Genomic DNA, 130,059 nt, shown 5'->3' on the forward strand with positions numbered 1-130,059 from the left:
GCAATTTTCTAATAATTGTGTTGCAGTCAAATGCAATGGGAATGACCACTAAGATCTTAAAAATCTCCCTTAATTGCAGATAATTGTACACTCTGTGTAAGAGCCATTGATTGTCTCACAGCCTGAGGCATATTTGAGAGGCATATTGGCCTGAGACCCAAGGGTGCACTATGGGCAGTTCCAATACAACTGTTTAAGAGAGGATCACCACCTGAGTGACAACAACTGGTAGAGCAGTAGGCACAGGGAAAATTAAGTGTCAGCAAGAGATGATGGGAGTCATGTTTATTTTTTTCCTATTTGTTGTTATTCTTAGGTGATACATCATGCTGCAGGTTTTTATTCCCTCTTAATTAGTCTTTAGCATAGACTTTAGCATGGAAATTAAAACTAGTAGTAATACTGGAAGACATTAAATAGCTAAAAATAGGAAGATGAGATGCCAGCCAAACTAACCAGACTGTGCCAAGTGCTAAAGGTAACCAGACGCTTCCATAAAAAATTGCTGGTGTATCTTTAAAATTATTGGCAGTTCCTATTAGAAGAAAAAAACCAACAAATCCCAACCTCTACTTCCCTGCTTTGACAGTCTTTGCCAGTCAGAAGGAAGACAGAACTCAATCAGTGCACTCTAAACCAGCAAAGGCACCCTCTGTCCACAACAATGGCTCCATCCATCAAGAATGGCTTGGAATAGCACAGTTGTGAAAAGAGCCTTTAGGTCTTTTTTTTTTTTTTTTCCTGGTGTCATGACTTAGTTGAGGTGTTGAGGCATGGGTTGGACTCAATGATCTTGAAGGTCTCTTCCAGGCTAGCGATTCTGTGATTTAAGATCATTTAGTCCACACATTAACAAAATACTACCGAGTCTACCACTAACCGTATCACTAAGTGTTAACATCCACACACCTTTTAATACCTCCAGGTGACTCCATCACTGCCCTGGGCAATCTGTTCCAATGCCTGACAACCCTCAGTGAAGAATTTTTCCCTAATATCCAATCTAAACCTTCTCTGGTGAAACTTAAGGCTCCTCTTGTCCCCTCGCTTGTTATCCGGGAGAAGAGGCTGATTCCCACCTGGCTACAATCTCCTTGCAGGTAATTGCAGAGAGCAGTAAGATCTCCACTGAGACTCCTTTTCTCCATGCTAAACATTCTTAGCTCCTCCAGTTAACTCCTCAGAAGACTTGTGCTCCAGACCCTCCACCAACTCCACTGCCCTTCTCTGGACATGTTGCAGCCCCTCAACGTCTTTCTTGTCATGAGGGGCCCAGAAGTGGATACAGCACTCAAGGTGTGGCTGCACAAGTGCTGAGTATGGGGGGGACAATCACTGCCCCAGTCCTGCTGGCCACACTATTTTTGATACAAGCAATGTGTTCCATTAATGGGATGGTGTTGATTTTTTAAAACACCTGGTAGTACATTTGCAAGATACAAGTTCCAAATCAATCTTGAAATGTACACATTTAGAAGACAGAACAAAGGATATACGAACAAGATTGACTTTATTTTAATTTGAATTTTACACATAATAACTTTTATTCCAGCTACTGGGGTCAACCAACAGTCTCACAGAACAATAACTTTTAAATTAATTACAGCCAAAAAAAATTCAGAGAGTCTCTGAGAATAGTTCTCATCTTGAAAACCATATTGGGAACCACAGTAAAGAAAAACCATACAAAAAGGTATTCAAAAAACCAGATTCACTTGTAATAGTATGGTTATAGTTTCTCCAAGAGTCTCTCCCTTATTAACATTTTAATGTTTCAACTACAAATTAGTCATTATAGCAGACATTATAGCTTACAGAACAGAAACAAGCAGTTTTTGCAAATAGCATGGCAGGCTCAGTGTCAGCAAGAGAACATCACAGAGTACTGCAAACATTTATGATGGAACCCACATATTCCCATGTGTATCAGGGGCATCAGTGTAAGGAATATTCCAAATCCATGGTTGATCTGTAAACCAAAACAAAGACATACTCATGACAAATTAATTTATCAAATGCAAAATTTGGTTCTCTTCCTCTTTTCCCTTTGGAGAAAGAGAAAGGTCAAAATTCCCACTGATTTTCAGATAATATGATGTGCAATTTCAGTTTAGTGGAAATATTTTTTTAAACTGTAAGATACAGAGTTTTCAAAAGGCTTTCAAAAGGCTCCCATATATTATTTTAAATATAGTTATAACCCAACATACTCACCAGCTGTATAAGAATTGTATTTAACACAACATACAAGTACAGTAATACAGCCAAATTTGGCTTGGCTTAGTGCCAGCAAGTCTTGTGCAGCATCTCTCTTAACCCAATGGAATTATAAATTTGCAGTGTAACATATTACTATTTTTCACAGGGACAGTAAGAATTCAGTACCTAAGAATGACACTGCCTGACCTCTGAAAAGTTCACATTTACCTCTCCCTTCTTCAAACATTACACCTTCAGATGAGCAACAGGTTTGCACCACACAGTTCCCTCCCTCCCATTTCTCAGAATACAGCAGCTCTTTCCACTCTTGGGAAAGAGAAAAGGCAACACACCAGGAGTTAACTGCTAGTTCTGCAACCAGCTCTGTGCTCTCCCTCCTACCATACATGTGGCAGAAATGCAGCTGTTCTATGAATCCAAAGTATTATTCTACTTCTTGCAGGCTACTCCTGCTGAAATAGAGAAAAATCCTTTAACCCTTTTTTTCTGTTGAGTTTTCTCAATTACGAAATTTATATAAATCTAGCCTGCTGCTTCTCTCCATGTACAAAATGAGCCCTGAAGGAATACAATGACATTAAACTGTAATATGCATGGATTAAACTTAATTGTACCAAGGATGACAGGAATAGCTACGGATGGAGATTACTTTTATCCAATTTTAAATTTACAGGATCCAATGACAACTCTGACAATATAGGAAGTGACAATTACTGTAGCAAGGAAAAAAAGAGAAAGTTACAAAAACTGTAATGAAAGGTTATATAAATTACAAAACAGCACACTGTGACAAGTACCACAGCAATTAAACATGGAGGAGAGGGACCATTGCTACTAAGCACTCATTATTATTACTCAATACTTAGTGTGTCCTTATTTCTCATACTGTAGTTCCATATGTTGCAGGAAAACATATCCCAGCTGTGTAAACGTTTTAAAACATGTCTGTTTACAGAAGGAAAAGAGCAGTAAGGTAGTTGGTTGGTATTTTGTTACAGTAGACAGGTGATTTCAAAGCATATAAAAAATAAAAGGCATCAAAAACTGGAAGAAACTATAGTACCTAACTCACAGTGCCTGGCCAAGAAAGCTCTCTAGGTTTCTGGCACAGGATATCTAGTCTTTGAGTCATCTCTTAAAAAGAAAATAAAAAGTAGAACCAATATTTCCCCAAGCTTGTTTTATCAGTCTCCTGCTGGAGAGCCATGTGTACTTTTTGGATTTTAGGTGAATACCTTACCAGGTTAGTAAACATTAACAGTTTAAAAAATGGGTACAGAATAAAGCAAATGTTGGGAAAAGCATTGAGGATTTCAAGCACACATTTGGATTTGAACACCGACCTCTAAGTCATCAGAATAAATCCAATCCCACTCAAGCACTGGAATCTGTCACTGAAGAGTACATTATGCAGCTTAGACCTATCCCTCTTCCCTACTTCCCTACCATCTGGCAGTGACTCTGCTTAATTCAGCAAAACATGCAGGCAGAGGAAAACTTAAGATGTACAGAAATAACTTCAGTCACCCCCTTAAAGCATGCTGAGAGGCCTCAATACCTAATTTAGTTCTTTCTAATTGTAACTATCTAAATAAAATTTGCTCAAGGTAGCTATTATTGTACTTGGAACTTTGTTCCATTAATAGGATGCTGTTGATTTTATAAAACAACTGACAGTATTTTAATAAGTCATGTGCAGAACTATTGCTGATACAAATTATAATTCAGTTATTTATAAAATGTCAGGTTCTATTTAAAATTATTCATCACTTTAAATAGGATCTATACCAGCAAGAAAAAGACAATGACTGTGTGCAAATACCATATGATGGTAGCTGCTTACTGTCTGTTGCACATGAAAATGACTGCCAAGCTTCTCAAAATTAATTCCTTTGATCTTCTTGGGGGGAGGAAACAAAAGCGCAATTAAATAATTTTGAAGTGTCCTTAACATGCCTACTTTCTACACATTTCAAGATCAGTGCTTCATTTCTGATACCTTAACTCTGTCTCAACTGCACCTCAGTGGAGTTTGTGTTATCTACTAGGCCAGTACCACAGCTTCACTCTTGCCTCATTTACAAGCAGCAGAACTCCAGCAGTAGACTCAGCACTCAGTAAAATAAATGGGGCCATTCAAGTGCCACTGCTACTTAAACATTATCTGAAAGCTCAGGTGGAGCACTATTTCAGTTATACTCTGATTTTTGAATAGTCTCTCACAACTGAATAGACTACCACTTTTTACTTAAAGGTAGAGAGGCTCTGGAGAACGAGACAAGTTCTTTTTGAGTAACACCTGAGTATCGCTCAAAGAATCCATGCTGGCAGGCCACCTCAAGCCTTCATGTTCTCCGAAATATGACAGATGGCAGTACAGTCAAAACCAGGAACATGCAATTGAATACTAAAGTATAAAACACAATGAAAGCACCTTTGTGATCCTTTTCCTATGAGTGCCTTTTACACTGTGAGTGGAGATCTGGATGAGAGAATTCCTGGCTGATTTCTAAACCCAGAGACTGGATTCTTACCTCTACCTAATTGAAAAAGGTAGCTTCAAAGCAACAAGTATTCACATATATAGAAAGGTTACAAATAACCAGACTTCTTCAAGTCATTCTACATATACATGGCAAAGACTCCCTGCTGCATGAATCTGGAAAGTTAAGCACTTGCAAAAGGTGCATACTACACTTCAAACTCTCTTGTCCCCTCCCTCTGGATGAGCATGGCATTTGAAAAGGAACCAATCTTGTTCTTCTCAGTGCAAAAATTATACTTAGAGATCTCAAGAAGGAGGAAAGGCAGATGGGGAATAGATGTAGGATCTGTATGAATATTCACAAACACAGTGATGATTTCTGAAAGCCAGGACAATGACCACTTGTTTGGGGAAAAAAAAAAAAAGAGGAAAAAAGCACAACCCAGTACTGCAGTTTTAAATACAAGATTTGCTTATGATGAGGAAAAAAAAAAGTATTTTGTACTTTTCTGAGACCTCCCCCAAACTGTTACTAAAAAACCTTGATATACTTATGAATTAGAAGTTTCAAGTTCCCTCCACGAAACAGATGATTTCCTCAGTCAGTAAACTGTAATATCTAAATCACAAATGAAGTGAAATTCTCCGACTACAGCAAGCAACTTGTAATGGTAAGAGAGATAATAGCAATATTGTAACTGAGATGAAATGAGATTATGGCAGCTCATTGAGAAGATAATGGTAAACAACAAAAAATATTATACAACAAAATCACAGTACTCATTTAAAAGATTCTACAAGAAAACAAAAATCTGAGTATTATTAAATATATAAATTTTATTTATAATTATATCTTGCTAAGTAAGATAGGCTATGGTGTGCATGATTACCAAATACCAGACTGGATAATTTTCAGCTTCCCTTCCAAAGAACTCTCAAATCATACTGCTGGTCTACAGGTTTCATTTATCTTAGTGTCATTGATACATTGAGCTTTGCATTAGTCTTTTTTATCATGACAGCCTGAATCTTAACTGCAGAGGCCTTTAGGAGACTGATGTATCTATATGATTTTATTTATCTAGATATTGAGTAGTACTGTCAGCTACCAGAATTCCTTTTTTTAATTCTTTAAATGTTTTGCCCTAAGATACATCTGCTGCCCACAAATGGCCTTCTGCTGTTCAGCTGACTGTTGGGAGGTGATCAACTGCAATTGCTCAAAACAGCAATGTGAAAAGAGTTAATAATGTACATGTTGCACACAGCAAATGTTATCTGCTAAAAATTAATGAGGTCCCTTGTCACATCAGAACAGGAATGATCTTACTCTTTGTTTTAAAACTGCCAGATGTAAAACATGCATGTTATTCCCTGCAGCAAGGAAACAGGCAAGCCAGGTATATCATGCATAATATAACTCTTTTGTGCTGGCAATTTAAAGCATTTGTGAAGAAACAGTCTAAATGCCCAGGTAAAAGTCTTCTGTGCAACCTTAACTCTAAACTGTCAGGATGTCATACTGTTAATTTCCTTAGACTTCAACTACAAATCTTGCACTCTGCACAAGATGGCTCAAATCACATATAAATTCCAAAACTAGACTGGGAATCATACATCTACCCTGAAAAAGAGTACCCAAACCAAACTGCATTTTAAAAATCTTGAATTGACCAACTATTGAAGCAAAATACAGACCATATGGTGAATTTCCCTCTCATGGGAGTGCTCTCACCTAATAATCTAAAGCACATCTCCCTTAGCCAAGCATAAGCTTTGAGCTCAAAGAAGTTGGCTAGTAATGTGGCAAATCAGATAGTCAAGTGGCTCCTTGTGGTCTTCAAGTCTGCAATCTGATCATAACATTACACAGAAGTGGCCAAACTATATAGTGACTCTGTAACTCCAGTTTCTTCTCATGCAAAGTGTTAATTTTTTCACAATCATTATAAATAGCTGGGAGAACAAGTGTACTCAAATGTTACACTTGGACTCTGGGAGGTCCTCTGAGGCAGTGTCTAATGTCAAGCTGCATTGTGAGAGCTTCAATCTCAAACTGCAGGTTTACCAGTCAATAGTAATGCTTTTGGTTCTGCTGAGGAAGGTAACTGAGGCCAACACAAATGAGATTGGTTCCAACCCTGGCTTCCTCAACCTGGGCTATGATTTACAATAACAATATACACTTGTTGCTTGAAAAATTAAAAACTAAACTTCTAAACATACTCTGATTTATATTTACCATTGCTCTGAATGTTAAATACGTGAAATGTTTTCTGTTCAATGTATTAGAATCACTAGAAACTGGACTAGCTTCTAGTTGTCATCTGCTAAGAAGAAAGGATATTCTCTTAGACTTTGTACCATACTAGGCATATTGAAAGTACTTGAAGTTCTCTAAAAATTCACACAGGATGTTGCTAGCCTAGTTCTTTCAAACCCTAGAAAGTACACAGGTTTCAAACAGCTATGCAACATTAATTAGAAAAAAAAGGTGGTTATTGAAAAATATTAGTTACTTTCCTAGAAGTCTTCTATCTTTATTTTTCAAAAATATTTTAACTACTTGACAGAGAAAGTAGTGACAGAGCATTCTAGGACGTAGAACAAGAAAGGAAGGTAAGAGAAAGGTAGAGACCACATACAGTGACATTTTCCCTGAACTTATACGACCTTCTGAAGATACTCTGAGTTCCCTCACAGGGATCTGCTGTAACAAAGAACTCCTATAGCTTTGCTGGACAAAACACCAATCTCTTCCTTTAAACACTGTGCCATAGCACAAAGCAAGATAAATGAAAATTCTTTCAACTCTTTAGGTAACATGTTAAACACAAATATCTAAGCCTATCAGAGCTGGAGACAAATATGCCACAAAGTCTTTCTTCCTTTTATCCAGCACAACACATTATATATAACAAATGAGATGCAGTGTTACTATAGTTTCCTGAAATCAGTATAAATATTTATCAAATGTAATTTCGCCATACTCCCTATTCCCACTCATCAGACAAAATATCAAGCACTGAGTATCTGAAGTTACAAGAAAAAGATCAATTTACTTTTCCATGTAAGTGTGGCAATGGAACATTGAACAGTGAGCAGGGCCCTTCACAAGGGAAACAACTGTTCTTATAAGGTATGTTAAAGATCCTTTTGTGCATCCTTAACAAAATCACAGCTGTCAGAGCTTGAAAACTTCAGCTAGAGGACTAATGAATTAAGTGGACTGTCAATTTCTGCACAGTGCCTGAACTTGTATTAAAGCTAATTTTCATCTCATTTCCACACTATTTTCCCAGCCTCCTCACCATTTTTCCAGCATGAGATTTGACAGCTTTTAGCCCCCAGTTACCAAGGGTAAAATACATTTTCCCACTGGAACATAATGAAATATGTCTTAATGCATTTTTACAAGATGTGAGAATTGTTCAGGAAATAAATCTTCAACAAAGGGCAAAACAACTAAGGTAATTAATGTAATTGGCATGTATAGAGAGTAATGTGTAGCTTCACTCTAGATTAATCTCAACTGAGTTGGAACCTGTCTTATTTTCTTGCATATGCATTTATCTTCTGTATACTGTTAATCAACTAATAGTTTCTTTCTTTGATCTCTATATACACACTTAAGAGAAAATTAAATGAGAAACAACTTGTTTATTAGAATGCATTTACCCCCCTATTTTATAGGGTTCTCTTCCAGAGGGTTTAAGAAGTTTCAGAGGATTTTGAACTAAGAGTTCAGAAAAAGCTTCTATAAATGCCTGCTTGTTACCTGGTCGTAACTCAAAGAATGGCTGATAGATCTAATTTTAGTTCATTCCCTTTTCAATAGTGCTTAAAAGTTCTGCAACAAATACTCATGATTAATAAATCTAAAATCTGTCAGAATAATAGCGCAGAGAAATGTTTAATCTGCTGAGGTCCTCCTAAAAAAACCCCAAAAAACAGAGGCAATTAAACAGAAATCTCATCCCACTTACCCAGAGCTAGAAAGTTAAGTGCAACTCACTAAGAAAAACACCAAATGAAGTAGCCCAAAATAGTGTAACAACAACATATTTTACAATACATATAAAGCACAGATTCACTATTCATTTAGCTAATTGATTATATAATAATTTTCTAGCTTTTTTATGTCCAAACATATTTTCCCTATCATTATAGTGCTTGCTGGTAGCTTAGACTGGGTGGTTGGGTTGTTCTTTGGGTTGTTGTTTTTAATCATTCTGTGTAGTCAAAATAAGCTACTTAAAATACTTCTGATTTCTCTCACAGATACCTTATAAACTCCCCATCACAACTTGGAGTGCCTATGCTGCTTTCAGCTATGGTTTGAGACTCAGGTAAATTTTATTCTTTGTTCACTTCAGGGAGATCAAATGACTCTGGCTGGCAGAAGCAGGTAGAGTTGACCTGTTCATGTATTGTAAAACATGTCTCTGTGCAAGTCTGAAACACAGCTGGAAACTAAATGAAAGCAATGGCAAGATTTTAAATATGTGTCATATTGTAATTTTAAATATTTTTATTTCCCTACAGGTGACATCCTAACACACATCAATGAACCCTTCAATGAGTACAGCTTAGCCTATGACTATGTTTCAGTGAGGGACAATCCATCTCTCTAGAAGAGAAAACAGTACAAATCCAAGAGGTTACCTGTCTCACAATGACCTCAACTTACAGTGCTTAGATATCTTGGGAAGAAAAACAGGAAGAAATCTTCATGACTCTTTCTCCAAGTCATTCTATTATTCTGTTTTGCCTAAAACTTGAGTTTTAGAATGAAACCCACTGACTAACAAGGCAAACCAGGCAAAGTAGGATGAGACTTCTTTATCTTTTGCCTCTCTGTTATATTGGTGCAAGACAAGAAGGACAGAGGCCAAATTATTTCAATACTATAGAACTTAATGGACTTTAAAAGGTTTTGGATCAACCTCATGAATTATTATGGCTGAGACAAATTATTTACATCATTTGCTGATAAGTTTATAATTGTATGTCCTGAGATATATTTTATTACTTTTCAAGATGCATTTATTTCACTGTAATTGTTCTCATGTTGAAGTCCTGTCCAATAGGATAAACACCAATTAGTATGACAGAAAGCCTTTGTGACAGAATGACAAAGAACTTCTGCAATTAAATTATTTCCACAAACTAGAAAACCACTTTTCTTTCATTTTGTTACATTATATAATAATAGACTCCTCTAAGTATATCTGATCCATTATTAGAATTTGTTTAAGTAAAGGAAAAAACAACATATTTTTAAAAATTCTGGAATCTTCTAAGTACAACTTTATGGCAAATGCATGGCTCTGCTTCTGCCCATCTCTTTGCTGTTCTGCCCACTTCTCCTTCCTTCTGCCCCTAATAGGATTTTTCTGATTATATGAAAGTGACATACACTTTGTTTTCCCATAGTTAGAGAATCTGAGTTCATGGAAAATCCCCCAGAGCCTTTTCTCCTTCAATTATAAGGATCAGTCACTATGGTTTCTTTGGGGAAAGGATAATTACTTGCATTTTTGCTTCTCAAGACTTTATTAAAATAAATCTATTTATATCACACTCCAGAGAGTTTGGGAGTTGACAACTGTATTGTTAAGGACAGATTATTTTATGAGTCCATCCCTCAACATGGGAATTTTTTCAACATCTTTTCCACCAGGAGGCTGACAAACTGAAACAGAATATTCAGGAAAGAGATATGAAACAGCATAGGCAGCTGACTTCATTTCCACTGCCAAAGCCTAAACAACCTCAGTTCTGACATCTGTGCATAGCACCAGAGGAAGCTAAGACCCAAAACCAGAACTACAGTCAAACCAGTTCTCCTGAGAAGTACGTTTTCCATGCAGGAAATGAAAAAAGTTATTTGGAAAAAAAATCTTTACGTTTAGTTGAAATATGTGTAAAATTCACTGACACAGTAAGTTAAATGTTGGAATTAAACCAAGGACAATATCAATTATACAAGTACGTTTATGCACAAGGAAGACAGTATATGAAATATTTGAGAATACCCATGGATTCTCCAAAAATTTAAGTATGACCTCTTGGAGAAATCTTCCTAAACCCATCAGTTTAAGTACTAGCTAACAAGCAGACAGTGCACACATATCCCAGAGCACAACAGCCAGTTGATGTAGTTGTAGTACATTCTTAACCTGTCATTAGCTGACAAGCCCAGCACAATCCCTGCCTCGACAGTAACAGTACTCAGTGTGTTTTATACTGAATCAAACAGCATAACAGTTTGGGTTATCATTTCTACGCTGGACCAGTATTTTTTTCTCTGGGAAAACTAAAACCACCTAAGAGGTCTTTTAGGTAAGTAGTAAGCTCTTTGAGCAGAACAATCCATCTTTCCAGAGGATACAGAACATGCATCATACTGAGGAGGTGAATGCCTGGCTGTGTAGCTGTATTTAAGGTTTGGACTTGTATGACCATGAGTCTATAATGGTTGGAAGCCGAAGGGATTCACCTGCCTAAGTGGGGCATGTGCCTCTTTGCCTGGCCAGAACTTCAGGCAAGGGCTTTAGACTAGATGTAGTAGTGGAAAAGGACGGAGTTTTGAGCAACACGTAAGAAACCAAGGGCTGCTGCCGCATTAGGAACCCACAGGAAAATACCTGTGAAATACCTTAGGGCTTGTTCCTCTAAAAAAGTGACATGGTCAACAGCCCAGCTAACATGGCTCTACACTAGTGAACACAGATGGATAGCAAACAGGAGACAGGACCCACTGTACAGCTAGAAAGAGCAGTATCACTGAGACTGAGTGGGCTGAATCACATGACACTTCAATCAATGGCTACAAACTGTCCAGAAGGAAGGAAACCAGGGGCTTTCCACTGTCTAGAAAAAACTGGATCAACTGCACAGAGCAGTGTCTGAAAAGCAGCGATGAGTGAAAAGTGTACAGGTAAAAAAACAGAGGTCAAGCCAACAGAGTAAGCCTCATGGTTAGTGTTTACCACAGGTCACCTAATGTAGAATATGCTGGTGAAGCCATCTTACTTCAGCTACAGGAAGAAGCATCAAGCTCACAGTCTCATCCTGCAGTAGAGCTTCAATCACCCTGTGCCTTCACTTTTCTTTACTATGTACGACATGATTATAAAGTCTGTTGACTTCTTAGCTTTTAAATGTTCTTTCTCTCCACACCACTCATTAGTTCAAAGATTTACAGAAACATTTGAGTCTCTATAAACTGTGTTGCTCCTACTTCAAGCTCTGTTCTAGATCCTGTCTTTCTTAGATCATGGCTTCTCAAAAAGGAAGTCAGTTACAGTCTTTTGACATTTGTTTCAAGGACAAAAATATAAAAATGTACTGTTCCCAAATATTGCAGGTTGCACATCAACATTATCCTTAATACACTTTTATATTTTTCAGTCATCACCACACACTTATCACGTTCCTGATTTGCATGTTCTAGAGATGAGCTCAGAAACTGAGACAGTTGAGATTTTGTACACCTCTTCAACTGTGATGAAATATAACCTATGAAATATAGAATGGAGCAAAAGCAACTCTTCTTTCTTCTGATTTACAGCAATTCTTTCACATTTACACTACAGTATTTCTTTCACATTCCACTTGCAGAGGATGGTTTTTATCTCATGCCTCCTCTCTTCCAAACATTCCCATTTCAATGCTCCTTCCCCTACTAGTTCTGCAAAAAATCATTTTGATTCCATAAAGAATATCTATTTTCTTAATGCATGTAAGAATCACAAAAGAGGAATAAAAACTAGCATTGAAGTTATTAATACAAAACTTAAACAGAGGAAAATATCAGAATGAAGGACCTTACAGTTGCTTTCTTTGAAGTCACAAGCAGAACATGGAACTGTCATCAAATCACAATCACACCACAAAAATGTTAAAATAAATCTTTGGAACACAGCAGTATTCAACTGACTCAGAGTTACTCAATTGGCTTGCTTCATGTACAATACAAGTCTATTTTACTTCTGAAGTCACACCTTACCTTTGCTTCCATATTGTTCTGGTGGCAGGTCATAAGGTACAGGAAAATATGTTGCTGACTCTTTCTTTTCTGGAAGCTTTTTCTGTCCTACATGAAAGTAACCTTTGTCCAATCCCTATGAAAGAAAGGAAACATACAGAAGAAAAGATTTATTAGTTTCTGAGGAAAAATACAAACTTAATCTACAATAGATTAAGTTTCTCAGCAAGCTATTTTAATGAACAAAACCTTTTGCCTCCTTTACTGAGATTAGATACTTCATGAAGTACTTAGATATCTTAAAAACTTAGCTTCTCTTACTTCTACTATTTCAGTTCTTCTCTTTTTATTACATCCATTGGCTTGGCCCCACATGTGGGTCCATATTTGACATATTCTGCTTTCTCAGGCACTTACACATATACCAACTTATTTCCATGTTTGCTAGGTGAACTCCTTCAGTGTTTAATATTTAACTAAAGTAAAAAGCTCCAAAAATTTCTCTTTGCTGCTTAGTTTCATTTCTGACCACATTAATTGGATGTTCACTATGTTTCATGGACTAAACTAAAAATCACTTTTGGTTATAGAAGCATGTCTTCAAATCTCTCCTTTTCAGACATCTTGGGTAACATCATCCACGGACACAAAAAATTCAATGAAGATTTGAAACTGCTTGCACAAAAGCTTCAAAGACTACACTTATATTAGAATGACATCATTACTGTCAAACAAGGTTAAGGACTATGAAAAGAAAAAATGCAATACAGTACAAAGGCAGAGATTAAAGTGATTCAAGTAACTCGGGCAGACAGTATTGCTTGGCTACTTCTCCAGGGAAATTGAATTCCAACTGTAGTGAGTTACACACAAGCAGAATCTCTGAGTTCTGAGCTTTCAAATAGCTTACTGTCAATCAAGTACAGTTTGACTAGAACAGACTAGAAATCTAAAGGCTATCAAGTTTTTAAAATTTATTTATAAAGTATTACTGACAATTATTTTTCTTTCTAAAATGATAGAAAAGTTTGGGTTGGAAAGGATTTTCAAAGGTCATTTAGTTCAATCCCTGTATACTGGACAGGGACATCTCCCACTAGAAGCTGGTTGCTCAGAGCCTCATCCAACCTGATCCTGAATGTTCCCAGGGATGGGGTATCTATCACCCCTCACGGCAACCTGTGCCAATGTTTCACTATCCTCACAGTAAAGAATTTCTTTCTTGGATCTAGCCTAAACACACCATCTTCTAGTTTAGAACCCTTGTCCTGTCCCTACAGCTCCTATTAAAAGTTTGTCCCCATCTTTCTTATAAGCCCCCTTTAGGTACTAAAAGGCTGCAATAAAGTTTTCTTGGAGCATTCTCTTCTCCAGACTGAACAACCCCAAGATCATTCTGTCTTTCCTCATAGAAGTAGTGCTCCAGCTCCGACCTTTTCTGTGTCTCTTCTCTGGTCTCACTCCAACAGGTCCTTCCTGTGCTGGGACTCCAGAGCTGGATGCAGCTCTGCAGATGGGGTCCCAGCAGAGCAGAGGAGTAGAATCCCTTCCCTTGCCCTGCTGCCCACACTGCTTTGGATGCAGCCCAGAACACAATTGGCTTTCTGGGATGCGAGTGCACGTTGCCAGCTTGTGTCCAAATATTAACTTATACTTTATTCATGCTCTGTGGTCCACCAGTATGAGTTTTACAACATTACTGTTTTATGATAGCACAAGTAAACATGCTAATTACTTCTAAAAAATCCCATGGTATTCAAACACACACACTGTCTGAATGGAGAGTCTCATCTATATACAATACTGCAAGTCTTTTTTCAGTGAAGTTTTACACCATCAAATGTTATCATTTTAAGCTGGAGACAGCAACATCCACATGACCACACAAAGCATGGGAATCAATGAAGCCTTGTGCCTTTTTCTTTAATATTCCAGAAGAACAGTAACCTAGTAAAAGGAGAGCTGCCAAAGACAATGTCAGACAGCAGTTCCAACAAGTCAGTTCAAGAATCTCCTTTAGAATATAGATGCATCTTTTGTCTCATGATCCAAAGTAAGAGCAAACTATAGGTTATGATGTAGGAAACACTACATATTATTTCAAGGACTGGGCAAAAGCCACTGCCTTTTAAATGAAAGAACAGAGGAAACAAACAAAGTCTGCGCTAAAGGACTGCATGAAAGAAAATCCAGTTTGAATTTCCCTTTCTTATACCATTTAAGTCAGATATTTTGATAAGTCTTCATTAAAAACCAGGCTACAGCATTTTGTGGAGCGTAGCCTTGAGGTAAAAACAAACCAATGTAAATATGCAAGATTATTTTTTAAAGCTCATAAACATCTAAGGGTTTGAAAATTACTGGGGAAAAAATCATAATTACTTAAACAAAATGCAACAATCAAGTTGTATAGCCTTACTTCCAATGAATTTGAATCACTCAAGGATTAGTAGAAATTTCATGTAAAAATGCAAATAACCATAGTTCTGCTTGTAGTGGAAAGAACATGAAATATGCCAGGGGTTCTATAGCTCACCAAGAACAGGAACTGTGTAAGTGGTGGTGGAGCCAAGAGATTTTTTTTCATAACTCACAGGAGTCAGGCTGCAGTTGGTGGGAGGGTCTGGGTGGTGTGTATTCCTAGATACTACTCACAAGATGACATTTATATTGTCATACATTTAAATGTATGTGACATGTCTGAGGGTTGATTGCCCATACATCCTGTGAGCTTCTCTTCTACATCATCTACGGAAGAAATGCAGAGCAGCAGAGAAGGCTTCTCTGCTGTACTGTGAGATGGTTCTTATGCTACAACAAACTTCATTTTCCTGATCAACAGCACCAAAATAACAAAGTTGCTGCTTGGCACCACCTGAGCTGGACATTTGTGAAACCCTTGCCATGACAAAGCACAGTTCAAAACACAACCTACTTCAGCCTTTACCTACAAAGCAAGGACATTTTTCATCCGTTTTTTTTCCCCCTCATTATCCATTGTTTTCCTCAATCTAGCAATATTTTTGTTTCTGTTAAATTTCTTCTACACTCCATGCCCTGTTATTTCTTCAGCATCCTTCTTTTCAGGCATTTTGCTTCCTTATCTTTGTCTACAGCTTTGTTTTTCTCTGTCTTCTTCCTCAGTGCTCAGCAATTTTATTTTCATCTCCTCTGAAAGACTCTGATGCTGTCCTTCAGTGCTGTTTGACTGCACCAGTTCATCCCAAAATTGTTTTATTTGTCCGTTAGAATTTAACCTATAGAGATCTTCCACTCAGGAAATATGCATCTAAGAAAAGACATTTAGTTTTCCTCAAAACACCCTGGAGTAAGTGTCTAGTTTGTGGAATACATTCTTTAACAAGGCTCTCTGAGGAGATTCACATGCTTTTAAAAATAACTCATGTGTCTATCTTCACACAGAAAATGAAGTCACACACACACTTTGTCTGTTTTGAGCATTTCCTGAATGTTGACAGCTCTCATTTCTGTTTCCAAAAAACAAACCAGCAGGATCTTGCCTAAAATAATTTTGTCTGACTTGTAAATTTTCCTCAGCCATATTCTATTCTTTCAGAGTATTTCTCTCTACAGCTTTATTTTGCTCTTTGACTGCTGCTTACAGCAATACATTTTGAAATGTTGGTAAATACCTATATCAATTGGGAAAGATTTTTTTTTGTACTTATAAACATCAGGAGCTGATATGGCCTCTATTAGTGCCTTAGCATCTCACATTGAAAAAGCAGTCATTAGGAAGAATGGGGAAAAAGTTTAACAGCTTTTAAAATACTACTTTCAGTTTTGAGGGTTTTTTCCCCCCAAACACAAAGCAGTTTGCAGGCTAAAAGAAAAGATCACATAAGATAAAGGTAAGAATTGGTAGCCCTATTGAAGTGGGAATTAAGACTGATACTATCACAGCATTTTGATCTTACTGAAGTAACTTTTAACAGGAGACAATTGATTATCCCACAGGATGATTACAGGACTATTGTTTCCAATGCCAGTAAACAGAAGAATAGTCTTACTTGGCTAAACTACTTAAAAACTTGGTAGTTTGGGCAGCAAAGAATTAAGGATGCACACAAACTTTACAGTGGCCAGCAGAATACACAGCAAAATCCTTCATCAACGCTGGGCATAATTATTCAAGAGAGCTTTATTACAGTATACCAGAAGATTTTATTTTTTTTTAACAAGCCCACACTGACAAACTCAGGTATCTAAACCCAAAGCTTCTTGTTTTGGGAAATATGTGTTTGGGTCCCTCTAACACTGGAATCTGCAAACCTTGTGGCAGTTCTGTGAATGCTTAAAGCAAGGCTTAACATGCTGAAGTCTACATATCAAATCTTGGTTTACTTACGTTGTATTAGCTTTCCCACTCCCACTCTACATTACATGGGATGAAAGACTTCACCTAAAACTAGAAGAAACCAGAGAAGAAAGCGGTACTACATTGCCTTGGAACTTAATGTTACAGTCAAAGAGCTTAACTGACTTGATTTTGGTTCTGCTCTAAGTGGAGCTATGACTGAAGGTGCCTGGCTCAGTTATTTGATCCCAGCAAAAATTTAAGCAGTTCAGTTCTGAAAATCACATGCACAATGCCTGGCTGCTCTCTAATCCAGATTCAGTTCATACATGCAGCCCCAGAGTCAACTACAAAGCAGTACTTCACCAGTGAGTATTCACCATCAAGTCCAGTACTTCAGAATTTGAAATACTGTTGTTAGTTGTCTGAGTTTGATTATCTAGATACAGTTGTAGTATTTGATAGCACTAGGTAAGAAATTATGGGTAAGTTTTCAGTTTAATAGCATCTGTTATATTTCTCTGAGCTTGTACTTCTAAAAGCTGACTGAGTCAGCAACACATTCAACAAACCTCTAAAAAGATTTAAGTATTTCACAAATTTGTATACTATTTTACAGGTCAAGCTCAATTTATCTTAGCATCTTACCAGACACAAAAGATGTGAGGAAGAGCCATTTATTTAAAAAGCTTTCCATTAATAACTTCCAAGACTTTTCAAACAAACTAATTACTGGCACATGCCACCCAGAACTCCATGCTTTTAGGCCACTGTGCTCTCACTACATGTTTTACCTGTTAAAGATGTACTTTATCTCAGCCTCTGGAAAGGAATCCCCAGCAGCTGAAAGAGCAAGTTGAAAAAGAGACTGTAGATGTAGGAGGTGAGAAATACAGATGGAGATGGAAAGGGAAATGTAGTTCAAACACAGGACAATCTTTCTTATAAACATTATTTTTTACTCAATAGAAGCTTGTGATCTAATGCCAGCATCAGCTGATTCTTCCTTAAACACTAAAACTGTAAATGATAACAGCTGCTGCTATATTGAGAACAACCATTCAGCATAATTCTGAGAGTCTGTATTAGCACACCAAGCCAAGGCCCAACCTCAAAGCATAATTCTGGAAGCATTTTTTAAAAAAAGACAAAAACTGGCAAGCAGCTGATAGCAAGTGAGGAACGATCCACTTCCAAATTTGTATTCAGCAGAAAATAGAAGGCACAAACTGCAGAGCTAGAGGAGCTCTTAAGATAAGTGACATTAAGTGTGTGCTATGCAAATACACCACGGTAGTGTGGCCCAGTAGTCTCAGGTGCTGGATTAAGGCTCCAATCTTTTCTGGGACATGGGTTCAACTTCCATCACTGCCAGGCATATTTTAATGGTTGGATTATATGATCTTAAAGATCTTTTTCCAGCCTAAATGATTCTGTGATTCCATGATGCTAAGTCATAGAATCAGTCTAAGACACCAGAATATGTGTCATGAACTTCATGATAAAACTGCATGAAATAACCTAAAGAAACAGAACTAGCAGAAACTGGCAGTATTAAATCAGCATTCTAATAGCTAGAGCATGGTAAGTCCCTTGAGGCCTAGGAAAGCTCAGTTATGTTTCAAAGGACTTCATGTAGTTTATACTTTGCTTTGATATATAGTTTATACTACACTTTTATAACTTCAGTTGTAAACAAACTTTTCAGTTTCTAAAAATTTTAGTCTATTCCCACTTCTCTTGTTATCTTCACTCAAAACTACTCTCCCACATAGCATTCTAAAACCACAGTGAACCAGTGTGACAAGCAGACTAAGTTATCAAAGCAGCACTTTTTATGCAGAGTTAACTGCTGGGCATATGCATAAAAAATTTATCAACAAAGCAGTGCAATTTGAGTATCAGATACTGCATGTACGTAAGCCCAGTATCAGTATTTGTCTGACTACCCCCTTGTTACCAAGAGTCTCTGCAGGCACTTCTCAGAGAAGAAAGCAAGCAGCTGCAGTCTCTCTCCCTGCTTTGCTCCCACATACACCATATCATGTGACTAATCAGGTGACTGGTTCTCTTCTAGTTGCCGGTCTTTACAATTAATTATCCATTTGTAGGAAACTGGGAGAAAACAAACTAAGTATTCTCTTCCAAAATACATACTGTTACATTTTCTTGCAAGTTTTAGCGGAGTTTCAATTAAAGTGTGCTCCAAGAGGTCTGAAACTCAAACATAAGACTATCTTGTGCAAGCTGACAGGTTTGAGTACAGCCATCTAAAAGCTGTAGAAATTATAGAAATCATAGGAGCTTTCTGTAATTCACAAAGACAAGAGAGGTGAGTGCTGTAGAGACAAAGCATTATATTAACTAACCATGGTTAGTTAACCTGTTACACACCACTTTGTAAAAATAGAGCAGGCCAAATAGACTCAGTGAGGAGAACCTTGAGAACATCATTGTGTAATAGTCTTATATCTGCATTTGTTTCTCTAGAATCATATTTTCATTTTTAAGTAAAACCTTTGTCACTCTACTTACCACCTTCCAACCCAAATGATAACAGAGGTAAAAAAAAAAAAATTGAGAAAAGAGGAAAAGTGATAAAAAAATCTCCCCCCTAGGAATAACTGAGCATGGTAAGAACTCTTCAGTCTAGACAAAGATAAAGGTATCTGCAAAGAAAGGTATGGAAAGGACGACTAGGGATCACATGGTTCTTGCATCTTTCAATGCAAGAAGAAAAAACCCTCAAATGGGTAACTTTCAGAACACTGCTTCATGTGACATAACTACACTGTGGAACTCAGCCAGAGCAGATTGTGACTGCCAAAAGCCTGCAGACATTTAAGAGAAGACAAGAAATGATCACAGAATAGGCCTCTGAGTCATGAAATATGGAGGGACAAACTACTACATAAATGCCTGGCCATTATACTTTTCCACAAGCATCTGCTTTTGACCACTGAGTTTTGAGATGTTCCTTGGATATGATAAAGCCTTCTACTAACCCAACAATGGCTATTTTAAAGTAACCAGAGTGACAAAAAGGGAAAGATCTGGAAGCTTGGCTCTACTTCATACTGCATATCATGTTTTTCTTACCCAGATCCATTTATTCCTGTTTTCTATGCAAAACGTCATGGACCATCATTCTCCATAAGCTCTGGTTCCAAAACCAGGCCAAAAGAAGGTTACCTCAGTATGATTTCCCCACTCACCTTTCTGCCCCTTGAGTTTGTCCTTCCTACTTCTTCCTTGCCATTAGCCCTCACCTGATCATGTTGAGCTGGTTCATGGAATGACTTTGGAAACCTGTCCTGTTTTGGCCAGTCTGAGCTGGTTTAAGGGATAAAGAATCCACTGAGCACTCATGCCAGTATAACTAAAGGAGTGAAGACAGCCAGGAAGTGGTGGTCAGTGGTTCTATAACCAGGTGGAGGCTGGTGACAAGCAATGTCCCCCAGTGCTGCCTTGGGACTGCTGCTCTTCAGCACCTTCACCAGTAACACAGACAGCAGGACTGAGTGCTCCCTCAGCAAGCCTGTCTGTGACATCAAGCTGAGTGATGCAGTTGACACACCTGAAGCATGGGATGCCATCCACAGGAAGCTAGACCAGCTTAAGGAATGGGCCCACAAGAACCCCCTTAGCTTCAACATCAAGAGCAAGGTGCTATACCTCACTCAGGGTAATCCCAGACAAGAGCATAGACTGAGAGAAGTCACTGAGAGCAGCCCTGTGGAGGAGGACTTGGGGAACAGGCCAGACAGGACGTAGCAATGTGCACTGGCAGCCCAGAAAGGCAGCTGTGTCCTGGGCTGCATCCAAAGCAGTGTGGGCAGCGGGCCAAGGGAGGGGATTCTGAGCCTCTGCTCTGATGAGACCCCACCTGCAGAGCTGGGATCCCAGCAGGGACATGTTAGAGCAAGCCCACAGAAGGGCCACAAAGATCATCAGAGGGCTGGAACACCTCTCTTACAAAGACATGCTGAGAAAGTTGGGGCTGTTCAGCCTAGAAAATAGACAGCTTCTCATTTCAGCCTTCCAGTACTTAAAAGGAGTTTATAAAAAAGCAGATAGAGCGAATCCTGTGTAGAATGGAAGATTCAGAAGAGAGTGCAAACCAAACGTTTCTCACAGGGGTTTGGAAGAGGGGGTAGTAGTGGGAAGTGGGAGAGGTTTTTGTTATTTCAATGGGGTTTTTTAAGTGAAAAGTTTGCAGACTGGCAATATCTAAAACAGGCATGGTCATTCTTGGCAAAAAGACTAACTCAGATATTCCTGATTTTCTACCCATTTGAAGTAGCACAGAAAAGCCAGTTAGAACAAGAATACTCAAATTATGTTACATGACTGTGTCATCTGGTAATCAGTTATGTTTATACAAAACCCATCTTTTACTAGGTACAAATATACCAGTACCATAAATTCTTTCCTTGGCAACACCTGGAGACAGCCAACTGAAGCAGGAATAGCCAACTTCCAAGCACATTAATTTATCCATTTCAGTTGTTGTTGAAAGTCAAATTTCTGCACAACTTTGTTTGCCCAATGCTTCATCATTCTGTTATTAACAGTTGTTTACACAAATTGTGTTTCCTTTTTTTTAGAGCTCATCAATATAAAAAACAATGCTTCCTACTATAAGAAGCTGTAGGAATTTTCTTGTTTCACTCTCTGATAAATACATTTTCTTCCACATAAACCATACTGGAGAAAAACATCTTGAGGGTTTATGATATCAGAGACCTCACTACTATACAAACTCATAAATGTCAAGAGTGAGATACAGGAGTTCTTTAGCTGCAGTCAGATACCATCCATTTTAATATGCAATTTCAGGAGACTACAATTATCCAGTTATGGTAGGCAAACGTTTTTACAATGTCATAATATTAGTAAATATTCATTTGAGACTACATTATTAATCAGCAGAAATAACAGAACATTATGTGATCATCTGTGAATGTTATCTTGGAAATAAATACTCTTCATCAGCAAAATATTTCTAAGGACTTTTAGCATACAAATACTTTTTCAGAGAAACTTGTAGTTTCTTGTCTGGAAAGAACAAATTTCACACAGGAGGAAGTTTGAATGGTTTGTGATCACAGACTAACTGCTGTTGAGAACATTTTGGTACTATCAGCTGCCCAGAGAGAAGGAGAAATCAGCCATGTAACAAAAAACTTGCATCTCCCTCAATCAGGTAATAGACAAAATCCAACCTACACAAAGAAGAGAAGCTTTTTTTCTTAAATACAATGTACAGTTAAGGACTTTCTACCCCAGGATTTTGTAGAGGGCTAAATGCCAGCAAGTATAGTTCAATAAGGAACTTGATATTAAGAGACAGTCACATGCCTGCAAATGCATTTCAGAGAATGAGCAAGAACAGCAACTGGTGCAACATTTGGAATAGTTTCTCACATTACAACGCACACACCTTACTTCAATGTGAATATGCACTCACAGTCTAGTTTTAAAAAGCACGAAAGAAGAGATTTGATCATCCTTTCTAGTAACATTTAGAATATATGTTACAATTTTAAAAAATTATTGCCTGTCAGGTAAGATGAAAAAAGTCACAGCAATACCAAATCCATACCTGCTGTGTAGGAAAACAAGACTCTGAGTACCTCACAAATTCCATTTCCTATTAACTTTCTAATCTGGAAATACAGAACCTATTGATCAGATTATTCAGTTATGCTTGTATTCATAAATATTTTCAAATTTTGGTCATATCCCAGGATTTGTGCTTGAACCGTGAACTTACAAATGCTGAAGGCAAGAAAAGAACTCCAAGTTCATAAGAACGGATCATCAGTTGGCTGCCATTTTTCTCCAGAGCTCCCCAAGCTGCTTTAGATAGATTGGCACTGTGAAGAGAAACAAAGCATGTTAGTGAGGCACAATCTTCAGGGCAGAAAACATTTGTTTAAATAACAGTGTAGCAACGTCCTTCTAGCAGGAGAACTTAAATTCAATCAGAATAGTCCTCTCACAAGAAGTGACTTGGTTGTTATTCCTTACTGCTATTTTTACAGCACAGTGGGAGCAACAGAGACAGTATGTAGAAAGGCATTCATACAACACATGTGGATAATTATACAAGCCTATTTCTGTCATACAGATCTACAAAACAAATTCAGCCTTTTGAATCTTCTCTGCACATTTCAGAAAAGAATTTGGTACTGGTAAATAGCTTCAATTTGATGACTTAAAGAGATTAAAGGCTATGACTAGTTACAACACATTTAGTACAGAGTGGGTTTGCATTTTGCATTTTAGTACAGTGTTAAACAGAATCTTTTGCTCTTGGCATTCTTTTCTTTGATCTATTTATGAAAACAAATACTTATCAAAGAGGTTTTGATACAATTTGCTATTCAGCACCATGCTGTACTTAATCTTTCATCACTATCTAGTACAAAACAGATCAATTTGGGAATCAAAAAAAAATATGCAATTTTGTTGTCAAAACTTAATTCTACAACACAATACAAAATTTATGCGTTTCAACTGATGGACATACTGGATGCTGTTTGGTAACAGCAAACAGTGGAACAGAAGAAATATGAGAGAACAATAAAGCAACCATGAATTTCTGTATTAGGTGGAGTGAACACATTTAAATGACTTAAAACCTTTTAAAAAGCACATTAATCACTACTACTACTGCAGGCAACAGTATCAATGAGTGATGAAATTTGAAGACACCAAATATAAAGATAAAAAAAATTAACTGAGCATTTGAGAGTAAGGACAGATGATAATCCATACAATATAGGGTTACATAAAATCAGTTTTGGCAAAACTGAAATACATCTGTATTTTTTGCTCACAAGACATCTTCCCTTTAAGCTGAGGAGTTTCTCACTTTCTCTTTTCACTTCTTTAACAACTAAACAACAGAAATATAAAGCTTATGCTTCAAGGCAGACTGCTAAACAACTCAATCTGACAAAAGATCAGATTACAAAATCTAGGTATCTGTATGTTTTATAACAGTAGGGCAGCTCAATGATAATTTCAGCCAACTCAAACTCTACCTATTTTGTAGAGACCAGCACATTCCTACCATGCCACAGCATACCTTAAAGAAAATTAACCCAAGATTTAAAAATATTTATCACTTTAGTTGGTATTGAAGCCTGAAACTGGCAGTCACAACTCAGGCAATTTTAGTGTGATTATCAACAGTTTCTGACATATCATTTCAATCTGCAGCCTCAGATGGGGCAATGTAACGGAGAAACATTAAATATGGACAAAAATTCATATCACTAATTGAAATATTATGAGGGCTATGGAAGTAACTCACCTGGGCCTGCAGCTGACAAAACCCCCCTATATATAAGTTTTTTCAGGGAGAGCTGTACTGATTAGATGTTTACCTTGTTACCAAGAACCACGCAATCTTCTGGAAGTCAGGAGAGAGTCTCATGTATGTCTTAATGTGAGGTATAGCATGAGTTCGACCTGTGACTTCTGCTGACCATTTGCTAGAAAACCAAAAAGAATTCTTTTCATACAGAGTTTATTCTGAGGTCTAAAAAATACTCACCATACTACAGCACCATGATTTCAGTAACACTACTTTAACTTGTCGCACTCAATGCTTACTTCTCCTAGAGAAAATCTTAAAATACTACATTTAACTGAACTGTTAACAATTCTACTAGTAGCAAAAAGGGCAGGTTTTTTTTCCTTACAATCAACCCGGAGAGGTATTCTCCTCAGTATGTCAGGTTCTCCTGACAAGTTTTTTCCAATTTCCTCCATTCCAAACAGCACTCAAGGAACTAAGTCTAAACTTCTGGCCAACACATCACCTTTGAAGACTATCAACGGTTTTGACTTCAAGCAACTGAGTTTGGCACCAAACCAAACCTCACAGAATTCCCCAAGTTTATTACAATTTATTGTCCATGACATAAAGGCAGGGAGCAACTGGTAGATTGTTACTGCTACTCTTCCTCTTCCCCTTTCTGTGCCTCTAATCCACTGAGAAATTTGAGGGTTTAAGAGAATAGAGGTCATATCTGTGTGTATATAAAAAAAACTACTTTAAAATAACAAGCCATTGCTGGATTAATTCAGCATCAATGTTACAGAACTAAACTGTAAGTAAGCAGTAAATACATGTACATAACTGAAGGTATGTAGTCATGGCATTAACCACTTTGTGTTTAGTCAGCTGTTAGTCCTCACCCAAATTCAGGAGGAAAACTTAACACACCCTCCTTCACCCAGAGACACTTCTTTCCCCAGATTTGAAGGAAGTCTTTGGTTTCAGTTGTCACAATCTTGTTTCCCTAACTCAGCACTCTCTTCTAAGAGCAAATCAAAAAGAATCAATTAACTCTGAAAAACTTAAGTGCAATGTGTTTCTCTAAAAGCCTGAGAAGACTGACTCAGAAGGGCTGGAATTATTCACCTATGCTGACTTTCAAGACTAACAGGAACACACAGTGCACTTAATTTTAAGAGGCTTTGTATTTCATGGGTGAGAACCCAGTTACTTTAACAACCCTATCTTCCTCCATGATGGAAAAAAACCTTTTGAGAGTTGGTCCTGTATTCTTAAAGGGCAAGAGCTGAAACACTCAACACGTTTGTGCAAACTAGACTTCTTTAGATTTTGATGCAAGCCACATTAAAGCTTGTTTCTGTAGGACAGATTAAGATATATATGATACAGAATTAGCTGACTAAACTTGTCTTCCCCTAAAAACTCCACACTTTCCATACATACAGACTGTAAGGCTGAATCATGACTCAACAACCCTGGTTAGTAGCTTTTTGCTCACAACTGACAGTTTAGGCAAGCATCTTTAAGTTTATGGGACAAAAGTAATTAGGTAACTTCAATAAAATTGTAAAAATGAAAAACAGGAAAAATAGTAGAACCGGGAATTTAAAATTTATTTTTTTTAGATTTACCTCACTGCTTTACTCCAGGACAAACTTTTCCCCTCACTGCTAACTGCACTTATTCTGAGATACTATCTCAGTCTACTGCCTTTTTGCCTCCTTATGTTAGACAGAAACGAGTAGTGTGCCTTAGCAAGAGTAATACCATTTCTCTTCTATCTATTACCTACAGTACTCTAACTGCAGTTTGATTTCATCAAAAGTGATTGAAACTCCTACTTCAGAAAGTTAAAATCAGAAAGGGGAACACATATTTTGGCCATGTTTTCCCTAGTACGGCAGCACAAACATCTAAAGATTAAAAGGGGACAATGCATGCTAGTTTCGGCTGGGATAGAGTTAATTTTCTTCATACTGGCTGGTATAAAGACTGTGTTTGGATTTGTGCTGGAAACAGCACAAATACACAGATATTTCAGCTGTCACTTACACACAGCCATTTCTGCCCCTCACATCACCTCACCTGCAAACAGGCTGGCAGGGGACACAGGCAGGACAGCTGACTCCAGCTGACCAAAGGGATATCCCAGACCATACACCATTATGCCCAGCACATGAAGCTGAGGGAAGAATGGGGTGATGTGGGAGTCATTCAGAGTGACCATCTGTATCTTCCCAAGTAACCATTAGACACCACAGAGCACTACTTTTCTGGGCATGACTGGACACCTGCCTGCCCATGGGGTGTGGTGAATGAACGAATCTTGCTTTGCTCACATGAGCAGCTTTTGCTTAATTAATAAACTGTCTTTATTACAACCCCCAAGTTTTCCCATTTGACTCTTAGGATTCTCTCCCCTATCCCACTACAAGGGTGGAAAGGACAGTGGGAGAGCTCAAGTAAGGGCCTATGTGATGCTGAGCCAGAACTAAACCACCACAAAGCCCTGGAAATTTAACTGTACAGACATACTCAATCCATAAACAGAGACAGGAACAACTTATTTTCTACAATACCACCTCTTTCAATATTTACTTCTCTTGCTCCAAATATTTACTTCAAATCTATCCTAAGATACTGGCAACAAAGGCTGAGCAGAATTAAAACAACTAATACCATTAGTTTCAATCTAAGATAACACTATGTTCTTTGTATAGATGCTCTGTCTCTCATATTTTATAATTTTAGGGGAATGACACTGTACTTCTGCAAACTTCTGCAAAACTTATTCAAAACTTTATAAATCTAATGAACACGCAAAGCTCTAATGCAACAATCATTATGGACTTGTCAGGCATATGTCAAACCAATTTCTTCCACGCTTTGAAAATAAAAATTTGACAAAGTAACTGCACAAACATAAGGCATACTGTATTAAAAGCAAATCAATAAACAGAAACATTAAAATACAATACTTTATCTACTATTTAAGCTGACAATGTTTTGAAAGCAGCAATTAACAAAAATTATTAATCATTGCAAATCTGTCCTCATAAATTAGTAATACTGGAAGGAAAACAAGTAATAACAACAGAGAGAAAACTCTGCAAATTACTCTGTTTACAAAATATCTAATCCAACAAAGCAGTCTAGTAATCATTTGCCACAATCAGAGAAGTAAAAAAAAAATTAGTTTAGTCACACCCTTTTTTTTTAAAAAAAATAGAGTTCAGAGCTGCATTATAGCTTAAACACACTCACTTGGCAGAAGAGAGAAAAAAGGCCCAGAGACATTATAGAAGTTACATGCCAGGAGCAGACATCCTGCCTCTTCAGTTAAGAGCCTACAGGACAACATTTTGCAATTCCATTAATCTCTCCCTACTTGCAAAAAGGAGTTACTTATTCTCCTTTACTGTAAGCATAAAAGATTTGGGTTTTTTTTCCTTGCAGCTCTGGTAGAATCCCTAGTTTCCTGTTAGTTTCATACTATTTTCCAGTATGAAGAAGAATTTTCTAAATTCCTCTAACTCCTTCACTGCCCAAAGATTTGTATTACAGCAAATCTTTCAAACAGCTCATCTTGTATTTACATCTATTGAAACCTGCTGTTTTCTGTGTGTCCCAGGTTCCACAGATAAAAGCTGCTGTCTCCTGCCCTATGATAAGAGCTTACATGCAGGCTCTCCTCAAGGGCTACTGTCCTGCACTACTGCAGGGTAAGGGCCTGCATCTGGGTAGTTACTACAGAGCATTTATGCAGGGCCACTGCTATCTGCAGCCAATTTGACAGATTAACTTGAAACAGCCCTTTTGCTACCAGAGCACGTCCCTGTATGGCCAAGGAGACAGGTATGTAGGCATTTTCTCATTGAAAAGGAATAAATCAGTAAATTATATCATTATTAAGTAACATTCTGTGTACTAAATAAGAGACTAACTGAAAAAAGTTTACATCTTTTTTCTAGTAAGATTCTCATGAGGTATGACTACAGAAACTGAATTAAGACTTCACAAACACCCCCAGATTTATGATCTTTTTACTTTTTGAATCACGACTGAACAATTTTGAAAGCCTCAAGCTGACTGTAGTTTTCTTTGATTACTTCAAGCTGACTGCACCTTTGCTGCGTGTGTTCAGAGGACACAGTTTAAAGGCAGGACACAAAGCCTCACATGCTTTCTGCCTGAGCTCCATTCCTTAGATATTGACCAGCAAGGTTCACAACAGCCATCACCTTCACTCTAGAATGGAGGATGCTTTCTGCCACTGGCGATTCTATTTCAGTCCCCCGAACATAGACCCAGCTGAACACAATCTTACTTGGTAAACTTTCTTACCAAAGCAACTTTCACCCAGAAGAGTTAAAAGTTTCTGATGAAAGGAATGGGAAGTTGTGGTCTTGTAAGAGGTTACAAGTTCTAATAATTTTTTTTTATCTTCACAAAACAACTTTTCCCATTGTTCTCTAAACATGCGTAAGTTTTTAACGATTCAGCCTGAGGGAGACATCTGGCAAGGAATATGCCAGACTATTAGAATTCAGCACAACTAGTAGCACATGGAAATAGACATTCTCAACAGAAAATGTCAGACATTTTTAACAAAAGATATTGCCAGAAGGGACTGAGAATTTTTAAAGCAGGACTGCTGCACTTAGAAGAAAAAAATACAGCAACCACCAAAAAAAATCCTTCCTAGTCCTGTTGTGGCTCAGTTGAAATCCCATTAACACAGAGGCACAAGTGGGGAAAGTGAAATACAACTGGAAGTTAAAAAAAAAAATAAAAAATAAGAGTAACATTATTCCTGTTCAGAGAAGGAAACATTATATAAAAGTTTACAGAAATCTAAATCCAGTAGCAACATTATCCCATATAATCTTTATATGTAAACAGCATGTTTTCCAATAACTGTTGGAGATAAAACCCAGCAGATAAGGAACTAAAGGCATTTATTTTAAGGAATTTAAGAATATGATACATGTAACTACTTCCATTTATTTGCTTTTAACACTCAAACATTACTGCACTCACTTTAAACATACAGTTTGGGAAAAAAAAACAACCCCACCCAAAAACAAAGAATTGAGTTCTACTTACTGAAAATAGGAATGCAACCACAGCTGTTTCTGTGCTGTCTGTATACTGTATGGAAGTGAGCCACCAGCTTAAGGAAAAAAAATAGAACATGTACATTTATTTTTGAAAGACATTCTGAAAGTAACCAGCATCTTTGGGAATAAGCTATCTGTCCCACCTTCATGAGTTACTTTCAAGAAATTGTTAAATGCTTCAGTAGTATAAAATGGTATACACTTGCTGGGGTTTTTTCCATTCTTACAACTCATTACGTTCCTAAACACTACACAGCACATTTACACTAGGAAAAACAGAAACTATATATAGGGAGAACTATGGGTAGTTTTTCTATATAATACTACTTGATATCAACAGATTGGAATCACTACCCATACAAACTAGAAGAAATAAACCAAGCCACTTTCAGAAGAAAGAATAAACCCTCCAAATCCCAAACAATGTTATTTTTAAAAGCAAAAACTTCTATGATGAAATTATATTTGCATTGATTTTGCCTTTGGCTAATGCACATTTTGGTTTCTGGAAATGGATTTAAGAAGAATCAGCCAGGCACACTGAATTACATTCGTGATGTGTAGTAAAAGCTGGATATAAAGCCTACTGTATTCAACATGTCCTAGAAGACACCATAAGAACCCATTACAAAAGCTTTACTACTCTCAGGAATGCACTAACTGCAGGAGTCCACAGAACTGTTCATTTGCACAAACACAGAGCCGTGTAATTCACCAAGTGATTTCACAACAGGAAAGAAATTACAGTAAGAAGTCACTGGGCTGTAGATAACCAGATGCATTTAAAGACATCGTAATTCAATTCTGGGAACAACAGATACCTATAAATTCTCTGGCTGCAATCTCTATGTATGTCCAAACACTAACCAGAGGAAAGACAAACTTCTGAAAACATCCATGCTTAGCTCCATGTTCAAAATCCACCAGCTGCTGAATTCAAAAGCTACTCTTATGTCTAGGAGCATAGGTATCCAGCTTGGAAAAGGAATACTTTTAACAACTCAGCAAAGCCAAAGAATAACTGAACCATTGAAGCTGAAGTTGAAAGCAGCCTCTGAAGATCATCTAGAAAACTCCATGCTCAAAGCAGGGTAGAGCATTTTCAGTACAGTATCCTGTCAGCTTTTGAGTATGTTCAAAAACAGAGACCCTACAGCCTCTATGAGCAACCTATTCCATTTAAATATCAGAAAACAATTTTGCTGTAAGGATAAATTGAGATACAGAAGATTCCCATGTACATACATTGCCTTTTGTTCTTTCCCTGGTCACCATGCAAAGCATCTGCCTCTACATTGCATCTTCCACAATTTATATTTATATATACTGATAAGATTTCCCAGGAAAGCATTCTTCTCCAAGTTCCAAGATTTATCCAGCTCTCTCAGCTTCTCCTTCTATCAGATGCTTCAATCCCTTATTCGTCTTTGTAGCTTTCTGCAGTACTTTGGTTCAGCAGGTCCATATCTGTATTGTACTGCAAAGTCAACGACTTGGATACTGCACACCAGAAGTGGTCTTAACCAGTGCCAAATAGAGAGGAGAGATCACTTCCTGCCAATGTACTTCCTAACACAGCCCAGAATTCTGCTGGCCTTCTTGCTACAAGGGTTACTTGCTGGTTCATCTTCATCTTAGTGACCAGCAGAACTCCCTGGTCGTCTTTTGCAAAGCTGCTCACCTCTGGTTAACCCCCAGCTTTCCCCCGTGCCTGGGGTTACTCCTGCCCCAGCTCAGTACCTTGCACTGCCTGAGGTTGCAGTGCAAGAGGCTGCTGTCTGCCCATTTCTGCAGCCTGCACAGTTGCTCTGATTGACTGCATGATCATCCAATACATCAGCCACTCCTCTCCAGCCGGCATTATTTGGGAACTCCCTACAGGTGTACTCTGCCCCACCATCCAGGTCACTGATGAAGACCTTAATGCATCACCCCAGTACCAGTGCTTGGCACATGCCACCACTGGTGGCTGACCTCCTGCTGGCCTTTGTGCCAACACCCACAGCCTCTGAGGCCTGGCAGCTCAGCCAGTTTCCAGTCTGCCCCACTTTCCACTCATCAGCCTGTACTTAATCACATTGTCATAATGATGTTAGACAAGACAATGTTTAAAGACAAAGGTAAGCCGAACAACATCTAGGGGCACTCCTCATTCATCAAGACACTTATTATAGGAGGACATCAGGTTAATAAGGCATAATTTCTCCTTTAAAAATCTATGCTGACTATGCCAAAGTCACCTTATTTTTTCCATAATATATTTGGAAATATTTCCAGGATTCCTTGTTCCATCACCTTCCTAGGGATTGAGGTGAGGCTGGGCAGGCCTATGGGTCCCCAGATCCTGCCTCTTACCCTTCTTACAGAGAGCAAAGAATTTTTTTCTTTCAGCCTTCATGAACCTTTTCCAACTGCCTTGACCTTTTGAAGACTTGTTTTGGAGTAACAGAAGCTTTCCTGTATCAGAATATTAAAGTACCCACTCCTGTTTCAGGTTGGCTGGGGCTGTGCTTTTACAAACACGACTTAATGAAAACAAACACGAGAATAATGAACAGAACAGCTGTATATTACAATATTAAACAAGAAAGACCAATAATGCCTTAGCCTCCACTGTATCTGATGTGCAGAATGACACTTCAATCAAAACAGGAGAACTTGACACATCCAAACCTGAATTTTCTGCCAAAATGAAATTATGACTGGAGTAGGAGCAGTAGGCAAGAGCTGCTGTTTTCCTATACAGTGTCATATGAACATGGCTAGGCCCACAAAACCTTTTCTATTCAATTGCAACAGGAGAGCTAGAGTCAGAGCTCCAGCAAAAGTAGTAAGATTCTATTGCCACTTATTCTCTGACATTAACAAGGTGAGAATTTCATGTTCATTTAACATCAACCACTAAAGTGATTTTGCATTTTGATTATGACCACAAAAAGCAAATAAATGGGGATTCATCTGCTTACCAGGATAGCCTTCTAGACTTTGCCTCACATTGTTCACAGTGGGATAAACCTCCATGGAGGAAGAACAAAAAGTAAAATTAATAACACAGCTTTAAATAGACAAGCTGTCAATTTTCAAACACCTTCAAGAAAACCTGAGAAAAAATATTAAAAGCTTCACTTTTCAGAATTAATAAATTTACACTGCAGCTTACAACTACAATTGTGCCAATAACACAGAAAGTCTAATATTTTTACCACTCTTACAGAGCTAACCAAAATTAGCTAGCAAGTCTCAAGTAAAACTGCTTCAGCTACTTCCACAGTAGCCAAAGCTAGTTTTTAACATTATTTTACATGATTTTAGTCTCATACCTCAAATAAGAGATGTGAGTAGGCAGGAGCAATTAGCACATGGTAAAGGCATCGTTTGACCATCATTTTTCCTTAATTTAACAAGTCCCTGCCACAAACTTTTCTGCTCCTTCCTGTAATTGTGCTAATAACCAAAGGTATTAATGATTAAGGATTCAGTTACATCTCAGTAGGAAAAACAGCTGCATCTACAAAACCCAATGGAAGAAAAGCTATATAATGAGAAGATAATTTTGATGGGACGATATATAATCTAGTGTCATGCAGATGGAAATTACGGTACATCTTTATAGCAAACCATACACAACTGAACAGCATTAAGTGGCATATATATAATTTCACAATGAAAACTCTATTACTGTCATCCAAAAGTTAAAAGCAAACCAATGACTAAGATTTCCAAAACAAATGAGTAAGTGTTAAATAAAGGTCACCAGCATCTGAATGACATACCAAATGAATTGGGACATCACATTTACGGAAAGTTGTCACAGTGCTGCCTGCAGCCACCAGGCTCTCCTGGAACTCTGAGCACAGCCATTTGGACCCATCAGCTCCCATTGAACCGATGCTTGAGAACTGTCCAATGAGAGGCCAGGACTCCTGGGCTGGTATTGACAAAGCATGCTCCTTCAAAAGCTGATGAGGGGAATTACAACACCATTAGACTTCAAAACACGAAGAATACCTTGATCAGTTTGTTATCATTTTTGATAAAATAAATCCTCTGCAATTCATTCCTGATAATCAAAGGAGATTAACATTTGTAATACATACTTAACTTTGCTGTTAAAAAAAAAATAATCAGGCTTTCCAAATAAATTCACTTTAAGAGAAGATTAAACATCACAAATTTTATCTAAAAGCACCAAAGCCAACCATTAAATAATGAATTCAAAGAATGTTAGCAGCTCTTTCTAAAAACATGAGACATGAGTTTCAGAAGCCACAATAAATAAAACAACTAAATATTTTTTATATTTGATGGTTGTTGGCCATGAAATTTCTCTTGTATCCTAAAGTCATGACACCCAGTTACAATTGAAGCCTACAATAAGAGGGGAAAAAAGAACAATTGAAGAGAAAACTGAAATGATGCTTTTAGAGGAGTTCTTCAGCTGTGAATGGAATCTAAAGCCACATTAAAAACAGATGGATATAGACAGATATTAAATTGTATGTAGTTGCCACCTTTACCCCACTCTAGAGCAAACAAACAATCTAATAGCTTCAGTCATCAATGTAGTATCATCAGGTCTATCTGCATTGTCACTAAAAACCCTTTAAGATCACAAACATTTGCCACAAGATCATTTTTCTCCCTTACAAGCTTTTTCTATTTTACTTTTTCTTCATTCTACATCTAACTAGGCAAAAACCATGAGACAAATGTGAACCAGAAAGGAGAAGCTCTTAATGAGCAAAGAGATAAGGGTAACTTCATGTTGAAAAGCAGTATGATACATAAATATTCTGTATGTCACAGAAGTTTGCCACAGACAGCATTATAATTTTATATAAAGTTCATGACAGTATGTGAAATAATGCTACTTCAGTAGGAGGTACAGGTTTAAAAGTCTGCAATGATGAGAAGCATTTAACAGATGACATGAAACACCTCATCAAATTCTTAAAAAAAAAAAAAAAAAAAAAAAAAAAGGTCCCTATAAACTTGATATATACAATCTTGAAGATTTACTATTATGGCTTACCTAAATAAACGTAAGACCTCAAAAGGCAAGAGAGTTCAACTATTAACATAAACATAATACTGTCATATTCACACCAAATCATATCCTTAAGTTCCAGATCTACACATCTATTAAATATCTTCAAGGATGGTGACTCCACCACTTCCTGGGCAGCCTGTTCCAATACCTGACTGACTTGGAAGGAATTTTTCTTAATATCTAAATTATACTTGCACTGGCACAACTTGAGGCAATTTCCTCTTGTCCTATCATTTGTTACTGGGGAGAAGAAACCAATGCCCACTCAGCTACAACCTCCTTTCAAATACCTGTACAGAGCAATAAAGTCTTCCTGAGCCCTTTTTTCTCCTGGCTGAACACCTCCAATTCCCTGAGATGCTCCTCATCAGGACCATGCTCCAGACCCTTCACCAGCTCTGCTGCCCTTCTCTGGACACACTCTAGAACCTCAAAGTCTTTCTTGTCATAAGGGGCCCAAAACTGGACACAACACTCAGAGTGTGGCTTCACCAATGCGGCGCACAGGAGGAAAATCACTGCCCTGGTCCTGCTGGCCACACTATTGCTGACACTGGCCAGGATGCCATTGGCCACCTTAGCCACACACTGGCTCATATCCAGCTGTTGTCAAGCAGCATCCCCAGGTCCTTTTTCACTAGGCAGCTTTTCAGCCACTCTGCCCCCAGCCTGTAGTGCTGCATGGGGTTGCTGTGACTCAAATGCAGCACCCAGGAAATGGTCTTATTGAGCCTCACACAGCTGGTCTCCACCCATTGATCCAGTCTGTCCAGATCCCTTCGTAGAACCTTCCTACCCTCCAGCAGATCAACCTTCCCCTCCAACTTAGGGGGCTCAATAAGGAGCCCTAGGGAACCCCACTGTGACTGTCTGCCAGCTGGATGTAACCCCATTCAGCACTCTCCAAAACCAGCCATCCAGCCAATCTTCCACCCAGCAATGAGTGCACCCATCCAGACCAGGAAGAGAGTTTCTCCAGGAGAATTCTGCATGAAGCAGTGTCCAAGGTTTTACTGGTAGACAGCATGCACAGCCTTTCCCTCACCCACGAGGGTGTCACAGAAGGAGATCAGGTTAGCCAAGCAGGACCTGCCTTTCATACTCATGCTGACTGGGCCTAATGACCTGGGTATCCAGTCCACTGAGACCTCCCCAGTTCGCCACAAGAGCCGATAAATGATTCAAAGTGGCTCAATGAGCACTTCTGCCAGCTCCCTCAGTGGATCCCATTTGGTCCCATGGACTTGTGTACATTTCAGTGCTGCAGCAGATCCTTGACCAGTTCCCCTTGGGTTATGGGGCTCTCTGGCCCTGTCTTCCAGCTTGGGGAGATGGATACATAGAGAACAAGTCCTGCTGTTAAAGACAGAGGCAAAGAAGGCATCAAGCACTTCAGCCTTTACCTCATCCTTTGCCACTGTGTCTCCCTCTGCATCCAATAAATGATGAAGATTCTTGTTAGTCTCCTTTTGTTGCTAATGTAGTTATAAAAACATTTTTATTGTCTTTATCAGCATACAGATTAAGTTAAATTTTAAGTTGCAAGCTTATACATGTTATTAGTAACTTTAACTGTAACCATGTATTAAAAGACTGACGATGACAGATGGAAAAATTGGAAGGAATTGAAGAATTCTCTCCAAAATTCTATTTATATTTTAAAGGATGTTAACAAAAAAGATTACACTTTCGATACCTTTCTGAGCCTAAGATGGCCCCACTTCTCTTTATCACTGCCTTGATATCGTCCAGGAGTCGAACCAAGCAGATACACTCTAAAAAAAGAAAAAAACCAACAGATTTTTGTAGATCTTGAATGCTTTGGTTTGTAAAGTAGCAAGATATTAAAGGAAAACTTAACAGCAAGATTGAATGCTCAAGTGCAACCAGAAATATTAATTGTCTCTCATGGGATTTATAATACAAAGAAAAGTGGATTTTCAGCTGTATAATTTATTATCAGCATCCTATATGGCTATCATGCCTCATTAGGCCATTTTATAGCAGAGAGAAGAACTATGTCTTTTCCAGTGTACAAAAATGCAGATGATAAAATCAGCAATACACACAAAGAGCTCGTTGGGCACATAACTGGGCATATAATTTTGAGTAAAGCCCATCTACTGCTACATCCAAATCAGCAGATTCAGGTATGAATTTTCATTTGGGCCCCTAATAGTTCAGATACAAAGTACAGCTTTTTCAACACTTCCTAATAATGGGGTTAGTAACCTATTTGACTTTGCCCTGAAAACAGGGAAGAGACCTGCCTAAAGTCACAACAACAAACAGATGCTTTAAGAGGCTGCTCTCTACTGCATACATCTCATGTCTAAATTAATCCATAACTTAATGCCCCCTACAGCACATCAAATGGCAATCCTTATCCTAACAAGGGACTTCCTAGTCCATACATAAACTACTATCAGATAGGGCTCAGCTCATCTGTTCAAACTCATGCTGATAATCAAAACAATCATAGCAGCTGTGAGCTTACTTGATTATAAAATACACACCTTTTTTTTACCCTCTCCAATCTTTTAAGACTCCATGTAAAGACAAAAGCACTTTTTTATGTATAAACTAGACAAGGTTTTATTCTCTATTTCCACCACAGTCTATGACCATTTTTGGCTTATATCACTTCAGCAATCTTTGTTCAGATTACAAAACAGCAATTAAGTTGCCAGGGAGATTTACACTTCCTGAAGTAAATGCTCATATATAAGTGGAACTACTTATTAGAAGTAAATTAAGCATCCTGAATTTATTTAAAATAATATTAGCAATGTGATATTGGAGAAGACTATTCCAAGACCATTAGACACAACATTGCCAACCAAAACAAATCCATGCCTGTTACAGGCAAAATTCTATAGATATGTATGCAGATTAAACTCTGCCTTACAAACAGAAGCCTATTCTGAATAAAAATACCATTCCAGTAACCTTTTCTTTTATGATCACTCTTACATGACAAACCCTATACAACACAGTTTTTTTTTTTTTCCACAGGTAATATTACTGGAGTAATAATTGAGGCAGACTGGCTCAAAAGAAACCAAGTCCTTATTACTTTATAACTACCTTCTGTAAAGTTGCTGCTGGTGCACCTCTTTTTCTTCTTTTAAAATGCATGCTTGTAAAACTAGAAATTGGTCAAGTTGACATAATCTATGTAAGAGAATTTTAAAAAACTGCACAGGGTCATGTTTGAAAACTCAAGCCTGAAACAAGATTACATTACAAAACAAGCACAAGGTCTAACAGATTCTAACACAGATATTTAGATTTTAGGAAAAAGAAAAAATTAATTCCACATGTGCAAGCTACAAAAAACTTAAGATTATACATACCTTGTTTCTGATAAATCATGTTCTTGAATCAGATCTATCCATTCCTTGAGTGCAGGAGAATTGTAAGCTGCCAAGTAACTTATTAGGTCAGACTTAAAATTAGTTGCAGATTCACCAGCAGAACCAGATCCTCCCTTAGGCAGCCTTGGATACAAAGGGCTTAGCCATATTCTTAAGAGAAAAATAAAAAAAGAAAAATCAGCCATATAAACAAGCACACCTCACACAAATAAATAATACATGAGTTTACTATGTGAGTAAAGCACATCCAAACAAATACTTGACAGATTCATTGTGATACTAACTATAGATATCTTGTCTTTACATCTACAGAATCAGCTCATAATTGAAATCATAAAAGTAATACTTTCAAATGAAAACAACATTCTCATAATTTATCCACAGACACATTTACAGCTTTCACCACTGTTAAATTGGTGAGGCCCAGACTTAGCAACCATCAGTCCTTTCATCAACGTTTCCTATAGGAATAGAACATTGCAATGTGTTCTGCTAAACTACTGGTTTGTGCAACTGCATAGAAAACCCACCAATCAAAGCATCTGAAAGGTTTATACAGTTTGAAGAGTAGCCCACAATAACAGGCTGCCTCTCAAGAACCTCCATCAGAGTAAAATAGGATGGGCACCACGCAGGAAAACGTTCAGCATTTCTTTCCAGTCACAACATGACTGCAGCCATGGGAACCAAAGATTCTGCATTACCAACTTTACAATGTGTTGATCGATCCTTTGAAATTCAGAATCACCATATTGTGATGCTGCATAACACTGCAGTATACAAAAACTAAAAAAGAAAACTATTTCTCATATTTGACAAATAGGGGAACTTGTTAAGCATCCCAACAGGTATTTTTATGCCTTCTTAGCTTTCTGAAAAGCTAACTGCCATAAGATACTTAAGCCACCCATAAGGTTTAAAGGCAAAAACATGAGTGGCTATTTCTGCCACTGAAAGAGCTTGTCTCAGACAAGTAAAGTCTCAAAACCTTGCTGTATTTAATGACAGCGAAATGGATGTGAAAGTGACAGTAACTTCTGAACAGCAACTTTCCATTAGTTTGAAGAAATTTTATACCCTGATTTATTGTGGTTATCTAACTAAAAAAATGCTTCCATAAAGATATCAAAAAACCTGAAGAGGTTGAGGACCCTTATATTAACATGCCACTTAATCCTGTTTGTGCTCTCAATAAAACTATGTCCTAAGCTGGTCATTAAGTTTAAAAACTTCTACCAAAAAAATAAAACAGGAAAAAAATTCCTTCCCAGGAAAGGATACAGGGTAAATACTAGGCCACCTACTGTATTACAGAACCCATAACGCCCAACATTTTTCAGACTACATTCTAGATACAGTCACAACAAAACCGGAATGCACATCCACATTATTCTTGCAGTATTAAGATACTTTTTAAATAGCTGCTTCAGATCTATATAAATGGTACTTTATAGCTACTAAGTTTTTTCATAAAGAGCACAGCATAATACAATTTTGTACCAGTCAGACTGATTTTAAGCTATCAGTCAGCTGGGAACATAGTTTTGCTTACAGGAGAAAGAAAGAAGACTTCAGACTCAGATAGCTACCAACATTCCAAGTCTCTTTTTTAAAATTTTTATTTTAGAACAGCTCTTTCTTAAGAGTGTAAGGCTTGCAATAATCACCTAATATCCCATCTCCAGCAGTAGCAAATATCTATAGAAAGTATGAAACATTCACCTGCTAGGGATTGTTGCTTACCCCTGAGTTTTCTGGTGCCAATCTTCAGCAATAAGATTGGATGTATGTATCACAACTCGAAGACCTTCTTCATACAGCAACAACATCATTTTCCTTTAAAAAAAGATATATAACTCTTCATCTATTTCAAGTACACTGAGAGTAGGAGATAAATTAGCAATTCATTAAAAGGCTCTAGGGTAATTATTTTCAAAAATTTGTTCTGCATCATGCAAGCACTTAGACTTCAATCCATGTGCATGCCAAGCTCACATGCCAGTCATTAGACTACCCCCATATATTTTATTCCTGAGTATAGCTTAACATCTCATGCAACTAATTACCCACCATAAAGTGAGTACTTGCAGAACACTTCTCATATTTGCACAGTTCTTCAGATAAACTTATCTCTTTGCAGAGCCAGGAAAAGAACTAAGGAACATTGAAAGGCCTTTACTTACAGCTGAATTCATTAAAACTTAGTTACCTCCTCTTAAACTGACTTTTACTTTAAAAGAAGGTATGTATATAGCTAAACATTTTGATGGCAAAAAAGCTATTTATTTATCATAACTCTTAAGCTACCTTCACTACAGCACAATTTAATTTTAAAAGTAGTAACTACACAGATGTATCTTTTGTAAAAAAATGCTCAAATTTTCATATCCAAGTTTTTATTAGCTGTGTAAAGACAGCATACCCATGTGGTCCCAAATGATGAGATCTGAAACCCAAATCGAATCCCTAAGATCTTTGCTAAAATATAAGATCTGTTCTTATCTGTAGATTTCTATCTACAACACTCATTTTGTGGTACTTCTATTATATCCAATCCAAGTTTTTTCTTTGAGAAGACCCCTAGCTTCACTAGTTATTTCCAGATCCTCCACATGAACTGAAAAACATGATGAGTAAATCAGTGTTGTGTCATCCTGCCTGTGACTGATCAAGTTTGCAGTACAGTTTTGGTGTTAAGGCATGACTTAAGAGCCAGGACCTGCAGTCCACCTGTCTTACACCAGTCCAACTTCAACTGTTTAACTTGCACACCTCATATCTACTCAATAGCTAATTTGTCTCATTAAACTAGAACAATCCTGTCATCTCTAAATAGAAGATATTTATGGAAGCTTGAAGACTCAATAACTTCTATAAAGCCCAGGTTTGCTGCAGGCCTTTCTGCTTCATAGTGTTACTTACGTATGGTGAGTTCCAAATGCAATATCCAGTTTAGCCTAGAAAATTAAAAGTTGATCATTAAAAATTACCATAGTGCATTTATTCTTATTTTGTTTAATTTCACTGCTCTCTAGTGGACAGATCACAAAGTACACTATCTTCCTTCTCAATAATTCTAAGGCACTCTCCACTTTCTACAACTAGATTTTAAATGGTAATGCAACTCTTGCTGAAACTGTTCCAGAATTTGTGCCTCTGTTACTAGCAGCATTTTCAGAAATAGTCAGCAGAAGATAACTCAAGGCTCCTGCAGGACACCAAGCTGAACAGAAGCCAGCAAGGTGCCCTTGCATGAAGGATGACTAATAGGGTCCCAGCCTGCATTAGGAGTGCTGCCAGCAGGTCAAGGGAGGGATGGTTCCCCACTGTTGAACACCAGTGAGGACACACCTGCAGTACTGGGTCCACATTCAACAGGAAACTCAGGATTACCAGACTCTTTCAGAGACAACAAAATTCCAAGATTATTCTCTTCCTAACAAAGAACATGGTGTCCCCATAATCATTGATACACTTCACTTGGCAAAGTCTTGAAACACTGGCGAGTTGCCATAGCCACACCCTCCCAAAGCCACTGGCTTCATCCCTTAGGGACAGCAAAACAATGAAGATAGCATCAGAGATAAAATGGCTTGTGCCAGGAAGAGTGCTCACAGCAATTTTAACAGTATTATGGAGGTTATTTGTATCAGCATTTTCTTGTGTAAAATGTATTTGGAAAATAATAATTCTTATGAAATTTAAGATTACAGTGACACTAGGACTAGTTCTGTGCTTTACACAAAAATAATGCTTCCTTTTCAGCCATTGTAAGAATTTGAATGTAACATGTTAGTGGTGAAGGCGAGCAGCTCTTCTGTGAGCCCTGTGACATTTCTGTGGGCAGCTGTTCTGTACAAACTTTCACAGGTGAAGCCTACCATAATTACATCTGACCAGGATCATCATTCCCATGTTCCTATGGTCCAGGTACAGATATTCCTCAAAGCATAACAAAAAACTTTCCACATAAAGTATGTCTTTTTATCAGTAACAACACTTGGAGTGTAAGAAACGGCTTCAACCAAAGGATGACACAAAGGTTAATTACCTGACAAAAGCTAATATTCTCATAAGGCCTTGCTTGTGCCATTAGTTCAGCTTTGGATTCTCTCTTCTCGCCATGGACTATCAACAATGGCTTCTTCCTTAAACAAAAGGAGATTACCATTAAAACATGAAGTGAATCAGCAATTAGCCTAAACCATTCCTTCACAGAGCTATGACATCTGGGCCGTAAATCTGATAGCCCAGCAGAAAGATGGCACTGAAATCAATATGCCTTATTAACTAACTCAAAATAGCAGTAACTACAATAGAACCTCTAAAGAACAGATATTAGAAAACTGTAACAGAGAAAAAAAAAAAAAAAAGGAAACAGGTGGAGTAAAGCAGACACCTAAATAAAAACTCCTAATACAAGATCATGGAAGAAACTCTTGTCCCTATAGCTGGAAATAGACAAATGTAAGTTCTCAAAAGCACTGATATACACAATGTGGATCCAAGACAATTTAGTAATTATCATCTTACAGAGCAGATGGAAGACTGATAGGGTAAAGGAGAGGGTCTAGTCTGGCAGTAATTTGGTGTTCACTTCCTAAAATTAAACTTCTGATTCTGCCAACGAGATCTCATCTGCAGCAAGGTGTGTTGCCTCCCTGGAGTTCAGGTAAGGGACATCACCAAGAAAATTCTCAACCTGGCTCAGCCCACTGATTATTATGGGATTTTCAAGTGAGTAGCAACAAAGTCCCAACAAGACTGCAGACAAGTGAGAGGGACCTCAGGGCCTTGGGACAACTGGTCAAGACACCTGGAGCACAAGTTGTGTTCTCTTCTCTCTTGCCAGTCACAGGGAATGATGGGGCAGGATGGAGATAACTGCAGGGAGTACAAGCAGCCAAATACACAACCACAAGACAGGACTATGGGGCATCCCTTTGCACCCTCACTGGGATACTGGCACACTCAAATACTTCTATAAAGCACCTGCACACCACAGTACAGGGAACAAACAGGAGGAACTGGATATCTGTGTGCAGTCACAGGGCTTTGATCTCATTGCAATTACAGAGACATGGTGGGATAGCTCACACAACTGGAGTATTGTCATGAAGGGCTACATCCTGTTCAGGAAGATGCAGTAGTGGAGTTGCCCTCTACATAAGCCAACACTTGGAACATATCAATCAGGTTGTTATGGGTTAGGATAAAAGAGCAGACAAGTAAAAGTAACACTTGTGGCTGTTTGCTGCCTGCCATCTGATCAGCAGGACTAAGTGGATGAGACCTTCCACAACAGCATCACAAGCAGCCTCAGACTCTGGTTCTTGTGGGGGACTAACTCCCCTGACATGTGCTGGAGAAGCAACACAGCAAAGCATAAACAGTACAGGAAGTTCCTTGAAAGCATTGATGACAGCTTTCTGACACCTGTAGTGGAGGATCTCTCAAGGAATGGTGTGCTGCTTAACTCAGTGTGGCCCCTTCCAACCCTGCTCACTCTGATTCTGTCAACTCTGGTTCTACTGCACTTCCAGCAAAATGAAGGGGAAAAAAAAAAAAAGGGGGGGGGGGCACATTATAGGCTCACTTCATCTGCAGGAGTTTGCATTATCAGAAAGGAATTTCAAACAAACAAGACCTGCTTTCATGACAGTACCCATCAACTTAGTATATGATATCCATGAAATCATCCTGATCCTTTTCACAGTTTTCTTGTGCCCCTCCTACATTCTCTCCTTTCTCTTGCATTATCTAGCTCTTGACTCAATAAACTGTATAGCAAAAAACTTGTTCTATCCTCACAGGTCATCTACTGCCATGTCATTGTGACCCCCAATGGGACTTGCTTAGCATCAACTACCAAAAATCAGAAAACAGCTATCCTGAACTCTGACCATTTACCAGTCTTGAAAAGAGTCAAGAAATCAGAGAACTAGAACTGTGGAATAAGAGTAGAAAGAAAAGTAAGAGTCTATGCATATCCAATTGGTAACAATCATCTGCACTGCAAAGAAGAGTTTATCATTCATTTATAACAGGACCTTATATGAGCAAAAGTGATCTGGAAATTTCATCATTTCACCTTTGTCAAATAAACATACCTGAATTCCTGTGGGTACTGTCTTACAAGCCATCCCACGTCTATACAGTAGTTAAACTTGTATGTAAGAAAAAGAAAACAGACTCATTAAAAAGAAATAAACAGCTAGATCAATGAACTGCAGCAAAAAAGCTTTCTATGTAAAGTCATCACACATTACTAATAACATTGTAAATAATATATTCTAAAAACAGGTGTATTTTTGACTTTTTACATCCTTCCTTTCATTTCTCTTTAACAACTCAAGAATGAATTTTAAGTTTCTCAAAAGTTTGTATTAGTACTTATAAAATTTAACATCCAGGAAAAAAAAACCCAGAATCACATGCATAAAATGTAAAAGTTTAGGTTCAAGGATCTCCTCTTTGCCATGCGTTTGTATCATGAATCATAGCAAAAGCTCCTAGGCAATAACATATCATTCCTACCTAGTTTGCAAGGTGCTCTTTCTTTCAAAAATCCTCATTCATATGAACATAAATACACACTTCTCAGCTACACATTCTTCAAAAACAGAAGAAAGTAGTCTTACGATTGCCTGAACTCTACAGCAGAACATAGGATGGTGTTTATATTTCAATAAATTGTTCAACAGTTGAAAATGTTTAGAATTCTCTCTGTATTTCAACAAGGGATATCAGCTACATGGCAAAAGCATGGATTTTAAGAAGTTTAAGATTAACAAAGTGAAACAAGCAAGTGAAATCGGTTTGGCAAACAGGAAACTCACCTGGGCAGAAGATATGAGAGTTCCAAAAAGAGGAGACAAAATATCTATTAAAAACATTAAAGCATAAATAAATAAAAGACTTCAAGGTAACATTCTGCATCTTGAACAGCTTGATTATTACCACAGCACAAGGACCAGATTGTTCATAGACCTGGTATAGCATCCACAAGTTTACTGTTCCAAGTATTCAAGTCATTGATTCTCCTGTGAATTACTGAGGATCATATGCTTATAAAAATTAATAATCCTTTCAAAGCAGTAAACAGTTTTAAAAGCTGACTAGGAAAAAGTCCAACATCATATTGAGAAAGGAACATTAAACTACTCTCCCCCCTATTGAGTGGGCCTGAAGAACTGTGGCAGGGTGACACCAGTAAGGACATACTTAGTGCTTATTTATCTGCTGCAGACTGATTGTGGGATATGTGCAGCCATAGTTCAATCACAGTAACACAGGAAACTAATCCAACTGGGGATTTATAACCTAAAAAAAAAAAGCACAGCACCAACTTAAAAATAAACCCTACAAATAATTTCTAGGATGTGCAAATTATTTAATGCCCTAGCTCTACAGAAATCTGGTTTAGCAGGTTAAACAAACAAAGAATACTGCCTGTCCACCAGCTCAACTCATCACCTAGCAGGACTCCCAAGAAAGGACAGGCCAAAAGCCATAAATTCACAAAGCATCTAAAAAAATCCTGCAGTAGTCTGACACCTGCTTGTGCTAATAGGCATGAGGCTGAGGAAAAGTTACAGCTTAATTGTATAGGTCCTGAGTAATTTCTTCTCTCTCAAAGAACTACAATTTTTTCTGCCTTAATTTTATCGTATTTCTGCACACAATTCTCTTACTAATAATTGTTTTTGATTCTGTCTTGTGATGTATCAGATTTTATTTCTAACTACCGGGATGTTTACAGGTGCACAAAGCTCTTCCACCTTACATCAAAAGACAACCAACAGAGGATTCCCAAAGCATCAGTATCGTACACCAAAGACTCCACTCCACCTTGACTGATGGACAGCTCCCTCCCAGCTGAATTTAAACGGATCCATGAACCCCAGACACAGAACTTCAGAAGTACTGCATGTAGTAATAGTGAATTACTAGGTCCAAACCACGCAGCAGTATGAAGGCAAATGCAAACAACTGCTCAAGGAGTTAAGCATGCAGGAAAAGCATCCCTTTAGGTGCCACATAGACAAGTGGTTTTCCCTGGATTAGCTCACAGGGAAAGCAACAGTAAGAAGCAGCATGACTTGTCCTGGCTAAACACACATTCTTGCAGCCTAACTCAACAAAGTATCAACAAATAATGCTTTATACACTATACTTCCAAAAGAGACAGGTCCAAATAACAGAACCAATTTCTACAAACCTGCACATTTAGAATATTAAGCCTCAGCGACACCAAGAAACATATGCATTTAAAAATACCTACAAACTAAAAATAAGCATTCTCTTGCTTTCCCCCAAAAAGCCCTCTTTTAGTAGAAGCCACGTGTTCACCTTTTATGTGCAGGGCTCCAGAATTATAGTTCTGTTCAATTCCACTGACTTTAGTGAGAAAAAACCTGAAAGGATTGCCTCCAGTCACCAAATCCCAGGTATCTTGGGCTTCACTGGGTGTTGCATTATACTCCTCTTCTTTCACATTCTCTGAGAATTTGTCATCTCTGCAAAGGTTCAAAGGATGTTCTTTGGGCACATCGTATTTTTCTTCTTTCACTGTTTCTTTGTGGGCATGCTTTTGCTGATCCTCAGGCTCTTCATCACTGCTGGAAAGACACCAACCTGAGCCTTCTTGGCTTGGTCTCTGTTTTACCGCTGGAGGTGCTTCTGTAGAAAGACTATTATCAGTGAGCGTCAGGGGAGAAGCTTTTCTCTTGTGAGCAGCCTTCCTAGCTTCAGAGCACGGATATTGTGGTCCACTTGTTCTACCACGTGCAGCATCCGACAGTGAAGATGTACATGGTTTTTCACTGTCAGAATTTTCCTCGGCACTTTCATCACTGCTAGATACAGTCCATTTACCGTGTGCGCCTTCCTGAAGCATGTTCCTAGGGATGAAAAAACACCAAACAAAAACTGTATGGTTTTGTTATGCTCACGTCGGTCACCCTTCCTAGTTCCCATTTGTTCATTACTAAGGAACTGTGCTTTTGTATTTAGCAGAATCGCCGAGAAATTTCATAGTGTAAAAGGCTTGTTTTTGTGCCCGGGAAACAAAGAAACACGTGCAAGTGGGGGCAACCACCAAATGTGAAAACCCGCACATGGAAAACGAGCTAAGATAGAGGCACCTATGGGAAAGCATTCTAAAAACCCGAGGAGCGATCTGCACGATATTGATATTTCCCCACGGCTGAGCGATCCAGCGCGCTCTGCTGAGCGGATTCAGAGCACGGGGCCGAGCAGGGGCGGCGCTTTCCGGCGGCCTCCGCGGGAAAAATGCGGGACCGCGGGAACCCTCCGGGGCCGCGGCCTCCCTCCGTCACCCTCGTGTCCCCGGAGAGCCCCTCCGCCGCGCCTCCCCGCTGAACCGCGGCCGCACACCCGGCCACCGCCGCCCCACAGCCAAGGCAGCGCCCGCGGCCGGGTGAGGCGCCGCGCGGGCCGCGGCACCACGGAGCGGCGGCACCGCGGAGCGGCGGCACCGCGGAGCGGCGGCACCGCGGAGCGGCGGCACCGCGGAGCGGCGGCACCGCGGAGCGGCGGCACCGCGGAGCGGCGGCACCGCGGAGCGGCGGCACCGCGGAGCCGCGGCACCAAGGAGCCGCGGCACCAAGGAGCCGCGGCACCAAGGAGCCGCGGCACCAAGGAGCCGCGGCCGCCGCTCCAGCCCTGCAGGGCCCTCACCACCCGCCCTGCCCGCCTGTGGCCCTGCCCGGCGCTCACTCACCGCGCCGCCGGCCGGCGCCCCGCAGCCCGCGCTGGGCAGGCAGAGCAGGCCCCGGCCCGCCCTCTCGGCGCGGCCCCGCCCGCCCGGCCGGCGTGAGGCGGCTCCGGGGCGCCGCGGGGCTCGGGGGCTGGACTGTGCCGACCAGCCTTCCTTGGACCTAGTGTTAGCTATGGGCAGGTGCGGAATCTGCATAATGGCTCGTTCGGCGCGGTGTTAATTATTGTGTCTGAAGTGCCCCGCTAACGAGATAACTGCGTGAGGACTGAGGGAAGGAGTGGGAGGGAAGTAGGTGTAAAGTTAATTAAAGGAGGAGCGCGGCCCGTATCAAAGGCGCTTTGGCTGCTGTAGTGAGCTGAGCGCTCGGTTCTCGTTACTTTATTTATTACTTATAATTTATTTATTTATTTATTATTTACTCATTAATTTATTGGGAGCTTGTGGCTGCGGTTAACAAATTCTGGAAGTGCCAGCGCGCAATGAAACCGGCAGGCTGCTCTTGGAAAAGCTTTCCTGAAAATTCAGCTGGTTTGTGTGGTTTTCCTGTTGCTCGTCCGCAGTGTTGTGGATAACGCTCTTTCCTGAAATGCTTCACGGATAAACCCTTGGCTACTGTAGGATACGATACTCTATTACCAGCCTTTGCTGAAGGTGTTCTGTGGGAAAAGCTCTTAGGAGCGTTGGATGGTTTTGTATTTTATGTGTGTACTCTCTAAGTATAGGCTCTGGAAATGCCTTTTTTCCCCCTACAAGTACTTCAGAAAATTTGATGGCTTCTGACTATGCTTTCATCACACTCTCTCTTCATAGTTCCTGTCTGTGTGATGACTTAACTGAAAATTAAAGCTTACCTGGCATTTTTCAAGAAAAAAAAAATTATGGTAGAAGCACATTTCATGTGATTTGTTTCCTAGATGTCTATACTATGTATTCTAAGTTTGCAAAAAGCTATTTTGCATCATGAGCACATACAATGTAGCAGTATGAAAAATTTTATGTTAACCTAAAAAACCCCAAACTGAATGGACTCGGCCCACTTTCAATTTTACTGGAACAGAGTGGATGAATAGAGGTGATTCAACAAGTGCCTCTTTTATTTTTCTTATAGCAGTTACACAAAGTAAAGAATCTTAGGATAGTTTATTGGTTTTTAAAGCAAATCACTCTCTTTCTGTAGGTTTTTGAAGCATGCAGTGAAGATAGCAAAAGCTGTTTAAGCAAAGAAGACTCTACAGTTGGTCTAGCAATATTTTTTTGCTAGAAACCCTCAGTGGTACATACTTTTTCATTTATGCTCTGAAAATCCAGCTTATAGAGGTCTCACTGTTGAGAACACTGTGTAATGACTGGTCTATGCTAATTAGAGTGGATTGCTGTAGGTGTGGTAAACAGAAATACCTACAAATACTAGAAGAAATTTTCCAATTTGCAGGTATTTGTTTCAAAACAAAGTAATCAAGCCGCTGGCTTTTCTGCTGAAGACTGTGATGAATAGAAGATTGTATTTTAATTTGTATGTGTATACAAGACACATAAAGTAAATGACTTACTGAGCTTGTTACTGGTTTTTATTAGTGGTACACTCAATTTCTTTACTCAGTGGTTTAGTAAATATGAAACTGCTGCATGTCCCAAGAACAAATGTCTTCTCAAAAATATATCTGGTTTTAGTTTCAAGTAGTAGTTGGACATTTTTAGCCATGTCTTCTCACTTGTAAATCTACAGAAATCTTGAGAAAAGAAAGATTAATGGAGAGAAATAACGTGTTTCCATACTTACAGGAAAATACAGGTTATATTGTATGGGTTGATGTAGTTTTGGAGGTCATGTTTTTACTCAAGTAAGTATAAGTGAATTAAGAAAGAGGATGAAGAACACAAAAGATTTCAGAATACACACGATGTGTCTGTGAGTGTCTTTCTCATGGCATGTCAGTAAATGAGACAAATCTTCTATAAAGTGTATTATTTATATGAAGTATAGAAAGGATGAATTGTCTTTCTTCTCCAACTTGAGCAATCCTCTTCCCCAATGACCATTTGGGAATAGCTATTGTTTTTTTAATTAAACACATATTTTACAAAAACTGTCTTGACAAGGTTGGAAACAATATTGTGTTTATGATAATTTGGAGTAAAACCCACAAAAATGTTTTAGTAAACTATGAAGGTAGTAATTTTTCATTTCAGCTGCGGATAAACATTTTCTCAATGAACTATGGCCAGATCTAAAAATGCTTAAGCCTTCTAACATGAGTCTTAGCTGCTGAATTATGAATCTCAAAATGCTCAGCTTCTTCCTTATCTATCTTTTCCTAGCTATTTTTACCATATAAAAATTAAGTGTTCTGTCAAATTCCCTGGATGTTTCTTCTAGCAGAAATACTCAAAACATGCTCAAGGCATTTCAACAACAGCAGGCTTTGTGCATGAGTCACTGATGGAATCTCCTTGGAAAGAGAGTAGAAGTAGAGGACTCCTGGGAAGACAGGAGGTGCAGGTTTAGTTATTTCTTCCTGAGAAGGTGCCAAGTCACACCTGCTGTGGCTTTAGGCACTGCTATGACCACCTGTTAGACCATTTTGTCTGTGCAGCTGTACAAAAATTAATTAAGAAACCTTTGTTCTAGGGCTGATTCTGTCATCTAGTGGTTTTGCTAGCTACTTAAGTAGGCCAATTCCAGCAACTGTTGCAGTTTACCCAATTGTGAAGATCCCTAAAAGGTCCATGGGGAGGCAGATAGGGGGTTTTTGTGGCTTCTGCCAGCTTGCATTAGGTAAGGTTTGTAGTGCCACCACATTTTGCTTTTGTTGATGACTGGGTCCTGTGTGGGTTCCTTTCAACGTGTGTGTGGTTTTTAATCCAGTTCTGAGAAACATAACTTCCTCTGTGCACCAGAAAGGAACCAAATGCAAATATTGTAATCCCAAAAGTTGATTGTTAGGATCCAGTTCTTGAGCGTGTTATTGTGCATGTTGCTTTGTTGTCAAAATTCACAAAATCCTTGGCTATAGTAGCAGCCCTTCCATTTTTTTTTGGAAACTATTAAGAACAGCCCTGGCAAGGGGAATCCTTTCCATTGCTTTTGCAAGACATGGGAAATAGTGTGCATATATTATATCTTAAGGTGAAACTGTTTTTCAACTGCACTACGTACTAATATGGTTTTGTTCAACAGAAATGGCAATTGCTTAGCATCATCAACTGCAATCAGGCAACTGAATTTTTAGTAAATAGTTGCTGCATTTTTTTTGGTCACGTTTGCGTTTATTCTATGAATTAAAAGTAATACTAAGTTTATCCACTAGATGTCACGAATGAACTCTTCATTGGAAACGGTGAGCTCTAGGAATTTGAATCACATTCCTATTCCACTTGATTTTTCTAAATAATTTGTTACAACAATACTATATTGTTAGTAAGATATTATTTTAGTGTGGTTATTAATAGAAATTTTGAACTTTATGTAATTTTAATGTTTAGAATTAAACCTTCTGAGGCGAATACCGGGGAAAAATGTAAACAGATTAAACTCACTGTTGAACTGATACTGTATATATATTTGCATGTACATGCTGTCTTTTCTGGGAACTAGCGATGTTGCAGGAATCACATCTATATGAATTTTTTTCTTTCTCTGATAGTTTGGTTCAGTGATCCTCTTTTCCCAAAAATTTTTTTGAATAATTTAAATATTCACATTTAAATAAATAGTCATCTAAAATGCTCTTTTATATCAGCAACCATTCAGCTAACTAGCTGCTAGGATTTAACCTTCCAAAGAAAAAGGGGACTGCAGGAACTGTTGTCATTAAAATACATCATTTCCCAAGCTGAAGTTTCCTTCCTGGTTTCGATCTAAGTAAAAGCACTCTGTACACTTTTCCTGGAGGCCAGGCCCCCAGTGTGCAGTGTTTTCCTTGACCCAACGCTGTACCTTCATGGGAGGACACCAGCAGCGTGACAGCTGCTGCTGAACAAGATGCCAGCAGCAGGACACCCTGGCATGCAGAGTAAGGAAGGGCAGTCTGAGCTCAAGGCTGCTTCCAGCTGCTCTCTTGGCACATCTTACCAAAGCTTTCTGAGCAGGACTCCCTAGTCTGGTATATACCTGGCGTGGTCATGGGGAAAGTGCTGCAGGCCAGGTGGAACGTACTGCCTTGGCTTAAGTGGTCTTGTCATGTTTGGCTTGTCCTTTCTCCAGAGTGGAATAAGCTTAGGTTGCTCTGAAATCTGCTCACATGTGGTGTCCCCTCAGGTGGCTGTCTCAGTGCTGCAGCAATGTACAGTCTTGTACTCTGATGACACAGATGTGGGGGTTTAGACTCATGAGCACTCAGTCATGTCAAAAAACTATATAAATACAGCTCAAAGTGGACCTCCCTGCTTTACTGGGCTATATGCTCCCTTTGTATTCCTTACATTGTTCAAAGGTGTTTTGCTGAAAAATCTTTAATTGTTTTCATCGTGTAATTTAGCTTGTTGTTTTTCTACTATTAATGAACCCTGGTAATACACTAATATTAGTGAATCTTGGAAATTTGCTAATCAACGTGTAAGTGTCATTCCAGTGTTTCTGTCAGATAAAGTTGTGAGATTGTCAGATAAAGTTGTGAGGTAAGAACCTATTGAAAGATGCTAAAGGAAATATATAGTACATAAAATAAGATGGGTTTCAGAAAAACTGTAGAAGCATAAATGATGCAAATATGTTATGCATTTTGTCCTCATTTTTTCTATATTTTTATTCAAGTTTTCGTTTTAGACAGATTTACCAAATTAATTTTGATCCAGCTAGTCTTCAGTAAATATGGTTTCAAATCTGAATATTAAAACAGAAATTTCTTTCATTGTTTAGAGGAAATAACAGATGCGGGTGCTGATGCTCCAGAAGTTAGATTTGAATATTGTGGTTTCTTTGTGTATAAAGAACTCAAATCTTTATAAAGTTAAGCATCTTTGTTTAAACATACTGAGTCTGAGATTTTGATATTGATTAGGACTCTATTAGGACTACATATGTACTTCTTTTTTGGATAAAAAGGTAGTTTTATTTCAATTGGAATGAAATATTTTCTTACTTAAATGCCATAGTTGCTACCATTGTATAATATGTACAAATCATGAAGCTGATGTAGGGTCTGGAGAGTCAGTCATAGAAGGAACATCTAAGGAAACTGGGATTCTTTAGCCTGGAGAAGAGGGAGCTCAGGGAAGACCTTATTCTGGTAGCTGGGTGAGGGTCAGTCCCTTCTCCCAACAACCAGCAAGAGTCCAAGAGAAAATGGCCTGAAGTTGGCTGTATATTAGGAAAAACATCTTCACTGATAGATCTGTGAAGCATTGGCACAGGCTGCCTAGGGAAGTGGTGAAAACTGTGGAGGTATTTAACATACATGTAGATGTGGTACTTAGGGACATGGTTTAGTGGTGAACAAAGCAGTGCTGGCTTAACAGTTGGTGTAAAAGATCTTAAGGGTCTTTTCCAACCTAAATGGTGCTATTTATGATTCTAATCTTTGTTCTATAAATGAGCTGTCTGTGTCTATTAAAGAGATTTCATATAGTTTTGTAATACTTTTAGTGCTTCTATGTTGCATTTAGCTTGAACTTATTCTTGCCACTCAAAGTGGTATTTCTTAATAGCAACATTATATTGATTAATGGCAGAAAAAAGTATTTAGTAATTTTTAGTGTTCAAGCTGGTAAGTGATGAGAATTTCTGTGAGTTTTTTAATAATGATCCACTATTAACTTGGGAAAATACTGGAGTCCTACGCCATAATTCAATAAGTAAGCTTCTCATTTATGTAGTTCTGCTTGGGTTTTGTTGTCCCTGATGTTACCAATTACACTCAAACTTCTGTTTGTGGGGTCATGTGGCAAATCTTATTGGATAAGTTATTCAGATAAAAATGAAGTGGCAAGAAACTGAGGTTGCTTTTATTGATAAATTCCATCTTCCCTTTTGCCACGTAACTCCACAGGTATTTGTATCAATGTATTTGAAAGGTATTATGGAAGCTGATTCTGTTTATTCTAGTGTTGGTGCCAGAACACATGCTTATTAAGCCACACCCTTACTTGTGAATCTTTAATTTAGGCAACAAATATAAAATAACTATTATTTGATTTGGGGCTTTTTTTCCAAGAGAAAAATCACATGAATGTCTGAACCAAAAATAGTGAACTAAGATATAAAGATAGATCATGGATTTGTTAATACCTAATGGATTTTATAATTTTTAAGATGTCCTTTTTGTGTGTTGACATAGCTTTACAGCCTGTTCTAGTAGCCCATGAATTGGCAGCTCTCCAAATCAATGAATAGGCGGGACTCTATTATAGGAGTCATTCTATAAAAGGAAAATTGTATACTATAATTTTCTGGGCCCTTATATTACTCTGAAAGAGAAGGGATAAATGGATGGAAAGCTTATACTGCTTTTTATCGTTTCACTTCCTAGTTATCCAATTGAATGGAAAGCTGCTCATGCAGGCAAGTTCAGCATGTTTGGGCAGCCTCTGTTATTATAGAGATGGTGCATGTACAGAACCAGCAGTTGAAAGCAGCAAGACTGTGTAATCCTGGAAACTGAGATGGTAATAGTTCTTAATATGTGATTTTCTAAGAAGAAGTAAGCAAAGAGGCACTGGAGATCTGTACACTGATACATAGATTTGAGTTGAGACAGCAGGTGGAGCTGAAGGAGTTGTGCTTTTGAATCACTGCAGAAAGAAGAGAATATGAATGAATCAAAAGAAAAAGAAGTGCAGAGCTTTTGTTATGTTATCAGATAAAAGAAAAATTCCTGTAGGATGGAGTCATCTTTCCTTCTCAAGAAAACTAATTTGTTTAAAATGAACCTAAGTCATATATCAAAAATTATGAGAAAAGAGTATTCATCTGTGTTTACATATTGAGCTGAAGCGGGATCCCTTTTCCAAAGAAAAAAAGCATCTGCTGAATTTTTGTATCAGGATTTTTGCATGTTTTATGGAGAGGCCTTAACTTGCGGGGGTCAGATTTTTGTTTCTTAATTTTTATGTTTTACTTTGATTTTAGAAGAAGTGGTCAGTTAAGAGCTTACAAACTAGATTTACATTTTAATTTCTTTAATTTTCATTCATTAGAAAGGTAAGATAAATGCACAAGTAAAGACTTTCACATAGCGTATAGAAGGACTAAGCAATTCTGTTTTACACTCGGTTTGCTTATGGGTTTCACAGGAACCTGTCACTGGGGTTATACATTATTTCAGACTTTGCTTCTGGGAATGATGCCAGATAGATTGTTTATGCAGCATGGATCTTTATCCATGGCATGCAAATGTTATTGGCTTAGAAAAGTCCAGGTTTCTCTCCAATGTAAAGGAACATGCAATGGCAGGTAACAAGAAAAAAGTAGAGATAAACAGAAGCATTATACTGAAGTATAGAAAATATGTGAGAAAAATTAAACTATATTAAAATGTTTTCATGATTATGCTCTAACATTAAAGGTTATTATTTCAGGGTTTTTTATTTATATAATTAAAATTATTAATAATGAGTAGGCCTTAGTCGTACATATTTTTAAGGAGAAAAATGAATTATTTTTTTTTTTTTTTTCAGCAGGGAGACTTAAATAAGTTTACATTTTTCTAGGTCCATTGTTTGAAAAGTTTGTTAAATCTTTTGAGCGGAAAGAAGGTTACACAGTTATACAGTAACAAAACAAGTAAATATTTACTGCTCTTGATATGCAATATAAGGATTTTTTCCTTCTTAATATTTGAAATGTTAATTTAATTCTGAAGTAATTACAACAGAACACCTGAAGGAAATAGACAGATGAGACGTCCTGGATGCAGCAAAGTTGCATAAAGCAGCACTAGACTAATGGCAATGGTGTTGATGTGACGCCATCCCATACAAAGTCAGGGTCAGTGAACTGTGGCATTCTAGCTGTGTTCTGTAGCTGTGTCTGTGGTAGTAGGAGCTCCTCCAGCTGTTAAAGGAAATTTCTGGCCATTCACCCCACCTATTTGCTGTTACTGCCTCTTGTTATCTCTCTATGACTCATATTTCCCCACTCATTTATGCCACAAGTTTTACCAATTTCCTTGGTTGTGGCTATAGATCTTTTTTACTGCTCATAACAGACTGAGGAAGGGAAACCAAAGCAACAAGGGTTTTTTTCTCATTCTCACCGGGAAGTAGATGTGGAGATTGTTTCTCATTCCTATTAAACCACAGAGGATGTCCCATCACCAAACTGAAAAAGAGAACACTTTATCGGAACCTCTGAGCTGATGGATTTTCAGATCCTCTGTCTTTTTCTTCCTGATCTTAGACAGGACTAAGGTCCTTGAGAAGAGGAAAAGTGAAACATATGGCTGATCAGATGTTGGGATGATCTGATAAGCATGCATTCAGCTTTTTGCCATGAACTAAAAGTAGCTTTTCAAGTGTTATTTTTAGTGAGTTAATTTAAAGGACTTAACTGTTTCAAGCACCGTGTTTTTGTTTGCCTTGCTGTCTGCTGCACACAGTCTACAGTAGCCTTGTTTGAGATGCTTTATTTTCCAGATGACTTTGGAAGTGAATTCATAACCTAAGTGATTGATCAGCTGATATTGCTCTGATATAATGCATTCATCAGGATTAAACAGAACAAATAATTTGACTAAGTGGATTGTAACATTCGTGAAAAAAAATTTTTGAAACACAATGTTCAAAATACCCAACTTGTCAGTGAAAAGGATAGATTTGAAAAGTAATTTTGAATGTCTTATAGTCTATATTTTCAAAGCTTTGCAAATTTGAAATTTTCAATTTGTTCGATTTTTTCAAAATGTCTATTTTTAAAATGAAAACTTAAATAAGAGAATTGTAGGAGTAGGCACATTACTTTTGAACAGAGTTCACAGTGGCAAAATGGAATAGTCAGTATAAAATCTGTTTTAAATTGTTCATCTTCATATTTTAGCCTGTCTAAAACATTTTGCTAATGCTGTAACTTAGAGGGTATCATAATTTCAGAACTGGAAATTGATTAGCTTACATGCAAACATTGTATTAAGTAATTTTTGAAAAACACCATGTTTTACCTTATTTTTCTCTTGCCTAATCTTGATCTAAAAAATAGAGGCTTTTTGGCTTTTGAAGACGTCAAGAGAGCTTTCAATTCCATTTCTCCTAAGTTATCTGAAAACATTGTATTTGAAGCCACCAGGTAAGATTAACAAATTGATCCATATTCCTGGGCAGCAGTCTTTTTGTTGTTTCAGTTAATGAAATTATTAGATTCTATCATGCAGCTGAAGATAAAAGCTTCAGCACCATTACTGTTTCAGTGCCTTTACTGATAAAGATTATACACAAATTAATGTGTAAAGTAATGTAATAATTGATTGAAAATTTATAAATAGGATTAAAAAATAATAACTAAATAATATATATTAACAGGTACAGAAGGTAATTTGTTGCCTGTACTGTTTCTTAAGAAGTTCTGTTGGTTTTGCATTGATTGAAGAAGAGCTGTGACAAAACCAATTAGTGACTAGCTTTGAATATTGAAACTTTTATTATTATATTTATTATTTTATTATATATATTATTTTATTTATTGAAACTATTTGCTTTTACATTTTCCTCCTCTAATCAGGAAGTCGGTGTTCAAGAGCTATCTTGAAAAAAATTTAGTTAAACAGGAGTACATATTGCAGAGTAATAGTGGTGAGATTTCTTGCAAGGTGAGATTGGCTCAGAAGTATAGATGTTGAGCTTTATTTAGGAAAATTTTGTCCTAAATTGATCTGTACAATGGGATAATGACTATGAAAAAAGCCATAAGAAATATTTTGGACACAGATATTTGTCAGAAGTTTTATGCATTTGTGACACAGAATCTTTATTATAATAGATAGTTGTAGCAAATTAAGCATATATATTTTCGTATTTGTAGGTACATTTCTTGTTCTTTCCTCTTTTTACCACAGAGATAAAAACTAAATTTTGTGACCGAACATAATTTTAAAATATTTCTTTTATGGTAAGCAAAACGATATATAATACTTAAAAGATCTTTACCATTTTTACATGTGATGGCTGATCAAATGTGGATTCTAATATTATCTGTGTATTAGCAATTAATACAGCACACAGGGATCAGGTCTGTAGTGCAAGAAGTTTTTGATGGGAGCCCAATATCTGTATTGAGAGGGTTACTTGGCCTAATTCTAGTCTGGTCAACAAGACTGAATGGTCCCTAGGGGGTGGAGTCCTTTGGGTGCATGCCAGGAGTGTATCTTCAGTTTAATTGCATCTGGAATAAATGCAGTTTGTATACTGTGAGCACTGTAATGTTCCCCATAGTACAGTCAGTGATGAAGACTGAGAAATTCAACTTGAAAAAGTATTCCAAGTCTAAAGTAAAACATAGGTAAATATTGCGACAAGGGGGGAAAAAAGCTTCATTTGTATATTTTAGAGGTCTGTGATATTGTTAAATGAAAAGGGGTTTTTATGTTTATTTATAAAATTTTCACTTTTGTGGAAATGCTGTCTTCAAACTTTGTCAGCTACCAGTGCCTTTAATTTGGAATGCATCCTTGCATGCCTTATTTTCTTATACTTTAAATTAGGTAAAATGTTACAGAATAAGCAAAGTCTGTGGCCAGTGTCACAAAGTCAGGAATAGAAGGGAAGTAGGAAAAAGTTAAAGGCACATTCATGATACTTAGCTTGTCTACTTACCATACAGAGCAGGGAATTTTCTGCTATGGATCTCAACATATTCTGAGATGTAACATTGAAAACAAGTGTATTCAAGCTATGCAGAACACATATATAGAGGATATAATATATAGGATATATATATAGAGGAGGATATAATACCAGTAATTGATTTGCATGGAGAATGAAGGGCCCCACCAGAGTAATTTAGTTTTCAGAGAAAGTAGACTTGATTTGTAGGTATGCAAAATGCTCATAATAAGGGCAACCATACACGTTGAACTAATTTTAACAAATTTGAGGCTTGAAAATGGAATCCTTTTATTTATTGTTCATGTATATGCATTATTAATATAAAGAAATCTTTTAATGTTGAATATAATATAGCGAGAAAGAATAATGGATTATTCTGGATTATTCTTCCAACCTACTTGTAAAGAGCTGTTATGCTTAAAATCTTTACATGGCTCCAAAGGAGACCCACCTGATACTTAAAACAAATATTGATCTTTACTATGTACTAAAATCTCAGCAATCTAATAAAAGAATTTTTTTATTACATATTTAGTATTTGAAAAAAACCCCAAAGGATAAAAAATACTATGCAGCAAAATGTCTCAATGCAGTTAATCATGTTATGCACCTCCTACTACCTATCCCTTTCTCTGTGGTTATTCTAAATCTTCCACTGTTGCTCTGTCCTCAGGCTGACAGGTTCAGTGCAGGCATGGTAGAGTGAATTACTGTTGTCCCAACTTATTCACCAGAAGGAGTATAATATTCATGTTTTCTTCTCTCTCACATTATTTAAATGTGGTTGCCCACTCAGTTTAGACCTTTTTTCTTCTGACGTCTGCAACCCCACATTGATCCCAATCTCCAGTATATGGCACATATTATATATTTCAGATATTTGTTCTTTGCTCTGTCACCTGTAAAAATATTTTTGTCCAATTCCTGTGTCTGCATATCTCTAACTGACCATAAGTGAGTTTTTTTGTCCTCCATTGTTAGCCTGTGCCCTGTATCTTAACATCCCATGCCTTTACTACTCCATATGCCATGTCTTTATATCTGCTGTCATGCCAGACCTATATTTCTCTACATAAATATATCATTTTACATAGAAGAAATTCTTGTTACTAGTATCTGTTTAAAGCTATGTTTATCCTGTATAAAGTTAAGGAGAATAAATTAGACATAGCCACCTGGTCCTTGAAAGAACTGTGGCAACAGATAAAGCAAGTAGACTCTCCAGGGCAGGTCAAACAAGTTCAGACAAAGACTGATAAGCCTCACTCCTTCCAAACTCACTGCAGAGTTTGTGGCCTCTTACTAGTGGTGGCTGTACTGAGTTTACTGAAATCTATTGAGGACCATATCTAATCTTATCTCATACTGATAAAATAATACTTAGTGTAGATGTTCTTTCTCCTCAGGGGTTGTTTTCTTACAAATGTCAGTAATACACTGCACACAGCTGTTGCTGAAGTTTGGAGAATGTGGACAGGTTTTCAGTTTATATTTGATTGTATTAACTGACCATAATCTTGCCTGAGCAGTAGAGTAACATTTTTTCTGATCTAATATTGCAGTCACTCAACAAAATGATCAAGGGTTTATTGTGCACCTGATTAGAATGCCATTCTACCATAAAACCTCAGCATTGACACAGGAGTTGCAGAAGTGGCTGCTAAGGTACATGCTATGTTCTTTCGTCGGGGGGGTTCTCTATAATGGGTAGCACACAGAAGAATTGCTTTATACTAGTGCTGCTGATATTTATGTAGATACATGTATATGAACTGTGTCAAGTCCTTTGCAACAATTATTTGTGATAAATAGCCCTCTGCAAGTGAACATGTTGTCTTTTAATGTGGGATTCAAATTCTTGAGAAACTACTTTAGGTACTGTTTTATTTTCTTGTTATGAATGTAATATTTAAATTATACACTATTATTAATTACAGATGCTGCTAAAATATTTGTCCTAGCTGTAACATTTGCTCAGAAAAATAGTTTATTTGTATGCTAAAGCCTCAGAGCATGATAATGGGAATAGAAACAGAAGTAAGCTGAAAACCAACCCCATGTGAATGTGGATGAACCTATAAATGATGAAAAATGTCTTGCAAACCAAAAGTGGACAGGAAATTCTCATACAGTTTTTAAAGCTAGCAAGCATAACTCAGACCTTAAGGAAGAAAAGAAGGCATTAATGATTGGCTTTTTATGCTACTGTGCCTTTAGATTGATAGTATCTCACAGTAGAGGTATATTAGTACCTTAGTATGTATTGGTACTTTCCATACAAAGGAATGACCTAATTGTCTCATATTTCTTTCATGTAATTATCTAGTAATGAGAAAATAACCTGTTTTTCAGAGCCACCCCATGGAAGAAATCTTATGCTCTTTTATGCAAGTTTGATTTATAGACATGTACTGCAGAGCACAGTGAATATGAGACATTCATCTTCCTATGGCTAGTTGCTATGGAAACATAGTACACAGTACAATGTCATTCCAGCTCTGGTGATGCCTGCAGTAGTTTATCCCTTTGTTGTTCTTGTTTCTTAAGCAACTGTCTTGCAGCCTTTCATATTATCACACTTCATCACCTATACAAGTCTTTTTCCTTATCTCTTGAGAACCATATCTAATAGAAAAGATCCATTTTTTTTCTCTACCTGTGCATGTCAGGGTATTTTTTTTTTTTTCAGTCATGGGTTAAAAGCTTGTCCTATGCCCAAAAATAATATACCATTGCCCTAACATTGGTAAAATCCGAATGTAAGTGACCCGTCTCAGCATCCTGATTTTACCATTTCCTGTCAGGGACTAGACTTAACAATGATTTTCTCTAACTAGTATCCCACCCAAGGAAGACAGAAAGAAAAATTAATCAGACTCTTCTACCTGTTCTTAGCTGGTATTTGTGAAGTGGACAAAAATCCAACAGCTGTCTTGAAATACCCACTCTGTTTCACCCTTATGAGGGAGGAATTTGGGATGTAAAAGAAGATCTTCATAATTTACCTAAAAAATACTGAGGGTTTTATGGGGAACAAGAGTCAAATTGAATGTTTATTGTATTGATAAGCTGTACCTTAACACAAGTTCCTTTTTGAGGCAATATCTGTTTCAGAATTCATTGCACAGGGAACCAGCACATTAATTGTGTATGTGTTCCAGGTTCTCCATAAGTGGGGTGATACTTTGCAAGAAAACATTATGACTTATAACACCTATAGATAGGTGTTATATGTCTTTTGGGTAGTAGTAGTCTTGATGAGTTTTGTTTTGCTTTTCCTGTCTCCAACTCTGTTGCCAATTCTGTCATCCAATTACTTAACAACCTACTTTGCTATTTGTGGTGGATTGACGCCAGCCAGTGACTCACTGACTGTCCCTACAGTGGGGCAGAGGAGAGAAGTGCAAGAGCAAGAAAACTCGTGGGTTGTGATGAGGACACTTTAATGAGTGAGGCAAAGCTGTGCATGCAAGCAAAGCAGAATATAGAATTTATTCACTACTCTCATCAGCAGGCAGATGTTTGGCTGCTTCCTGGAAAGCAGCACAGCTAATCATTACTTGGGAAGATAAACTCCATAACCACAAACTTCCCTTCCTTCCTTCCTTATCTCTTCCCCAGATTTTAATTGCTGAGCATGATGTCAAAGAATCATAGAATGGTTTAGGATGGAAGGGCACCATTAAGCATCATCTAGTCCAACTCCCTGGATATGGGCAGGGACACCTTCCAGTAGACCAGGTTGATCAGAGCCTTGAGGATTTCCAGGTGTGGGAAATCCACAACTTTTCTGAGCAACCTGTTCCAGTGTGTCTTAACCCTTGCTGTAAAAATTCTTTCTTGCAGCAGGTGTCATTTTGCTTAACAGTTAAAACTATGGCCCCTATCCTGTCACTACAACTATAGGTTAATCTGATACAAAATGATCCTAACAAAAATTTTAAGTAGAATTTTTAGCGGTTATAACCCAAGTCTGTTATCCCAATCCTACAGAAAATTCATTTAAAAATCTGAACTTTTTTGCTTATCATTTTTTTCTGAAGAAAATTTTGCATAAGTACAACGGGTATGTATTTTTTCAGGTCTGAAAGCAACACCTAGCATATGAATGTCATGCAATGTGCCACACACACATTTATTCCTTCTAAATAGTTCAACATACATTTTTCTAATTGGAGAAAAATTATTACATGAAATAAATATTTCAATATTTTAAGTTATTAATTTAAATTAAGTTCATATTTAAAATTTAAATTTGCGCTTTTTCTATTTTTGAGGGTATGTCCGAACAAGTTTTAAAATCACTGGTTCCTACCTTTTAGTTATCACTCCTGCCTTTCACACTGACCTTCTTTCATTGGTCCTTGAGCTTCAGAGTAAATTATTTTAACAGAGACCGTTCTTGTTTATTGTGAATCCTTTTTATTTTGTGTTGCTGCAAGTAGGGATATGCATGTGGTCAGTTGCCATAATACATTCATAGTAATGCAACTTATTAAAATATGTGAATGCCATAGGAAGTGCTTAGCTGGTCATATCCTCAGGACTCTTCTTTTAAGCTATTTTTTTTCAGATTTGATAAAACTGTGACATAATAAAACTATTAGAATGTGCAGAAGCTATAAAATAGACATCAAAGATTATTATTTTTTTTATTATGATCAACATCTGTAGTAATAGGAGTACACCTGCCAACATGCCTCAAATGTGAATCAGCTCTTTTAGCAATAGCTTATATTTATTCTGTTTGGTGATGTTTTTACAGGGACTACCCACACAGATGTTGATGATTTTTTAATTGCATTGGATGATAGAAACTGGAAAAAAGACTGACCCAACCAAACTCATTTCAAATGAATGATTAAACAGCCATTAGATGACAGCAATTCATGCTCATTTTCATCCAAAGCTGAACCTTTACCCTGAATGGAAAGTTATTACTTGAGCTCTTTCAGAACATATATTTTATAAAAAGCAGATTTTTCTCCAGAATTAAGAACAAAAGATTTATTTTCAATATAAACTGCATCTTCTATTTGAATTGAAATTTGTGATGTGTGCTGATAGACTGAAAAGGTGATCCATCACCTCTCTAGGAAGCCTGCTGCAGGGTTTGACCACTCTCTTGGTAAAGAATGCCCAGTCTAAAGTCCCCTGATGGAGCTTTGAACCATTCAAATGTCCTGTCACTGGGTCACAAAGAGAAGGGGTCGGCACCTCCCTCTCCATTTCTCATCTTCAGAGAGCAATGAGGTCATCCTTCAGCCTCCCTTTCTCCAAACCAGACCAGCCCAAAGTCCTTAGCTGCTCTTTACAAGGACATTGTTTCCAGTTTTTTTGTCCTCCTCTGGACACATTCAGGGATCTTCACATCATTCTAAATTGTGAGGCGCAGGACCACCTGAGCACAGCAGGATAACATCTCTACTGAGCAGCTGTTTGTGCTGGGTTTGATGCACCCCAGCACAGAGCTCACCTTCCTGGCTGCCTGGACACATGGCTGACACACTGAGCTGCCGCCAGCCAGCACGGCCACATCCCTCTCTGCAGGGCTGATCTCCAGCCACTTCTCTCCCAGTCTCTACTAGTCCCTGGTCCTACTCTGTCCCAGTGCAGAATTTGGGCTGTTGACATGTTCAATTTCCTCCCATCAGTCATTGTGCAAAGCCTCAATGTATCTAATTTCTCTGCCAATGTCTTCTGTTCCTCAAGAGAGTCAACAGCACCTCCCAGTTTGGTGTTATCAGTAAACCTGCTACTGGTGCATTCAACTCTTGCATCTAGATAATTGATGAATATATTGAACAGACCTAGCCCTAGAATTGAACCTGAGGCACATCACTGGTGATCAGGCACTAGCCAGATGCAGCCCCTTCTACTACAACCCTTCGAGCTCAGCCCTTCAATAACTTCTTCACCTAGTACACAATGAAACTGTGTACTAATTCTAAATTGAGAATTCCACAGTTGGATAATTTGTCTGGAAGGAAGCTGAGAGGAACAATATAAAAGGCCTTATTAAAATCCAGAAAAACTACATCCTCTACCTCCCCTTCATCCACTAGGTGGGTGACCATATCATAGAGGGGTATCAAATTGTTTAAACAAAACTTTCCCCATGTGAACTTGCACTGACTGTGCCTGATGATTGTGGTATTCTTTAAATACCTTTCAATATCACCCAGTATGATGATCTCAATAATTTTTCTGAGAACTGAGTTTAGATTAAGTGTAGTTTCCTTCATCTTTCCTCACAGCCTTTTTATAGATAGGAATAACATGGGCTAGCATTGAGCCAGCAGGGACCTCCTCAGAGTCCCAAGATCCTTGGCAGATGACAGAGTGGAATCCTGCCATAACATCTGCCAGTTCCTTTAGAACTCTGGGATTAATCCCATCAGGCCTCATGTACCTGTGAACATTCAGCCAATACAACAGCTCCCTTACAATTTGCATATCCACAAATGGAAAGTCACTTTTCCCACACTTGTGGTCGTTCGAGTCAAGGGCCTGAGCTGCCCAAGGTCCACCAGTGTTATTAAAGACTGAGGAAAAAACCCACAGAGAATACAGTAGAATAATATAGTCCAAATAGTATGAATAATATAAATAGCAATAACTCCTTTGCAGTAGCAAAGGAGTGTTTGCAAAGTCCAGGGTCCCTTTATAGTAGAATAAAAACATGCCAAAAATAAAAATGAGCCAGTTTATGGCATAATAAAAGAACAGTCTTAGGTCAAATAGTTAACTAGTTTTCTTTGGATTTGGATTTTTTTCTTTTCTCTTGCAATCTCTGCTGCATTTTTAGAAAATTAATCAGCATCAAAAATGTAACACAATTAAAAAGGGGATATTGTAACACTACGTCCTAACAAAATTTAAGTGGTAGTTTAAAATGATGACAGCACTTGTTTTTAATGTGACAAACTAAGTTATTATTTAATTTAATAAACTAAAGTCACAACATGTACTCTTTTTAACACAGCTGTGTGCTGTCCCTTCATTTTTAGTATTTTGTTTAAATTAACAATGTTATTAATAGCATTTAAATGATGTATGTGCCTTTAGCAATCCTTATATTCCTGAATGGAACGAAGTTTATTAAAACATTCCTATTTCAACTTTACAAGAATTTTTGTGGGATTTTTGACTGTCTTCTTATGAGGCTTATAGAATAATGCGTGTCCACTAACTGATACCAGTGGAGCTTACAGGCTGGTTTCAGTGAGAGCTGAGATAAAAGAGAGAATTTTACTTCTGAAAGTTTTATAAAAATAGGTGAGCAAAGAAGAAGAGAAAGATGCTGCAAGTGCCCCAATGGAGGATAGGGGTGTTGTATGAGTTAATGAATCTTAGCAAGCACCACAGAGTCTCAATGGAAGGAAGACCTCATGAAGACCCAACTATGGAGATGCGTTGGACAAAGATTTCATCAAACTCTGTATTTTGTCAGTCATAACATACAAGCATACAAAGAATCAGGAACTGGTAGTTCAACTATTTCCAGAATTGTTAGATATGGAATGTTCTTTTCTTGTAATATTTCCCTCAGAAGTTTGAAAAGCATAATGCCATAAATCCTGGAAGTTTAAGGCAATATCTGAATTTTTGAAATGTATCCTCTGATTTTTTTTGTCCATATCTCTTATACCTTATGCAAATTCTCTTGAAATAAACTTATGGTCAAGAGAATGTTCCTTTTTAATCATGGTTTCCTAGAAAAATGAGATTGCATTTTCACTTGAGCACATTCTTCATCTTGCATTTTGGTACATTGATGATTCTACGGAAGAGGAGTCCAGTATGTGATGATGCACCATGACAAGAGGCAGTGTGTGCACATTGTGTCGGGGAAAATTCTGGCTGAATGTGAGGAAAAAAATCTTCATTGTTGAGAATAGCCCCACTCTAGATTTCTTTCTCTCAGATGGGGCCAGAAATTGGGTCCGATTTCTTCAATGTGTTTATACGCAGCAGTCATTGTAGGAAAAATAACTTGTAGGTAAAGTTGATTCACACTAAATTCTCTCTTCCTTTGCAAAAATAAGTCTTTCATGGCAATTTCTCACCTTATTGGTCTTTGGTTGTCTAATGTCTTAAAATTTTTTAGTTCTTCATCCCATCGCACCCCGTCCCTATGAATTCACAAATGTTTTTTATGATATGTATTTCTTTGTCCATTTTGGCTATTAACTAGGAATAGAAAAAAACTTGTTATCAAGTGAAGTGCTCCATAATTATTATATATTTGGAACATCTGATGATGCCCACTGTGATAGGCAGGTAATGGGGGAGAAAGTTACTTACTCATCAGATATCCTGTTGTTATTGCAATGTTGCTGTTGAAAAACATTCTTTTTCCCTAGTTCCTCAAAATTCCATTTCAGTCAGGAACTGTCCCTGTTCAGGTTCTGTATCCAAGAATTGAACAACTGAAATTGAATTCTCTGCATAGACCTTCTAAATCAATTCCTTTTATTTATTTATTATCAGACCCTGCCAATGCTGTTGAAGGTTTAAATTTCCAATTCTATCATGACATGATATGGCATGGGAATAATCTGATATGGCCTCATTACTTGAATTTGGACCCAGATAGATACTAACAGGACAAAATGATCCTTTTGTAAAAATCTGACGTAGCACCAATGGTCTAGGTCCTCTGTCAGGACTACTAGGCATGACATAATCTTTTTTTTTGGTGTGGGATCGGGTGTATTCCTGTGATAGATACCTGTGTTTAACAAACTCTAAATGTTGACAAATTCATTCAATAATTTGGATCTGGGTTTTTTTCTCTTTCAGGATGTTTTCCTCTAAGATAATTATCAAGTACCAATAAGCTTAGAGCTTTAAGGCACTTTGCTGATACCCAGATTGTTGGTTAGCTTAGAAGCAGAGATTCCCCTCTTTTTTTCCTTCTCCAGTTCCAACTGGCTGCAAACAATCTAGACTTTATCAAGTCTTCCTTGATAAATAGTGTTGTGTGTTTTATCCATTATGGAGTGTTTTGTACCAGTCCAAGTGTTTTCTTTATAGAATTTGATTGTAGAACTACAAGAATAATTGGTTTGGAAAATTTAGAGCCATTTCAGGAAAACCAATGTTTTAATTGTCATGTTTCAGTCAATTGCTTGACTGACTGTTGAAACCCTGTTGTCAGAATCAGTAGATGGCATTAGAATATGTGTGCACTGTTCAAGCAGTAGAGAACAGCCCTGGGTTGCTCATACACATGCAGAGGTTGTATTCCTACACTCAAAAATGCATACAGAGACAAATTCAGATCTTCCTGTCAAGACAACCCAACACTTCATATTGCCAAATGGCCTGCAGAAAGAGGTAAAGAAATTATTTCGAGTTCTTTATGATTCAAAGTCTTATTCTCCAAGCTATTTATGAGTATTGCTGAAAGCAAGCCAATTCCCATATTCAGAATGCTGTTTTGCTGTTGAGAAAGCAATCAATGATCTCTGTAATTTAACTAGTGAGTACATTTACCAAAGCAAAATAATGATTTTTTGGTAACTACCTTGTATTAAGGATTTTTATTTTTAGCATATTCTTAGTCAGTCTGTCTACTGTGTTATATGTGTGTGTCTTTGTCCCCTGATTATAAACTCCTAGTACTGTGTAATCTCTTTTGGAATCAAATAATTCTAGGAAATGAGCAAATTAACAGCCCTTGTTTTCTTGACAGATAGCTTTGATTTGTCTTGTCTACTGCAACTAACTGTGTGTCTTGCTTAATCTAATAAATACTAAGATGTTTGTCTTACACATCTAAATCACAGACTTGGCAGCCAATCTCTTCTTCCTTCTATTGGTTTTTATCTGCTAGGTTCTTCTCCCCTGAGTAACATTAATATGGCATATGCACTACAATGCCAAATGCAATATTAATTCTTTACCTAAGTTAGAGAATGTAAATACATAGTGGAATTATCTTCTGCTTATGCATGAATATACATAATACACTATGACTAGAATTTTTGAGCATAAGTATTATTTCCATTTAAGGGCCTAATAGATTTTAAAATATTGATATTAATTTTATAGTGAAAAAATAATAATTTTGAAAAAAATAGCATTTTAGTGTAATTTTAAAGGGCATGTTATGTTTTATTTGAAAGAGAGAGAACATCTACTCTTTGTTCTTTTCCTCCTGGCTTCTTATGTTGGAAGGTTATTACATTCTTCAGACAAACATTTGTGTGCTGACAAACTGTGCTTCATAAACACTTCAAATGGAGTCATGTCTGGAGTCATCTAGTAAAATGGACAGTAAGGAGTCAAAGATATATTTCAATAAAAAGACTTAATTAACTAATTTCTTCTCTGGCCCTCACCTTGATGTTCTTTTTTCTATTTTTCTTGATAAATGTGTGCTATGCTTGTTTTCATGGATGTAGCACAGCCATACTGTTTTACAGACTCATTCCTTTGTTTCTGATGCGTTTAAAATCCTGACTGTTTAGGACTGCAGGATTTTCACCATCAGCCCTCTCTCATAGTGAATTTCCTTTTTCTTTTGCTGATGTCTGTCACTTAGAAGAGAGTAAGCAATAGTCATACCTCACATACATGCCTACAGATAACTCAGGAGAGTATGAATTTTAGTAGCTTCTGAAGTCAAGTGACTAATATTATCAGGACTCAAAGATCATTGATTTCCCCTGAGCAGTGTCTGTAGTTAGACTTTAATGAATTTGGAAAATGCTGTTCTTACAAGTTAACAGTTCTTTGTAGTAATGGCTTGTAATAGTGGATATTTTTGTGCTTTATCTTGCTTTATACTTGCACTTTTATGAGTGGAATATCTACACAGAAGCTGAAAATACCTTCTTCCTATTCTTTTGTTAATTTAGGGTTTTTTCTAACAACAAATTCTATTTTAAGTCCAGAACTCAATAATTAATGTCAAGGAATATAGTAACAATGCCATAAAACTTTATCAAAAGGTTTTTATGAAACTTGATTAGGATATTTTTTACTGGCATGAATTGAAATGATGTTATCATGAATGCATAATGAAGCCTACAGAGGCACTTATATGCGTTTATTACTTATTTAGTGCATATGTTATTTCATTTTCAAATTTTCATGAACTTTCAATGTAACAAGATATCATATACAGCCTCCTGGTCTCATGTGATTTCTTTCATAGTCTTGTGGCTTGATAACTGTCATGGTTTAATTCCAGCTGGAAACTAAGTATCCCACAGCTGCTTGGTCACTCCACCCCCAGTGAGGAGGTGAATCAGGTTGAGATAAGAACAGTTTGATTATTGAAACAAAGGAAAATAATTCTAATAATAAAAAAAAAGGAGAAAGAGAGGAATAACACAAGAGAGGAACAAGTGATGCTCCCTACCGTCACTCACCAGCCACTGAGAGATGCCAAGCCTGTTCCCCAGCAATGATTGGCCTCTCCCAGCCAATTCCCCCAGTTTATGTACTGGGCATGATGCTCTATGGTATGGAAAATTCCTTTAGCCAGTTCAGGTACCCTGTCCTGGCCATGCTCCCTCCTGGCTTCTTGAGCACCTGCTCACTGTCAGAGCACAGGAAACTGAAAAGTCCTTGACTTAGGACAAGCACTGCACAGCAACAACTAAAACATCAGGGTGTTATCGACATGATTCTCATACTGAATCCAAACCACAGCACTGTACCAGTGGCCAGGAAAAAATTATCTCTGCCAAAACCAAGCCAATAATATAAGACACTTTTAGATGTTACAGAAAATATTATCTACTCCTGCAGCTTTAATAGGGAGTCATGAAGCATTCTTGTTGGTTTTTAAGTTCATTTAGATTGAGTTTAAACTTCTGAAAACTCAGGAAAATCCATGATGGCAGATGTCCAGCCACATCCAGTCGTGATATACCTTTGGTGACCAGAGGGATATGGAACGTTTGATTTGTTTGGCTTGTTTGCTGAGGCTAGTGCTGCCAAACCATGTTCCCATATGAATGTGTTAGAGAAAATCTTGGGTGAAATTGTTTTATCAATGGAATTTCTGGTATCTACCACGTTTCTCCTGAGCCCTTTTAATGTTTTAATGCTTTAATGCTTTAAGTAGAACAAGATTTTCTGAATAAATAGAAAAAGTTGGTTGAGATAAAGTTCTGTGCCAAAGAATAAAGCTTTCTTCTTTGTGTCAAAAGAGTGATTCAAGACTGACATATCATACGACTGCAATTTATTAAAGACCTTGTGCGTTGCCTGCGGATGGTGCCATTTGGCATACTTTCACACAAGGGTACAGAATACTTTTGTCAGTGCTTGAATATAGTATTGATTTAAGAGGTCAATCTTTATTGTATAATTCAGTGCCAAGTTAAAGGCAAAGTTAAAACTCCTGTGAAGGGACTGTGTATGTGCTGACATGTAGAAGAAAGACTTAAGAGGAGGTAGCAGGAGCAAATTGCAACATGCTGCCTACTCTAGAGTAGGGAGACACCTTGGCTTTTCATTCTATATGGTGATTTTTGATCAATGCTATTTTTTTCTTTCACTGTATACAATTATGGTTTTCTAGGGGAGTAATTTTAATGTGTTCATACTTTCTGCCTATCCTGTCTTAATTATTTTTAACACATTGTCCAATTTCAACCAAACTAGAGACAAATAGAAGCTAAACCTTCCTAAGTTTCTGTAATTCATCAACATGTTTTGTTTTCCAGCTGAGGCAGAAATTTAGTCTGAGAAATAGAAGCAAATTATCTGTTAAGGCTGTATTTATCATTTTTTGCATGTATATAATTTTTTAACATAGCTAAATCTTCAAAGAGTTATGGCATATAGTGTCTCTTACTAACCAAGCAACAAGGAAAAAGGGGGAGAAGCATGAAGAGAACCAGAAATATTGTAAAATTGGAAGTCGCTGAGGAATCAGGTTATTGCCATAGGTAGATGCAGTAAGACTGTGGAAGGCTAGATTCATTATTTCTCCACTCATTAAACATCTTGTTTCTGCTCTTCCAAGTAATTTTTTCTAGAAGAAACAATTGGATTGTTGCTGACAGCATCTAATATTGGCAAGGCTAATTTCTTAGGACCTTATTAACCCCTTCCTAGCTTGCTATAACCCTGAGTGGCTTTTGAAGAGAATTTATTAAAATATTCAATGACTCTAAAAGAATGTCAGAGAACAAAAATGAATAGAGTTACAGGAGAGGTGACTGAAATTTCTTTCATATTCTGTGATATTTATGGCCAAGATTTTTCTGTTTTTAATGTTAATATGAATGTTGGAAGTATACAACTGTGATGTCTCTACAGGAAGTCTTAACATTCATCCAGAGAAAGCTTACTGACGTTATTTTGCTTGTTATTCTATGTATCTTGAAAGAAACATATGGTACCAGAGTTTTCTGTTTCCTAATGGATGAAGCAATTGTTTCACCCAAAACATCCTGTATTTTAACTCCTACCTTTGCTCCTGTGTCTTAACTACATCAGATTTACTCTACTCTACCGCCATGACTCTGTCATATTCATGAAACAAGGTCCATCTTGGGTACCTCCTCATCATGTCTTCTACCCTTCCTGCAGGTCTGTTTTTGAAGGTTTTTATCTATTTTGTATTCTTGACTTTGCACCTGTATCCAAGTTAATAGATACATTTTTTCATACAGAATATTTCATGCATTATCTTTCTTTTTAATTAATTAGAGATAAAAATCAAAGAAGTACCATGAACTCTGTATGACATTGGCTGTTTAGGAATAATTTTTAAAATTGCCTGGGTATTCTTAGGCGAGTTACTCTGAAAAAGGTGTGAAAAAAGTGGAAATAACAGCAGGATGGAATGGAATAAAATACTGGAAAAGAATGACACAAACAGGAAGTGGAATGTGTTCAAAGAGAAATTAATGTATATCCTAATGTTATGCATGTTGCTTAGCAACAGGCAGTAAAAGTGTGGATGAACAAGTGAGTACAAAAAGTAATTAAAGGAAAAAGGCATGTGCATGGCATGGTATGGATATTAACCAGAAATGCAAAAAAGATGAGAAAAGCAAGGATGGAGGAAAAAACAGATTTAAAGAATGTTGAGAGAAATATTGAAACTTTTTTTATTCTTTGTAGACAGATTTTTTTCCCTGTAGCATTAGCTAGAAAAAAATCGGCAGCAACTTCCTCTGTAATATTGTCTCACTATAATGGAGCTTTCTCTAAGGAAAAATAAATTTGAAAATGTGAATTGACTATAAAAAAAAGTAAAACACTCCCACAAAATGGAAAATACAATAAAATTTTCTTTGGCAACATAGAATTATCACAGAGTTTTAATTACTTCAGTTACTTAGGAAATGAGCATTTGAAATAATACCATTCTTTTTTAGCAAGAATCCAATTTGCCTGTCTCTGATTCACTTCGCCAAAGAGTGTGTCCATGTTTTTTCTTCTAAAACCTTATTTCTTAATACTTAGATAAAACATCTTCTAGTACAGCTGTTCACATAACTATCTTCAAATATAGTTAAGAATTCCAAAAAAATCCAGTCTATTAAATATTAGCCTTTTTTTCTTCTCTGTAAACATTAGTGGAAGATAGAGTATTTTTTAATCAAAGGTAGAATAAGATATAGCTGTGGAGAACCTGATTAGTGGAAACTTCATAAAAAAATGCCTCATCAGTGCATCACAAATCTCTTTGTATAAGAAAGATGTTATTCTTTCATTTCATAGAAGTAAAATGTGGTGATCTCATGGTAAAATATCTGTCATCTTTTAAGTATTCTTTGGATGAGGAAAGTATTTTCTTTTGCCTTAGTTTTTTTCTCTTTGCTCTTGTTTGCGGATTTGGAAGGTGTAGGAATGTTATGCTATGAATGTTGAAACAAAGCTTCTCCATATCTAAGGATCATAAAAGTTCTTAGAGTTGGGAGCTAGCTTTCAGCTTTCCTGGATATACTGAGAGAATGGCCAAATGTCAGCACTGACAGATGTAAATAATATTTTCTATAAAAAACTTGGTGCAGTTGGAAAACCTGAAGGTTTTTCAGATGTAACAGCTTTTATTGAGGTCAGAAAGCCAAGCCTTTATCAGTCTTGTGTATAAATTCAATCTTTATCTGAATTTGTGCCAGAATTCACCAGTTTTAAATGAATATGTAGCTGCTTAGGCTGTGCTACCAAACCTTAGCCATCTCACACTCATGTTGTTGCCTAGAGAAAACAGCAAGCAGAAAACTGTTCTGCCATGGTGACTGACTAGTTTGGATTTGACTTCTGATCTTGACTTTTCAATCTGTATTTAAATCTTGTACAAATATATATTCTGATTGGAGGCCTGTATGTAGATAAATCAGTTTTGCACTCCTGACTGAGATCCATTGATTTTAACAGCTGCACTGTTACTTCAGCATAGGCTGAATCAAAAATCAATTGGTTAACAAATGCTGCTCTGAACTTTAAGAAACATTAAGAAACACAGGTGAGACTCCACTTTCACAGGTGCAAAATAAAATACCCAGACTTTTGGCTTAGGTTTAAGGTAAAAATTCTGTGAAGTATTAGTTCTTATGGAGTTGACAAGAGGAATTTACCAAACCCTCACCTTCTCTTTCATTTGACTTGTTTGATAAAAAATATTTTTTAATAGTAAAAATCTCTCAAAAAATAACAAATGTCCTGTTGTAGAAACTAACCTAAGAAGAAAGAGATTCCTTAAAAATATGTTTGTTAAAGCAGACATAGCCATGTTCATTGCTTGGAGGGAATAATCGATCTTGTGATAATTGCAGCTTATGAAAGTCCTTACCAAGGACAGAATAAGTAGAACTGTGATGCTTCTGTGTCCATTCCTGGACCCATATGATGGCTAATTTTTCTGCTGTTGAATAGCAAAGTAGCCAGTGAAGTTTTGGGTTTTGAATGGGAATCCAATTTTATATTACTCCTAGAGGGTGATTTCAGTATAATATTATCTTAAAGAACTCTACCATGTACATAGTATACCAGGTTGGAAGGGACTTCAAGGATCATCTCTTCCAACCTTTATTGGCAAAAGCAGAGTCTAGGTAACTTGCTCTAACATCCTATCTATCTGGATCTTTTAAGTGTCCATCACTGGGGAATCCACCACTTCCTTGGGAAGATTATTCTAGGGGCTGATTTTTTCTCATTGTGCAAAAATTTCTCTTTGTGACAAATTTGAATCTCCTTAGAAGTAACTTGTACCCATTACCCCTCATCTTATCTATGTAGTTACTTGTAAAAAGAGAGTGTCCATCTTGTTTGCAGCTGTCCTCTGCCTACTGGAAGATGATAATAAGGTTTCCTCTAAGGCTTCTTTCCTCAAGTCTGAACAAACCTGGTCATCTCAGCCTTTCCTCATCTGGCCAGCATTTACAGTAGCAGAAGGCAACTAATTCATTCATTTTGCTTTTAGAAACACTTGTCATTGGTCAGATTAATTTATTAATCTCTCTGATATCCCTTTAGACAGCCTATATGGGTGTGTGTAATGGTGTACCTAGCTACTAAGCATATCCATAGGCATAGCTCACCATTCTCAGAGAATGTCTTCAGGATACTTCTCAGGCCCTTTTTGCAGGCTCACAGGATGATGTAGACATGTAGCCAAGACCTCTCCTAGCAGCAGCACTGTAAAAGGTGCTAGTGAGACAGTCCAGTGAGATGCAAATATATCATTTCTAGATCTGGGTCACAACCAACCATCTGCTTTAAATTCAAGGTCACATACCAACAATGAGGCATAAGTGCCCTTGAGAGTTTCCATCTCATGTAGCTCAAAAGGAATGACATTTAATTATAATTTTAATAATGCTCTTTGGTTAACAAGTTTCTGAAGTGTCTAGTATTCATCTTTGGCTCAAAACTGAGCTTTCTGGACCATTATGAAGTACCATTAGTATGTTTTATAAGTTACAGGAAAGACCATGCTTTTTACAGCTACCATTTAGAGGCAATATGAAATATGACAGTATAGCCAGGTTCTTTACATTGTTATATTCTCAAATGGAATCATACCAGAGCCGAGGGAAGTGAGAAGGAAAATAAATATGGGGTTTCATTCTCATTTGACAGATCAAAAACTGAGTCACAGAAATGAGACATACGGAAGATAACACATAAAATGTGTGGGTGAAGCATAAACTGAACACAGAGTTTATGAGCGTTGACAGATATAGGGACCCCAAAGTCATTCTCTTTTTCTTGGACAGGTACTTTTTCCCCCTGTTTAACCAACCATTACAACATCCATTTTCAAAGACGTTCAGTATCATGGTTCTATTACTCAGCATGCATGGGTCTATGTCCTTTAGTGAAAGGAAACAAATTCAGAGCCACTGCGTGGTTCCTGCCATCTTTCTGAAATAATTACATGGGGGTTTGTATTTTGCCTCAGGTTCTGTGTGTGCCTCACCTTCATTAACTCTACTCAGAAAGCAAAGTAAAGTACAAACTGAAATTACTGCACCCTTGCTGCTAAAATTAGGCAGTTTGCAGTTTTGTCTTTGGAGACCTGGTACTAACCTGCAGTTGGTCTTGCTACACAGTTACATAAAGCTGGGCACTGAAAAAACCTTGAAACACTGAAGACCAGCAGAAAAGGAAATAATTACCCATTTTTTATGCTAACATTGAGGAAGAAGTACAGCTAAAGCGAGATGCCTTCTCCTTCCATCTTCTTCTCTCTACAGCAATTAGTAATAAAACACAATTCTCTCCAGAGAGTCCTGAGTCTTAAAACATGTGTTGGCAGGGTTATAGGTGATATGGTAATTATTTAAAGATGAATCAATTATGGACACTGAAGCTGTAGGCAGCATGTTACTTTGACTCATATTTCAGAATTTTCCCAATTTTCATTATAACAATTGGTCATATAATGCCCATGATATGAGTAGATTCCAGAGTTTTTTAACAAGAAGTAAAACTGTGATAACTTGATCTTTGAGCTCTGAAGGTCAAAAATGTGACCTTTTTGTAGAGCTCATTAAAATGAACATGATAGATATATGCAACCATATAAGAAGTTCAGAAGACTCTGTCTTTAAAAAGAATTTTTTTTACTAGAATCCCCTACCTGCCCTATGTGTGTATTTTTTCATGATTACCTGACAGTACTAATTATCTTATCCACATTTTCTCTTTCATAAAGATGCATAATCAGTAGCAGGAGCTCTGCAAGATACTTAAGAAAAATATGGAGCCTGAAGCAGTTTCTTTTACATATACTAGGTATGCCTGAGGATCTTAAGGTTAATTCGTGAAATTTCTTGTCCACTTAAACCCATTAATATCTTGTATTTATGCTTTTTTTTCTTTTTTTCTGTAAAAGAAATTTTTCTTTCTGTAAAATAAGTACTGGGAATATTAAGGTGACCCAGAAGCATTACAATTGAATTCTTAAAGTGGTTAAAACTGTAGAACTTTTATGGACTCTGCTGATCCTGGTAACAGCTTGAAATTCTGTGCTCCAGTTTTGAAAATTAAAAACATAGTATTATTAAAGGTCAGAAGAAGGTATTTCAAAACCATGTTCCTAGTATACATGTCTTAGACATTAGTAATATATAAAAGCTTACTGGATAGAAGTTTAAATTTAGTAATATTTTATTGTAGAAATCACAAATTATTAGGATTGGAAGGGACCGCTGAAGATCTAATCCAACCAAGGCACTGTCACCTTGAGCAGGAACTCATCCAAGTGGGCTCTTAATGTCTCCAGAGAGGAAGGTTCCATGGCCTCCTGGGCAGCTGCTCCAGTGCTCTGCCACCCTCAATGGAAGAAGTTTTTCCTTCTCTTGGGGTGGAACCTCTTCTGTTTTAGTTTATGGTCGTTGCTCCTTGTCCTGTCACTGGGCACCACTGAAAAGAGTCTAGCACCAGCCTCTTGGCACCCTCTTTGAGATACTATATTCATTAATGAGATTCCCTCTGTCTTCTCTTCTCCATACTAATCCCAGTTGTTCTTTTATCTTCCTTGTGAGTGGTCTGTCATAAGGTCCAAACAGCTAAGAATATTTGCTATCAAAAGTAGATTTGCCTGTCCTGCTGTTTGAAAGCAAGTGGCTCCTCACCACACTCACCATACCCCATTTATAAAAATATATCCATAAAACAGGCCCATTTAGCTATTGCCACATGCTGTTTCTTCCTTAATTGGACATTTCCCTGAGCACCTGAATTTGTAAAAGACAAGCAATAGATTTATATACTATAATGCCTAGAATAGTCTATTTAAATGCTTTTCCCAAAAACTTGTCTCATCAGCAGTTTAAAAGAGGAAGCATGCAATTCCCCAGCATTCCTAAAATCCTTATGGAAAATATTGCTTTGCTAAAATTGTTGTTTACTATAAAATCAGTGAACTCGTGTTTCTGGTGAAGCACAGCTATTTACATATTGAAAGACTGATACATGGTTTATGTAGATATTCTACAGTTTGATTCTCTTCCTAAAGAAGCTGTCAATATAAATATCCCCAGAATTTACATAAACAGGATACAGGAGTTCTGGCTCTTATCCCTACATGTGTAATCTTGATCATATTTTCTGTTATTTCAAATGTGTATGTGAGAATAATGTTGAAGTGTCCATTTTATTTGTACAGATGTAACTCTGAAAAGCAAAGCTGGAATTCAGTTTTTGATACATTAATAACTTGAAATTATGTGTGTTAACAAATCTTCTGAAGATTAGAACGTAATTCGTGGGAAATAGCTTACTGCTTTTCCTCTTGAAACTATTTTTTTTTTACATATTCTGTTATACACATGAAATATATTTTTCAGAGTGTGTGATTCTTGCAACATGCTGCTTTCCATGCCTTCCTCTTATTTACATCCAAAGTTTTCCCTGGCTTGGGTGTATCAGCCATTTTTGACTAGGTTGGGGGATTTTTTCACTTAGTTGAAAACACAAGCAACCTGTTTCCCCTGGAAAACATATTTAGTGAAATTACAGTCTTGTTTGCCATATGGTGCATCATACAGATGGATGATTATTATGCAAATCTTTTGATTAGTGAGTTTCTGCCATTCTAGGAATCATTTGCTTTATGTGTGTTGGCTTTGTACACAATTAGTTCCATTCTTAGGATGTTCTGGGACTGTGCCAAATCTTTGATAGTTTTTTACAACTTTATACTTTTTTCTTGTATTTATGGTTTGTTCTAGTTTCTTTGTTCATCAGGCAAAAGAAGTAACTTTTACTTCAATTTACCATATGAGAGATATAATGCAAGAAACATTATGCCATGCTGAATGAAATCAGTAGCAAAATTTGAATCTTTCCATCATAGACTCTGCCTCCGTGGTTATAGTCACACGAGACTGATGAGGGGAGTAGTCAAATAAAGTATTTTGATTTGTTTGCAACCAGAATCTAATCTGATGATTCCTACTAGCTTTTCTCCAATAAGCAAGTTTTGTAGTTGAGCTCTGAACAGTTTGATATATAGTGCTAATAGACTGGGTTTTTTTCATTTCTACATGGTTCACAAAGATTCTGGGTAGGAATTGTATCTTCAGTTCTTCATCTATGACCATGCAATTGTATGTGAAAAGAAAATGTTACTTTTTGTAGCTAGGCCTGCAGTTAAACCTACTGTTAAATTTAAGTTTCTTAGTTACAAGGGGTTGAGGTCTGTGAGGGATGGGATGCATTCAGTACGTGTTAAAGTAAGTCGCTTATTAACTTAACCTACCCTGTATTGCAATTTGTTATAACTCATGGAAAAAATCAGTTTTTTCCACTATCTCAAGCAGGAATAATATTAAAAAAATTTAAAAGCATTCCTAAATTATATATTTGATTTGCATGGACAGGAGTATCTGATTTCTTATTTATTGTGAGAGGTAAAAAATAGCCCTTGATGCAGCTGAGACCCAGGGAGGTATGAGTGGTGATCTGGGCTCTCCCAGAGAATGGTAAACTGTTTGGCACAGGATGTGTTCCAGGAGTGGATTTTTGTAAATTAGGCTAATCCTTTATCTTTATCACAAAACTTTCTTACGAGCGAGTCTCCTAAACTGAAATTTAGGTTTTTAAATGTTTTATTCCTTGCAGTATATTGATGTTGTGGAAATATTTCAGACATAAACAGTATAAAATGATGCCGTTGTAAATTAGCAATATAAAATGTAAAGTGATATTCCTTAACTATATAATTCAAGGTTATAGTGAAGGAGATGGTTTCCAAGAGAAAAACAGTATTTTATGATCAAAGCCATTGCCTTTCATCCATTTATCTAAATAAGCTCATTAAAACATTTAATGAATATATAGATACCTATCCCATGGAAAGAAGCTCTTACTTCTTCAAAGCTTGATGAAAATAAAGCAATTTTATCTAAGATAAAACCCAAAATTGACTAGCTGTAAAGCCAAACTGTTTAATGTACTTCATCAGAGGCATTATTGGTTGGAAATTTCAGGGCCTAGATGGTTAGAACAAGCCATTTTACTTTTAATCTCATTAATCTATTAATAATCAATCTTTGAGTAGTTGAATTTTATATTTTTTAAACCACTGCAAGGTGTAAAAGAATAATTCCACTGTTGTCAGACAGGGAATCATTTGAAACACTATGTTACTGCATTTTGAGAAAAAATGGGTGTAGGCCATTATACTTATGTGAAATAATACTCAATTCAGTTCTGAAAATGTGTTTAAATACCTGGTAATATAAATAATGGAAGTGTTCCAGGAATGGGTTCTATTTTGAGAGATTATAAAACCTTCTTTGGACCTTCTTTTTCAGTCTTATTTTGTGTGTCAAGAATTTTATCATTTAAATCTGGATATTTATCACTTTTCTCTCTGTCTTGAATTTTTCACTGCCTTAAAATAAGGTCCATGCTTTAATAAGGGCCTTCTAAATATCCTGTCCAAAAACTAAGCACATAGAGCAACAACTGATAAATAAAGAAATCCAATCTCTTTCTAAAAGGTTCACTATCAGAACACTTAGAATTCGGAGAATTTCTTCAGTAGGGAAGTACACAGGCTGGATGACTTTCTCAGCAGATGAGAGTCTCAGTTTCTTCTCTGAAGCTTTTAGATCGTGATTTCTTATCCCTCCTGGTTGCAAATCTCAGTTCTGCTGTCAGTTTCTCTTGGATCCTCTTGACAGTTCTATCAGCGAGTGTTGTGACCCTCAGTTCTGGCACGACACGTGTCCTACGCTCACATATTGCAGCACTACTCTGTAGCTCCTGACAAGGCTTACCTTGAATACTGTGTAGTGACTGTTCAGTGTGTAGTCAGGATTGCAAGGAATTCCATTAGTAACTGAGAATTTTCCCAGCATTGAGATCCTCATGATAATATCCTTCATCAGAATCTTCTGATATGGAGGGTGGGGAGAAGAAGGGAAGAGGAAGGGAAGGGAGGAAGTATATTTTCTTTAACAGCATTGAAGATTTAAGCAATAGTCTGGAAAGATGAATACTAATTTAGAGAAAGGAAAAAATTCAAGAATGATAATGTGAATTGGGCTGCAAATGCCACTTTATAAACTGAAGAGAACCAGGTTGCATATGTCTTCAAAATATGATGAAATTTTAAACTGATTTATGTGTTTATTGGTTTGCATATTTGCTTTCTGGACCATTCATACATGAGAAAGATTGTTTTTCTTTCTCGAAAATAATTCATATGAAAATATTATTTAAACAATGCTATCTGCACAGAAGTACTTAGTAAGTACTGGAAGTATTGGAAAATACGGTGAACTTAGGAGCTGTGAACAACCTATTAATCAGTAAGGTCACAGTAAATGACTAACAGTATTTTTTTATAAATATCTTAGTGAGTATGTGAACTTAGTTTCATTGTTCCTTTCATAGTTATCAGGTTAAATGTGTATTGTGATATGACTATCACTAAAGTTTCAATAGGCAGAATTTTTCCTTCGATACAAACAAATTTATTGCTTCATTGCTTTGCATAATAAAAATGTGAGGATCTACAAATTAAAAGTATGACTTGCCTCTATAAAAAAAGTGGTTGGATGGAATGAAGGTAAATACCATTTACTACAAATGTATGATGTTCTTCTTGCATAATTAGCCACCTGAATTCATACACAGCTATACGCTTTCCAGCACTTCAGTGTTTTGTTCTATTGGACTGATGATCTTTGAAAGCATCATTTCTATGCACTGTGTTCTGCACAAATGGATAAAGCTGGTCAGATACAATGAGCAAAATTACTTTTGTAGACTGAAGGTAAGCAAACGTTATTCCTTCAAACATTCCACCACTATTGTCACATACTAAGAAAATAAAAATTCAAATGTAATTTCTTCATAAAAATTGAGGATCAGTATCTTTATTAGCTCTAGTAAGAGTAGAAAAAGTCAAATATAGTTGATCTTTTAACATTTAGACCCTTATTTCTTGTTGTTGTTCACTATAGCAAAGTGTTTGATGTACCATAGCTGTGTGGATGGACACTTAGAAGTTTCAGTGGTGGCCTCCAAATGTGCTAAAATCTAGCATGTAGTGCTTTTGTTTTTAGTTTTTTTTTTTAAACTCTCTTTTATTTTACTTTTACTTAAATTATTGTCTTGAATTTCATGGTGAGTGAGTGTTTGTATAAAACTGAACTTATTTAAATAAAAGAAACAATGTTTGGAGAAGTTGTATGCCTGAAATCTGGCCTGATTTATCCAGCTGTCTGATGATAGATATTATCTTTTCACATAAAGTTTTCAGGTTTTGGACTGTCTCAGTTGGGACAATATTACACTTACTTTTTCATAACTGGTATCCTGAAACGAAGAAATTCTTTGTCTTACAGCAACTGGATGTTAGAGTTCCAAATTAAAAAACTATCTACTCATTTGGAAATGCAGGGGAAACTATTCTTCTACAAACATGACATTCCCTTCTTAACGTGTCTAACTTCCCAGGGAGAATTAGGCAGCCTAGCCATTCTGTATTTACATATACTGCCTTTCAAGCAGCCGATCAACAATGAAGAGAAAAATCAGACTGCACAAAAGCTGCATTAATTTTCTATAAATATCTTCCCTTTTGTCATTAAAAAGGATGAGCAGTTTCTTCTGTGTTTGCAAGAAACCTATCTCTGGAATTCAGAAACTTAGTTTTCTTGCATTTTTAATGCTAAGATTAGGCTAATTCAGGCTATTGAGTTATGAATTACCTTAGTGTTGAGTGTCATAAATTTCTTAGGAACTTTTATGTCCTCAGGCTATGATCCGAGTACCTTCCAACCTCTCCTAATATGTATTATGAGAGAGGTTTGAGGAGGGAAGGGTTGCATTCTCTCTCTGTTGTAAACAAGAAGGTTGAAACAGAAAATAGATTAAATGGTTTGGCAGGTGTCACACATGGAACAAATAGAAGCATTGAAACTGAGCATAGACCTCCAGTTCTAGACTAGACCATCTGTTTACCAGTCATATTTCTTCTTTATGATTCTGTCTATGATCCGTTACTAAATTAATATATCAGTTTTTAAAATGGAATGATACATCCCATTGTTCATGCAGTGCCTTTCCAATTCTATGATTTCCTTTGAGAAACAGAAATTTAACTTGTTTACAGAGCAACTACAAACCTTCGTGGAAAAGAATATAGTATTTATAGCTAAATAGTAAAATAGACATTAATTACCACTCTGCTTTCATTTGATTTTCTCTTTTGCTTATAGGGCTGTTGACAATTGTTTGCAGTATTTCAGCATAAAATAAACAATTGCATTTGATCAAAGAGATATTTTGTCATTGAGAAAACCAAATTCTAATAAAGAAATATAATTATAAATAAATTTTATATAAGCTAACCATACAATATAGTAGAAGATTTAAAAAAAATTCTAAAACATTGATCATGTATTTGTCCCACCCTTAAGGGTATGGGAGCACCTAAGATTAGTAGATGCTCACAGTTGAAAGAATGACAAAAGTCAGAGGGTCCACAAGAACTCACAATTTTTTTTTTAGTTAATTACACACAGCATAGAATTTTAGTCCTTGACCTCAGGTATTAGCACATGACAGTGGGTTTTGGATAAAGAGGTAAGGGGGAAAAAAGGAGAGAGAGAGGGAGAGAGGAATAAAAGAGGAGGAGAAAGAAAGAGGGAAAGAAAGAGTGGAAGAAAAAAGGAAGAAAGAGAGGAAATCACCAGTCCTGGCTCCAGTGTTAATCCAGCTGGTGGGATGTCCAGGGGCCTGGGGGGCACCACCCAGGCTTGGTGGAGATGTCTTTCTATAGATAGGTTTTCCCTGCTCTGGAGGGAGGTTTCTTGTTTTCTTTTAGACTTCTCTAGAAATGATCTGAGGGCTTGAGGGTTCTTGTGTGGTCTTGATCCCCCGCAATGTCCATGCCCACTTCTCGATCTTATTCCTGTGCTTGCACTGGACTGTGTTGTGCTTATCTCCAGGAACAAGAACAAGGACATTTGCCCCAGAGAAATGCTGCTCTACCTCCACACAGCCCCTTGTCCAGCCACATCTTGTTCTTCCCCACAACAATCCTTGGTTATTATCAACAGTCCTTGCTTGTTGTTACCGACAGCCCATGGTTGGCTTCATAGCCAAACAGCTGTCTGCATTTGGGACATGCGCATCAGCCTCTTATCTTCTGGGCTTCTACACCATTGCAGGTTGTCTGCCTCCTTTTTCACATCATCTTTTTACATCCATACTGCTAAATAATGGGATCTCATTATTTTCCTTGGGACTTTTGGGCATGGTGAAGCCAGTGTACCTAACTGCTCTTATTAATTTTATTTAAATCAGTTTTTACCTGGCCTTGGCACATGTAGAAGCACACTTACATTCAGAAAGGGACTTTAGGATGGAAAAAATATGTTTCTTTCCACAAAAATGCTAGAGATCCTCTGTGGACATTTTACTTTTTGCTCCATGCATGCTTCCATGTTGATAAGAGCTTTGGGCACCCTCAGGATTAGGACTATGTCTATGTCTTGAATACAGAAGAGTACACATATGAGACTTGTGTAGTAGGATGGCATCTTATTAAATACTGCATTTTTAATATAAATTTATTAACTAAAACGGTGAGAATAGCGAAGTTACTGCTCAGTAGTGAATGTCATATAATATATGCTGGTTGAGACTGTGTGAGTCTATCAAGATATCTAGTGGAAACTTCAGTGCAAAGGAAATTGTTAGCCCAATGGGAGATGAACACCATAACCTACAGAATTAGGGTTTATATATAGCCAAGGAAAAGGTTTGCAATGGTCATGTGCATTCCCAATTCTAAATTAATTCAGCAACTGTCAAGGAAATTACCTCCATACCATCATAGATGTGTCATTTAATATTTCTGGTTGTATTCAGCAATATCAGAAATGTGGAGATGTTGGGAAGTAAAATGAGCAAGAAAAAACCTATGTTGGAATATTTGTAGTACAGTGTTGTAAATTTCCTTTGGTTGCTCCATGTGATTCAGTGGAAACTGATGGTCTCATATCTTTTCTTTTGAGAATTATTTACAGGGAATGATTCAACCCACCTATTGTAGATGCCTGTCGCAGAATGGGATCATTCCCTCTTAGAAAGTTCCTCTCCCTCTCTTCAGTGGCTAGATAAAACTGAGATAACTGGTTTCAGCTAGACAGAGTTTATTGATGACAAGTTAGGCCACACAAATTCTCTCTCTTGATGTGGAAGGACTTTGTTTTTAATAGAACAATTACAGAAATAGGCAAAAATTATTATACATAAGGTCAAACTTGCATGTGAGAAGAACTTGGAAAGATTTGGATCAGTCATCTTATATAAGAGATGAATAAGAACAGGCATGATTAAATGAAACAAAAGAGAAGATGTTTAAAAAGTCAAGGAATTCCAAAGTAGTATTTATCTTCTCTTGTAATAATCTACAAACACCTTGTGAAAAGAAATGCAATAAGGCTTGCACAAACACAAAACATGCTATATAAATTCTAAATTCAGTAGTAGTTAAAAAGGGCTCAGGTCTTTTACTCCTATGAGTACAAGAAGTTATATTAAATAGATTTTTACTTACATGAGAAAATAGGAATACTTAGAGTATAAAGGAGACACATACCAATGAGCACTGGGAAGAGCAGTCCTCTCTGAATGCCTGTGTCCATTCTAAGAACTACTGACATGATCTAGTATATTTTCTTGAAGTATCTGCCATTGATAACTGTCAAAGGTTGGGTAAAAGATAAAACAGTGATCTGATCTAGTGTGGTAGTTTTTGTATGTATGTTCTTTGTTTCAAATGTGAATACATAACGTGAAAGGGAAGGCTGGTTCATTTCAGGTGCCATGCAAATGGATTAGGTTTTGCATTGAATCCATTGAATGGTGTTAGAAGGTGCAGTCTTACCAGAACATCTATCCATAAAATGTGAAGCAGCTTTCTATAGATTGCGGAAGGAAAGCATGAATTTTGCAAAACTCTGAAGTGCCAGTGGAAACTTATACTGAGTCTAATCAGAATCTGGTTTTGAAAACATCATCCTGTTATTTTTACTCTTTCCTACTACCTTTTTTATCTATTACAGTCATAGTCATTAAAAGCCAAATACATAACAAATTACAAAATCTCATATGAATGCCAATGTTTTAAAAAGAGATCTTGTGGAGATTTTACTTTTTCTACTAGTGCATGTAGGAAAATGGTCACATCCTTTTTTTTTTTATAAAGCAAAAGTTCTGTGTCTGAAACTCAAACCCAAATCTTAAAAATAGCATTACAATTCACTCATAGTTTAAGAAATCAGCTATGTAAATCTGAAGGTAGAAGATGCAGTGTGATAGGTCTACCAAGTGAAGTATTAACAGAAATTTATAATTCTGTCTCTGTGCTTCAGTCAAAATGTATGTACTAATTCTAGCTGATGTTAACACATGGCAGTATTAAGAACCCGAGCTCTATGATGTTTACTATTTCCTTAATATAGCACAGTAACTGATATTACTTCCTATTTTTTTCAATTGGTTTTATTTTGTTCTTTAAGGAAATTGTGTTATGGTTTGAAAAGGATACCATCTGTTGAATATTGTCCTCCTTAGATCACATACACTATCATAAAAAAGAAATTGTATTAGTTATAAATATTTGGTAACCTGTATACAAAGCAGATCTTAGAAGTCAAGCTAAATCAAATGTTGCTGTGCTAGTTGCTTTAGTGGCATTTTTATGAGTTTTCTTCAAACTGGTCTTTTAGACTGCAGGCAAATCTGATTAAAGTTCAACGTTAGTTCTGTGTGTATTCAACCACTAAGGAGCATCGAGTTAAAACATAACATTGCACAGTAGTAGACAAGTTTCTCCAAAGTATTTCAAAATTGAATTTGAAAATGTAAAAGCAATCTAGGCAAAAACTACTTGGTAGGAAGGTTATACAGTCATTTTCATGGTCTTTTAAATTGTAGAAAAAGGAATTCCCTATAGTGAATTATATCTGAAGTGTGTTCTGCTGCTCACCATGAAGGGGTGTTGATGTTCCATGGGAACAACTTACACTTCCTGCAGACCTGAGGACATGCCAGACCTGCCTTTTCTCTTGGGCTCCATCACATTGTGTGAGCACCAAGGAACTCCAGCAAGATGACAGGAAGGTTGTGCTTAGCCCAGCATCCTCAGTAGCTCCTTGAAACTCCCTCTTGAGCAACTGCACAACCTTTTCCTGCAGTCCAAGTCAGAGCTGCTTGGATATTCATGCGTCACTTGCTGCACCTTCAGTGTGGGAATCACAGCTAGGATTGAATTTGAACATACCAGTGAATGTGCAATCAGTACCAGTCCTGTGTGCTTATATCCTCAGCATCCAGAACTGGCAAAAAGGCATTAATCTCTGCCACATGAGATCAGAAGCTACAAATCCTTACCACATCTGATGGTATGAACTCATCATTGCCAAGGACTGCGTTGACACACTCATCTAAGACTCTGATCTCTTAAAGTGGTCTGTTTTCCTCTGTTGCTTCTTTTGTAGGACTTCATGTTACTGTGAAAGTTCTGTTGCTGGAAACATGATTTTCCTCATCATTATACTTCTTTTCTAGCTGGATCATAGCGTTCTGGAATACTGTTGTGAACAAAGTGAAAAGCTCTTCAGAATAGCTGTTCTTAAGGATTTAAATTATTATCATCTCTGTCGCGGTTTTTTCATCTTATAATCAACTTCAAGATGGTACTGGATAACTCAGTTTGAACTAATTAGATATTTGAAATAGAAAATATTTGATCTCGTTTTTAACCATGTTTTAACAGGTGTATTTCTTTCCATTAATGTTAATATACTTCTGGTTCCTTATAACTGTTCCCTTACTCAAATATTTGAGTGACACTTAGAGTATAAATCTGTCTAACGGGAATTGAAATGCTAGGGGCAAAATATCAAACTGTCTTATTCACATTGATACTAATAAATAAAATTAAGAAATTACAAAATGTTTCTGTACCTGAGTTAGGTATAGAGAATGGAAGCTTAATGTTTCAGAGAAGGCTTAATGGGAGACAGGACCTTTCACTTGAATAATCACCAGTTTTCAAAAGCTTTTATTATGTTGTGATTATATAATTATTACTGTTTCTAACATTAATTGATTACAGAACAGTTTTTATTGATAAAACCAATATTTTAGTTAATATTATATGGCTTCCAGTTTGGTAATTTGTTGCTAAGATCTGTATGTCCCTGAAGAAATTTTCATTTATATTCATTCTTTGCTGATATAGTGTTTCTGGATTTTCAGTCCTTTTAAAAATTTAATCTTTGCACATGAGGTGTGGCATAAGAAATTCAGGTTTTTTATATAATCTTAAACATATTACTGTCTAATAAAAATTAAATGGTATTTATTAAAAATGCCTAACACGTGCATTACTTTCTTGGTGTGTTAGGCATTTACAATTCTGTCTCACTGAAAATAAATTACACTTTGGTCCTCAAGCTTTTTAAGTGTTTTGGAAATTTTTACAACACTTCCTAATATTTTGGGTCTTTTCCTGAGGGTTTCCAAAATACGTTGCTCTCATTTGTAAGTTTTTTTTACAATTAGATTAATCCTCACTGACCTGGAATATCTGGGTTCATGTAAGACAGGCAGTGCCACTACATTTGGAAAAACAGTAAATTCTCTTATATTCAGATATTCTTATGTACTTTATTATTTTCATAGCTGAGTCATTTTCAGAACAAATAGGGATAACACTTAAATGTGATCCATTTTCCTTCACTGGCTTCTATTACAGGAAGGAAAACCTGGCTGTATTTTTGTGAATTTGTTTCATACTGCAGTGTTATTATTATTACTACAAAAGAACTAGTTACTGAGATTAAGATCCAAAGAAGTACATCTTGTAAGTACAATAGTAAGTAAAAGGTGATGCTTTGGATGTTAGGCACATTTTTAACATTCAACTTCATTAACTATTCTCTCTAAAATCTCTATCTAAATAAGTTTTGTCCTTAATGGAGCTGCAGGGTCTCATTTGATCCTTTAGGTATTCTGCTCCTGGATTATTGGACACCTTAAAGATAATGACAGAGACATAAAACTTGGCCCAGTATTTCATGGGAGCCAATGCAGAAATTGAAAGAAGATTTGAGGTACTTACAGTACCCTGAGCTGCAGAGGAAATGCACTGCTGTGTTCTGTACTATTTTGAGTTTCCCAAGGGCTAATGGCTTCTTGCCCAAGATACTGCATTGCTGTAGTCGAGCTGAAAGGTGATAAAAATATGTACTACATAGGCCAAATAATCAACAGTAAAGATGGGATCAATTCTTATACCTGTTTCATTGTCAGAGAGATGTCCAGGATCAGTTCTAAGTTACAGACTGGCTTGTCTAACAAGGGTTGTGTAATATCAGCCAGTAGGTACTGTGCCACAAGCTCTTAGAAGTGTTTCTTCCAGCTACCAACTGTAACTTATCTTTTCCTCAGTTTCTTTGTTCACTTCTGCTTTTTATCCATGAGCTCAAGTATTGATGCAGTCTACACAGTGTTTTCAGTGGAGTTCACGACATCTTTCTAGCTCTTTCAGTCTTCTTTCAAACTTGTTTAAAGTTTGAACAAAAAGGGAACCTCCTCTCTGCTTATGACTCTCTTGAAATAAACTGTTTCAAAACAGTCAGCCTCTTTTACATGCTGTTCATAGTTCGTTGGCTGTGTCAAATGTTGTAGAGAGCCTGAATAAAAAGGAGTGGGGAAGACTCCAGTGCTCATAATGCAGATTGTCTAACAGTGAGAGTGATGTCCTTTCTTGCCCATGTCCTGAAGTGAATTCAGATCATGCCAGGTGATTGGTAGTACCCAGCTGAAAGTGTAGGCAACAAGAATATAATAATAGAGATCTAGCAAGAATATATTTTGAATGTGATGTTGGGTCCAGATGTGTGCTTATAGTGCTGTTCTTTACTTGTGAAGCTCAAAGCATAAATTCTGCTGCAACATGGCAGCTGCACAGTGAGCAGATGTGCATTTGAAAGCATGAGAACCAAGCAGGCTGTTCCTTAAAGATAAACATTTAAGAGAGTGAGAAAATTGCAGTGTTCATCATTTGCCACTTCTTTCCAAGTTTGCACTGTGGGTTTACAGCCTTGGACAAGTAGGAGACCTCTCAGCCTATTCGTTTGCACATGACCTTCAATACTCAACTTTTCATCTTTTAATAAAAACAGAATGCTGTGTCACAGAGTATCTACTTTGTCCATTCTAGAACATTGTCTCAAGAATGACTTAGAGGAATGAGTATTGTACCACTAGCAGGATTCTATTCTTCTCCAGAGTACACATTTTATTTGAATCTTTTCAGATCTGATTCTACCTAGCTTGCAAGATCTGAGAGTGCGGCTTTAAATAGCAAGCCAAAACATGAAATATATATATATGTCTGTGTTTTTTTTTCCTACAGTCTGCAAGTTAGTTAGAGCATAGTATTTTTTCAGTACTAGAATAAAATATATTAAGATATAAAGAAGGCAAAAATTATACGCCATCTAGCTACACTGAATTTAGTTGCTTGATGATGTTTAACTATTTGCATTTCTCCAGGAAATACAGGGAGATTGCAGGTGATCATCTGCTCAAACTGGAGCTTTAGGTGGGTACATGCCCCCCGTTGAATCTACCAAAGCTGGGTGAGTGAGGTAAACAGCTGTCACACAGTGCACCCTTGGCTCAGCAAAGCAATGTCTAATGAGCAATTTTTTAAATATCTGGCAGCACAGGGTGACCACTTGCCACTTGGAGCTTAAGGAAGTTTTAAACCAAGTTCCAATTTAGACAGCACTTCAATGTACTAATCTACTAATCTTTTTTTTTCTTATAGGTATGAGCTCATTTCTTTCCCAGGTTTTGTCTGTTGTATTTTATGGTTCCTTGTTAAATGTGACCTCAAGCTTGACTGGAACTTTAAGGCAGTAGCTGAATATTAATGATAAAAATAGTTATATATGTAAACCATGAAGTAAAGTATTACATGTTTTCAAATAAATCTATTCAGAAGAGACGAAAGGGTAAAAAATATTAAATACTTTCAATATATAGAAAGATTTTATTTTTAAATTCCCTTTTTTTTTTCCTCATCGGGCAAGTTAGAACCATGGAACAAATAATCCATGAATAAGCCTCAGGGCTTTTACTGAGTAATTAAAAGCTCTGAAGTTAGGCATCTAGTTCTCAGCAACTATGAGGGTTTTAAAGCAGTTACACTTAGTGAAATGGGAAGAGCTTAGGGATTATATGATCTTTTGACCTAAGTATAGTGATTAAGTTTTTTTTAAAGGTATTAGCTTGAATATTTGTACATTACAGGTTATATAGTTTAACTCATTAACTCATTTTTTCCTAAACATTTTTGGTTTATTCTTCATTTTACTGCTTCTTAACCTTTGTTTTTGTAGTTCATGTTCAATAGCTGTTTGATATTAGGTAATAACTCCATGAAGCTACACTATGGTCATGTCAGAAGGGGCTGATGGAAACAGCAATCTCTATTTCCAGATTATTTTTGGCAGGTTAGGTTTCTGCATCACCTAATATTTTAAGTACTCTTTTTAAAGAGCAGATACCAGGATTGAAGGCAGTATTCCAGTGTTGGTGTTATACAGGACATTTTGCATCTGCAGCATAAATAACACTTCTCTCTTATTTGTGTAACTAAAAGTAAGTTCATTTTTTATGTCAACGTAACATTATTAAAAGCTCATGCCAGGTTGTTTTTCCAGTAAGATTCCAGAGCTCTGTATGGTCATCTTTCTGTGATAAACCTCCAATTTGAGACACATTTCTTTTTCCCAGGCTTCTAGTTTTTGACTCCACAAAAAGTGTTTTGTTTGAACAGGCAAGCTTAATGCACAATTCAGCCTATTGTATCCAAGTACCATGCCTTCCATGTTACATACTATTGCAGCATTCTCTGACTAATCCAGAAGTATATTTTTTAATATGATCTAGCATTTTATCATTATATAGTTATCATACTATATATTACACATCAATTATTGCCTCTTAAGAATTATAGAGTGTATTATAGATTACATGGTACCTTAAATTATATTAGTAGATATTATAATAATACATATATTATTCTACTTAATGCCAAATCAGGGATTAAAATATTTATGAATGATATTGTTCCAACAATTGCTTATTAAATAAATCTACCAGAAGCATATGCTTGGTGGTGGTTCCAAATAGCAATTCTATGTTCAGGTCTGCAAGGCATTTCTTACTTTAAAACTTGGAGAGCCTTGTGGATTTCAGTAGATCTGGTCTAAAGACCAGAAGATTAGGAATGAGTAGTAAACAAGACTCACATAAGTAAGAGTCATTTCTATTCAACAGCAAATAGTTTTTCCTAAATGAAACAGAATGGGTAGATGAGAGAAGACAAACTGCAGTGAACAGTTTCACAATCAAACAATTCAAGATGAGCTAGGAAATAGACATAGAGGCTCAGAGGTGGTTCTGTGGAGTTTTCCTTGTCAGTAGAAAAAGAAGGTGGAAGTGATTGAGAGTGTCCGGAGTAGTTTGGTCACTGAGGAGAATTCACAGAAAGAAACTGAAGAATTATCTATCCAAAATACCACTACTGGAACAACAGGATCAACCATGGCATCAGAGATAAGGAATTCAGAAAACCGAACGGATTAAGAAAGAAGGGACAAAATTTGGCAGGTCTAGGGTGTCCAAGATTATTTCCATGGTTCAAAGAGAAGAATATCAAGGAAAGTACACATCAACAGATAAGGTATATTGCAGGTAGAAAATAAGGCATCAAGAACAAAGTGTTGTACAGTATTGGACGCTTTCGCAGTAATACAAAGTGTATGTATTACAGTTACTCAAAGGAGTAGTCAGGCAGCACACATGAAAGAATGAACAGTTTTTATTACAGAGACGAAATAACTGAAGGTAGTGTATATTGTTGGTGGAGTTCTCTGCTCTGTTAGCAATTCATTTGTTGTCCACTTTTCAAAATAATTGCAAAAAACTGAACAGCATTGAAGGTAAAGGGAAGCACCTGTCTTTCTTAAAAGTAACATAATTCTACGACAATTTAAATGCTTCTTGATGCTCTCCTACCTAGCTGAAACTTCTGACTGCCATTACTCTGATAGCAGGTGCTGTTTCAGGAAGCAAAACCAGGGGGATCTTCATCATTTTTCTGTTTCCTAAAGATCAGAATGGATTTTCTTAACATTTTGGTTTTTAAACAAGTGAAATTAATATACACATTAGTAACGAAGTGGCTGTGAAGCTCTGCAGGAATCCCATCAACAGGGAAGCAAGCAGGATGGGTCGAAAGAACCAGCTGGTTAATCAGAAGAGAAGGCAGCTTGTTGAAGACACTGTTATCCCTGAATCTTCAATTGGTGGGTCATTTTGTCCTCGGCAGGGACTCCTTACACTGAGTGTCATTTTTACTCTCACTGCTCAATCAGTATGACAGCTTTAGTTCTAAATGCAGCAAAACTCTTGGCTCTAATTTAAATTATTCCCTGATGATTTATTTAGAAATATCAAATAAATGGAAAAGCAGTAAAATTCAGATGTACCAGATATAATCAATTTTTAACTTTGGATGTAAGCCTTATTCTCAAACCATTGAGAATATACATGTGGCCAATTTCTGCAGTCTCTAGCAATTGTTTTCAGGTTATCTGGTGGTGATAGTTGTTTTCTGAATAGTTTTCATGTCATGGGTTTATTAGAGCAATTCCAACTGAAATACAATATTTCAGGTCTGTATCATCATTGTATAGTTTTTTGTATATTCAACTGACATTTCTGCTTACTCTCTGAAATTATATTGCAACAATATGGAATACTTTTTTAATCTATTTGTTTCACAGACTGCTGCTTTGAAAGTCCGAGAAAACGTTCTGTTCTTTTAATTGCTGTTTCCATAAGCAGTTTGCTTGTGAAGTTAGAAAAAGGGGGGCTATCAGCTTTTTCCAGTTAATATTATTTATTTTAATGAAAAGGAAGTAAAGCAGTCATCTCTGACTCAGGGCAGACAAACATGTTGTTCTACAGACCTTTTGACATTATTCAAGTCACAAGGAACAAATTAAAAGAAGAACCAACAGTATGGGAGCCAAGTATCATATTACCTGTATTACTTTGAAGCTCAGTGCATCAAGGAGAGCTGGGAGAGTGTTGTAACAAGTGGCTCTACAGAGCAAATGAATATTGAAGAAAAAGATATCATTACAGGGGTTAAATAGAATTTCCATACAGCAGATACAGCAGACAAACATGATTTGGAAAAATTTATCACTGGGACACATACAATGGACGATGAAGTTTTAACAGGAAAACTGGTTCCCTTGGAAATTGAATCCAAACTTTCAGACTGAACCAGAGGAAGATAGTGTCAGAAACTGTAGAGAAGTAGTAAAGGAAAATCGCTGAATCACAAGGTAAGAAGCCATTTTTCAGTACTTAGGCTTCCTTGAAAATACAAGTTAGATCAAATTTTAACATAATTTGAAATTAGTGAAAAAGGCAGTAGGATTCTTAGGTCCTTTCTCCCTGCAAAATCACCATGGGTTTTCTGAGTAGGCTACTCTCTATGACATTTAATTTAGATTGCATTAAATTATACAATGAGAAAAGTTATTTTAGTAGAAAATGGGCTTTGGAATGATCATGGACAGATCAGAAGAGTGAAAGGGAGACATTATTATACTTGAAATTAGGTATAAAAGAATTATGTCCAGAATCATACAATCATAGAATGGGTTGGGTTAAAAGGAACCTTGAAGATCATCTTCTTCTAACACTTTGGACATGGACATCTTCTACTAGACCAGATTGCTCAGTGCCCCAGCCAGCTAGGCCTTGAACACATCCTGAGATGGAACATCCGTGATTTCCCTGGGCAACCTGTTCCAGTATCTCACCACCCTCACAGTAAAGGATTTCTTCCATATAGCTAACCTAAATTTCCCCTTTTTCAGTTTGAACCCGTTACTCCCTGTCCTATCACTACAGTTTCTGACACAGAATTCATCTCTGACTTCCCTGTAGCCCCTTCTGGCAGGTTGCTGTGAGATCTCTACACAACCTCTTCTCCAGGCTGAACAGCCCCAGCTTTCCCAGCCTGTCTTCACAGGGGAGATGCTCCAGTCCACTCCTCAACTTGATCCAATAGTTCCATGTTCTTCTTATTTGGGGCACCAGAAACACTTGCAAAAAGGACTGCTGGCCTAAATCCTCCATAACATTTGTAATGTATAAAATAATTAAGGAGACAATAAATGTATTGTGAAAGCAGCAAGGCGGTACTGCTGAATGCCTCACAGTACTCAAAAGCAATCCAGATACAATCTAGCATGTTAATTCAGGTAACTGCACTCCTTAGCAGTTTCCTGAAATAACTTAAAGAAAATGCACAACTTTTCTTTACTCACTGTATACACCTAAATAATGAGATAGCAGGGAACTTGATATATATAGATTTTGGAGAGTTATGATAAAAATATTTATGAATGCTTAATCTCATTTGCATGACTACAATAAACAGGGAAAAACTCTGCTATTCATGGCATGTCCTGAAAGCAGGGAAATGTAAATTGCAGAGAAATCATGATTTGAAAACCCAGCCTGTGTGCCTGGCATGCTTCTGTCTCTAAATCTGAAGAATAGTATATAATATTGCTGAGCCTTTCAGTGTGCAAGAAAAAATATGGACAATTAAGAAAATCAATTAGTTCATGGACTACTGCAGAAATAATTTACTTATACATATGGTATTTATCTTGTTATACATTCCTCTGCTTAAAAAATGGTTGTTAAATAGCAAAGCTTAAAAGGCCACGTATTATGCCTTCACATGTAGCAGGCATTTGATAAATTGCACTGTGTGTGGAAGGTAGGGGCCTCTAACTTGTTGTTTCTCATAAAGCCTCAGTCAAATAGAAACAAAAAGTTTTTAGAAACAAGCATATGAAATTCCTCAAATTTCAAACTCAATGACTTTTAAAAAGAAAGTAGTCATTTTGGATTTAATTGTGGTAATTTTTAATGCTGTTTTACCCAATTTAAATGTATCATTACAGGTTTCAAGTCATACATTAAACAATAAATTATTTGGAAAGGTAAGTAGCCATTTCTAGGACTCCTAAAGAAATAGTCTTTTTGTTTGTTTGGGGGTTTTTGAGTAGTAACCAAAATGAACCCTTACTCATGTAGAAATGCTGTGATAAAGAGCCCTGACATTTTCATTCTCATTGGGTCTCATATCCCTTATATTTTTCTTCCTGTATTTAATTTATGTGATATATCTGACATTTTCTCCTCAATGCTCTCTATAAAAACTTCTGCCTGCATAAAAGAGACTAAATGACAACTTCCTTCCCCAAGGTCAGCTTCAGTTTAAAGTCTTTAAAATTAACGTGAGGACCATCCATCTTTAGTAGTAAAATAAATGGTTGCTAAGAATGTTTGCATAGTGGAGAAATATAAGGTAGTTTGAAATTACCTTCTTCACTTATAAGTATTTGGTGTATGGCTATGGCATCAGAGATCTCAGCAAAGTTTAATTTATCCTGGCTCTTATTTGGCTTTAGACACTTGTCCTACTGAGCAAATCTGTTGAAAGCCAACTCAGTGGCAGTCTCTGCTGGCTCTACAGTGCATTCACTTTTTTTTTTAGGTAATAGAAAAGATTGCTTAATTCTCTGATTACCACTTAGGGCAGATACTGAATTATCTAGATAAGTGCAGGGTAGAATTATAATCTCTACTGCATATTTTTGACAGCAGAGGTATGACTGACACCAAAGACAGCTCCAAGCACCAGCTCCTTGTTATCTAAAAAGTTTCTCATACCTTTTCTGTGTAGCCTCCCATGGACAGCTCCGGCTCTTTCTCTCCTTCTACAGTTCCAGTTAGCTCCTTCCTGTCCCTAGGATGGCCACCTAACCCTTTCTGTTCCTCAGACAACCTCCCGTCCCTTCCTCCTCACAGCATGGCCAGCAAACTCCAACTGACTCCCCACCAGCACACTCACTCTTTGATCACATCCAACTGTGGGGGCAAGGCTGTTCCCACTCCTTGATAATTAACACAGCAGTAATTTATCTGGGGCAAGATTGCCTTCAGCACTATCTCTGTCAGTCTTCCCACATATTTTAGTATGTTTTATACTGATATGGATTAATGAAAAAATATTGTTTATCAGATAAATACAGTATATTTCTAACTGCATGCCTAAGGGATAGTGCCTATGAGAGAGTCTTTTCATACAAAAAGAAGAAGTATTATGGCCAAATTCTGTATTTATGCTTTTATTTCAGGAACTTCAAGATCTGTCTGTATATAAATTGTTATGGGGTTAGTTGGAAAAAAGGCTGAAGTGACTGATGAATATATGCAGCTGTTTATAAAATAAAAGGCTAGGCTGTATTTGAATGTGGATTCCTTTCTAATAAGTACTTATTTCAGTGAACTAATAAACATAAAACTTCAAAAGGCGGCTTATATTAAACATCAGTCTTTTAGGTTATTCATTTACTCCATTCGGATTTATGGTTAAAATATTCCTGTCAGAAGTAAAGTGCCATTTATCTAATCCAGTTTCCTATGAAAATACACTTAGGTGATTTTGGAAGACTTCAATTACCTAAGTGTATAAGAGAATAATTTATATCTCACAGTCAGTAACTTGAAATGCTGATTATTACTCAATTTTCAGTGTAAGATCAGACAACCTACCCGAGGCACTACATATCTTGAAATATCTCTGTATATTCTGCTAAGAGTGTCAAATGAATAGTGACCTGTGAAATAAAGATCAATATGCTGTGACATAGTATTTTCATAATCACACGGATGAATTTATCATTTGCTTGAGCTAAATGAAAATGAAAATTTAACACTCCAAGGCCATCTTGCTTTCTTATTACTTTTGGCAAGATTCCAAAAATCCACAACTCTTAAATAAATGTAGCATTTCTTCAGATCACAACAGCTAAGTACTTACCAGTTTATTTGTCATTAACTTATCATCCAACATATTTTGGTAATCTCTGCTGAAAGGCTATTCAGAAAGTGATTCTTAATTCAAATAATCAGTTAGTGGCTTTCAGGGTGTTGAACAAACAAGAGCAGCTTCCAAACATTAAAGGTATGTGTCCTGGTTTATTTAGCCTGTAATTCGGCTATTTTGGGTGAAATCTTTACCTTCTGAAAATTACTGGCAAAACTCCCATTAACTTCAGTTTAGCCAGATTATCAGCACTAACTTCTAAAACATTCATGAAGTGATCTTCCAGCACTAAATTCTGAGAATTCATCATAATATTAAAAAATGAATTGCTATTTGGTTATTATGCGATCTCTCAAATAATTAAGTCTGTAATTTTTCATTGAATGGTCTGAATTACTTGCAAATACCATATATTATGACAATTTTTTTTATTAAAAAGTTCTTTAGTGTTTGATCTTTAAACATAGATGTGTTTTATGCACTCTTTGATGCATAGAGTCACTGAGAAGGGCCCTTCAGCTATAAAGAGCATCAAATCACTTGCAGGTTCAAAACAAATATGAGGTGGTACTTAATCACAGAGCAGGTGTTCAGGCCATGGGCTGCACAACAGTTCAAAAAGCTGTTAAACAAATCCATGCAATAAATATACATCATAATGATCTGCAGAAATACATGTGTGGCTTAGAGACGCCTGAATGTACCAAAGGAAGGTAAATAAAGGAATTATTATTTACTAGGTATTTCCTAGGTCCCTTGGTAAGTTATCTTAACAGCCCTCCTTTTAGAAAAAACCCTCTTATTTAAGTTCAGAGTTTTTCTAGCTTTGGCTTCAGTTTGCACCTATCTGTGTGTCATTCCTTGTAAGCATAAAAAGGTATTTACTATCCAAAATACATTTCCTAGAGAGGTACTTATAGTCTTGATTTGAATGGATCAGTCCTTCAATTTATTCAATCTCATTTTTCCAATTCCTTTTTTTTTCCCTTTCTTGTTATAAGGCATTATAACAAGACATTATATAACATGCTAGGCATGTTTTTTGGAAGTTGTAAAGTTACTGTTAATTTTTTTTCTTAATTCTTTTAAGTTCCTCAATGTCCCTCTTGAAGTACAGGCACCAGAAAATAGACACAGTATTTCCTTCCTAATTTTCCTAACACTGTATTCTGAAATAAAATCAGTCTTGCATTAGATTTAGATATTATCCTGCTTATACATTCAAGGATTGTATTCACAGTCTCAAGTAAAGCTTCAGAGTAGATGATCTTCATTTGATTACTTTCTATGACTCATCAGCCTTTTCAGTTTCTGCTTCCAGGACAGCATCTCCATCTTGTCATTATGACCTGCATGCGCATCCTTCCCTGGTGAATAAACTTACATTTCTTTGTATTATGATATGTGGTATTTAAAAGGATCCTACTCATGAAGAAACTGTGTGACTGGTCTATCTCCAGCAATCTTGTTTTCCCTAAAGACTTGATTAAGGACAACCACATTTCAAAAGTGTCCTTACCTGAAAAGCAGTAAACTGTCATCGTGTTTTAATCTTATGCCAGAGCCAACAATGATCTGAAGGAATTTAATTTCAGTATTTCCATGATGTCAGGTTGTCATTCCACATGTTTAAAGCCATGTAAGGTTCATCATTGCACCACGAGGCTTGAATTTTTTTCTCATCAAGTCTACTTCAGAAGAGGTTAACAGTTCACTGATAGTGAAATTAAGCACTAGTACTGATTGTTTATTGCCAACAGATGAGAGGAATCTTACCAAAACAATATTAAAATTTCCAAAAAGGGGGGAGGTTGATAGTTTGAGGGATTCTTGAAATAAATGAAGATTAATAATATTTATTGAAGGAGAGGATAATGAAATTTTAATCTAAGTAAGACTTCTTCAGGGAAAAGGCAAGGACATAGCACAGACTGAGTTTCTGTATCTTAGGCCATTGTATACAGATTAGTTTCTTTAAATTTTACTAGGTTTTACTCAAGGGTGTTTTTAGAATGAGTCTAACAAGACATCCTATCCCTTTGTGTAAGGTTTTGTTGAAAACTGAATTACCAAACTACTTCTTCAGTATAGAATTTCTTTGAAATTTCCAGAGCATCCAAAGGGTAATAGAATGTGCCTCTGCTAAAGAGCATGGATCATTTTGGAATTTTTGGGTTTGTCTATGGAGAAGTTACATCCCATTTTGCATGTTGCAAGATGGCAGGAATACTACCATTCAATGCTAGTGGTGATGGAAAAGTTTGCAGCACTATAATTTCAGCAATCTTTGTGTCATCTGAAATAGCTGACAGTAATGATAATAAATCTTGAATTAAATTATGAATAAAATATTGTTAATTAAATAAATTGTTATTAATTAGATTATGAATAAAGCTATGGTCTGGACATTGGTATAAGCCAATGAAATATTTTTCTAAATGATGAATGAATGTTGAGGTCCAACAATTAATCAGTTTTTTAATTATTTAACTTTTGTACAAATGTATTTCTAGTAGGAAAGCTATGGAGAACTAAGACAAATACTTTACGGAATACCATTAATACCATTTTGTCAGCCTAATTTATCACTGCATCAAATAATATTGCCAGGTATATTTAATAAAACTTAGCCCTGTATACTAAAGTCATTAATTGAATTGCTATCTTCTACCAGCTTCTGTCTCAGAAATAAATATTAACAGCTTTTACTCTTCAGAGACCTTTTTTCACTATTGGAATATTCACTTTAGGATATAATAACATATAAATTAGATTATTTTTCTTACAGTCACAAGGAGTAGGTCTTCTGTTAACATAATCTTTGTTTCAACACAAGCTTGCAGCATGTGGAAGGTCATGGGGCACTTGGGGAAATGTTAAATGTCAGCTTGACCCATCTTAAGGCCTAGAGGTTTACGGTTGCATGTTGTACTATGAAACTTTGAGGATCTCTGCCACAGATGATGGATTTTGGGGAATTAGGCATGAGGTGTAGGATCTAAATTAGTGCTGGAAGTGCTAAATTTGCACAGGTCATACTGTAATTAACTTTTACCTCCTGTTGAATATTTCTCATATACTTGTACTTTTTAAAAAACTGAGTTGCTCATACAGATGTACTACACAAAAAACGTTATTTACTTCATTATTTCTTTGTACAGAATTCAAATTTAGGACTCGAGCTCTTCAAAAACAATATTGGTGTTGGATATCTACAGTTAAGTGTGTCTGTTTTGCATAGTCATTTGGGTTTTAGATACCAAATCTCTTCCCTTACAGAGAAGTTGATCAGGATTCTGATGGCTGCATCAGCTTCAAAGAGTTTGAATCTGCAATGAAGTACGGACAAGATGAAGTATCACCAGTGTACTTTGCCTAAGGAATATTTTCTGGTAAAAAGACAAAGTGAAAACTTCAGATCTCAAGATATTTAAAAATCAATGAAACTTCATTTGTTTCAGCCATCGTTTTAAGAACTTTGACTGTAAGTGTAGCTCTGAAGAACAGCCTTTGAAGATTTACTGTTGACAAGTTGGGTGTATTAATTTACATGTGTATATGTGTGTAGAATGCTTAAAATATTTGAAATCTCTATTGATTCACAATAACCCAACTTAGGAACTGTAACTCTCTACTTTTTCTTTTTGACTGAACAGACAAAAAAGGAGCAATTACAATTTCCAGTTACAGTGAAATTTACTTGTTTGCTTTTTCAACAGAACAGAATATCTCACAAGTATAGAAACATGTGGATTAAATTTATAGTAGAAAATTCCTGTTGGTTTGGTGTTTTTTTACCAGTAGCATATTTGTCTTCCCTTTACTGTTTTATGTACATATATTGTTCTTTTTTATACATTACATGTTGTTTTTAATTTAACATTTATTAGGTAATTAGCTGCATGATTTAGTTCTGAACAATTACCAAGAACTGTGTATGTAAGGAAGCAAGCCTAAATGCTTAGCTTTTTTTTTTTTTAGCTTTTTAATTGATTTAAAAATAATTTTATTAAGCATGGACCTCAGTCTTGCAGGCTGAAAATTCTGTGTGTTCAAACCTTCAGCTGACATTTAGGGGAGAATTTGGAGTTATACATATGAATGTACACTGGCAAGGTGGCAGAATTTTGAGAGACAGTATAAAGTAGTTTTCATTGGCCATGAAGTTGTCTTCACCTCTCTCTCTCTCTTTCTTCTGTCCAGTAACTGGGAGATGTTCTTACCTGCTGTAACTTTATATACATCCATCCAAGCTGTGCTATAATGAGAGAAATCTTTTTTATTCTATTTATTTGATCTGTGGTCACTTTCTACTGTCATCTCATGTTCATGTTAATAGTAACAAAAAATAGGGATTTCATTATGGGCACTGTCTCCAATCATATGCCCCATGCCATGGCTTCATTTCTGTTTACCTGCCAGTTGTTAAGTTGCTTATGGTAGAGAATTTTTTTTTTTAACTGTCCAGAAGCAATCCTCTCCTCAAGAGAGCCTAGGGTCTGCAGCATAAACTTAATACTGCTGAAAATAAATAGCAAAACAACAAATAATAATAATGATCAGTAAGAGGAAGAGAGTACCCAATTTTACCCTTAAGTCAAGAGAGTCTCCAATTTTTTTTCAATTTTCAGTGAGGCATTCCAGAGTGCAATTTACAAGTGAAGTATTTATAAAATGATATCTATATTTTCTGTTGCTGTTACACGTATGTTTCTCTTTAGGTACAATGCAACTGGAGTCTTTCTTTATTAATTCCAAGGCAGGTAATATGTAAATAATGAGAGGAAGTTGGAGACACTGAGTATATCAGCAGATATACCTGGTTCTGTGTATAAAAACCAGGTACCTGCTGGATGAAATGAGCTGTAACTCAAATATAATGCTTTATGTGCTAGCAGTGGGAGCAAACTGGTGTTGCTTTCGGAAGGTGGTGGTAAGACATCCTAATTGGAGCTTTGCCTTAGAAATGCCATTTCCCAATACATGAATGGTTTCATGAGAGATTCATCACCATAGATGTTAATTAGCAATATCATCACATGCTCTTCTGAGATGTAGGAGATTGAATTATTATCCCACAGGGATAGTTGCTACAGGTCTATGCACAGTCATGAGAAAATGTATGGCAGTTTGCTTTTGCTGTGCTATTACTTAGACTGTATTTTTTTATTCAGTAGACCTCAGGTTTTTTGGTGCCTAGACCCTGTACCCTTCCCAAACACTAAATCTATGCAGTATTATTTTATTGTGATGTATTATTTTATCATTATTTATAGTTTTACTTATTTTAAAAATAATTATTTCATTCATAAGGAGCAGTTAAAAATGCTATGGCCTCCTGTTTATATTTCTAGTATACCTGTGATTTGTTGTCCAAATAGCTGACAATATATAGGTTATATTGTATGTGCATAATATTCTGTTAAATATTTACCAAAGAGAAAGATCAATGCTTTTTAATAGTAAGAAATATATGTATCATATATATGACAAGGAACTCTAAAGTGGAAAGTGCTCTTATCTTCTTTATTTACATATGTTCTCAATCCTCATTTTCTCAAGGACTTGAAAAGATGCTATGAACTTGAATTGCTGAGTCAACATAAACTCCTGGAGATGCCAATGACATTTTTTTACCATGTTGGAATTTTTTTAGAAAAGAGCAGATCTATATTAAAGGATGATAAGTGCTCTCATTTCTCTTCCCATGGGGACTGACAGAAAGGAACTGCTGATGACCACAGTGAAGTGGAATTGAGTAGACCATGGTGGCACTCTTCCTTTTTGAATATTAGAATGGAAATTAATTACTAGCTACTTCTTGTCTGGGTTTTGGCTAACGAACTGCAGAAACACTTCAGGCTTGACTAAAATTGGATGAAGTTAGGAGTGACATTTATTAGGTGATAGCCTGTTCTTACTAATGGTTTGGGAAAAAAACAAAAGCAATAGCTACCCAGCTATTGGGTGAAAGAGGCTACATGCCTCTTTCAAAAAAGAAAAAAAAAAAGGTTTTCTTTTCTGCTGCTGGTGTTAGAGCTCAACATCAAATGTCAGCATGGAAGGGTTGGCAGAGCTGACTTTAGCCTACAAGCTGCAACTCTGACAACTCAGTTTAACTCCAGAGTGATATAAAATGGGACTATTCACTCATTAGCAGGTTACATTCTTATCTGCAACATTTCCAAGAGTGTAAAGACATCAGTGATGAAAGTGATATGGGCTGAGATAATAAAATGTTTTTGTTTGATTGCTGCCATCTTTGCCCCTGGGAACCATAACAGTCTGAACGTCCAGAAGTGAAAAAAAATTAGTTGCAGTAGCTAAAGAGCCATTGCTCTATAACAAATAGTTATTCATGTATCTTTATGGAACAGGGGATGTTCAGGATTTACTGACCAGAATATTATACTATCTTTTCAAAGTTAATAAGTACATTTGCTTTCTTACTACATAAACTTTTTCTTGTTTTCTGACACCTAATTTCCTTAACAAACAGAATTTCCTTGTTAAAAGTATCCATTAAAAAGTATTTACTTTCCAAGTGAGTGATCATCTGTTTAAATTATTTTCAAATGTATCCTTTATATGGTTAGCATATTGCCACCATTTTATAGCAAATAGATTATACAGCCATAAATGTTATCAAAGTTTATTTGGTTTGTTCCCCTGGGGCTTCTGTAATTACCTATAGCTGTTGAAATCTAGTAATCTGTAATTTCCTTTTAAAGGATTTGGATGGTTTATTTTACCATGGTCTGTACAGACAGCAAAAAAGGGCAATCTGTTTTAAACTGAAAGAGAGTAAGTTTAGTTTCGACAAGTTTTTCTGAGAAGCTGTGAATGCTCCATCACTGGAAGCATTCAAGGTCAGGCTGGATGGGGCTTTGAGTGACCTGATCTTGTGAGAGATATCCTTGCTCATGACAGGGGGATGGACTAGATGATCCTTAAATATTCTACCTGACCAATCCCATTCTGTGTTTCTATTATTTTTTTTATTGAATGAACAACGGTAAAACTATCATTGATTTTTGGGCAACATGACATTCCTGATGGCCTGGCCAGTGTAATATGCTGTAATCTGGGAGAGTTTTCACCAAAAAGAATTCAGACAGTTAAGTAAAATATCAAGATTGGCCATGCATAAATTTTATTTTTTTTACTTTTTTCCCTGTCAAATAATATTTCCTCCATTTATTCATTAATCAGAAGAATAAAAATAAATTTATATGTGCAGTACATCATAGAACAGGCAGTATTTCCCTATAAAGTTCCCAAAATAAAACTTTGTGTAAAGATAGTACATTAAGTTTGTGGCAGTGTTACTTTGTCTTCTATCTTTAATCAGCTGTGTGGGTGGTGGCTGACTAGTCAGAGTAACTAGCTGACACACAAAATGTCACAGTTCAAAGAAAAGCTTTGGCATGACTCTCATTTACTATAATATATCAGCTTTACACTTCCCTGGCAATGAAATGCCATCTTAAAATCAGGATGAATTACGACTGCATTCTGCATTCCTGCTTTGATTCCTTAACACTATTCTTTGGGAAGCCTGCCCAAACATAGAAAGGAGTCAGGCCTATTTGTTTAACATTTTGAGCAGAGATTCCAAGTAGCAATCTGAGAAAATACATTGTACCATGATCTAAAAGAAATAGTAGTAACAACTGGGGGTTTTGATAATAGTTATTTAAGGATCCATATTTGAGCCTCTTATTTGCAGGAGGTAAAAAATTAGTGATGAATTTTAAAAGAGGGTAGATGTTGCATCTGCATTAATATTTTGTCTCAAAGCAGTTCTGAAGAGAATCTCCTGATCTTCCCCACTTTCTGTGTTTTGCTTTAGTTTGCACAGTGATTTTGGTGCATGCAAATCAAGATTTGTTCTGGAGAAGAATAAACTAGAAGACCATTCTGGACTCACCTGAAACATGCAGCAATACCCAATGGAGACATGAGTCTGAATAATGACTACTTTGCACCACCATGAAACTCTCCAAGCCTTCCTGCATATGTCAAGCAGTCCAGCTGACCATCAGCAACAAGGCACCCCATTCTCCATGTCTGGTTTTTCAATTGAAAGAAAAGTCAGTGTCACTCCCCTCAGTGTCCTGTTGGATTTGTTTCTGTGGCTCAAGGCCTTTCGTAGTCCTTGCAATGAGACCTTTGGATGTTGATCAAAGTTAGAGTGGGGGCAGAATTTGGCAATCTGTTCCAGTGTCTTACTGCTCTTGCAGTAAAGAATTTTTTCCTAATATCTAATCTAGACCTACTTTCTTTCAGTTTGAGACCAATTCCCTTGTCCTGTCACTACATTCTCTCATAAAAAGTCCCCCTCCAGCTTTCTTGTTGGACTCCTCAGATCCTGGAAGGCAGCAATTAGGTCCACCCAAAACCTTCTCTTTTCCAGTCTGAACAAAACAAATTCCCTCAGCCCTTCCTACTAAATTACTAGTTTTGCACTGAAGTATTTCTACATTTGCTAATGTAGAGTTAGTTAGTAAGTCTGGTGTTTAAAATTGCTTTGATACCCATGCAGTGGAGAATATCTCAGCCTAAGTCAAATGATATCTCTCACTGACACCAGGGAGGATTATTTATTTGTGTGCTCCAGTCAAGCCTGCATTTGTTTATAAAATACTTTAAAAGAGTTCTTCTAATTTATTTAAATTTAACTTACTGTTGGCTTTAGTATATGCAACAAAATGTTGAATAATGTGGACAAAGATGGCCTACAAACTACCTATGAAAATTAAGACACCTACAATGGTACATTTTAGAATAAGTTGCTGAGTTAAAAGATCTGAGCTAGGTCTCTTGAGAAAAGCCTAGTAGCTGCAGAATATTCATGCTAGAAAGGAAAAAAATCTTTTAAATACTTCATCTTTCTTGGAGAAGAAAGCTGTGATAGATGTTAAATAATTGTGAAATATTCAGTGGCATATTGAGATGTAACAGATGCTATGGAATCATGTTATAGTCAAACATTGTACTAATTTTGTAAGTGTCACATATTTGTTAGCATTCCTATTTCTAGCTAAGGGCAATCTTCAGAGTTAGTAATATGAAATCTAGTGATAAAAGAGTACAAATCACAAGTCATTTGAAGCTCTGCTCACCCACTCTGTTCGGAAGGCAGCTTACAGACATATGTATCTATCTCAAAAGGCCTCAGAAGCTGAATTACATGGCATTCTGACTTTTGACAGTACTGTCTTGGAAGAGGAAAGCCCTATTCCAGTACTGACATCTTGTGCCAAAAGAAAACAGCCCTGAGATAGGACCACAAGTATCCTGAATTTTTCAAGTCCTCATTTGAAAGACAGGTAAACCTGACCTGATAAACTAACATGTATGTCAGGAACATGTTTTAAGATTTCTTTTTATTTCTGAGGGGGTGTTGGTCTGAATCAATACATTTAATTAAACGTTTTGGGAGGGGAAGTGCTATTTGGTTTTTTCATAGTTAGTTTTGTGAGATGGACACTTTTTATTGGATATTTTAATAATACCCTGAAATCAGACCTGCAAGGAAAATTGTAGAACAGAACATATGATGGAGCCCAAAAACCTTTCTGCACAGAGACAAAATTTCACCACATGAAAGATCAAAAGCAGAGTCCTGAAATTTAAGATAAATGCAAGAAAATTGTCATTGTACTATGAGACAGATCTAGGATCCACCTCTTCCAGTCTTGGACAGTTAGTAGCAGTGGTGATGTAGCAATAGGGGTGTTGAAGAGTGATGCCTCCCTAAAATGCTCTGTGTGTCCAGCAGCCAGAGAGTCACATCTCCCCTCCATCATCCAGTGTACTATAGATGTGATTCTGTTCTCAATCACACTTGCTCCTCTCTGTGTGTCTTTTTTTCAGTCCTGCTTTTTTTCAGTCTTTTTGAGATGAGCAGAACTATGCTCACTACTGAGGTTGTGGAAATAACTGTGGCTTTATATAGCAGCATAATAATGTTTCCCATTTTATGTTCTATAGCTTTCATATTAAGAATTTCAATTTAAGATTCATTAGTGAAATGGATGTAGAGTTAATTCAGAAATGTTAGGATGCAGTTAGATTTCTCTTTATTTTTTTATATACATGATATATAATTGTGCTATCATAAAAACACATACATATATACTATATGTATCATAAATATAAGAAATAAAAATTAGAAGTCAGGCCATTTATAATATTTAGGCACCTAAACAAATAGGAAGGTCTTTTAAACAAACAGGCCTTTTAATCTGCAAAAGTATTGAGGCAGCTAAGTGCTAGTTTGCACTGAAATCTAATAGTACATCACTTTGAAAACCCTGCAGGAATTAGCCTGCAGTTTAAGGGCTTTTTTAAAGATTAGACACTTTATATGAATAAATAGGAAAAGGAAGGATTTTAAAAATCAGACACCTATCATAGAAAGCCTCAGTCACTGCAGTTTACTGAGAACATGATGTAGATCCTCAGACTGGTACTTGACCACTGGTGGATTTATAGGCTATAGAGCAATATAATGCAGAATGCTGCCTAGAAACAAGGTTTAAGGTCTATTCTCTGCTGTGGTGATACAGCTGTACTGCTCTGAGTGGGAGGAGTCCTCCCAGCATCTACCGAGCACCTTCTGCACTGCTGTCCTATGCTCCATCTGCCCTATTAGGCAAGGAGGGTTCAAATCTCTATGCAGTGCCACAACCTGTGCATATTATGATCAGACAGAGTCTGCTTCAGAGAGACATTTCCTCTGTTCACAATGATCCATGAGAACAGCTGCAGATTTCTAAACTTAGCAAATCACCTAAATTTACTGGACCTTAAGAAAAGTGAGTCATAAAGATTTATTTAAAAAATCCTTTAATACTGAAACTTATTTGGTACTTTGATAAAGACTGGTCAGAAACTATGTTAACATTGTTGCTATAATTATAATGTTTTGCTCCTAATTGTGAAAACTGTCATGATCTACAAGTTGGAATGATGTGTTAAAATTTAGATCAGGAAAAGATCAGTTTTTAGGCATACAGAATGGAAAGCTGTAAGTCAAGGGTGAGAAGTCATGTTGGATCTCTACCTGAGAGCTCATCATGGCAAAAAGAACAGTAGAATGACAAGAAAAAATTATATTTGTAACTCTCTGATTTGTATCAGTTCTCTATTGCAGTGATTCATCATTGCAGTTCTTTGTTCTCTATGAGAGTTCTCTACCTATAATATGGAAAAAAACATATTTAGAAATGGTCTACACAGGGCAAGGGACATAAAGAAATTTAGTCACCTTTGTCCTCCTGAATAATATGAGCTTCAGAAATGCCCTATGGGTCAGGTCTGTGGTCCATTAAGTTCAATACCCTGCCTCCAACTGTGCTCATGGGAAGCACTCCTTGGAAAGGGCACAGAAGCCATGGTGTTGCCTGCAGTTCAGTCCCCTTATAATGCTTCAGCATCCACAGACACCAGATTAGGAAAGCTGGAACTCTGCTAGTCTTAAAGACTTATGAAGCAAAACCCCCAAACATTTACTTTTACCAGAATTGCTAAACACAGGCTAAGCTAAACTTAACATGGCTGGGACTGTTCCAATCATAGTTGAAAAAACAAAAGCTAGACTCTGTCATGCTTTAGAAGAAAATGTAAACAGTCAAAGACTTTCAAAGCATATTTATGATCTTTTCTATAGATATATCATTTAGTAGTCTTTTACAGCATGCTCCTTTCTCCTAGGAAGCATATAAATGAGATTATATTTTAGCTGCTAATTAATAGTGTTCTACAGCCTTCTGACAACAGAGGAAATTCTTCAGTGTCAGCTTTGCTCTCCCTTGCACCTACTTTCTTTGAAATTACTTTCATCCTGCTTTCAGCAAGACTATAGCTCTTAACAGGGGCTTTGGTATCAAAGATGGAAAGACTCAAAGATGGACTTGCACACAGAAATCCTTCAGTTATATTTTACTTCAAAATTTCTATCTATATGGGCTAAAAATGAGAAAATTATTTCTCTCAATGACATGCCCCTGTATTTCACAAAGATGTTCCCATTGCAGTTTGTGTATTGCATTAAATGTGTTCAAATGTGATGAAAATAATTAGCTGTCCACTTAATTATTTGCAGGTCTTCAATAATCTGCAAACTAACACAATCATTAGAAAGTAACATAATAAAAAAAAATTTAAAAATATAAATCTTCCATAAAACTTTTCAGGAAAGATTCCTCATAAATTTCTAAATGAAGGTATACTGTATTGCTTCCATACCATAATTTCAAAATCTGATGCCACTTAGTATGGGATCAAATCCCTCACAGAGGGCTGTCATATCAGACCATAAATAGTTGGACTTGGTGATCTTAAGGTATTTTCCAAAGTAAATGCTCCCATGATTCTATGCTTAATACAGCAGACTCATAATTCCAAGTTTATTTAACAAGATTTTAAAAAATGTGTTGGTTGACATAAGTATATTACCATTCTGTGATTTCTGATTGGGTATGGTATTCTCTCATGCATTATCTGCATTTCTCACTTATATTTGGTCCTTTTTATGCCATTCTTGCACTGTAAAGGGATGCTAGAATGAGTGCAAATGTGCTTTATACCCCATTTATATTCCTAAAATGGTATAAAAAGAACAAATGAAGAACATAAGTAAGGTTATTTTATGTAACTTTGTATGTGTTTAAAGTCGTGGGCTTCTCTGTGAGATAGTACAGAGTATCTCAGATTCCAGGAAATATTACATCTTCCCAAGTGAATGGCAATAATTGAAGTACCTATCTTCCATCTCTCACTTTAGAGGTTTTCTTCATTCCCTCTGTTACACAATCATTATGGATGTGACATCCTGTTATTACATGAAAAAGTAGAGATTTCCAGGAGATAAAATCTCAATTAATGCAAGGACCCTTTGAGTGTACATTGCTGGTAAGTCTAGCTAAAAATTCTTCTGAAGGAGAGAATCTGAAGCCAAGACAAATGTTAAACAGATTGCATTTCAGTGTTTTCCAGAGGTAGCCTGAGTCTTCATACTTTTACACAAATTACTTCAAATTAATTTCTACTTTCTTTTCTATGTACTTTTTGACAGCATGAATTCAGTTTACATTATTTTAAACAATATTTAGACATCTGTTGATAAAGTTGTTATATACAAAGAGGAGGTTTAAACATGTTACTGTCTTTAACAGTCCTGCTGATTGTATAGCAGAAATGCTGATAGAGACTTACTGAAGTCACTGCTTTGAAGAATAGAACTGAAAAGGACACAGGAAAAAAAGTAGACCAAGCCTGTCAGTGTCACATCAGGCTGACCAGAGCATCTCAGGACAATTGAGAAACCTTGGAATATGACACTCGAAATGCATTTCAAATATTGAGAGAGCTATACAAACAAATTTATTTGTGGGTTTCATATGAAAGAAGTTATAGTAACATAAAACTATTTTGGGTTTAGACATGATTGCAATAGTGATATTATTTGTCTCTGCTCATTTGCATTCCATTTCACCCACTGTGAATCCAACACTGGCAGGACTGCACAGGCGTAAGTGAAGGTAAATGTGGAATTTTTAAAAGTATGAAACTTAGAGCCATGTCTCACTGAAATTACATACAACACATTTCTGAAAACCTTAGGGCTTGACTTGGGACAAAAAGATACACATGAGCTAATTTATATCAGTGAAATGTAGCTGAAGCTAAGATGCTTTCAAATATCTGAGGTAATTATTCTGTTGCTAACTAGATGTCTCTATGCTAGATGTCTCTATGCTGTGCTCCACAGCAAAGAAATACCCCTGCACATTTTTCAATATCCCATCCATAGCCAGTGGAATCAGAGGTGTCAGAGAAGATTTTATTTTGTCAGCATAATCTTGAATGCTGATGATATGTATGAAAACAGTAATCTAGTTACATGTCAACTGCTGGAAGTATTGTTGGAAGATTTACAACTACACAAAGCATCTTTTTACTTGCATCTTATATTTCATTCAAAAACCATTTCTGCCCAATAAACAAGAAATACCATGATGCCATTTTGTAGTCACTTTTCAGAGCATAGCAGTTAATCTAACTCTACAGTTACACTGTTACTGTATATTAGAAAATATATGTGATGTTCACTTACCTGCATTACAGGGCTAGGGCTATCTTAAACTTGGCATTTTTATGCCTTTTAAAGCCATCATGCTATAAACTGCGTGCAATCCAGTAAAAAAAAAAAAACAGTTTTCTTTCCTTTAAATACAGTTGATCACTATTTCAGGAATATTTACCACATCAGCATCTATCCTTCCACAGGATCGCAGTAGGCAAAGTACTCTGCAGCCATGTCTAAGAGGGTCTCTGCCTCTCAGAATAGGGTACATAGTTCATCTTTCCTGCTGGTGAGATAAAATACTTACTCCACTGTTTTATGACTGATTTTACTTATCTCCAGCTATGCAAATGCCACATTTTTGCATGTTTTGCAAAACCTGTTAACGCCTCTTCCTGAATCAATCAACAGCAAACCTGAATATTTCACCTCTGTGAAATAGTCTCTGTTATTATCATAAAAATCACATGGGCAACTGTAGGCTGGCAATCTATGTTTGATGTTTCTCCTCCCTGCAGCAGATAATATATGTGCATAATTGCTCAAGTGCCATCTGGTTGCAACTTAAGATGTGTTGCTCATTGATAATGAAAGCACTGATGTGGTCCCCACACATAAAATGGAAGTCTGTTTAACACAAGTATGCATGATTTTGTAGGACCCTGATATAAAAAAAGAGCAATGCCTTGTCAAAACCTTTTAAGAAATGTGTATTTAATAATAGTTTTTCTAAATAGACTGAAAATATGGCTGAAAGAAACTTGATTGTTTTGGAATTGAAAAGTCTAATTGTTGCTATGAGCATGGAGTTGCAGTGTGAAGCTCTCGGCACATTTAATCACAATACAGGACATCCATAGGTCTTCCCTAGCACAGAGGAAAGGAGAGGGAAAAGTGAGGTTAAAAGGTGGTTTAGGCTCAGGCCAGAGTGCACTGCAGTAAATGGCAAAACTTCTTTGATACCTGTGTGTATGCCCTTGTCTGCTCAAAACATGGGGTGCTGTCAGAGCAAATGGGAAAATACCCAAGAAGCGACAACTGAGCAAAAATATTATTCAAATGCATGAAAGACTTGCAGTCATGAGAAAAAAACCCATAATAATCCTTTTTTGTCACGTCCATTGATAGTGCAGAAAGTAATGTGATTAAACTGTGGCAAGTGAGATTTACTTTAAAGTAGGGGAAACTCTTTAATGAACAGGGAGTGACTGGCAGGGATCTCTTGCCTGAAGCACTTGTCAAGTGCCCATTAACAGGGAGGCTCTAGAAGAGGCTGAACACATACCTGCCAAGATAAGCTTAGCCCGTTCTGCCATGGGGCACGGGGATGAAAGAATGACCTCTGAGATCCTTCCAACCCCTGCTGTGGTCCTCTGTATTCTGCATGGAGACTCCTCATCTCTCATGCCTTTGTAGCAACATTTGTGCATAACTTGTCATTTCAAGGAGCAATGCCCTTAGCAGTTCTTCCTTTGACCGGTGTTTGAGACAAGAAAAAGATGAAGCATTATGTATTGGTTTTTTAAAATCAGTTTTTAAATTTGCTTGTCTGATCTGATAACGTTCATTTAAAACACAGATTATTGCCATGTCATGTGTGCAAAAGTTATAAGGGAGGTGACTAGCAGCTTATTATTAATTTGCTGGTTTTATTTTTGGGAAATAATATTCTGGCAAGAAATTTAATTGGACTTTGGTTAATTCTCACAGTGATACTTTGGGTTTTCCTTTTGGGAATGGAGAGAAAAGCCAGCATCTGGTGTTTGAGAATGCTAGAGACTTACACCATATTATGTCTAATGTCTCTACTGTGAATGAACAAAATTATTAATTAAGTGAATTATGAGGTGTCCTGAATGAAGACTTATCTGATGGTATCTATGGAATGTTTGCACTCCTGTCATTTGTTCTCTGTTGGGCATCTTGGGCAGCACATTGCCCATATGGATATTCACAAGATTTTTTTTTTTCAAGCAAAATCCCAAAATAATGTTAACAAAGGTTGTCAGATATGCAGAGACACTTTTGCTATTCCGAGGTCTATCTATCTATATGAAAGGGGAAAACATAAGAATGGGAGAATTTGTGTCATGGCCCCAAGAACACTGAGAGGCCTGGCTTCCCCCAGGGCCACCCCCACCCTGCTAATGGCTCAGGACCCCATGTCACCCCCCAGAGCCATCAGCCCCTGCCCCAGCAATGGCACAGCAACCCCCAGCTGCTCACAGCCATGGGCCCCAACAAGCCTGGCATTCCTCTGGTCTCAGCTGGTATGAACTCTGTTCCCAGCTGGTGGCTGACCTGAGCCTGGCCTTATACCCAGGGACATGCCCGATGCCCAGGGCTAGTGCAGCCCGTGGTGCCACCAGCCTGCCCTGCCATCCTTGGGCTGTCCCCAATGTCCCCAGCCTGCCCTGCCATCCTGGGGCTGTCCCCCGTGTCCCCAGCCTGCCCAGCTGCCCCAGTGAGCTCCCATAGCCCCTAGGGAGCCACCAGCTCTGCCCCAACAGCTTCTGAGGTGGTTTAAGCTCAGACGAAATGCAGACAAGCTACATTAGAGATGTTATATCGTCTGTCCTGATACAAAACAATTCCGTGAATAGTTGGGATATTTTACTGTTTTTGCTGCAGGGACAGACCTGGGATTTTGTTCACGTCCTGGATGCAGATGGTCTCCCCCACAGGGTCCCCCTGAGCTGCTTGGCCACCTGAGACCACACCAGGCCTTCTCTAGGCTGGAAAGATGCAAGTCTCCATCTTTATATTTTCAGGACTCCTGAAAGAATCCTACCACTCTCTCATCAGCTCCTCTCAAAACACCAAGACTTGGCAGTTCGTTGAACTTGGATGTAATACTAGATGGAACTAGGAGACCACAGTCATGTGAGGAGCAGCAGAGGGAGCTGGCGCTGTTTCACCAGGAGAAAAGAAGGCTCAGGACCTTACTACTCTCTACAACTATCTGAAAGGAGTTCTGTCCAGGTGGGTGTTGGTGTCTTCTCCAAAGTAACAAACAACTAGACAATAGGAAATGGCCCCAGTTTGTGCTAGGGATATTACACAGGATATTAGGAAAGTTTTCTTTATGGAAAGGGTAGTCAGGCATTGAAATAGGCTGTCCAGGGAAGTGGTGGAGTCACCATCCTTAAAAGTGTTCAAAGGGCATGCACATGTGGTTTAGTGGTGAAGATGGTAATATGAGGTTAATGTTGGACTCAGGGGTCTTAGAGGTCTTTTCCAACCTTAATGATTCTGTGATTCATTACTTTTTGGATGCAGATAGTATCTTCCATACATAACAATTTTGCAATGGATGGAAATGTTCATCAGTGGCACAATGAGCAACTCTTCTCACGGTCCATGCAGCAGCTAAGGACAGAGCAAGGGGTAGAAGCTGCTGACTTCAGCCACAGACCTGCTTTAGCCATTTCTGAACAATTGCTTATTTTGTCTTTTCATTGCATTTTTAAAAACAAATTGGAAGTAATCTGGTTTGTTGATTTCATCTGCTTTTAGAAAAAAAGGAGTAACAACACAAGTGACTACTTGATACCTCTGTAAATGTGTGGTATCAGGCAAAGTGAAGGTAGGTTTGTTTTTTTTCCCCTTGAAGATTTTATTAACATTCCTGTGATTAGCACTGAGCAAGCTGAGACCTGAATTTCTGCTACTGTGCTGAGGCCACAGGAGACACCTCCCTCAGCAAAATTTCTAGTGAACTTTCTGAAGATAACAATGGGGCAAGAGCCACAGGATCCCACAGAGGAACACCACCATCTCCTGAGCATCCTTTAGACAAATTACTGGGAAAGCCGAACACTGAGGCAGCTGGATTCTGTGGAACTAACATTATCTCTGCTTCAGCTTTCCACCTTGAATGTAGCTGTGTATAAATAGAACACAACGTGATTTTTTTGTATATGTGATATGATAATTAAAGTTAGCATTTTCTCTGCACTTGCTATTCGGAACTGTAAAGAAAAGCTAAATGAATTGTCAAGGAGATATAGTGGAAATTAATGATGGGGATAGAACTCCGAAGGGCTCTGGACATCTGGGCTCAGTGCTCTGCTGAACACAAGTAATTGGTTAAGATCTGTTAATATTACTTTAGGTGAATGTCCTAAGCTTTCCCTGACCACTCTGCTGGCTGCTAGCTATGCTTTTGTGCCTTCATTTCCAGCCCAGGGCCAGACATGCGCTTTTCCATCTCCTTGAGAAGAGGACTGGAGTGGAATTGGCAGATGACTGCTGCAACTGTTATCACCTCTTTGCTCTGTCCCTTGTAGCCTGTGCTCATTGCCAATAGTCAAGTTACCTGGTCACAGGTATGTAGACCCCCAGCTTCCTATCATCTGCTTAGGGAGGCAACTTTAACATCTGTGCTGGAAAACATGTAAAATTGTAAGAAATATTGCCCCTGTCAGTGATGGGAAACTGCAAAAATCTCACTCTGAACCACAAATGTAGAAAAACAAGTTAAAAGACATCAGTGCTCTGCGCGACATCACTAAGATTTGATGAAATGACAGTTTTTAAAAAAACCAAAACAAAAAGGATTTTTATGTCTGCCTTCAAACACAATCTTGAATAACAACTCATATTCCCAGTATCATGGCATGAAACCCTAGACATTGCAACTACACAAAGTATAGCTTGTCCAATGTTAAACCACCAGCAAGGACAAACTATTTTTAGAGTTGTCATATATTATTGCACCTGAGCTTTATTGGTCTTCAGATTAAAAGGGGTTTTTCTTCAGAGAAGTCACTTGAATTTTACACTCATTTACTAAGCCTTATGTTACTATTCAATTTATTTTAAAGCAGATTCTTTGGGAAAAATTAGAAAGCTAATTTGAATTGATTCTTTGGAGACTCAGGCTTAAATGAAGTGCCGTAAAATTGGCAGTCAAAGTGAAAAAATAGAATTGAATTCTATACTTGTGCTACTCAATGGACACAGGCACCTTGCTCTTTGCTGCTGCTGCTGAGGGTTTTGATACAATATATTTCAGACAATTTAAACACACCTAAGCATGACACTTCACTGAAGTTTTGGTCACTAAGGAACCACAGAGTATTCCTTGTTCAAATGGTTTTTATCAGATAAATTTATGGCTGGCAGGTTCATAAAATTCCTTGTTCTCTCCAGGTTTTCAAAATTAATTTTATGAATTCCTAGTGGCATTAATCATTAATTAATTAATTAATTAATTGGGTAAGTAATGGTACTTTAGAAATTAGTTGTGGACTTGTCAAGGCAATGTTCCTCGCCAACAACCTTCCCTTCTTCCATTTCTTAGTGCACCAGCTCACATTTGAATAAGAATGTTTTGAGTGTCCAGCAGTTTTAACGCCCAATTTAGAACATTCTGTGACAGGTTTGAGGTTTAGGTAGCAGATATGTGTTTTGAGTTTTTTCCAAAACAGCATAACTTTTAGATTTTACTATCCCATATTACAGGGCATCTAAAATTGTTAACAATTTCAGACTATTTAGGCCAGCATGGCAATTCGTTATGAAATGAATAAACATTTTTACAGGTTTTTGGTCAACAGGTCAAGCCTGTAGACAGAAATATTTTAGACATCTAGAGACATTTTTTTCTACAAAAATGAGACTGTCTGCTTAACAGAATTTATGCGTTTCTGTAACTGTTTGATGCCTTTACAGCTTGGGAAATTCACAGAAATAATGGCTGAGGAGATGGTTGTTCAATTTCCTGTCACATAAATTACTGAGTAGATGTTCATTACTCCATCCCAATGCTGTGCTCCCAACCTAATCGGAAGAAGAAATGAGGATTTCAAAAGATATGCTGGAGAAAACTCGAGTACATGCTATTATTTGCTCTGCACATATGGTTTCATATTAGAAATGACTGTTATTTGATATGAGTAAATATGTGAAGAAATATTTACACTGAAAAAAATATGTATTGCTTTTTTCTTGTAAACTTTACAGTGAAAACAATTTTACTGAAAGAAGCCTTCATTCTCAGGATTATTTTCTGATGTGCCCAGATTTCCAAACAATAATAGTCAGGAGCAGATATGCTTATTTGCTTTAGCTCCCATTGTAAGTGGACACCTGAAGTGAGACACCAAAGTTGATATTTAAATGTGGAAACTAAATCCCCCAGTCTTTCACACATGCTAAGTTTTGCTACAACCCTCAGTAATCTCAGTGGGAGTTGTGGCTGCTCAACATTTTGAAAATTTAGCAGTTTTAAGTGAGGTGCTTTGTGAAGGAGAGAGGTGTCTGTCTGTCTTGATCCAACTCAATTGCTCCTTGGAACCAGCTGGAAATGAGGGAGGTGTGATGCTTCCGTTGTTTGCTGCACTGCTGAGCTGACGGAAACCTACAGACTGCTCTCCTCTGTGCCCCTGGCCTTCTGAAAGCAGAGCTTGCTGTTCAGAAACTTTCAGGCACCTGCTATTCAGAAATTTTCTTCTACCCCTTTTTGCTTAAAACATTAAGCAGAATTTGCCAACATGCTGGCAGCCACAAGCATGTCAAGCTGTTTGGCTCTGGGAAGTGACATGTGGTATGTTTTCTTATTCGTAGGGCAGAATTTTGACAGAGCTGATCTCTGGATCCCTGGAAATCCTTTAGCATCTGTCATGCTTACATAAAGAATAATGTTTGCTCAAAGCCAGAGACCTATCCTCAGTGTATCTCAATGGCTAAGAATCTGAAATTTCCCTCTATTGGAAATGGAATTGTTTCTGAATGCTGCATGTAATAAGAATATTGGATACATGAAGGATAAAGAAAAAACAAAAGTAAATTTCATCCAGTTGTCTCTGCTTCGTATTTCTGTTCTTACTCCACCAGAAGCCTGAGTCTTTCCTCTCTGTGCAGAGCACCATTCTGGGAACAAGCACTTACCCATGATGCAACCCTGAGCTAGACATGTCCCTCTCTAAGTGAGCATGTGAAAAGACACTGGCACTGTCCAGTCCTTAGATCTCTGTTTTATTTATATATTATAATATTTAAAAAAGCCAGGATAATCTTTTTCCATAGATAAACATAGCTTTCTGACACCAAATTAAACACAAGGTTTGGAAACCCGCCTCCTTCCTGCTCCCATCTCTGGGAGATACCTGCAGGGTATCTCCTTCCCTCCAGCCTGGCTTTTCCATCCTGTGGTTTTCAGTGACTTCTTGGGATGAGTAAGTCCACGAAACTCTTGCCATTCCTTGAAGAAACCTGCTGCTACCTGGGTTCCCACAGCTCCAGGTCTGCTCCCTCCCACCAGCCTCCTGGTGTACACCAAGGCCTTCTCCATGGCCCCATCCAGTGGTTCCAAGCAGAGAAAGCTCCCAGCAAGCTGTTCTACCAACTTGTATGAGGAAAGCAATGATTTCTTAAGAAACCTGTTTTCATCCTGTTGAGTTAAGGGTAAACTGCAAGCTTTGTGTTTTACCCAATGATCTCGTTGGTGACTTTTTTCTTGGAGAAGGAATTGGCTGGCAGTTTTGGTTGTTACTCAGTTGTAAACAATGATGTGAACTGTTAATAGTATGTTAATTCAGTTTATTTGCTGAAGATTAGCAAAGGCCTTTTAAGAACCCCAGCAGATTTTGAGGAGTTGTTAAATCATATGGTAAAAGGATGGATCTGTGCCTGGTTCCAGGGAAGGTCTAGAGAAAAGTTGCAACAGCCCTCTTATTAAAGGGTAAAAATGAGCCAAGGCACAGAGTTAAACACAGTATAAAAAGGTTCCTGGTTTATTCCTCTTCACAGTTTAATCATCTTAACTTCAGCTATTCACTGACTCCAGCTGCAGCAAGCTCCTACTGTAGGTTTCCCTTGCAGCCTCTGACTGCAGGTTATTGTCTGCCAAACTAGGACTGCAGGTATTGGTTTGCAGACTCTGACTGCAGGCTTTTACCCAGCCAGATTGTGACTGCAGATTCCAACAACACTCTCTGACTGCAGACCCAGACTGACCTCACAGCAGTGAGTCTCTCCTTCATGCTCTTCAAGGTTCCTCCTCCATGATGCTCCCCTTACCAGCTCACCCCCTCTTTTACCTCACTCATCCTTACTGGATAAAGCTGTGACTCATCAGGGGCAAGGCTATATTGGGTAATTAACACAGTTGTTACTTACAGGGGTGAGGTCACCTGTATTTCCTTCTTCTACAGAGAAAGTACGCAAAGGAAATGAAAGACATTTTTTACTTTTTAGGGAAAAAAAAGCTGCATGAGAACAGGAAATCATTGCAAACTATTTAAATAATTTAAGCACTTTTTTTCTAAATATACTTTGATAACTGCAGTGAATTGTCTCTTTTTCATAACTGTGTCTGAGTCCCTTTGCTGATCTAAGTGTTATCCCTCATACATGGCGCCTTGTGTCTCATTTGTATTAAGATGAAAACTCAGTTTTCTCCAGTTTGTATCAGAGTTTAACTATAATGATGACTATCTTCTAATTCTAAATAAATAAAGGGAGAATTATTAATAAACCTGATTTTGTTTAGGTATTTATTAGATCTTGTTGCCAGAAATAGTAACATAGTAAAACCAGATTTGATTATTAGCTAAACCTTTAACAATATAACTCAAACAATGTATAAGTTTTCTCTTTGAGTTAAGCAAAAGAAGATGCAATTTCCATTCTTTTAGCCAGCATAATAATTTTCTTTAGAAAACCTTTTGGAAATGTTCTTTTAGAAGACTCTGACCCTTTTTAATCTCATAGATTTTAGGGGCAATGTGAAAGAAGTAAAGGAGGAAATTCAGGTGCAGGAAGCAAAAAAAAAGGATGAAACTCCTCTTCAGGAAAAGAAGGTTTTCTTTTCAGAAAAATGAAAATGAAAAAAATCTAACAAATCTTTTTATGGGAAGCTGAGTAAGTAGACATTGTTTATTTCAGAAGTACCTATAAAATAGTAGTATAAATGAAAATATTTTCCATCATTACAAACTGCTCATAGGCAGACTTACTGTAATTATTTTTCTCTGTGTCTAATGCTGAAGTGTCACACCATGGAGATAAGTGCTTTAGAGGTGCCAATAGATAGACTTTTGATATTAAATACATAGTATTATCACACGGTAATCAAAGTGAGAAATAGAGCAATGGCAAGGGAATTACCTTTATTTGAATGCTGAGATCACATGTCCATAGCAGAGCTGAGGGCAAAGCAGAATATGTGCTGCACAGTCTATGTGTTCTTTCTGCCTGTCCTGTCCCTGAGCAAAGCAGAGAGCCTGGCTGAGGTGCTGCTGGCACCCAGGGTTCTACCCAGCAGCTGCAGTGCCCCACACCTCTGTGGGTGTATCAACAGCCCACGGCCTGTGCAGACAGGGCACTTTTGCCCTCTGATGCTTTCCAGGTATAATTTCAATGGGACATCAATAACCAGTTCCAGCCACAGCTGCCTTTGCTTCGCTTTAATTGTCTGATGGCCATATAACTCCATTTATTTAATAATTTTTTTAAGCTGTCAGAAAAATAAATCTGAAAGATACATCCAAAGAACCAGAAGATGTGCAACATAGACCTCTTTATAAAGCTGTATTTGTGAAACAACAACAACATTCTCACAACATTTACAAAACAAGACTTAAACCAAGTAAATTAATACTAAAAGATTTTACAAGCCTCACAGTAAATCTTGTTTTTCAATATACACAGGAAACATAAAAGCGCTGTCATGCCAAGTAATAAATTCCCTTTTCCTCATCACATAACAAGACCTCTGACTGGAGCTGTCCCCCAGAATAGTCTGATTTTTATCTTCATTTGTTGTTCACATCAAATCCAGTACATCATTTTTTGACTTTTAGAATCAGGTTGACATTTTATTATTAGTGTTAGTAAGCAGAAAATATTATCAATAGAGTTTACCTTAACAGTTACTTACATTGTCCCACATGATAATTTTTAAATATCTATGGATAAGTGTATTCCAAGAAGCAGAACATTTGTAGTTCCAGAACTCTGTTCCCTTTCTTAATGAAAGATGTAGATGAAGAAACTGATCTCCAAATAAGCCAAGTCACTTCAATGGTTTTACAGTAAAGGTAAGCTACAGCTTCTTCTAATCTTAAACATTTTCTAAAAGGATGAGGTGATGAAAGACCACTCACTAGACTGAGGTAAGTGCTTAGAGGAATGCAAAACTCAAAAAGTTACAGATTTCTGTGACAGAATGCTACATGCCTTGTATTTGCTAAATTAATAATAATGACATCATTACTAGATTGATTTTATTACATATATAACTAAAATCATTTTTTTAAATCACCATTTTTAATATGCTTCATTCACAAAACTTAAATGTAAGCTGTGCTTAAGCATGTTTCAAAAGTTACCCTGTAATTATAATATCTGGAGGATCCAGGTGCCATCCCTCTTAAATCACGTGGCCACTGCACCATGTAATTGAGGCCAGAAATGGACCAGGATCCATCTGCTCATGTATGTCAGCAAGGAATTATCTATAATGATTCTTTCCCCATTTATCATTTGGTAGAAGATTTTGCAAGAATTTCTTCAGCTCTCATGTATGCCCACTCTACAGCCACATTTGCACTGTGTTTCTGTAGCATGTGTTGAAAACAATTATTAGCACATGCTAAAGACTATCAAATGGGATGTTTGCAGCTGTCATTTCCCAGGATTATCTTTTGCCTCCCATTTGGGCTGATTATGTCTGTTGTCAACAGGCTGTTGGAGGATCATGTTAACAGGGGCCAAATGCAAGACTTTTCTCACCAGACAGCACTTAGGGGTAGGAAACCGAAGGGAAAGAAATGCTGGAGACATAAAAAGAGAAAATAAGCACAGAGAAAGAATAACAGAGTTTTGTTCATAGCTGAGTGATGTTTCATAATTTCAGCATGATTTGGCTTTTTGATTAAGCTAATGCTTCATTCAATGCAATTTTATTCTTAAATTACCCACAGATTCAAAATGATCTTCTGACTACATCATCTGGTCTGATTCAGACATGGCAAATACAATATGAGCAACTCCATGTCACTAAAGCTCTGGAGCCTGCAGCTGGGGAAGCCTGAGGCATTTCCTCAAATTCCCATTGAAGTCGCTAGAAGGTTTTCCTAAATAAAGAAAGGAGTGCCTGTGATCAGACTATGTTCCTCACAGGATGGGGATGTGCTGGGAAAAAAATCCCTGTATCTAAAGGCTTGTCAAAAATACAACCCCCAGCACACACAGCATTTCACAGCTGAGAGCCAGATCGATGGTGGATACTCTTCACTGAGTCCCTTTTCTCTACCTTTTCTTTTTTCATAGTTTAAGGCAGAGAGAAGTAATTACCAATATGTGGGCTGAGAGAAGTGTAGGGTACTACATTCCAAGAGCTAAAATACTTACAGGCACTTGATGCCTTGCTGCACTGAGAACTACTCACAAGTTGCTGCTCCTAAAGTCCAGCTGTATGTGTTAGAAAAACTCGTGAAGTTTTAATGAGCAAGTAGATAGTTAGGCACATTAATATTTCATGGTGAATTGTTAGACTCAGGTAAATATGTAAGAAGCTTTTATTCAGATCCAAATTTGCCTTTACTCAGGTATTGTATTTGGTAGACAAGGGGTTCAATATTTGACACTTGAGTCTAGGTATCCACATGAATTGATACTTCTCAGTTAGATAGTGGGTGTTTCTTTAAAGTGAGTTCTCAATCAAATGAAGGTTAAATGAAGCCAGAGGCACACGTGATGTGCTGCAGGTAGGAGAGCAATAAGACAGGTATGGCTCTGCATAACATGCATTTTTTATATTGTATTCCTCAGATTTTGTCTGCAAGAGGAGTTTGATGCAAACAGCTCTTACAAGAAAACAGAAATTCATTGACACTAATTATCTGCCTTAAGACACTTTGTACCACTTCTCCATCATCTCCCTTTCCTTGTCTGGCAAAATGAGAGTGAACACCAGTGCAGGTTCCTGTGGAGAGTTTTTTTTTGGCTGGAGCCTGGCAGGCACAGATGGACAACTAGCTGCAGTCCCTGGTTCTACTTGGCTGAACAACCACACTGGGTCATCTAATGGATACTCCAAGCCTTGAGAGCACTTGTTTCCTCTGAACTGCAGGTTTGCCTGGGTTGACAACTGGCACACTATAGTCCCTCTCAAAAAAATTTTCTCTCTGATGCCCATTTTAGGTTTGTGACAAGCCTTGTGGCCTACTTCTTTTCCTTCTCCCACACACAGAGACATGAGAAAGCCTCTACCCTTTGTACCCACCACTCAGCTTCCAGGGCATTGATGCTCTGTACAGAATATGGGGTCATTAGGCTCATTCCTGGGCTTCTGGCTGATGAGAAGCTCAAATTGCCAGCATAGGTGAATGACATGGTCAGTGTGGGTGCCCTGGGCACTGCTGATGCTTCTGGCCCACCAGATCTCCCTGGTAACACCTGCCCAGGTGAGGGTGGCTAGAAAGGAAAAGCCATGGGATAAGGGCAACATAGAGAAACACAGGGCTCCTGTAGAATTAGCAGGATGAGGAGAATGTTGGCACTGTGGTGAGGCCTTGAGTATGAGAAGTTGATGACAGGAAGAGCAACAGCTGGAGAGAAGGGCATCAAGGCCACTTGGAGCATGGGACATCACAGCTCAGGGTAAGCCTCTGCTGCAGTGGCTGTATTTGCTTGTGGTGTCCTGTGCCACTGTCCCAATGGCCACACAAGCCTGCTGCTGTCCTGCAGGCTCCATCTGGGCCCCTTTTCTACCCTTCTTCCTGGTACTACATTCCTGCTTTGTCTCTTCCTATAGACAGTCCTTGAACCCTGCCAGGCCAAGCTCTTTTTCTTTTTTTCATTCCTGCAATCCCACTTGTTGTATGAACTGAGCCTAGTTTCCATTCTAGCCACCATGAAACCAACAGTGCTGCATCCATCTCTCTTCCTTGCAATCTGTGTTCCCCTCCAGATTAACAACATGGCTTCTGCTTATCTGAATTCCTTCTGTGTGCTCTGACACCAGGGTGTTAGGTGAGTTTCTGGGAAGACAGGCTTCCCACTCCCAATGCCCCAAAGAAAGCTGGTCTGAGGGTACATCTTTCAAGTATGCAGTGTGGCTTCACTAAAACTCATGATAACCATGTGTAATCAAAGCAATCACATCTAGACAGTGGCTAACATTGCAGATGCTTGGACTCTTTCACAGTATTCCTTTTTTCCCCTATTTTTTTCTCCCTCCCTCTGTTTTGTACTTATCCCCCACCATATCTGGCCCTTCAGCCTCCTTGCCCATACTAGAAAAATGAGGAATCTATGACAATAGTACAAGAGTGTCTTGTCAATGACACAGTGGTAGATGGCTCTGACAGCACAATTATGTTGAAGCCAGTGGAACTGAGCCTTTTTTTATCACACAGCTAAGAATCTGACTCCTATTTTCAAAAGATTCATTCTTTTCAGATTTACAGAAGTCATCCAATGTCTACTTCTTGCTGCTCCTTCTTCTTGTCAAAGCACTTTACTTTTCTGTTCTCACAACAATCTACTTTTTGAAAACAATGAATAAATTTTATAAGAATAATGGTCTTGTATGTGAAGCTCAATCAATCCAATTTTCAAGCCTTTTCGAAGTTTGCCAAGCTCTACAGCTTAAAAATCCACACTTCAGCTTCTCACAGCAAGTGTGAGAGGCTTTTTAAATTTTGGGACAGTTGGAGCATTTGGTGTCCTCAGGCAACATCAATTTGTACATTACCACAATGAGCCCAAATTGCTCTCCGTGGTTTGATTCAGTTCCAGAGGCAAATTATAAGATTTAGGCACAACTGGGAAAATATAGGTGAGAATTTCAAAAGTTCCTTCCAGCACATACAAGCTCAGCTTCCTCAAAACTGCTAGCACTTGTGCTCCAGGTCAGTCAGTATTCAATGTCTGCTCACATAGCACTTTATTATACCTCTGTTAAGGTGCGTTAGGAGAGCCCAGCAGGCATACTTCTTCTTTCTGAATTGACTGCAAGCTAGTGAACAGATGTGATTCCTTCCCTCCACCCTCCTGAAGAGTCAGGCGGGTAATTTCACCTGCAGACATGCAGATGAATATTTACTCAGTGCAGGCAAACTACTTACATCTGCTACACTATTTCTCTCAGTTATTTTTCTGACATTGTCAGGAAGGCCTTTTCGTTTCTTGGCTGAAACCCTCCAAACAATAACTCTGTAAATAAGCTGAGAATGGACAATGAACTCATGTGAGTGATTTGTGACCATGGCCTCAGTCAGGCTAATGAGAATGCACATTTCTGCTATGTGGCCATTGCTCATGTATGTATATATCCTTCAGAGGTACTTGAAATCCATGTTTTGCAATAAAAAACCCCAAAACATATTGGCATAAAACCCATTAAAAGGAACAATTCCTTAAGGTTTATGCAATGAAAATAATAACTAAAAAAAAAAAAGGTACTAAACAAAAAATAAGAGTTTGTATGAGAAAAAGAAAAAAATAAGTACTGTTAAGCAGAGGGATGAATTTTAACCTACTGAATTCTAAAATAGGTCGTTCTCTATTTCTGTGCTCTGAGAAATAATCATATCAGTCAACACATTTTAGAGTTCCTATTCTCTTTTATTGTGACACTACATCTGAGAAAACTGAGATTGGGTCTTTTAGTTAACCCTTTTTTTTTAGTTTTTACATTTTTGCATTTAGTAATATTGCACTTCTGTTGTATCTGTTCCTTGTCAACATTACTTCTAGGCTTTGACACTTCAATAAAATAATATTTTCATGCTCACTTCAGAAAATGCTATCAGGACATACTTGTGTTTAAACACATTTCAGTGGAAGGAATTATGAAAGAAAGCCCAAAAAACATGCCTGTTCATCTCTGATTATGTGAAGTATCTTTTATCTCAATTATTTGCTAGATTTTTCTCTTTAGTATTGCTTTTACAGGAACAGGAAAGAATACTATTCAAAACACATTAAAGAATAGAAAAAGAGCTGGTATTTTCTCTTATTGTTAAAATGACATCTCAAGCATTAAACAAAACATGAAGAGTGAGTCAATATCTTGAAAGCACAAAACCACAGAACTGATCTTTATATTTAAGTGGTTCCATGTGTTGAGCTGAAGTGGGAATCCCAGGTACTTTCCACTAACGAAAAATCAGACCCCATCAGTTTAACCTAAATACCCAGAAGTGGATTTGGTAGCTTGACATCTTTGAAAGCTCAGCAGTAAAGTTCAGCCATCTCCCCAGAAGGTTCCATGGAGGAGCAACATGACCTAAGGTCTTCTCACCCTGTGCTTTTGCTTTTTCTTGTTCTTGTGCATGTCTTTGCCTCTGGAACAAGGCTGAGATTTGGTGCATTGAGCACATTTTATCCCTTAGCCAACAGCACCATGGGTCCCTGCTCAGGGTGGGGAGGAAACAAAGCTGGACATAACCAAGTAGGGACTGAATTGCAGGACATGCCACATGGCCTGGGAGGCACACAGAAGCTCCCCTAGCACCCTGGAACCCAGGAGAGATCTTTCTCCTTGTCAAGGAAGGCTTGCCATGAGCTCCTCTTTCTAATCTGACTTTTAGATGTCCACTGTAGGGAAAGGTGGAAGAAAGAGATATCCCAAGACCCACCTAACATGATGTGCACTGATGGCAGTGATGCTGAGCATGTGAAACATGACCTGGATGCTCTGCAAAGACTTTGCCCATGGTTTTAGGGCTGAACAGACTGAAGCAGCTGCCTTGTGTTACCCAGAATCACCAAACTGGCTTCATCCGACTATCTACACCTTCCAAATGTGCCTTCAGAGGTAACTAGAAACAGTCACCCTGTTTGTGAGGTGTTCGTGTTCTTGCTGAAGTGCTGTCTCTTTAGCAGGGCACTCAGGATTGAGCTCCAATTAAGGTAACTGTGAGCACCTTGTACACTTTTATTATTAATGCTGTTGCTGTTGGTTTTCTTATTTCATTGGTGTTTTCGGTAAATTGTTTTTATCTCAACCTGTGATCTTTGCCTTCTGTCATCCCAGTTCTCCTCTCCATCCCCAATAGGGGAGGGAGAGGGGAAGAAGGGAAAACTGTGTGTGGTTTGGAGTTTTGATGGGTACACCAAATGGGGGAATACCATTCCTAAATCATGACAACATAGCACTGGATTCCTCTGGGCAAAATAGAAGAGGCCACTGATAAGTGCATGCTGCTGCTAATGGAGTTTGCAAATGTGTAATCAGTGTAAGCACTTTTTGTTTCTGGCAATTGCCTACACTGGGTGGAATGGTGTGTCCCAGAGTTTCAAAAGCATCTTTTGCAATTGTGATGGAGTTCTTCTCTCCATGCTGGGTATTGCCAAGTTGAGTGTAGCTATGTTGTCTAGGGCAATAGAGGAGTCCTGTCTAGAGGAGACAGACAGGAATGGTTTGTATGCTGAACCTTGTTCAGGAAAATTGCTCTGAGCTGACCTCTCAGTTGGGCACCTTTGTGTAACAGGGTACCTGTTTGTACAGAAAGGGACATCTGTGTAATGAGAGCCCAAAGTGAACAGGATACTTGTCAGAGGCTATGCTGGAGATTTGGGGCATTCCACATGCTGGCTGCATACCTTCAAAGGTTCCTGCATGCAGAGACAAGAGGTATGGGAGATGGGAGCCAGCCTGTCAGAATGCTGCATGCACCAGCTGCCAGAGTGTGTGGCTGCCATGGGCTTGGGCCCTGTGATCCAGTAACACTGAGTCTGAACTTGGATGATTTTTATAGCCAGAAGAGATGTAACCTGAGGTGTTTCTGGGCAGAGCTATTTGCTGATTAACCTTGGTAACCTTGGATTCTAATAATGCAGTAATTTTAAGGCTAATGTAGCAAATTTAAGAAGTGAAGACCTTTCAGGTGACACTTGTGTAAAGATTCCACTTTAAAAATAAAGTAGGATTAGAAAGAACATATTAGCTAAAACATTTGGCAGCTATTTTGGACTTGACATCATAATTCTTGTGAATTAATGAGGGTTATCTGTAATATTCTGGCAAACTTTTCCTTCTCTGTTCCTTGTTTATGAGCTCTATTATTCCTTGTCATGTTTTTAGTCTAAGCTAAGAGACTAATCAGAAGCCAGATAAAATAGCCTGAAAGATCTCTGCTGATTTCAGACATCTCTGGAGCAGACTCTAATTCTAGTAATCTCTTAGAATATGAACTCAATTTTGAAGGCATTTGTACTGATGGAATAACTGCTTGCTCCAGGAAGTTACTCTGCATTTCCATCATTTAAACTCTTCTCCTTTTATTCACCTGTGCACCACCAGAAAATGGCTCTGTGCTTTATAAATAACAGTGAGTAACAGACAGTGATTGTATCCTCAATACCCTCTTTCTATTAAGTTCTGAGCAGATTTGGATGAGTAGAAGCTTTATGCTTCAGATGCACCTTTTATTTGTGCCACTTAAATTCTTCATCTTTATAAAGTTATTTTCCCTCTTCAGTCCTTCCCTGTTCTCTCCTGCCTCTGGCTTCTCCTCAGCATTTTGGTCTATAGGAGCTTCAATTGGTGCAAGCACATTAGGAATTAGCCCAAGAGCAAGTGTGTTATGAGAAAGTTTCCTATTATTTCCTAAGAGAAGATAAAAGCAAAGGAAAGAACCAAGTATACTGAGCAAAACAAGGACAACAGGCAAGTACAGGATCAAGGAGGGAAGATCGATTAAACTTGCATTCAACTCAGTGGAAAGAGAATGGGCCAAGGCATGTAGTGTGTCTGCAATTATCATACAGTGCTTTGGGACAGTGATTTCCAGTATGCTCTTTCCTATTTTGTTTAATTTTTAATTCAAATTGTGTACTAAAAATAGGAAGCATTTTGGAGCTGAAAAGATGTGAATGGCATAGGAATAAAAACCAGAAACTGCAAGAGGAATGCTGCTGTAGCTGAAACAGCCCTGCTGGGACTTTTAGCTTTGTGTCTCAGTCAGTTAGAGTTACAAAATGCAGATTTGCCTTATCTAGGTCATTTTGGCTGAGAGAACACATGGTAGTCCCTTTGTGAAATAAACAATTAGCCAGAGCAAGTGGTCATCTGTTTGATTCTCTTTCTGTAGCTACTGCTATTCCCTTCTCTTTTGTGAATTTATTTGTACAGATGATTATTAATAACAAGAAGCT

The 130,059-nt window shown here is 37.3% G+C and overlaps 2 protein-coding genes and 1 long non-coding RNA gene across 4 annotated transcripts; 1 reads left to right on the plus strand and 2 right to left on the minus strand.

Moving 5' to 3' along the window:
- Positions 1–1,493: 1,493 nt before the first annotated feature.
- TDP1 (tyrosyl-DNA phosphodiesterase 1) lies at positions 1,494–46,779 on the minus strand. 2 transcript variants are annotated; one of them, XM_066321934.1, is made up of 15 exons: positions 46,231–46,779; positions 44,718–44,761; positions 43,989–44,044; positions 41,930–42,026; positions 40,801–40,835; positions 39,622–39,714; positions 37,858–38,028; positions 36,198–36,276; positions 33,225–33,410; positions 32,418–32,466; positions 29,438–29,504; positions 24,414–24,521; positions 22,793–22,895; positions 12,720–12,834; positions 1,494–1,969 (listed from the first exon to the last, which is right to left on the minus strand). In XM_066321934.1, exons 1-15 carry the CDS (start codon positions 46,775–46,777, stop codon positions 1,896–1,898), a joined length of 1,824 nt encoding a protein of 607 aa, XP_066178031.1. In that variant the 5' UTR covers positions 46,778–46,779; the 3' UTR covers positions 1,494–1,895. The 2 variants fall into 2 exon arrangements, with proteins under 2 accessions (XP_066178031.1, XP_066178032.1); XM_066321935.1 differs by lacking the exon at positions 12,720–12,834.
- Positions 28,372–29,427, minus strand: LOC136362949 (uncharacterized). Its single transcript, XR_010743874.1, has 2 exons — positions 28,441–29,427; positions 28,372–28,410 (listed from the first exon to the last, which is right to left on the minus strand). It is a non-coding gene; the product is annotated as an uncharacterized lncRNA (long non-coding RNA).
- Positions 46,780–48,099: 1,320 nt separating the features above from the next.
- EFCAB11 (EF-hand calcium binding domain 11) lies at positions 48,100–101,226 on the plus strand. The gene is given in 5 exon segments (XM_066322203.1): positions 48,100–48,108; positions 48,729–48,854; positions 49,403–49,461; positions 56,751–56,837; positions 101,127–101,226. Coding segments are annotated over 5 exon segments (381 nt in total).
- The last annotated feature ends 28,833 nt before the right edge of the window (positions 101,227–130,059 follow it).

This window comes from Sylvia atricapilla, chromosome 6 (assembly GCF_009819655.1).
Source record: "Sylvia atricapilla isolate bSylAtr1 chromosome 6, bSylAtr1.pri, whole genome shotgun sequence".
NCBI classification, from domain to species: domain Eukaryota; kingdom Metazoa; phylum Chordata; class Aves; order Passeriformes; family Sylviidae; genus Sylvia; species Sylvia atricapilla.

What these genes read in the sequence shown, in the direction of transcription:
- TDP1 (XM_066321934.1), bottom strand. Translation starts at nt 46,777, where the DNA reads ATGCTTCAGGAAGGCGCACACGGTAAATGGACTGTATCTAGCAGTGAT. An exon ending in TGGTTGCATTCCTATTTTCA is followed by an intron (nt 24,522 to 29,437) that starts GTAAGTAGAACT and finishes TTGGTTTTCTAG; the next exon opens with CAAATGGTCAGCAGAAGTCA. An exon ending in AGAACAATATGGAAGCAAAG is followed by an intron (nt 1,970 to 12,719) that starts GTAAGGTGTGAC and finishes TTTGGTTTACAG; the next exon opens with ATCAACCATGGATTTGGAAT.